The following is a 103,378-nucleotide window of genomic DNA, read 5'->3' as shown; positions in this document are numbered from 1 at the left end:
AACTGGCTGCGCTCGTTCATTCCGCATTTTGCCAGCGTCACCGCCCCGATGACGGACTTGCTGTCACCCAAGCTCCGGTTTCAGTGGACCAGCGAAGCGGACGCCGCCCTGGATGCGGTGAAACGGCAGTTCCGCGAGTGCCACCAGCTCGCCCGTCTGCAGCCTGACCTTCCCCTGTTCCTTCAGACAGACGCCAGTCAGGAGGGGATGGGGGCCGTCCTATACCAGGTGGGGGACAAAGGCGTTCGCCGGGTGGTGGAGTACGCCAGCGCCAAGTTCGGCCAGCCCGAACGGCGGTACCATGTGAACGAGCAGGAGTGCATGGCCGTCGTTTGGGCTATGCGCCGCTACCGCCACCACCTGGAGGGCCGCCGGTTCACGCTGCGGACGGACAGCCAGTGTCTCCGCTGGCTGGACTCCGCCCAGGGCCGCAAGTCGAAGTTCACGAGGTGGGCGTTGATGCTCCAGAACTTCGACTTCGCGGTCGAGCACGTCCCTGGACGGGACAACCAGTTCGCCGACGAGTTGTCGCGCCATCCCGACCCACACAACACGTTTCAGGATGACCAGGACTGGGAGGGGCTGTTGCCGCCAGGGGGAGTCGCGCCGCCGGTCACTCCAGGGGAGGCGCCCGCAACTTTATTCCACATCCCAAGGGCCCCCGATTATCCCGCCGTCTTGCCTGTGGAGACCCTGAGCGGATTAGTGGAATTCGTGAAACAGGCCCAGCGGACAGACGACCCCACACAGGCCGAGGTGCGGTCATGTGGGGAGCAGGTTCACCCCTACCACAGGTGCGTGGACGGGGTGTTGGAGACCCGGGTACCAGGGGACATGGACGCCTGGCGCCTTCATGTGCCGCTCGGTGCCCGCGAGCAGGTCATGGGCTTCCACCACACGCACGAGCTGGCGGGACACCCAGGTGCGCACCAAACCCAGTTAGACATCCGTAAGACCTTCCATTGGCCGGGGGTGACGCGGGACGTACGGGACCTGGTGCGGCGCTGCCAGCAGTGCCAGCAGAGGAAGACGAGGCGGTCTGACGGGGTGGAGCAGCAGCGCCCCCGACGGCCCCGCGACCCGTTTCACACCCTGGCCCTGGACATAATGGGGCCCTACCCGCGGACCACCCGGGGAAGGAGGTTCTTGGTCATCATCACAGACATTTTCACCCGGTGGGTCGAGGCCTTCCCGGTGTCCAACGTGCGCGCCGGAACCATAGCCGCCCTGCTGGACCACGAGATATTCCCGCGGTATGGTTTCGCGCGCGTGCTGTTGACGGACAACGGCTGTCAGTTCAGCGGGAGGCGCTGGAGAGCTGACTGTCGCCGTTGGGGTCTCGACCACCACACCACCCCCATTTACCATCCCCAGGCCAACCCCACTGAGAGGCGGAACCAGGAGGTCAAGGCGCAGCTGCGGCTGAGGTTGGGGGACGACCACTCCAAATGGGACGTCCACCTGCCGAAGCTGTTGTATTGCCTCCGGCGCCGCACCAACGCTGTCACCGGTCATTCCCCTGCCGAGCTTCTGTACGGGAAGAACTTGGCTTTGCCCGGGGAAAGCAGGGTGGCCGATGTTGCCATGGGCACGGTGGCGCGCCCCAATCATGAGGAGGGGAGGGAGCACGCCAGACAACGGCAGGCCCAATTCCTGGCGGCCCACACGCCCATGACTAGTCACCCCCCACCCCCCATCCAGCCAGGTCAGCTGGTATATGTCAGGCAGCACCACTTGTCGTCCGGGGCGCGTAACTTTTGTGCGGGGTTGGCGCCTCGATGGTCGGAGCCGCGGGAGGTCCTGTGAAGGACGGGCCCCTCATCCTATGCGGTCCGGACGCCAAGGGGACGGCCCGCTAAAGTGCACCGGGACGACCTGCGCGTAGTCGCGCACGGGGTCAGAGTTGGCCCAACGACCCCCTCTTCACCATCCCCCACACTCCAGGAAGCCACAGATACGCCGCGGGAAGGAGCAGCACCTGAACCCACCACCCGGGGGGACATGCACACGGGCGACACAGACGTGGGTAGCCCTAATCAGGCACATGAGTGCAACCAACCCGACCTCCGGGACACCCCGAGCAGGTCCCCGGTGCCGCTGGCCACAGTTCCGCACGTCCCCGAGGAGGTGGGGAATCCGTTGGTCTGGTTTCCTGACGAGGAGGGGGAGGAGGTCTGTGAGGAGGAGGACGTCGAGCCACTGTGGCCGCTGGACCTCAGCCTGGCGGACGCCACGTTCCGGGTATCCGTGGACGAGCCCGAGGAGGGGGAGGAGGAGCCGGACAGTAGGGATAGGCGCCCCACCCGCAGACGTCGGGCCCCGGTCAGAACGTACTGCGCGGACGACAGCGAGCCGGTAGAGTTCGCTCCTGTCCCCGCCGTGGAGGCGAGCTGCCCGACCACCCAACCGGACACGAGGGGACCTACCACACTCTGCACAGTGGAGACCCCTACCAGCACAGTCCCCACCACACGACCACAGAGGGCCCGCCGACCCCCGGCCTACCTGGCGGATTACGAGTGGTCCAGGTCCCCGTCGAGCTACTTCACCCGGGCGCGGCCCGTAAGGGGCGATCCAGGTGTGCCAACACTCGTGGCCGGACCCCTATCATTCCCCCCGCCCACGTCATCCATTCCACCACCCTGCCACACCCCGACCACACTGACCCCCCCACCCACTTGTCACCATATTGAGCTAGAAGAGGCGCACGTCGCTGCCCAGTCCCAGGGGGGGAAAGGACACGGGTCAGGGCGTAACCCCTTATCATTCATTGAGTGGGAGAGGTATTCAGGGCAGAATGTTTACATCACAACACACCACCACTCCGCCGCGTAGTGTAGGGCTCGCAGTGCGGCGAACGTCAGTGAAGTGCTCAGCGTGTGAAGCGAGGCGTTGATGCACATAGCGGTCTCAGAGAAGGGGGGGCATTTGACGCCGACCGCCAATGCTCCTCTGTCGCATAGACCGCTATGCCTCATCAACGTCTCGCAAAAGCGTGTGCACCGAACGCGCCCGTGCGCGCAGCAAAGTGCAGTTCGTGCGACGAGGCGAACGCCATACAACGAGTGCTACACCGGCGCAAGGATCCGGCCGGGTGTGGCATATCCTTCCGCCGCACTACAAAAAATTGTTATAATTATGTTTTTCCACAGGATTTTATTAAACATTATTTTTTATTAATTAATAATTAAGTCTTTGCAAAATCATGTTTCAATGTGCGATTTGTCCCGAACCTGGCCGGTTCAGTTTCCCGCGAAATTCACACGTTTCCGCGGGAGGGCTGGCGGGGGAGGGGGGTCGCGCGCGGCGACACCGCTAGTGTCCTTCGAGAGCTCAACCAGGCCGGCAGCCTGCGCGCAACGCGGAACCTTCAACCTTTGCATTCACCGACATGTAGTTTTCCATAGTGTAATTTCTTTTCAACCTTTTGTACAGTTCCGCGGTCGGCCTAAATTTACCATGAGGTACTTAACTTAATTCAATCAGTGCTCCGAGATGAGTGTTTACGTCATACGTAAGTACTGTGGGGAGAGTATGTGTTTTTACGTCGGCGCTTCACGCCCAACCTAGCCTACAGGCTACTTAGTTTTGGCCCGCACGGGGCAGCCAGCAGGCGACACGTGCCATCCAACTTAATAACGATTCAGTCCCTGGGACACACCTAGACACCACGTAGAGTCGCCGGAGACACGGGCCTACGTGTTGCTAGCCCAGTTTATCAAGTTGACGTCGTCTGGCCGACGACCACCCCAGAGCCCGACCTGCACCCGCCAGTATACGCTCCCGCTAACGGAACACACCCCTGGCCATGGCCCACCCGAGTCAGGCGACCCGAACAGCAATCAAAGACAAAGCCGCGGAAACCTGAGTAGACAAGAGAAGAACCGTACCCATTCCTCCTAAAACATTAAATTAGGATTTTAGCGACAATAAAATCTCTTCCAGACACACCCGTTTGGAGTCTAGCGTAATGAGGTCACGCCTGGCGCGAGAGAGGCCGAGCCTCCCTCGGACGCCATGCCAGTTCGGCAGTTCAGCGCAGCTCACGGACCGGGGCGGACCTACGTCCCACGGAGAGGCAACATCCTTTGTCTACATCGAAAGTAACGTCCGGTAAATATAGTCACTAATTAACAGAACCCCTTTTATTACTTAACCTCTCCGTGAGTACCCGGTCCCTTTTTTCGGTCCAGGACCTAATCCGGCCGCATCAATTTAAAGACACCCCGCACCACACTTGGTCAGCGGGGCTGCTCTTCAGTATACGGCACGGGCCGCCTCCCGCAACTTACAGAACTTTATTTAAGGTCACGCGCACGGCGCTGACCACAAACCCGCAAGGGAACTTGGACAAACTTAATTGCGGTGCGTGTTTTACCACAGTGGGCACAACACCCGCGCCGAGACATTTGCATACGGGATTGGCCGTCTCCAATCGTCCACCCCCTTAATTCAGTGTATTTTTGTATCCCGTATTTTGTATTGCTAACTTACGTTACCCGAGTAACGAGTGCCACGTAATTTGTGCGCGCCCCCTTAATTCAGTGTATTTTTGTGTCCCGTACTTTGTATTGCTAACTTACGTTACCCGAGTAACGAGTGCAACGTAACTTGTGCGCACCCCCTTAATTCAGTGTATTTTGTGTCCCGCCTTTGTGTTACGAAATTACGTTACCTGTGTAACCAGTGAGACGTATGAGACGTAACAGCGTCCGAGGCCACGTAACGCGGAACACAAACCATACGGCGCCACGGAATAACGAGTAAACCCCCCCCGGGGACCTCTGTAGAGTGTTGTATTGTGTACGACTCGTTCCTATGAATAAAAGGTACGACACCACCACCTCAACTCCACGCCTCTTATTTAAAATCATCTCACGCAACACCGCCGCCGGCCCTAGTGGGCCACGCAGGGGCACATACATCCACGACCCCCAAACTCACGACTAGAACCGAGCTAGTCTGGCGCCCACCCGGACAATACGTAGCAAGAACCGCCTTTTCCCACTAGGAGCCACACCGGGACTCGAGCCCGAGACCCCGGACGACGGCAAAGTGTAATGTGTTAGCGGAATAGTTGTTCGCCTAAGTGTAATTCGTCATGTCAGGGCTTATGTATCACCGTCGTACTGCAGTGCGCCACCAAACTTAATAACGATTCAGTCCCTGGGACACACCTAGTCACCACGTAGAGTCGCCGGAGACACGGGCCTACGTGTTGCTAGCCCAGTTTATCCAGAGCTAGGTATTAGTGTAGTGTATTGTGCTTCAAAATATCGTGTGCCATGTCAGAGTGTCTTTTGTAACTTTCGCGTCACGTATACGAGTCTGCCCCTCACGCGCATAAGAATCGTGAGCCGCCACTGAGGAAGTGAGCTGCGCGTGTGACTAGTCGCGTCGGGCAAACCGTTACGGCCAGAACGGGCAGCACCATGTATTGGGCTGTGCTGTATTAAATTCACCAACTATCTGAAGAGGTTTTGTGTTATTATTCAGGCGTCCCGAGTGGCCTCAACAGCTCGGGGGGCCCTACTGCGTTGACCCCTACCTCTAGCCACAAGGCCGAACCTTCCCTGAGATCACGAACTGAACAAAATCACGTCTAAATACTCAGAGGTAGCGGGGACGGCGTCAGTATATATACTGCGTAGTGTTCCACTTAACCCTGCCTACATGCTGTAACAATGCACAATATTGTACTATGTATGGCCTTGTTTTAAGGATAAAATTTTTCCTCTAAAAATATTTATTTTATTTTTGAATGCCTTATTTTGTTGAGGAAGTTTCAAAAATAATTGTTTTCCGATTTTTTTTCTTTAGAATTAGATGCATCGATTGTAGAACGGAATGTAACAATCGATTTATTGTGCCGATTCATTGAAAAGTTGTATTGCTTGTCAGACACTAATGTTGCTTGTCATAATATTTTTGTGTGGGGGCAACTACTTTCAAAAAATCTAGAATGTGATAGGCCTTTTTGGATAAGAATTCTTTGTGTGTTTTAAGGGGCATGGGTTTGGTAAATTTAGGGATTATTTGTTTGTTTTTGTAATAACTTTTCCAGGTACAGTCTTAATAATGGAGGTAGGTTTAATAATTTTCAAATTTCTGCGTTAAGATAACTATATATTAGTAATGAATTCTCACGATAATTTAGTTATACTAGGCCACTATCTATTTAATATTTTAGAAACTAAAAAACATCAACAGCATGCAAAAAATTAACTAAATTTTTTTATTGAACTCTCTTAAACTTTTTTTTTTGGGAAAAAAAATAGTTCTTGATATAGTACATACATTGTGGTATACAATATACTGATGTAATTGTGAGAAGAACTATACTTTAAATAATGATATAAAATAAGCAACAAAATTACCAATTTTTTTGGCTTTTTAGTGTATCCTGGCTGATCCATAAGTTGTGTTCCTAATAACCAGTACTTGCTATCACACTTATGCTTGCACTACTTCCTACAATTCCTTGCACATTCCTTTAATGGAATACTCATTATTACTTAAGTAATTGTTCGGTATCACATATCCAAATTATCCCTTGATCCTGATGACATTGTCTGATGAGTTATCTTGTGGTACATGATGCTTGCTGTTTCAATTTAGTACTTCAAAAGATCCTGGACATAAAAATACTGCAATACAAACAGTGTTACGAAGTAAAAGAATTTTCGGATTTTTATTTGATCTAATAATACAATCGTTATTCATCGTTACATCACAATTTTTGTTATATTCAGGATCTTTCGATGTACTAAATTAAATCAACAAGCATCATGTTCCTCATGATCAATGTATTCAGGATAATGACATTCAGATCAAGGGATAGACTTGGATACACGATACAAAACTTTTACTATACATTCATACTCTCACTCACTTTATACCTACCCAAAATATAAAGGTTTTTTTTTAAACAAATTTTTAATTATTAATCATTTTAGACAGATTCAAACAATTAATTTAGTGATTTGATCCCTTGGCACTTGTGATTACAGACAAACCGCACAAAAGTAACTAAACAGTAACTTGAAAAAGTGCATGAAGCATGCATTTTATTTACCCTTGCAATTGTGCTTGCACTTGATCATACAAAACAACACTGTGTGATGTCACTTCTGATTGTGAGTGGGCAAGGCTGAATATTTGGCTATTTGGAACTCATCCATTTGTCGGAAATTGTGAGCATTATATTTGCACCTAAAGTCCTGTTCATATGAGCAAAATTTGTGAATTATGTTTGTTATATTTTATATGTCATGCAACAGCATTTAATGTGATGTAGAGTCACGACTTGTCTTCAAACAAAAGATGGAATCCAGTAAATGAAATTTTTGAAATAGTAGTCTTATGCAGTAAATTGGTTGATATGCATTGTGGAATATAGGTGTTATTAAATGATAATAACTTTGGTTTGAACTTTTATTTTAATTCATTCATAATGTAGGTACTTTCTGATTTTTACAAGTATGCTTAGTCTAAATCACCCTTGATTTTTAAGTTGCTGGAATGATTGAACTAAATTACTTAAGATTGGGAAATTGCAGAGGTTCACATTTAATGCAGCAATGATGGGTTTAATGATGTTTGAACTATTAACCTATCTTAGCTGTTTTGGATGAAGCAGAGGAAGCTTGTTCTAATGTACACATCATAAATTGAATTGTAATAGACATTTAGCAATGAGCTTCAGACACATGCTTCTATCTGCATATTTTCATTGCTTTTCTTAAATGATTTACATGTTAATCTCAAGGGCTTTGCTCTCTCAAATTTCAGGATATAGTGCTAATATTGTAACATTATAAGAAAAGATTGGGATCATCTAAGCATCCATAAGTAAAACAATAGACACAATAAAATGTGATGTCTGTTGGTGTTAGGGTTTCATTCATAAAGCAAATTTGTTTCTAATGTAGATTATGTGTGCCAATTTTTTATCTATGCCAATTTTTATGTAGTATTTTAAATTGATAAAATTACACTGTTATTTTTACTCCACTAGGGATTGTATTAGACAAAAGTGCCCATTTAAATTTTAATGTAGATAATGGTAACGTTCACATATACCTTCATTTTTTTATTATTTAGCTAGCTATATGCATGGGACTAATAAATTAGAACCCTCAACTTTTTACTTTATTAAGAATTTTTAATGTTTGTGAAAACCTTGAGTTGTTCAAGAAAATCTGCTTGTTTGAAAGAAAAATCTCAAAAAATATTTTAGAATAGGCTACTGCTAATTGTTCCTTGAGCATCTCGCAAGACTGCATTTTTAAATTATTACGGAATTCAAAAAATTCAATAATGGGGAGGGTATTTAAAAGCCTTCTAAAATGTCACAATTTTTCCTAGAATTGGAAATAAAAAAAAGCTCAATTTTAAGGGACATGAAGTTTTACAAAATTACTTTATTATTAATTTACATGACCTAACCTACAAACTTTAGTTACAATCCTCTAGACCTATCAAAACCTTACCCAGTGAAGAAAACCTAGCCATATATGTATATATTTAAATGATCCTACTGTACCTAAATTGTGGTTCACCCATCCTAACCAACTCTTCACTTTTATTATTATGATCACACTGTTAAAATAAATTATTATGTTTTAATGAATTTAAAATATTTTTAACATAGCTTATTTAATACAACTAACATTGTGCATACACATTGTCTTTTCGAAATAGTAACCTTTTCTCAGAACCACAGACTGATGCCTTGGATGGAGGGGGGGGGGGGGGGAAACACGAAATAGCCTACATTGTTTGTTGTCGGAGTCACTATGAAGGCTTAAGTACACATTAACGTTTTGTCAGGGAAAAATTTGCAATGCACATTCAATTAGGTGAAGTATTAAAATAAACTGGCAATATCACACAAATCCACACAATAAATAATCTGTAAAATCAATTTTAAAAAGCACCATTAAATAATATTTTACATTCACAAGCAAATCATTTTAACTCCTTAAGACTTAATTTTGGGGGGGGGGGGGGGGGGAACTATAAAGCATTAGTTTGATAATTTTTTTTATGAAACCTTTTGTACTATTGATAAATTTTGAGTTAATTGAACCATCTGATCTAAATACTGTAATGAACTCCCTTTTATATAGTTTAGGGTTGGAATTTGAAAAATCGAACTTTAGTGGCTTCCTACCTACATTATGTTTGAAATGTTTCTTTCCTCCAAACTTAAAAGTTTCTGAGACTAATGGTTGTGAGTGGGCATTTAAATGTCTTTTATTCAATCAATTTGTGTTGTATGGATTTTTTGTACATATGTAGATTACGTGTTGAGCGTACATTCATTTTACTATCGTTAACCATTTGTAGGGACTGGTCATCATTCAACTACTGTTAAAAAAATAGTTTGATGTAATTAATTAAATTCAAAAAGCTGGAGGATATTAATTGTCAACTAATCAACATTTTTACATATTTATAAATGCATGTTTTTTTTTTTTCATTTGATGTATTAAGTAACATTAAGACCTAGTAATGCCCAAGAAGTTTTGTGACCGTAGGTAAAGGGTTCCAAGTCAAAAGGGTAAATACAGTAGGCTCTTTAATCTGGCATGTTTGGGACCACGGTTGTGCCTTCAGAAGAAAGCACTTAATTTGAAAACTGATCCACATATCCGAGTGATGTCTGTTTACGAAAAGCATTTAAGAATGCACTGAGGGTGGGTGAAAAGTTCTATGTCTGTATTTTGATTTTAAACTGTATTTTTAGGAGAGTGAAAAGGTCTAAAATGTGTGTTTTCATAATACTTTTAAGGTATGAAACTCCCGGTAGAGATTCTTGAAAACACTCAAGGTACTTATCTTGGATTATGTCTTTACTCTTTATCTTCATTTTTACATTTTGTAATAAATAATGTAATGGTTATCACTCTTATTATAAAGTTGGCTTAAGCACACACCCGGAGCAGCAGCGAATGTCACACTCATAATCCTGTCAACTCTTGTCAACAAACGCCTGAATCCACTCGATAAATTTTGAAGATGAGTTTAAATTTGTGTCAGATTGCAGAATGTGTCAAACCAAAGAATACTGGATTAAAAGCACAGACTGTGATTTATAATATTGTAGTACCTGCGCAATCTTTTGTAGTTAGGTTTATGGTCCTGCATATACTAACCAATCTTCTCTTCTTGCAGGAGTTTGTGGCTGGAATTTTTTGTCGAGGTGACTCTGATGGAAAGAAGCTGGTTTGCGAGAGCTGCAATACTGTGTTAACGTTTTTCAAAAGAAAGGTTTGTAAATTCAATAAGTTTATATTAAAAGACATGTCTGGAACTGGCTGTTGCAGTGTAAAAAGGTCCGAGATTAAATAATATTATGCATGTTGTTTTTCAGTTAGGAATTTTAGTTCTAGTGTAAAATGGAACTACGTTAAAACATTTTTGAGTTTGTAAGCCTGTATTGCACTCATGTACCTTATAAACTTGACGTCAACCGGGCCTGCGCCCCAGAAGCGTGGTCAGCCTCCGCCATCTTTCCCCTCACCCCCCGTCAGACTTCCCGTACTGGCAGCCGCTCCGTCTTGAGTACGTAGTCGGATGGTTGTGTTTGAATAGCGCGCCACGGACGTCTAGAGGGCGCTGTAGCAGCAGTGCACCGCACCCCTTTAACTAGAGATAAACATTGTAATTGTAATTCTTTTTTGCTTATTTTTCCCCAAGTGGCATGTGACGGCAGATCGGCCGGGAGTGTTTTATGTACTTTAAAGTAATTAATATTTAGTTAAGGCATAAACAACGAAAAGATGTACTGAACATGCACGAGGCGAACCGAAGTCCGCCGAAGCCGGACTGGTTATCATTAATAATAAATTGTTGTAATTTTAGTTAATAGTTTTTTTATCATGCATTAGGTGTAATCTAATTATTGTTTCATGTTTTACCTGTAACTTCCTGTGGCACGTAATCGTAAATAGGTATAACGGTAATTGGTTCGGTGTGAAGACGCCATGTTAGGCTAGCAGTGCCCTAAGCTCATCCCAGTCCTTCGCCAGCACCGACAGAGAGCAGACGCATCAGCACCCCGGGGACCTCACCGCTTGCCTGCACTGCTAAGTAATTCTGTTAACTCTTAATCATCTTAAATCTTTCGTTCGTAATTCCTCGGGGCTTCTCTCGGTCGGGGGGACTGTTTAAATAATTGTATGAGTGACCACTATGGTCCTTTTTATGCTAATTACCTAATTGTAGAGTGTGACCACGTGGTCAGGTCACACCACGTGAACCGATTCGTGCAGCAGGAGTTGTGTGATATAATCAAAGGTGCAGGCGAAGTAGCAACTAATAAACCAGGGCATGCAATTTTATTTGTATTTGTTTATTTCAACATCCTGAGTGTGACGGCGTGTGGGATGCCGTTAGAGCCCACTGCATAGGTGAAGAGCGTACCAGATGCTGAGAGCGGAGCAGTGGCGAGTACTAGGATTGGCTTTAGGGGGCTTAAAATTACGCCTCACATGGGCGACGTCACGGCCCTGAAAAAGAGTCTCTCCCGGATCCGTGTCCCTTGCACGGTGGCCCCCACAAATTAATCTCAGTACATGTATCGACGCGAACCCCCTCTTAGCATAAGGACAGTTAGGTCGCAGCCATGTCAAGCTGTGCTACTTGTCTATCCATTTGTACAGAGAATTTTTTTCTTCAATGGGTTTCGACATTTTATCATTTAATTACGTCATATAATTTTTTTTTTTGTCAAGAAACATTCAAAATCTCAGAAAACGTTTTACCAAAGATGGTACTTAATAAAAGATTTTTATATTTTAAAGTATTTAATTTTATTTTTACTATCAGGTTTGTGTTTAAATTTATTTATGTAATTATTACTAAACAAATTAAAAATATGAATTACATGTATGTTGTTTTTATAAATTTTCAAAGAGATACCTCACAATAGTAATTAATCATGGCTTTAAGTGCCTATCAAAAAAAGGATCTTTAGTGATCAGAATTGAGCATTGCTTGGAGTGGAGTGCTCTGATATAACGTACCAGCTCATTTGCAATATCTGCCACGATTGTGAAAGTTCTGAATTTTAATCTGCCAGGAATCAAACCCTGATCACTTTAGTGGGAGATGAGTGATCTAACCATTCAAATACTGTAGTCCCTAGAACTTATTTAGAAATCATGTGAATATCAGCATAACACGTGCGCTATTGCTGCTTTTTCACTGTCTGACATACAGTAATAAACCAACAATGGCATATGTCCCTGAAAGTGATAAAATTAACCTTCCCCCATTGCGAGAATCAATTCAAAGAACATGTAGATAACTGCATTGGTGCGTGTGGTTGTTCCAGAGGGTGTGCTGCGTCTGCCAGCAACACTTCTGCCGGGACTGCCTCTCCTCGAACGGCAGTGGAAACGGCAACAACGGCAGCACGACGTCGCTGATCGGTCGCCTGGCGGACAAGAAGCTGAAGTGTGCAACGTGCATGGTCATGACTGCCCGGCCGCTGGACAGGGAGCAGCTCATGCAGCAGCGCATCAGGGACTTGAGACGATACCTGAGCTCCCTGAATGTCTCCACGACTGGTTGCGTGGGTGAGCGCCTGCTTTCTTACTTTTGCCGAGTTAAAACTGGGAGCAGCATCAAAGTGTTTCAAAATCTTATTAATAAAAATTAACTTAACTTGAAAAATCCACATAACACCCAAATCACTGTTCCAACAACGGGGTGTTCTCGAAAACAAATTGTTAAAAGGTCTTGAACAAAGTTTATGGAAGGTATACAATGAGTTGGCTGGCTTATATAAATTACCATAAGAACTTACAAAAGCTTTAATAAAATAAAAACACCTTGTAAGCATGCATGCCTACTAAAAAGCTATAAATAAGAATTATTCATCAAATATGTACTAAAAGATTTCTTAGTACTAATTTCTCAATTTGACTGACACAGTCAAGATGCACTTATTGTAATAACAAGAAGCATGTCTTAAACAGTACTACTCACTATAATATATAGGCAAATTTGCCAAAGTCAGTAATGTAAAAACATGCTACTATAGCCCGTCCCACTCTTAGATTGCAGTACACGGCTTATGGCGCGCGCTGTTGCCAAATCTCTAACACATTACGAATTTCAGGAGATGCGTGTATTTGTAATTTGGATCGAACAAGAAGCATTTTAAGAAATCATATCGTAATTTATAATATTTTATACTATTACACATATAAATTTGTAATAATGCCACTTTTATGTAAATTTCAAATAAAAACTACCTATTGTAGACAAAAATTTCTTATAGTTCTCTTTTCTGTTCTAAAAATCCCATATATATATATATATATATCACATTTTCATGGGCCCGATAAATGCCGTATTTTTGGACAAGTCATGTCCAAAATGATAAATAAAATACAGTAATGGAAATTCTCGGTCGAGTAAGTTATGGGAAGAATCCGAACAATTGGTTCGAAATGGGGAAGATTTTTTGAAAAACAGAAAAATCGCAACAACTCCCATAGTATGAATAATATCGAATCCGTTTTAACGTATGATAACTCGGATTACCTAATGCCGAAAAATGTTTTCTAAATACATTTTTGATACGACCAGCCATAACTGCATGGGTTCGAAAAAAATTTTCACCGGACAAAAAAAAAACGTAACTGCCTTAGTAGACACCTTATCAAATCTGTTTAAATTGTTTGTAATAATATCATAGTTATTTTCCAAAACTTTGTCTAAAACAATGTTTGATAAGATGCTTGGTGTTGAGAAGGATAGAAAAGTAATTCAAAATTTTGTACCATGGTTGCTATTGAATTCCTTCGTATTTATTTCATACATTTTACATATTATGTTCAAGAATCGATTATAATATTTTTTGTTGACTAAGGAAGCCATGTATTTGAAATTGCTTGTAGGACAGAACCCCACTTATCTAAACACACGACCCTGTTTCCTCTTACGACGGCAGCGCGCGCTCTTGTACTGATAAGACACATCTTTAACAGCTATTTTCACGGAAACTGTAGAAGCAATTGAGATGGGGCTGCTTTTAAAAACTAATTCAATTCATTGTGAACATTTTTCTCGCTTTCGTCCCCCATATATCTTTAATAGAAAAAGTTTTTTCCGCGGGTCAACTTTTTGATGTTTCAGTTTGTGAGAAAATGCATTTCAATATATTAAAAAAATTATTTAAGTGAAACCTGTACAGTTTTTGTCTTAACATTTGTTCGGTGGCGTCCTAAGGCATTAATTTACTAATAAAAAAAATCTGAATGAAATACACATGTAAGTTTTCTTTTTTTGATGTGAAACATATCGGAATACTTCAAAACAGTTTGCAGCGAATAAGTTATGTTTTTTAATTTTTTCGGACACTTAAAATATTGTTAAGTATTCAAAATAAGCATTGCCTGATGCGTATTTTGATTCTATACAATATGAAAAAAAGCTTGGTCCAAAAATTAAAATTTTAAATTTTGTTTGATATTTGGCAACAACGCACGAAGAAACAAGGACAGTGCTAACGGCAATCGGCGTGTGTTAGAGAGAGAGAGAATGCGCCCATTTACTTCCACACTGCAATCTAAGAGTGGGATGCTCTATAGTTAAAGAGATGCAAGATCAAACAAAATAATATTAATTTTTTACCCATCTGTTTAGTTCATATATTTTGGTACAAAGTGCATGCTAAATAAATTACTTCCAATTGACTAACCATCATAAAATATGAAATTTTTGCTATTTGAGTAAGTTTTGTTAAATGGCTGATGTTTTCATATTTTTAGTTACATTTGGGTGCTAATATGTGGGAAGTTCCACGAGTAACGGAATTATAGTTTTGAATTATCTTTACATTGTAAACACTGATTTGAACCACTAGAAAATTAAAGTGAGGATAGTTACTTACTAGTTTCTAAACAGAAGTGGAAAACTTAATTTTTAAGCATTTTGCAATTTATTAGTTATTAGCAGAACTGTGGCTATGTACAAAACAGTTGCAGGTAACGAAATGACATCATTTTGGACATGTGTTTTGTTCTTCCTTACAATACAATAATAATTCAGCTCACTAACTGGATACAAACTCATACAAAAATTAAATAATAGAAAGAAAAGAAAGAGGAACGAAATTACTCATTCATTAAATTTTTCACACCCTTATTGACAGTATACAAAAACTAAACAAAACAGTAACGGAATGACAACTTCATTCTGTTGAAGTGACAGGGCAAGCAAAATGGTATTTATTCCTCTGATCGATAGTAGGTGACAGAAGTTTTATAACAATTTGGTCTGCTTCTACCCAACATTTATCTTTGTTAGCTGGAAATGCAAAGATGTTCCCGAATTCATCACTTTTTCTTAGAAATGAGATTTCATATGTTTCTGTATCAGTATCAGTAACCTGGCCCACAAAAAAACTAGTGCTTCTTTTTCCAGCATAGGATACCAAAGCAAAATCTCCTTGAAATAGCTCTGGATGTTTTTCAGGTTCCTGCTCAATATTCCTATTTGTTAAAGATTGCTTTTTGAAATGATGAATCAATTTCTGGGATGATAATGAATAGTGCCAATATGCAATTATGTATGGAGCAATTGGTATCACAGCATGGATATTTTTGGTCTGTCCAACTGGAATTATTTCAGTCCACATATCATCCAAGTCATCCTTTTGCTCAGATATTTGAAGGCTAGAAACATACAAAATATGTATTCCATGGCATCGTTCATGTGCAATGGTTGCAAAGTACTCTGCATGCTTGACTGCATGTTGACCAGCTTTGCACGTTTGCCATGGGAGGTGGCATAGAAGTGCCAAGAGACTGTTACCCCATAGCGTTCTTTAAAAATGTCAAATTGCAAAATAGGAAACGCTGCTTAAATTAACTGGCAGCTTCATCACTCATGAATGTTACAGTTTCTACACATGGGTTAGCAGAAATAATGTACATACTTCATTATTTCATCTAAGAAAGCATGCACAGAATAATTACAGTGATCAAGGTCATCACTAACAACAACAATGGAGTATTCACTATTTTCTGAGTTCCAAACATATGCTGTAAAGATTGTGATTTGTGTTGTTGACCAATGAGCACTCTGAACTTTATTCTGCTGCTGAACAGTAGTGTGTGTCCCTGCTCACTAGCCCTAATTCATTCATTTGTTCATTATCTCATATAATTCATTGTTGTTAGACCTTTTAAGATGACAGTCTTGTTGGGTGGTACTTGAATGCTCAGTCACGTTCGAATGGTTTGCAGAGAAGAAAGAGCTGGTGGACTTGCTGATACGACACGTGGCCCTGACGAGCTACAGGGAGTCTGCGCAGCACAGGCCCCAGCCCCAGCCACAGCCACAGCCCCAGCCCCAGCCCCAGCCCCAGCCCCAGCCCCAGCAGGCTCCCGCCTCCAACTACACCCCCTCGCCAGCCCCCCCGCCCAGCGTCGCTCCAGAGCCGGAGCCAGAGTACGACGTGTCCTCCCCGCCGGACTCCGAGGCGGATGGCTTCGTCAGCAGGAGGAACCCCGAGTCTGTGGACATCGTGGAGGTGCCCGAGGGCTCCAGCGACGGGACGCTGTCTGACTCTGGGGTCGAGCCCCTGGTGACGGAGGAGGAGGAGGACGATGCTGGTGAAGTTCGCACCAGTCAGATATTTGTGGTTGTGGAGGAACCGGGCCGGACGCCGGACAACATGTCCATCGAGGAAGAGGAGGGCTTCACAGAACCACCTCAGGATGGGGGAGAGTACGTGGAAGTACCGATGCAGGTTGGTTATTGTGGAAGCTGGAAAAGGTGTAGCTGATTAGTTTTTAATACATTAAGTGGCAGCTGTGCTCAGTTAACTCAGTGGAAAATTATGAAGATGATAAGAATGAAATTGGTGTCAGTGTCACTTGTACAGCCACCACTCACAAGCTCGCTTTGGAAACATGCATTTGCTTGTTTTTTCATTAAAAATACTAGCAGTGTTTGGATAATGGCTTAAACATTTGAATTATGTGAGGCAGAAACCGTTTCAATGACGTATGGAATACAATGTGAGTGCGGGTAGCAGATGTCAAAATATTTGCTGGTTTTAATAATTTAAGGCACAGTTCATTGTAAGGTTCTGTTGAAAACTGTGTACAATTCTGGTTAGATAGAACCTATAGATTATTTTATCTCAAGGTGCCAAAAGCATTTTGTAGCAAAAAAGCAGGTTCGTTTAGAATTAAAAACGATATTACAATTATAAAATATTTGATAACTGTTTGAACATATATTCTTATGTAAAATCTCAGATGTTGATGGTTTTCTAAAAAAATATGTAAATGTTTCATCAGAGAGATTGTTAAACTGATTTTATAGTTCAATTGCTGCTCACGCTAAATAGCCTAGTCTGGTGGTAGCTGATAGGGGCTGAAGATTTTCTGAAGTTTGTTGTATTTATGCAGGCTGTAATGACAGATTGTGTTCCGATACATATTTTGATCCAGAAACTCGTTACAGATTAAAAAAATACATTACACCACAGCATTTTAGAACCAAACTCATAAATGTGTCCACATGTCTTATTATTATTATTATTATTGTAATTATTTTCAGCGTAACGCAGTGTCTCTGAATGACATCAGCTCCCTCTCGGAGCTCGAGAACATGCCCGTGAAGAGCCTGAAGGAGCTGCTGCTTCGCAACAGAGTCGACTTCCGCGGCTGCTGCGAGAAGGCAGAGCTGTTGGAGAGAGCTTCCAGACTGTGGAATGACAACGCAAAAGCAAGAGAGAGTGAGTGTTGAATCAGTTGTTCATACAATTATACCATTTTACCATTGCAATAAAAAGGCATAATTTTTTTCTGACAGTCCGACATTCAACGGTCTGAAATGCCAGATGGTCTGGCACCTTGCCACTTGCACTAAGCCAACAAGAATTAAAAATGTATAATTTTCAGCTTAGGTCGAAATACACTTTTACATTGTTCACATAAGTAGTTGTCGGATGCGCTAGGCACGGCCCGGGTTTAGTTGGGAGCGTATTGCAAGGTTCGAGATCACTTGGAAGTTTACATACAAATCTTTAAATAGTTAAATAAAAATCTATGTTTGGAGTGTAAGTTTATTGTTATTCCTGCTAAACAATATTTACCTCTAAACACCATCTTAGACATATTTGCTCTAAAACTCAGTGTTTAGCGATCATGAATGATACAGCCTAATAATCCAGCATTTTGGGTCATACGTAGGAATGGTGATTTTTCATTTTCGCGAAATAGATGCGAAAATATGCTAGATTATATTTTTTCCGCTATAAAATGCGAAATCTAGACTATTCCGAGATAAATGTGGAATCGAGGTAAAAAAATGTAGATTCGTCTTCACTCTACACAATTTATTTACCGATTGTATTTCGTTTCAGTTCAGTATCAAAGAAACCATCATTTTATGGCGTATTCAGCACAAGTATCTTATTGTCACGTCATTCACAACAACTATTGTTCGTAAATATTGAATGAAGAATGGCCATCCGTGCCTCGCAATTGTAAACAAAGCAAAGAACAACTAGCTGGAAGATTGTCCGTCATCTTGCAGAGTACAAGTTTTTAGGCCACCATATTGCGACATTTCTGCTTCGCCGCGCTAACAATTGTAAGTCCCATTTTCTGGCTGTGTTTCACGTAAAAGCAGTTCTTGTGTAGTCTGTGGAAGGTGGTGTGTTTACAAATACGTGCATACTCGTGAATGTGTTGTATACGGTTATTTCTCGTAAAAATGGGACGAAACCAGTGGTGCACCGATGCGGATACCGATGAATCATAATCGGCGATTATGGGTACTTACCGATTAATCGTAATCGGCGATTATCTTAATGATTACTTTGCCGATTATCTACGTCCCGGCGTAATTAAGTAGGTTTTTACCTTGTAATATTTTATTACACATTTTAGGGCGAAATACGGTAATATTTGTATATATTACAAAATTCATCTAACTACGTCATATCAAGATTACAGATATTTCGTTAAGTTTAATAAATCTCATTGCCTCTAACAACAAAAAATACATTTTTCCTACACGTTTATTTACGTTTCGTCTTTTGTTCTGTCTTTTGTTTAGTGGCCTTGTACATTACCTATAGCCAGAGACGTAAAATAGATGGCACGCAATCAAAATACCACAAGCAGTTGCAGTGGATTCTATGAGAATCGATCTTTTCGAGTCGTAGTAGCGTTCAAAATCGTGGTCCCGATACCTTTCAGAGTTTATCACTGTGTTTTACAAACTCGTTATGGGCGTCTTTGGTAACATTATCCGTTGTGTTATTTGTATGTGACGTGAAAAGTGAAAAAGTATTTATAATTTTATATATTCAGTCAACATTAATAAAATCACATGTGCTAGAATTGGTTTTGAGTCATTTTTATATAATTATAGTGAGATGGCGACTAGGGAGGAAAAAAGTGAAGTGTGGAAACATTTTTCTATAAACTCAAGTGAACAAAATATAGCAACATGTTTACATTGTTAAACGGTAATTTCTCGATGCAACCTTAAGTGATAGTCGATAATAATGCTAGTTTTCCGCAACAAAAACTTACCCATTATAAATTACAATTATTAGACTGTAGTTGAAGTTGTTTACAATAACAAATATAAATAGAAGTTAATTTAATTTACACTTTGCAATGACTTAATAGTGTATTTTATATATTTTTATAATGTTATTATAACTGTATTCTCAATTTTACCTACTCTTGTAATTAAATTCACATGGGAATAAAAATTTTTGTGTGCATTATTACTAGGGACCCCAGAAAATGGTAAATAAAACTGGCTCATTTCGGTGCAAAAAAATGACAAAAGCGGTGCAAAAAATTGGTGTAAAAATAAGCAAGCGGTGCAAAAAATTGGTGTAAAAATAAGCAATCGGTAGAGACCCCAAAAATTGTGAAAATATTATGCCATTGGCGGTGTAAAAAAAACTTCATAGCGGATAGGCACTACAAAGTAGCAGACTCTGCCTTACATCGGCCCACTTTGTCTTTCGTTTCATCACACAAGAATACAATCTGTTTGTCTTCTACACCGTGCCTTACTGCTTCCTTATTTGCCTGGCCAATTTTTGGGACATAAGTTTCTCCAAGAGTTTTGGCTGATGGCAAATCCCCTGCACCTAAAATGTATACATAACTTACCATATATTTATAAATAGGAAGTATTTATAAGATTATCACTGAAAATATTAATGGGCTAATTTACTCAAAACAATTCTAAGCCAAACCTAACCTAACCTTTTCAAGATTACTGCTGGATTACAGAGTCAAACCATCAATCAATCAGTCAAAAATATCTTGTGGTGTGCTCACCATTTCACAATGCAATCCATCCTATTTATGTGTTTGTTAATCTGAGGTACTTGCATATTTATTTGAAGTAAAGGTAAGTTGGGCCTAAAGGTAAGTTAATCGATAATATTGTAGGCCTACATATGCTTATGAACTTTTATTAGAGGGGGAAAACATTTCTAAATAAATAAGACTAACCTTCTTCAACATGGGTGTTAAACCATTCCCTCATAGCTGGATGATCAGCTTTTTCCAAAGGAATGTTAACTTACAGCATCATATTAACAAAATCAGAAACAAATTCTTGTTTTCTGCACTTTCAAGCTTGTTTGCTTTATTCACGCTGTCGCCTATTGAGATTAGTTTAGACACGGTAGAATTTGCTTGACAAAATAATTGTCTTTTCTGTTTTGTTTTGTGTGTCATTTGCCACATGCTTTTTGCACGTTTTTTTGTGTGTCCAATCAACCCGCACGTTGCAGAACTTGCACATCATAATATTGTCCCGCTGATCAAAAATATAAAATCCATCCGATTTGATCTCTCCTTCGCGATGAAACATTGTCGAAGTTTTCGGTATCTTAATCATAAATTCAATTTTATCACAAAACTTACAAAATGTGGGCGGTATTTGTAAACACTCATAGATATGTGCACGCAAAAATGACTGCCATCTTAGCTCCATGCGATAAATTGGGTTAGAAAAATCGACACCAGTGCGCCTTGCGGCAGAAACAACCATTATTCAAAACACGAAAACTGTGGTTAATTTTGTTATGTTGGTAGTACGCACATATCGATTGTTGACATTTGTTACATTTTGTTTTCATTTGCGATGGCAATATTTACTGCTTGTAAACAGAGTAATAGAAATACGTGAATTTCAGTAACGTGTCAAAACGAAGATAATATCACGGCAATAGTCTTTTAGTCTATTTTTATTTCACGTCTATGTTTATGATGGCGTAAATAAATAGAACTTGCGACATAAGGGCATTATTTTGTGCGAAAAAGCGTGAATTTTGCGCGAAAATTCGTGAATTTCGCGACTATGTCGAAATCAAAGGAAAGTCGCAAAATTCGTTTAAAGTATCAAATTTTCGCGTTATTTCGTGAATTTCGCGCTTTACCATTTTTCGGGGTCTCTAATTATTACACTTAAAAAAATTTGTTCATTATAATCGGTAACTGAATCGGTATCTGCCGATTATTGCTCTCATAATCGGTAATCGAATCGGTAATCGGTAAAGTCATATCGGTGCACCACTAGACGAAACGTAATTTCCATTCGCGATCGCATAAATGAATACAAAAGTGAACAGTCCTACGAAAGTGATACGAATATTTTAATGTACAATTTATGTAATCGCCGTCTGGAGTGAAGAAAAAAAAGATGTACTTGAAAAGCACATTAAATCTGAGGGACATCAGGCTGCAAAAAAAAAATTCACAGAGAAATCGGATGAAGAAAAAAAGTCGGTAAAACGGCAAGCAATGGTTTCTGGCATGATCAAAAACCAAAAGAAGGCAAAAATTGGAAAAAAAAATTTTTAAAAAATGAGTTTCAATAACATTATTTGTGCACTCTACATCAACTATGGCCATAAACACGGCTAAAAAATATTTATTGCAATTTTAAGTATTCACTTTATTGCACTCATAAGTGCTAAAAAGTTATTTGGAAACCTGCCAAGATAGGCTATCTTTGTAGTTGTGCTAGATCTTTATTTCTGTGGTTGTTAATAATTAATGTGTATTATTTAATGCTTTTTAAAAATATACTTTTCTTCGGTAAAGTAAAATGAGAGAATTGGCTAAATCTTGTTTTTAAAAATGCTACAAAATGCTAAATTTCAAATTCAAAATGCCAAATGTTATTATTTTAAATGCTATAAATAGGGGTATGCAAAATTCGCATTTGCGATAAAACAATTTTTTACGCGAATTTTGACATTTTAAAGCGAATAATCACGAATTTGCAATAAAATCATTTTTACGCGAATTTTAACAGTTTAAAATGAATAAACCCGATACCCACATTATAGGATACTATTTTTACGTGAATCTTAACGTTTGAAAACAAATAAACCTGATATCCATAAATATTTGATTAAACTATGCTAAAAATATGTACTTCTGACGAAGTCCGTAACGTAGGCCTAACCTGGTGCAGAATTAGTAAATCAACACGGCCGCCATAATTCAACTAGAGTACGATGCGCTGCTTCCTCTCATACGCGAACATGTGACAATGTTTTTAGTATTTATGGTAAGAAAAACTGTGAAAAAATGTATAAAGGGGAAATTGAATGTTTTGAATAACTTGAACGATGTAAGCAAAGACGTGAGTATAGTTTGATACACTTGTACACAAAACATCAAACAAATACGCAGTAGCTACACAACACGTTACTCGCAGAGCTCACACAATGATGCAATCAGCAGCAGCAGTGCAGCTGGCTGCTGGCAGCCGGTAGGCTGCGCGCGCAGTCACGCTCACGCACACTCACACAAAGTCACAACAAAACAAAGCTGTTTACGGCAATGCCCGCGCGTGGTTGAATACGACAAACTTGTAACGGTATGAATTGAACTTGCGTGGCGTGGTAGTTGTGCTCTAATACTTACGTGGCATAGGCCTACATACTTATCCGAAGTAATAAATATTTTTAACAAAAATGCGTTAATTTACCGTAATTACTGTTGTTGACAAAAATGCCGAAACCTGCTACAGTAAGTATTTAAATAAGAATTGAGAAATTATTTCATACTTATCCAAATACTGGACATTTAATTTCAATTATACTTTTTTAATATCATCTTTTTTAATATTAAGTAGTTAGTATTTGGTGTGTATTAAGTGTTAAATCAATTTTCATGACACTTGAGATATGAAATTGGTATTACTGTTATCCATTTTGGTAGTCAAAATAACCTCCCTTTCAGAGAAAAATAACACCGATTTTACAGAAAAATAACCTCGAATTCTGTGAACAAATAAACATGAAAAGTGCATACCCCTAGCTATAAATCAACATCTCTAGTCATACGGCTCCTGCAAAATCCTGAATATACCAAATTATCGAAGTATACTGTAAGCTTTTTTTGGTTAAATTATAAAAAAAATCTGTTGACTGATATTTTTCATTAGATATTATTTTCATTATATATAAAAGTAGTTAGTGTTGGCAGGTTTTATCTTTTTTTTGTTACTTTATTGGTTTATTTCAGTTGGCAGATTTCCTTTGAATATAAGTTATATTTTTAGTAGTTATTTGCAAGAAAGTAGGAGGATTTATGTTTTTACATGCTTTATATTAGCTTCACCTGTATGTTTGTCTGTCCGTCTGTAACTCTTTCGACTAAGAGTGAGTGGCTCATCACTGTAAAATGTCCCACCAATTTCATTACGTTCGTTAGCCGAGCGGTCTGAGGCGCGCGACTTCTGTGACGTCAGTTTACGGATACAAATATCGTGGGTTCTACTCCCGGCCACGCTGGAAAAAAAAATGTTTTTTTTTTTCCCCCCCGGTAAATTTTAAGATTATATCCATACATCTAACTGTAAATGATTCGGAGAGACTTTACCATTTCTTTGTGACGTTGCAACTCCAAATAGTTATCTCAGATGGTAATAGGTAGTGTCGGTAACTCATTTCCCTATGATAATTATACATAAATATAATTTAAAAAACTAAAAAAACATGCTTTTAAAGAATATCAAACTAAAAAGTTAAAAATAAATATAGTTTAAAAAACTAAAAAACATGCTTTTAAAGAATATCAAACTAAAAAGTTAAAAATAAATATAGTTTAAAAAACTAAAGAAACATGCTTTTAAAGATTATCAAACTAAAAAGTAAAAAATAATTTTAAAATTTAATTTATGACAATAGTATATAAGCAATACTAGTATAAATGAGAAAAAAGCATGGGGCGCTTAATATACAAAAAATATGGCACAAAGCGCCTCAAGCTTTTTTCTCATTTATACTAGTATTGCTTATATACTATTGTCATAAATTAAATTTTAAAATTATTTTTTACTTTTTAGTTTGATAATCTTTAAAAGCATGTTTCTTTAGTTTTTTAAACTATATTTATTTTTAACTTTTTAGTTTGATATTCTTTAAAAGCATGTTTTTTAGTTTTTTAAACTATATTTATTAAATATTGGTACTACCTGATTCTTGCAGAATTTTTAAACATAAACCTGCCTTAATGTAAAGAAAGTTCAAGTCCTAGGTGCATCTTCAAAGCTAGATGTAAATGGTTTTCATCAGGTTGGCTGAATTAAACCACATTGGTTAATTCTTAATTACATTCTAATAACAATAATTTGCTCATTAATGTTACTTGTGATTAAAGGAACAAAACATTATACGTATACTAATCAGTAATCAAGATCTTATTTAAATTATCTGAATAATAATTTGTAAATTATACCCAGTTAAATGCTCCTCTAAAATTATATTAATTAGTGAATTGTAGTCAGGGTGTAAAAAAGAGGAAATATATACATTTACATATTATTTTAAAAAGATTTCCTATTCCATGGGAAAAATCTCCGACTGTACTGTGAATCCCCATTCTGTAGGAAATACTCATTCTATGGAGAATCCTCCTCCTGTGTGGAAATACCTTTTTTGTGGTTTAGTTCCAGTCAGACATGCAGATTTGCCAGACTTCAGTTCTTTGATGCATAACTTTCCTGGTTCAACATGAGTGGCAGAAAGTGGGATGTTGTATGGCTTTCATTTGAACATGCCGAAAACCAAAATAACTAATATAATAAAAAAAGCTGGTTTAAACAAAAAAAACCTGGTTTAAACAAAAAAAACCTGGTGCAAACAAAAAAAAAAACAGGTTGTTTGTTCTAAAAAAACTGGCTTTTTTTACAACCCTGGTTTTCATTGTATGTATATTAGTGTTGGCATTTTTCGAAATTTGCAATGCATAAGTCTAATTAATTTTTAAGTATTACATAGTAAAAGTCTGATTATGTTTTTGATGTTTTGACGAGAAGTAGATCTTGTTCGTGTTGAATGAAACTTATTTGAAACATTATAGTCCCCTTAAATGAGCATTATTCAGACTGATTAAAAGAATAATTGGAAGTTGGAAATCTGCATCAACGTGGGACTCTTTGTCTACTCCAGCCTTGTCATTTCCTGATTTTTTTTAGTGTTTTTTTTTTTTTTTTTAATTTACATGGTTTTGTTTTTTCTGAGAAGATGGGACACTTTATTGGAAATTCAGTTTACAGGTGGGGCCACGAGTGATGAGATCACCACTGTCCATTCCAAAGTGCTCCGGGTTCGATTCCCGGTTTTGTCAAACTGGGATTTTTCGTGGCAGAGAGCAGAGGTAGTTTTTCTCAAGGTACTACTTTCCTTTTCCACCACCTCTACATTCCTTCAATGCTTTGTTTGTATTGCGTTATCACTCACCGTGTGTAATTGCCTCCCCGAGATGTTGACGAGGCGTTAATTTCGAATTAGTACATTCCTTTTGTACGTGGTGAAGGTCGTATTTTCGAACCTTGCACCCTGGCATCACTAACATTTCTTGCACCGAGTCAGTATCTAATTGTTTCGTAGCCACTTGTAAATGTTGAGCCCGCGTGCACAGGCATGTCGACCAAACAGTGGTTTGGTTTGCCGGGCGCAGGCATCAGCAACCTGCCGATGGACGAGCTGTGCAAGGTGTGCATGGATGCACCCGTGGAGTGCGTGATGCTGGAGTGCGGCCACATGGCCACGTGCACGGACTGCGGCAAGCAGCTCAGCGAGTGCCCCATCTGCCGGCAGTACGTCGTGAGGATCGTGCGCACCTTCAGGGCCTGACTCGCTTCCCGCCAGGTGCTCGTGCGCCTCGTGTTCTCCTTGTGAGCACGAGTCACATCTGCTCATTTTCCTGGCCAGTTAACACAAGATTGCTGTCGGAAAATACAGGCAAGATAATGAAACAAGTTCTTGCAGTTCCTTCCTGGAGCAGGCTTTGTTGCATACTTACTGGAAAATAATGCCTGCAAAAGATGCATTTCAACTTACGAGACTCAATATCATTATGTACATACTTCCGTAAATAATTATTTAAAAGAAAATTTGTTTGGCTATGTGAATTTTTCTTAGTTGTTATATGTAAATAAACAGCATACACAATAATATAATTTACATTAACATCAAGGCATGGAAAGTCAGGGTTGCCACACAAAATCACAAATGGAATTCTCTAGGCCTGTGCGAACACCAGTTTTTCAATGCGAAGCGAAGTGCGAAGCGAATACTCACTATTCGTGCGAAGCCAAATCGAATAGTAAATAATTTTTTCTGCTGTAATTTTAAATATTGAATTTCGTTACTCTAAAAAAATTTTAACTGCACATATGTAGTTAAACAAGTGAACACAAAATGCAAGTTACATTTTAATTGGTAATTTTATTAAAATTAGTAATAGATTCAATATACATACTGACTATTCACAAATCCACATATTGCTACTTTAAGTAAAGGTAATACTGTATTGCTTTTGCTTATAAAAATTACTGAATGGAAATTACAGATTCTTAAGCAGCATTGAGTATAAGAATAATATAAGAAGCCAACATAATCCTCTAAAATGTTTTTCACTTCCAAACTAAACAATACAACTGAAAATTTCAATGTACTAATTTCTCATTGCAATTTATAGTGAAACACATGTACCTAACCTCATTACTTTTTGTATATTAGGAATAAAATTTAAGTAGCATAAATAAATAACACTCAAATGGAACAATAATAAATTCATTTGTAGCCTTGCAGTTGCAATTTAACAATTAAAAAAAATACATTACAAAAAATTATAGCAGTACATTACTCTGCTAATAGTTTTACATTGCCAAAATACACACGAGTATATATTTTTTAAGGACATTACACAGTTTTCTTATGCTTCAAATTATCATGTAAAAATACTAGCTGTTCCATATGTTCGGGCAAGAGACTTTCCCTACGGCTGCTGACCTCATTTCCTGCAGAAGAAAAAAGTCTCTCTGACGATACCTGAGTTGCAGCAATACCCAGGTATTTAACAGCAATCTGTGCTAGGTGAGGATATTTGTTTCTGCCTTCAATTTTCCACCAGTGAAGGGAATCGTCACCCCTGTTAAGACGTGGTTCTTTGAGGTATTTTCTCACTTCCTCCGATTCATCTATGTCCACTTGATGAGTAATAGAATCCAGGATACACCACAAACTTGATGCTGGACTTTGAGAGGATGTAGGTACATCTTGAAGTAACTTATTTTCTTTTGGCAATAGTCTGAGTGCAGAAATCAATGTAGCCTGTGCTTCTGTGTCAGAAATTAACACACCCTTGAACCTTGGATCTATTAGCATTGATATGCGATTCACTGACTCCATAATAAAATTTTGGAATCTGGATTTCAAAAATGTTATTAACGCTCTTGCAAATGTTACACCATCTTTCTTCTGGCGAATATGCAGCTCAAGGTTAGCCAACAAGCAGTGCAAAATTGGGATTACCATTGATGATGTAGCATATTTTTCCCCACTCATTTCATCTGTGGCCTCTGCAAGTGGTTTTAAAATCTCAACAATACCTTCTGCTTGCTTCCATTCTGACACAGAGAGCATTTCTGTACTGTTTGAATCTGCATGTTCGGCCACCATAGCAGGTCTTATCTGAATCAGCCGCTTCAGCATAGCAAACTCAGAATTCCAACGTGTGTCCACATTTTGGATAACCTTCAGTTTTTGTATGCTCATCTGTTCTTGAAGTTTGTGCAGTCGTTTCCTTGCAGAACTACCTACTGCATCGGTAATGACCAACAAAAGCTCTTGCTTTGGAAAGGAGTGTTTGTGTACCTGCACATTCCTTCTTTGCATCTTCAATGGCTAATTGAAGCAAATGGGCAAAACAATTTCGAGCATTTTCATGAAATAGTGAAGAACATGCTAATTTATAGTTTGCAGCATTGTCAGTGATGCAAAAAATTGGTATAGTGGCATTTTCAACAGAAATACCCCAGTCACATAAAACTGACTAAATGGTGTAGCAATGTTGACACTTGTGTGAGATTTCTGAACTACGATATTGCTCATGGCAAATGAAACCAGGAAAAATCGGGCCAGAGGTAGTGGCACGTCAGACTGATGTAACTGTCATTGGAACGAGAAGTCCAGCCATCTGATGTTAATGATGGAAGGTCTGCAACAAGCATTGACTGAAGTGCCTGTTTAGTTTCTTCGTAGAGGGCCGGGACATAATTTTCGGAAAATGTGGTCCGAGAAGGTACTTGGTAAGTTGGTGCTACATGCCGGTTCGCCATCAGTTCTTTGAAACCTTTACCTTCTACGAAATCGTATGGCAACAGCTCTGTTGCCAACATTTTTGTAATTTGTTTCGTGATGGACTGAGCTCTGGGGTCACTTGGTGGCATTTTTGTGGATTTCATTAATACTTGTGAAATGGTCGGCTGCTGCAAGCTTGTTTTAGTAGCTTGTCCGGGATTTGGTTTTACTGTTGAGGTCTCTTATAATACTGCATGACAGCTTAGCAATGGTGTATGTCCAAAAGCTTACATCAAGTCATGCACTCCCATTGCACAAATCTTTCAAAGATAATATAATGCTGCATATTTAGCCTGCAAGTGATTTTGCAATGTAGTGGTTGTACCTGGAACTGAACCACAACATAAAGGTACTTATATGTGTGGTGTGTGTGTTAACAAATAAATAATATATAGAGAAATTATTTTCTATAAATTTTGTTAATTATTATATATAGGTATTATAAATATAATTGTTATTAAAATAAAGGCATAGGTTGTTCATGGTAGATAGTTAAACTTTAAGACATTAATAATAAATATGGACTTGCATAATTCGCTGCCATTTTCACTAAGCAAATAAAAGAATACTCAAATTGAAATTAAAACAAACAATGTTGTAATGTTATTCCAATATTGGTTTAAAAATGCTCTTTACCATTAAAAGCCTACAGTCTGGATAGTCCATCGAGTCTCAAACCTTCACCCAGCTTCCCCACAAACTCAGCTTGTTTTATTTTAATACAGGCCTACACGTCCCTTTTCCTAACCTCTAAATTCATTCAAATTGTAAGTCAATAAATTGCCCATACATTATTTCTCCTTTTGGAATCATTGTATAATAAAGGCATTGGTTTGTAACTCCAGTCCATCTCGGCGAATTATATCCTATGTACACGCGTTTCAATTTCTCCTGACATTGTTTACAATAGGTTGGAGTAACTAAAATGGGACATTTAGCTTACAGTAATTAAAACTGTATATTTCCATCAAGTTTGAATTAATAAACTTTCGGTTTGGACAGTAAATGGGCATACATAGGTGGTACAATTTTTATTTCAAACAAATTTAGCATCGCAAAGTAATTTACCTCGTAGCGTTTTTAGTTTCACATTACAGGAGTTTCATTTCGGAACGTCGTCATTCCCTTTCGTGAAATAATGCCGTACTTCACTCTTTCTTGTTTTGGGCGTATTTTCTGATTTTAAATCAGACATAATCTCCGGTCCGCTAATTACCAGTATCTTTTCTTGGTTTTTATAAACTTAACAAGCGCAGACCTCTCTCACATTCTCAAAAACAAAAGTAAGTATGAGCAAGTGTTATTTACCGTTCAAAGAAACAAAGGAACAAAGAAACGATTGTGTCAAGAAGCAATATCAATTATTACAAAGTAAGGATCGATTGTCGACTCACGCACGCTATTAGTCGATACGTAGTGGTTCGGCTACGAATTATTCTAAACATGCGAATATTTAAAATGTATTCAAATTGAAGTGAATATTAAATTATGATTAGAATCGATTCACATGTGCGAAGCTTCGCACAGGCCTAGAATTCTCTGACTTTTCCAGGCTTTCCCTGATCCGATTATGTTTTTTTCTGACCCTTATTTTGCACTGTTACTCCTTAACATGCCTTAAATGTTTCCTGTAAAAATAATGTATCATTCTCGGTACAGTTGTAGACGTCTACCAGTTATTTTTCCACACCATATTCTTGGTGCAGGAATACTATTAAAAGTTTCAATACTGCCATTAAAAATCTTGAAGTAAATTGTAAATACACATCCATACAGATATTAGGCAGAAAATATTTTATTTATGGAGTAACTGTGAACAATATGTTTACCTTGAAGAGGGTAAAAAAATGGTCATGAATGAAAAGTAATAAGTACCTTGCTGACTGAAGATGTTTTGTTAATCAGTTTCCGAAAGCTACTAAAAACAATTCTGCTCATAACTAAGCTGTTTTAACCCCTTCCCCCTCCATCCCTCCCTGCCTCCCATGCCATCATTAATTTGTTGCAAAATTGTCTTCTTAGTTAAGTGTTTTATTTCAGCACCAGTATGCTGTCCATTGTTGTATTCATATTCGTGTGTAACAAATAGTTTATGTAAATATGAAAGAAAGTTAGTTAAGGGTAACTAGTGGCAAATATTTGTAAACTGAAGATTTTTGTAAGAATTGTCTTAAATATATGATAAATACTAGTCCTCACATTAATGTATAAAAAATTTAAAAGCAAAAAGCAAATAGTTAACGAATATACATCATAAAACATTTTCAAATTACTTTCATATTAGCTGTATGTTACAAAGATTTCGATGAAAGTTTTAATCATTCATGTGAGGCGCCCATGTTTGTGCCAAGTAGTTTTGAATTTACAGTCTTGGAAGTTTCACTCCAGTGTTCTGCAGCAGATAAATACTGAATATGTGTGTTTTTTAAAATGAAAATTAAGGGCTGTTGTGCATGGGTTTAAAACGTTGTAAAGATTTTATCCCCGTACTACTTCTTGGTGGACATCTTATCCTTTATTTTAATTCCTGACTCAACATTAATATCCTGTTAACCAGTTTTATTTTTGATGATATACAACTTTTCTTACAGTGTAGTGTGCAGTTAGTAAAATTGAATGTGCGACAATCTTGAGTACGACACATTGCCAGACGTTGTTTTAACTTTAAACTTTTGAAATATATTCTTCCAAGTCATATTCCCAACACCTTTTTCCTCTTCTTAGTGGCTATTTCTTGCAATAGAACACAGTTATGTATTTACAAAGTATATCTGCTGTTTGTATGGACCCTAATACTGGAGTTTTTATATCAAAACTGTAAACCAGCTCAACAAAAATTCACAACCTATTTCATTGCTTTGATGAGTGTGTATAGGTTTGAGTTGAACTAACCAATTTCAAGCACTTGAAACAGACATTTTCCAGACCCATGCATATTCTCCTGTACAGCAGCCAATGCTTAATTATTTGAGCAGTAAAAGGCTCAACAAACTCGAAACTTGTCCAAATGAACAAGGTCTGTGACAGGAAGGACTCGTATATTGATTGCAGTGAGCATGAACGTGTGTGTTTGCAGCTTCCAGATTAACTGGGCAAATCGTTCGTGTTCCGTAGTGCTGCGAAGTGGCGGGTGCACTTACAATTTCAGATGTGTTATTTTGTAAAATAAATGTTGCTGGTATGCGATTATGGTGACTGCACTTGCCTGACTTTAGTTGATGGAATCTTTTGAACATCAGGGTTGCTGGAAGTATAGAAACCCAGGGAAAGTCTGGAAAAATTAACATGGTAGGAAACACCGGGAAAAGTAGGAAAATCACAAAATAAAAGACTGTGGAATTTCTTGTTGTGAGAGAGCCTTTGCAGAGCAATGCTCACAACATCCATTTTCAGTGGTTTGTTTTGTAGATGAATGGTATAGGTTTTATCTTTTATTATTAAATTATTGGTTTATTTCAGTTGGCAAATTTCCTTTAAATAAAAGTTATATATTTAGTAGTTTTTTTGCAAGAAAGTAGGATGATTTATGATTTTAAATACTGGTACTACCCGATAATTTTTTTGTAGTTCTAAGTCTTCCAAAAATAACTGTACCAGTGTAAAGACTTGCAGAATTTCCCATTGCGACATAAACAAAGTAAGGTGTACGCCCAACTCGGTGTGAAAAGTCTGGAAAATAATTCCCTCTTAAGGTTTGCAAGACAAGTAAAATATTAGTAATTGTCAGGATTGAAAGATTGTAGCAACCGTGGTCGGGGGGGAATGATGTGAAAAGGTCCTTGAGGAAAGTCTGAATAGCTCGGTTGGAGTGTCTGCATTATGTAACACAGGCTGTAGCTCTTGGCTCAAATTGTGGCCTGGTCAGGGCTCACAGCTTGTGGAATAAAATATACTCCAGTGTTGTGGGAATAAATATGACTTTGCAGTAGTTATTCCTTATGTAATATGGTTATTAGGTTATTACATATAGTCATCTATTTAGGATACAGTACTTTATGAAAAGCACATTATTGAAAGCACATTCACATAATACAGGTTAATTCAAAATGATGGGAAAAACTTAAAAGTTCTAGTCAAATTTAACTTTGATGGAAAACAGTTTTCTATCAAATTCATGCATATAGTTGTGTTAATACATAATTAATAGGGATGTGCGAAAGTGACTTCATCCACACGAAATGAAAGTGAAAGAAAATTTATCAAGTTTCGCGAAAGTGAAACGAAAAATAATTTTTCTATGAGATAAATCTATTCTTAACGAAAGTTAAGCGAAATTTTTTAATTAACAAAGAAAAAAAGTGCCCCAAAATTTGCTCTTCAGTAATAAATTCTATTACATAAATCATTTTGGTGCCTTTTGATGTATCTAAAAATGAAAAGTTCATAAACTCATGTTTGATGACATGCTAGCAGGATACAATATAACCTCAAATGTCATTTGAAATTTTCTACAGATGACAAACCAATAAAATGCTTGTGTTACTCCAGTTTAAGGTTGAGATGCACTAAAGCTACATGAACTTGTTTCAGTTTTAAAATTAGGCTTTTCTAATTATCCTATCATCTGTTCTGTTTTGGCAAATCATGCCTTCAAGTTTCGACTACTCAAATTCATAAACAAACATTATGAAAATAAAAAAGTTATTAATTTTTTGCCCTGATCCAAACCAGTGCTTGAGTTTTACATACAGCCGACGACAATGTTTTAGTTTGGCCGTGCGTGAATAAAAGTAGGTACATTCTTTGTTTATGTGTATACGGTAAATACTAAATAGTGTACTAACAGTTCTGGAATGTATGTTTTACGAATATAGTACCTACACTACTGTTTGAAAGCAAATGAATCAGGTAATTTTTCAAATATTGCATGATTTTGTTTTGATACCTAGGCCTACTCTAATCACGTTTGAATTTTGTTTACTTTATCGGCCATGTTTGTTCACATTATGATTTTACAGTATTTTCATTAACGTGAGTGTTTTTCATCACCACGTAAATTAATCTTAATGGAAATCTTTTTTCTAATTAATGTCTTTATATGATTTCCATATGTTATTACGTTATTAGTAATAACTTATGCAAATCTTATAAAACCATTACATTTTTATTAAATTACGAGTTATTTTTCAACTAGAAAAAACGAACTTCGGTAAGCTATTGAACTTTAGTTTGGCTCGAAATATTTAGCTAAAAACGAACTTCGACAGATGAAATTCTTACCGAAATCGAAAATGAAAGTAGCAAAATTTCGGTTTCGGTATACCAAACATTCACACAACTCTAATAATTAATAATAAATATCTAATAGTAAATATTTTTAACGTAACTGTTCATGTAATGTTCATAATTAATAATAAACCATTAACATTTTGAACTAACCTGTATTTATACAGTTATGGGTGAAAATTAGTTTTTTATAATTTTATGTAACTATTTTTATAATCTTCTTAGTAAATGTGCAAGGTGTTTATTTAAATGCATTTATGTGAATCCTAGTTTTCCAATTCATACTATGATGATTTTAATAAGAGCAATTAGAAGGAAAAAAAAGGTTTTTGCACAATCACATTTTTGTACTTTTTAAATATTTTTTCCCCTTCATTTATGTAGATATTGGCTGTATCCGAATACTGGCCTAATGGATCCCTTAGCTAAGGGATCCACTAAAAGTGCATCGTAGTGGACGCGGCCATCTTTGTGTTGAATCCGAATTCTCGCAAGGGATGCCGATGCATCCCTTCACGCATCCACTAATTCGAGATTTCTAGGGATGCGACACTCGCATCCACTAACGCGTCCCTACATCCATTAGCTTCGGAATCGGGTTTTATTTTGTTTGTGTATAATATTACTTCAGATTTTCAGCATAAGATTTGTTTAAATTATTATAAGCGAAAGTGATAACTTAAACAGAGACAAATGAAGACGTTAATAAATATCATAAAAATACGAATTTAAACTTACAGTATAATTCAAAACTCATAAGTATTTTTAAAGTTTACAATTTATAAAATGTATTTTAATTGGATCGCTAACATGTATAACATACACGTTACATTATTTTTTAATTGGTAAGTATTTATTATTTACGTTTTGCTGAATATTCGTAGATATCCCTACACAAAATGGCTGCGTAAACATTAGTACGACTGACAGTCAACAGGTGGTGCTAGCAGTAAAAGTATTCGGATACTATCCATCCATTAGAAATGCGTCCTCTACATTGTGGCTGCATTTGCTAAGGGATGTAGGGATGTGTGTGCTAAGGACGCATCCCTATGTATTCGGATACAGCCAATGTCATTTAATTCTCTGCAGCATGTGGTAAATTATGTTTGCCTGGTACCTTGGAAAGTGCAAAATGTATGTGTGCAGTAAGTGACGGTATGTAAACATATTTTGTTGTAAGTCTATAGAGAATAAATTTTAAATCCTTGTAAACCTTCAATGCAAAAATTGTGTAAGAGTTGCTCATGTAGCCTATTGTTAGAGAGGGTGAAAAATAGCATTTATTCTGGTCATTTATAGCATTTAAATATTTACTTGTAGCATTTTTATAGCATTTATTACCAATATTATTGAATTTTATAAGTGCTTCACCAACCACAGGGATATAATTTTTTCTCGGTGTAGATGCTTGGGGTATGTCCCCAGAACCAGGAATGTACTTACAGCTGGATCATCAATTTTTCTAAGAGGGATATTAGCTTTGAGAAACATTTTCACAGTCTCTTCAATAAATTCCTCTCTCTCAATTTTTGTTTTTTTTTTGTTATGCAGTATGGTTGTTAATGTTGCAAAAATCTGCACAAACTACATTTTGTTGACAAACAGCGTAAAAACCAACGGTAAAAACAAAGCAAAGGTGTACTGCACCGCATAGATAAGCTGCACCGTATGTGTACTGTAGCAAATGGCGCTACGGAAATACATCGATAATCCTCAATCGATATATCGAACGACGTAGTACCGTTGCCTACAAGATTCAACGACACTACTCGTACGCAGTAACTTCGATAATTTCATAGAGAGAATATAGCGCGGCCATATTTTATTTCTCTCCTATTGTTTGTAAAGTTGTTGACAATGCCGAAAAAAGTGTTGGCAGCAATTCTTTGGCAACATGGTGGCGTGGTTTGTTTCTAGAGTAAATATTAGGGTTTGATTACATCCCTCCCTCTCTTTTCTATGATTACATCTACGTGAAAAATTAACATTTAAAATGTCAAATTTTCCATGAAAAATTATTGTAAGATGTATTTGTTATGTTAGTTTTGCCCGTCAAAGTGTTTACGAGACGTTTTTAGTGTCAATTCGCAGGAATATAGGATTTTCGCATTTAATCGCAAGTAATTAACGAGTCGCATTAATTCACGGCTATATCATTTTTACGATTTTTCACCCTCTCTACCTATTGTCCATTATGTTGTGTTGAAGTTATGTTTGCAAATCTCTTACATGAAAAAAAAAAATAAAGGAATCTAACATGGCATAATTGCAAATATGTGAACATACTATTGCAATTTGACAACACACAGCACCGGAATATGAAGTGTAATGTTTACAAGAAATATTGACATTGTTTATTAATAAAATTATAATGTTAACAGCCAGGCTTAGTGCTGTTAAAATGATACGACATCCATAAACAAATAAAGATAAATTATAAAATTTAACAAAAGAGCTGCAGTATTGTGCCTACATCTTAACAGTCTTCGTAAGGTGCTTAATATAAAGTTTTATTTTGTACTTTTGGCAGAGAAATGAAATATAGTTTAGAATTTAGCAGTAATATGTTTACAGTAAGGGTTCTAATGGTAGAGGGCAGTGTTTTGTTGTTTGAGAAAATGTTTAGGAACAAAAAATCGTGTTTCAACAAAAGCTAGTAGGGGTCTTTGAGTATTCTAAAATATTCTATATTTTATATTAAATTTGAAATTTGATTTTAATTAAAAAAAACTTTTTTTTGGTGAATACATAATGCTAGTATGTGTGTGACAAGTGCACCGTCCAATACAGTATAGCATACAGCTGAGTGAAGCCGGCAGTAAGGTATCCTGGCTTTCATCATCATGCTTGTTAAAAGCTTCAAAACTGTAATTTTTTTGTTGTTCAGGTGCTTACAAGTTGGTTCATACCATTTGCTTGTTCCTGCTTTGTTGTATATTTTGTTAAATGTGTAAGAAACAGTGTTATAGTTTAATGTGTGTATGGTCTAGATTTCACTAGGCAGTGAATCTGTTTAACGATCTCAAGAGGCCTAAACTTTTGACACGGCTTTAATACATGTTTTAAATTTCATGCTCTAAAAATGTTAATATGCTTAGATGGGTTTCAATTTGGTTTTATCAGGTGAATGTGTTTTTTACTGTATATGTGTGTGTGCTAATGAGTGTGTATGTACATACACGTTTATTTATGCTCTCCAATCCTATCAGTGTATGGCATTGCACAGCCGAAGTGTATGTCATACGTTTAATTGATTCAGTTGCTTCTCACTGTTGAATTTGTTTCGGAGACCAAACCACTTGAGGATGCTACCTATTTCAACTACCCTTACAGCTTATCTTCACAAGAAATAACACAATACGTAGAAGAAAAGCAATATGCTTTTAAATTTTTTCAACTGCTTGCTGCTTTAAAAGAAGCCTTGTAAATTACTCGTATTGATGAAAATGTACCAGAAAAACTATTGTAAGTACTGTTTAAATTTAATATGGTTTCAACAGCCAGACTTGCAGTAGTGCATTTCAAAACTCTTGTAACGTCTTGCCTCTCGTAATAGTATAACGTACTCATATCAGCAAGGTCCCACTGAGTAGCGTTAGCATGGCCAAGAGCACAAGCGGATAGCTTGCACACAGCCGCAGACAGAACCCCACATGCGGGCAGGCTAGTTGTCGCAAGTTGCACCATGGTGCTTGCTAAAAAATATTTTTAGCTTGATTTTTAATACGTTGAATGTTTCATTAAAGATGGAGCCATCATTCAATTAGGAACACACATGGTTGTTTCTGTGTCAGCTTTGTTTGAACCAGAATATCATTTTATTTTTTCACTACTGAAATTTTAAAAGTTTTAAAATGTTAAAAGTGTTTTTAATCATCATCCAGTCGAGGTAAGCCGTATGCAAGACAAGGATATTAATTGATTCTAAGATTTGCTGTTTTAAAGATAAATGCCAATATTTGTGCATTTTATTGAATAACTTGTAAGCCCCAGAAGCTGAGTGCTTGATCATTATAGGCAGAAGTTTTCTTCTTCCTCTTGCATTGTCCACTTCCATCCTGCATCATTACCTTAGTTTTAATAAAATAATGGCTAAACCTTTTAAATTGTTAAATTGATTACATATCTGTATCTCAAAGGTATAAGATACAAGGTCTAGGCTCCATGAACTGATATATATTCACTTTGATGAACATACGTGGACATACCAAGCATATTAATGTGCCAAGTGAAACTTCATGATAGCATAACTATCTTGGAACCATAAGAAATAATAGCAACCTAAAAAATACTTGAGAAAATTAGAACCACCACCTTGACTATCGTTAGTTTCATCATGTCTCCATAGTTGAGTGGTAAAGTGCAAGATACTTTGGCGCAAACATACAGGTACGGTACTAAGTTCAAAACCCCGGAAGAGGAGAATTTTTTTGTAAAACATATTATACCAGAACATCTTGGAATACCACCCTAAATGCCTATCAGTATTTGTGGAAGTAGTGTATGTTCTTGAAGGGGGATTGTACCAACTGACCTTGTAACTCCTGCCTGTTGTTTGTCACCTCTGCCTCTTCAGAGCCACTTCCATCAGGTGACGGTATGTGTGAGCGTACATGTGTTGAGAATGGCTGAACCTTGCATGAGGTGAATGTTAACTTGTTAACATGCTATGTGCCTGCTACTCTTCGAACACTTAAGATGGGACAGGCTGGCCTACACAATGACATGGTGCTGCCATCTTGAATCACAATGTGTGTGAATAACTGTGCTCTTATTTGTGTGTAGTTTGAAACATGCATGATGCACCTCATTTTCAGAGCTCAAAAAGTTGTAAGAAACAAATATTAAAGTACTATGGTCTCATTTGTTAAAAAAAAATTATTCCTTTGCCAGAAATCTAGAAAATCTGAAAGGAAATGGTATCTATGTAGTGTTAGTAGGTGATTATGTATTTTATTTTCATTAATGCCTTATTTTTTTTGAGTAATTATTGATACAATTGTACATATTCTGTCAAGCTGATACACATCAGATCTTAATATAACTTTTTGTTAAAGATAAATTACGTAGCAGTAAGTATTCAGTTAAACAGGATTTTAAGCCAAAATAATATAAGTTGTTGCCCATGTACGTGTTATTACAGTTTCATATTTAATTAAAGTGAATTGCTTACTTTGTATTTTTGTTAGTGGAGTGTGTATGATAGACTTTGTATATAAGAGTAATGGGAGAACAAGTTATTTTTGTTATAATTAAGAAATGTGATACAGTTGAATGTTTTAGGTACTACATAATGGTTCGGTGCTGAAACTATTGTTTTAAAAGTCCCCTTAGATAATATTAGGTCATCAATAATTTACAATAAAATTCTTTTTTTGGCATTTCCATGTAGTAATTTTTTTTTTGCTTCCTATCTACTTTATTACTGTATCCCAATGATCTCTCTCATAGTATTATTTGGACATTTTCAAATAAAAAATAAATTTGTTCACTGTAGGTAATGAATACACTAAAAATTTTGATGTAAACTTATGTTAGATTTTGTGTTAACTACTTAACAAAGTAAACTATGATTTAAGTTAATTAATTTTTAGAGCCGTAGTTATTTCACAGATTTATTTCACTCCATGTCAGACTCGACTTGCTTTCAACAGTATAGGGAAAAGGATTGGAAGTCACAAAATTGCTAAACTAGGACAAAGTCTACACCTGTGTCTTGGAAGTAAAAGTCAACAGTAAACCATTTTTATGTTATCACGTCTTTTTTTTTTTAAATGTCACTATTTTTTAATCACCATTAGAAAAAAAATTAAAAAGTCTGAACTTGACTATACTCTTTTTCCCTGGCAGTATCAAATATATCATCAAGCTTATTGCATCCGTTGATCCTTTTGGTATCCACTTCTCTTTGTTACAACTGGCCCAGGGTCATTGAGTGCATGTCAAAATCACTGGACTCCAATTGACGTGACAAAAATGTGTATGTGCTTAAACTTCACTTTGCTAACCAACGAATCTGCGAAATAACTATCGCTCAATTAGTTCAAGGAAAAATTATCAGTACTAAAAAAAGCAATTTCCTACTACAAAAATAAATAAAAAAGAATTGACCAGGGATAATAAGTTTGCAAGAAAGGGTTAACAGAAAAAAAAAAAAAACCTGTTATACTTTGTATAAAATTCAACAATTCAGGCCATATTAAAAAAAAAATTCCTATTAAATATCAGTATAGCCAAATTCAGAACAGTTGAAACATTATAAAGAATTTTTTTTTATATCACTTTACATAGTAGTTATTAGTCACCTCCATATATTTTTTATATTCACAAAGTAAATTATTTGGAGTGCTTTTGCAAAGTCTACTTTTTAAATAAATGTACTTTCCATGAATAGGTTTTGTTTTTATGGATTGCTTTACTTTTTTTTTTTTTTTTTTTTTTTTCATAATAGTAGCACCCATGGTCTCACTCCTAATTTTCAAACTTGATTTTAGAATAAAATGTGCAATGCTTAAATGATAAAAATGGTAAATTTGTTATTTTTCTTTTGTACCACTTCCTTATGCTGTGAATTTTTTATTAATATTTTTATCCTTGAATGTCAAACATGCTAAATAAGGTAAGCTGTGATACTTTTTATGGTCCTTTATTTACACTTTCCCGCTTTTTAACCCTTTCACTGCTACAGACGAATATATTCGTACGTAAATTGTGTCCTGTGTGTGCTAAGGACGAATATATCCGTCCTATCTAAATAGCATTGCCTGTGCGAAGGACGACTATATTCGTCTCGCAACTTTCACTTTCACTGCTACAGACATATAAGTACGTCTATAAACCAACACTATCTAGTGGCTGTTTCTGTAACTTATGTCGTGTTTATCGATCTTCGTGGACTGCATTTGAGGTTTCAGATTATAGATACTGTAACTGTTTTCTTTCCCGACAGAGTGTGTACGTGTCGCATCGCGTGTGCATGCTCGAGAGAACTGTAGTCGATCGTGTTGGGTTTGTACTTTATAACTCGGACAGTTATTTTTTTGTTCAAACATAGATAGCACTTACATCACTACCTAGTATTTTTCGAGCTCGGGAAATATTTTCACACCTTATTGTGTATACCTTGTTTGGTCGCAGAAATGATGAAACTCGCGCTGTTTTGAATTGTTCACGAGTAAACTGAAGGCCCACTAGTTATTCAAAGTTGTTTGTTACCAGTTGATCATGTTTTTGTTTCTTTGAAGAGGATCGTATTTTTACTATTCTGTACAAAACGGTGACACGGAAAAATGTACCAATAACCCAATTTCAGCTTGCTCTCATAAGAGAAATTCTCGAAAAACATTCAAAAGGGAGCAAAACTGTTCAAAGTGGCAGGCGATCAAACAAAGAACATCCAACCAGACTAGTCGAAAGACATTTCCCAACAGTATTAGAGATGACGTCTGAGGAAAATCCAACAAGGAAATGTATAGTATGCACAAAGAACAAGAAACGTAAGGAAACTCGGTACTGCTGCAAGACCTGTGATGCTTCACTATGTATTGTGCCTTGATTTGAGATATACCAAACTAAAGCAAAATTTTTAAGATTTATGGTTTATTTTATGTACACATGTCCCTATATAATAGATAACATAAGAAAATAAAATAATATTAAAATAAAAAAATAAAAATAAAAAAATTGAAAATTAAAAAATTTAAATAAATTAAAAAAAAATGTAATTGAAAATAATAAAATTCCAAAATAAAATGTTAACTTTGCCAATGCGATCAATCAGAAGGATCTCAATTTTATGATTTCATAAAAAATTAGTTCAGCACAGAGGGTGCAACACCATAGTGAGCTCCTACCCTCGTCAATAGCAGTGAAAGGGTTAAACATTTTTACTTTTTGACCCCATGAAAAGTGGAAATAAGTTTTACTGTAAATAATGTGCGTAGCCATGTTCCACTTTATAAAATAACCAACTAAAACTGTGAAACGATCAAACACACTAATGATTGCCAGTCTGTAAATTTACAAAATACAGTAATTAGTATGATTTTGTGTTAGTGCTACAGACATATAATTTTAATTTTTTTATTTTTGAGAATCTGGTTGTGCTTCAATATAGTCTCACTTTAATTTTAGTTACTTGATTTAAACTGAATTATGTGAAAGTTTTTCAAGGGTGGTAAGTTAAAATTTTTTAATGATCTATGTTATTGTAATAAATATTCTCAAATTCGATTTTTAAAAAAATCGGAAGTCGTGATTTTTTTTTGAAATTCAATTCGAACTGAAAAATCACAATTCGCAGATGTCTAGTATTTTGGTGACGTGGAAGTCATCAAAATAGAGACAATGAGACAGCTGAAGAATCTCGAAACGGTTCCAACGAGCCTTCCAGCAGTGGAAAGGGAGATGGCGCAAAGTAGTGTGTCTCAGGAGGAGTATTTTTAAGGGGACAATATTGAATTACATGATTTAATGCAAAATATTATTTTTCTTTTATCGCTTTCATATAATAAATATGTAATGTATAATAAAACCACACAAACCAAGTCATGATAACAGAAGAATATTTGACAGATTTTCTTCAAATTTTCAACTAACACAAGTTTTTCAAGGTTCCTCAAAAAGAGGTTATAACAGAGAGGTGGTCGTAACAAGAGGGTTTTAATGTATGTTAATCATGGAAACTCGTAAAATCCGAGTACGTAAAATTGAGGATCTACTGCACTAATAAATTTGCCAACTTGGCGTACAGCTTTATTGACTGTGTAATGTCACATCTAGTCGTTCAAACAAGACGACAAGCTCACAGTGCACAGTGTGGGGAAACATGTCGACGGCTACAGCTCGCACCGGCACGAAAGGCAGTCCCTGGAACGTTTTGGAACTGCTGCGAGCGAGATCAACAAAGTTCTTGAAAGCTGCCTTCGGATCACATGACATGAAGACCAACTTCTTCAACTTCTCGGCCCGTCGCAGTTGAATCAGTGCTTTCTGGTCTGCAAAAAAGAGGTTCTCTGGATGAAACTCTGCCCCTTAGAAGTTGCGATACACATTTAAGTACAATTCCAACACAAAACTCCTAACCTTCAAGGAGAAACATTTTCTCTAAAATTTAATAACCCTTAAAATAAATATATGAACTTAAATAAAAAAAGTTTGAATAAAAACATTTAATGTGATACAACTGGGATGCATATTTCTAAGAATAGTTATTTTTAAATCCTGGAAAATTAACACACTGAAATACAGAAAAGTCTCATTTATCGAACCTTCGCTTATCCAACGTCCCACTGTGAGGAAAAAAAAAAGCATTTAACTGCAAAAAGAACTTAAAGTCTGTGCATAAACGTAGTCTGTGTATTGTTGCTACTGACTCTACCACAGGTAGTTAATTATGCAAACTTTTTTTGACGTGACTTCTAATAAATCGATGAACGCCGGCTGCACGCACAAAAAAGTGTCCCACTACGGATGTGTCCTATTTGCTCATTGTACGCATGCGTGGCATCTCTCTTCCACTCGATTGGAACGACCATCGATTAGACTTTTCAATAATATTTTCGTCGTTTGAATTATTAATATTATGTAATTTAACGATTGTCCACCGATTTTCAGCACAATCGGTACAGTTGACGTCGACCCAGGTGCCTACCTAGCTCCCTACAGGCCGTTATGACGAGGCAACGCCTCTCCTGCCAGTTAGGCATAATGATATACCAGTGTGTGTTGTTTTTTTTTTCAGCGGACTGTAATCTTTTATATTTTTGAAGGGTATTGTTGTGTTTGTACACCGGGCGACTGAGGTCCCGCCCTGCCTGCGAAACGTCATGTGCTCCGTGGGAGACGTCGAGGGGAGGGAGAGACGCGCCGGGAGGGGAAGCGCCGCGCTCAGTCGAGTCAGTCGCGAGGGAGACACGGTCGCGAGTAGTCGCACAGTCGCTGGGCAGACGGCCCCGAGGAGTAGTCGCGGAGCAGTCGCTGGGCAGACGGCCCCGAGGAGTAGTCGCGGAGCAGTCGCTGGGCAGACGGCCCCGAGGAGTAGTCGCTGGGCAGGCGGCCCCGAGGAGTAGTCGCGGAGCAGTCGCTGGGCAGGCGGCCCCGAGGAGTAGTCGCGGAGCAGTCGCTGGGCAGGCGGCCCCGAGGAGTAGTCGCGGAGCAGTCGCTGGGCAGGCGGCCCCGAGGAGTAGTCGCGGAGCAGTCGCTGGGCAGGCGGCCCCGAGGAGTAGTCGCGGAGCAGTCGCTGGGCAGGCGGCCCCGAGGAGTAGTCGCGGAGCAGTCGCTGGGCAGGCGGCCCCGAGGAGTAGTCGCGGAGCAGTCGCTGGGCAGGCGGCCCCGAGGAGTAGTCGCGGAGCAGTCGCTGGGCAGGCGGCCCCGAGGAGTAGTCGCGGAGCAGTCGCTGGGCAGGCGGCCCCGAGGAGTAGTCGCGGAGCAGTCGCTGGGCAGGCGGCCCCGAGGAGTAGTCGCGGAGCAGTCGCTGGGCAGGCGGCCCCGAGGAGTAGTCGCGGAGCAGTCGCTGGGCAGGCGGCCCCGAGGAGTAGTCGCGGAGCAGTCGCTGGGCAGGCGGCCCCGAGGAGTAGTCGCGGAGCAGTCGCTGGGCAGGCGGCCCCGAGGAGTAGTCGCGGAGCAGTCGCTGGGCAGGCGGCCCCGAGGAGTAGTCGCGGAGCAGTCGCTGGGCAGGCGGCCCCGAGGAGTAGTCGCGGAGCAGTCGCTGGGCAGGCGGCCCCGAGGAGTAGTCGCGGAGCAGTCGCTGGGCAGGCGGCCCCGAGGAGTAGTCGCGGAGTAGTCGCTGGGCAGGCGGCCCCGAGGAGTAGTCGCGGAGCAGTCGCTGGGCAGGCGGCCCCGAGGAGTAGTCGCGGAGCAGTCGCTGGGCAGGCGGCCCCGAGGAGTAGTCGCGGAGCAGTCGCTGGGCAGGCGGCCCCGAGGAGTAGTCGCGGAGTAGTCGCTGGGCAGACGGCCCCGAGGAGTAGTCGCGGAGCAGTCGCTGGGCAGGCGGCCCCGAGGAGTAGTCGCGGAGTAGTCGCTGGGCAGGCGGCCCCGAGGAGTAGTCGCGGAGCAGTCGCTGGGCAGGCGGCCCCGAGGAGTAGTCGCGGAGTAGTCGCTGGGCAGGCGGCCCCGAGGAGTAGTCGCGGAGCAGTCGCTGGGCAGGCGGCCCCGAGGAGTAGTCGCGGAGCAGTCGCTGGGCAGGCGGCCCCGAGGAGTAGTCGCGGAGTAGTCGCTGGGCAGGCGGCCCCGAGGAGTAGTCGCGGAGCAGTCGCTGGGCAGACGGCCCCGAGGAGTAGTCGCGGAGCAGTCGCTGGGCAGGCGGCCCCGAGGAGTAGTCGCGGAGTAGTCGCTGGGCAGGCGGCCCCGAGTAGTCGCGGAGTAGTCGCTGGGCAGGCGGCCCCGAGGAGTAGTCGCGGAGCAGTCGCTGGGCAGGCGGCCCCGAGGAGTAGTCGCGGAGCAGTCGCTGGGCAGGCGGCCCCGAGGAGTAGTCGCGGAGCAGTCGCTGGGCAGGCGGCCCCGAGGAGTAGTCGCGGAGTAGTCGCTGGGCAGGCGGCCCCGAGGAGTAGTCGCGGAGTAGTCGCTGGGCAGGCGGCCCCGAGGAGTAGTCGCGGAGCAGTCGCTGGGCAGACGGCCCCGAGGAGTAGTCGCGGAGTAGTCGCTGGGCAGGCGGCCCCGAGGAGTAGTCGCGGAGCAGTCGCTGGGCAGGCGGCCCCGAGGAGTAGTCGCGGAGCAGTCGCTGGGCAGGCGGCCCCGAGGAGTAGTCGCGGAGTAGTCGCTGGGCAGGCGGCCCCGAGGAGTAGTCGCGGAGTAGTCGCTGGGCAGGCGGCCCCGAGGAGTAGTCGCGGAGCAGTCGCTGGGCAGACGGCCCCGAGGAGTAGTCGCGGAGTAGTCGCTGGGCAGGCGGCCCCGAGGAGTAGTCGCGGAGCAGTCGCTGGGCAGGCGGCCCCGAGGAGTAGTCGCGGAGCAGTCGCTGGGCAGGCGGCCCCGAGGAGTAGTCGCGGAGCAGTCGCTGGGCAGGCGGCCCCGAGGAGTAGTCGCGGAGTAGTCGCTGGGCAGGCGGCCCCGAGGAGTAGTCGCGGAGCAGTCGCTGGGCAGGCGGCCCCGAGGAGTAGTCGCGGAGAGTCGCGTGAATCGCGGGAGATTCTCGTGGCGCGGTTGCCTAACAAGCGGTCACGATTGAGACGCGGGAGAAGGCTTGCAACCTACTGAGACTTAAAACCTATCCTGAACATCGGGAAGTTAATAGTTATCGTGTCAGTGCCAGCGTCGCACGGACTTTCGGTGCGGTACGGAACGGCGTGGCACAGCCCACGGAGCCGGGCTTCACCCCAGACGGACGCAGGCAGGAACGGGGCCAGCCCCAAGTATTCCGTGTTAGTGGGCTAATAAATCATGAGTCGATCGTTGAATTTGGTATTAGTCATTTCGGGCACCAGGTTGACGTTCCCCGGAGGCCACGAGGCCTGAACCCCCTCTACCACGAGCAGCCGGGCAGCTGCACTTTTCCTGGGGAAAAACCTGGGCGACGACAAGTGGCGCTCAACTTGTGTGGCTACGAACTTTACACAGGGCAACGAACAGTAGTGAGTAATTTCAGTGACGTGCAGAGTCGTAGGACGGGCCGTGAAAGTACGCAGGGAAGCAAGAGGCACGGGGAGCGGAAGCAGGCGCGCCAGTGCGGCGCGACAGCGGGCGAAAGCACGTCGCGTCTCACGCCGGGATCAGATCGCGCGGCGAGATAGCGAGCTGCGGACGATAGCACGTCGCGTCTCAAGCAGGGATCAGATCGCGCGGCGAGATAGCGAGCTGCGAGGGAAGTGTCGCAAGGCGGTGTTGAGTGTCGGCGCGTATTCGCTTACAAAGCTTATCGCGCGAGCGATAATGGACGGGCCTGCCGGTTCAGCCGGGTCGGAGGGACGCAGTGGCGGCATGGACTCCGACGCAACAAAGATGGAAGGGGGAGATAGGTGCGCGTGGTGCGGGCTAGTTTTTACCGCGAAACTGGGCGGCGTAAAAACGGAGGACAGTGAAGTGTGCACCTGTCCGTGGAACAAGACAGGGAATCCGGGAGTGACGCGGGAGAGTGACGGACAGAATCACGGACATTCACCTATAGTGATGCGAGTGACAGAGGTCGCCGTCGTGTTGCCGGAGTTTTCGGGAGAATTACACGAATGTCCGCGGGCCTTCCTAGCCGCATGCCGGGACAGATTGGCGAGTGTGCCGAGGGACAGTTGGGTGCCCAAGGTCAGCGGGCAGCTACGGGGCCGTGCACGAACCTGGTGGACGGACACCGGCGATTACCTCACAGGATGGGAGGAGTTTGTGCGGACATTCGAGAGGCGCTTCAACGGGCCACAGGCGCGGGCCAGCTGTCATCGGCAGCTGTACTGCACGACGCAGGCGGACAGTGAAAGCGTCGAGGCATTTGTGCACATGAAAATGCGACTCTATCGCCGTTTGGACACTGGGAGGCCGACGAGCGAGATCCTCCCACTCATCTGCGAGCAGCTGTCACCGGACTTGAGACCATTCATGCGGGGCGCGACCGATTTGGAGCTGTCCGAGTTTGTCGAGCGGGCAAGGGAGGTGGAAGGCGACTTGCGTACCAACCGAGAGGAGAGGACGCCGTTGCGCCCGAGGCGCGAGACTCGTGTTCAGGGACAGGTGGCGCCAGGGGACGCTATGGCCTTGGTGCCCTATGGGGCCCAGCCTCCCCCACGTCACTCAAGACCGCAACTCGAGGCTAGACCGGAACAAGCAGCCAGGCGGGACGGGCGGTATGCGGACAGAAGGGCGAGTGGCAGCAGGCCACCGCGGTGTCAATATTGCACCTCTGAGCAATACCACTGGCACGTGGACTGTCCGACACGGGAACAAGTGTGGCGGAAGATGGAGGCCGAGGGACGCCGGCCGGGAAACTTCCAGTAGGGGGCAGCGATTTAGTCGGCCACTGTCCCCAACGCACCCGCCCGACGATCACGAATCAGTCACTGTCGGCGGACAGAGAGAGGGGTCGCCGACAGGAATCTTCAGCCAGATTCACGGGGAACAGGACGAACGGGCAAACGTCATCAGAGGTCGCGACGTCATCCGCAGCACATCAGGGTGTACCAACACAGCTGGCACCACCAGACGTCAGCGGCGGGCCGATACCAGCAGTCGCCGGCATCACGTCATCGGCCGGCGCGGCCGAACCCACCCGGCCGCCAGTCGCCCCGGCAGCCCCCACAGCGAACTGGGCCGCACCTGTCTGCCTGGGACGGCTGGGGGAAGACGAGGCTGCTCTGCTCCGAGTCCCGGTGCTCCTGAACGGGCACCCTGTCCATGCTCTGGTGGACACGGCAGCGAGCCACTTGTACGTCGCTGCCCACCTGGTGCCGGAGGGGGAACTGGAGCAGTACGAGGGGACCGTCCTACTGGCCACCGAGGGGACCAGCGCGCCCAGGTAACCATCGGCATACGTGACCAGTCTAGTCAGACGAGCGCCCTGGTCGTCCAAGGACTCCGAGATGACCTGATCCTGGGCCTACCCTGGTTGGTCCAGGAGGACGCCACCATCGACATCAGACAAGGTAGGCTGCACGTGGGTCGACGGGGCCGTCGCACGGTGTACGGCGTGGGTCGAGCAGTTCCCGCCCCGCCAGCCAACCTAGTCCGACTGGCGGACATTGCCAATGACGTGCCCCCTGAGTACGTCACCCTGTTCGAGGACATGTTGTCACAGCACCCCCAAGTCTTCGCAGCCACGGACATGCTAAGGCGCACGACAATGGCAGAACATTCTATACCTACCAGGCCCCACCAACCTATTTTTGTAAAGCCCCGCGGTTTTGGACCAGTCGAGCGGGGAGCCATACAGAAACAGATTACAGAAATGCTCAGGGACGGGGTGATCGAGCCGAGCGAGTCCCCATACAATAGTCAAGTGGTTATGGCAAGCAAGAAGGATGGGTCTCTTCGTTTTTGTGTGAACTTTAAGCCAGTGAACTCAGTAACAATCCCTGCACCCCCACCCCTCATAAACATTGCAGATTCCCTAGCGGGATTGGGGGACGCCACTATTTTCACATCACTAGACTTAAAGAGCGGGTACTGGCAGGTCCCTGTCAAACCCGAGGACCGCCCCAAAACAGCCTTTACCGCCCCGGATGGTCGCCGATTCCAGTTCTGCGCCATGCCGTTCGGGCTGATGGACGCCCCCACGACGTTTCAGACCATGATGGTCCGCGTCCTGGATGGGTTCGTGGGCGAATTCGTCACGGCCTACCTGGACGACGTGATCGTCTGGTCCAGATCGTGGGAGGACCATGCACGACATCTTGCTTTGGTCCTCGAACGGTTGGCCAGGCACGGCCTCACCTGCGCACCACATAAGTGTCACATCGGGGCGGCGGAGCTCGAATACCTGGGGCATATGGTGGATGCTGCGGGTTGCCGACCTCTACCGAAGCACTTAGACCTCATAGAAACTAAGTCAGCACCACGCACGAGGAAGGAGTTGCAGCGCTTAATGGGCCTCTTAAATTGGCTACGCTCCTTCGTTCCGGATTTCGCGACGGTGACTGCTCCTATCACCGACTTGCTCTCGCCCAAGACAAAGTACAGGTGGACAGCCGAGGCAGACTGCGCCCTGGAGGCCGTCAAGCGCCTGTTCCGGAGAAGTCATGTCCTCGCCCGTATGGCACCAGGGGAGCCCCTGTACCTGCAGACGGATGCCAGCAAGGTGGGTATGGGGGCGGTGCTATACCAGGTCGGCCCCGACGGCGAGCGGAGAGTGTTGGAGTATGCCAGCTCCAAATTCGGGCCGGCCGCGAGGAACTATGACGTAAATGAGCAGGAATGCTTGGCGGTAGTGTGGGCGGTTAGTCGCTACCGGCACTACCTTGAGGGCAAAGAGTTCACTCTTAGGACAGACAGTCAATGCCTCAAATGGCTAAACACGATGCAGGGCCGCAAGTCTAAATTTACCAGGTGGGCCATGACGCTATAGAACTATGCCTTCCAAGTCGAGCATGTGCCGGGGAAAGCGAACCAGCTCGCGGACGAGCTTTCCCGGCACCCTGACCCGGCAAACGTCTACGAGGACGGAGGATCCTGGGAGGACCTGCTTCCTCCACAGGGTCACTCCTCAGCTATAGGGGAGTCATCCGGGCGTGCCGCCCTGTACGCTGTGACTCACCAGCCCCAGAGACTCGGTCGCGAGTCTGTAGACACACTAGCCGACCTCATCAATGCTGTCCAGCAGGTACAGCTGGGAGACGCCGCCGCCAGGGCCGCTGTCGAGGCGTGTGGCGCCCAGGTGACACCGTACCAGAGGGTGGTAGACGGGGTCCTGCAGAGTAGGGCACCTGGGGATATGGAGTCATGGCGAATTTACGCCCCGGAGGGAGCCCGATCCGCCATCCTCGCCTACTTCCATGACCACCGGCTCGCGGGTCACCCCGGCGCAGAGCAGACGGCGGAGGCGCTGCGCACCACGTCTCACTGGCCGGGGGTGGCCCGGGACGTCCGGGAGTATGTGAGGAATTGTCTCCGCTGTCAACACTGCAAGGCGAGGAGGACAGATGGTGAGGAGCAGCAGCGACCGAGGCGGCCCCAACACCCCTTCCACACCATAGCGCTAGACATCATGGGTCCTTATCCTCGGAGCAGCAAGGGAAGGAGGTTCCTCGTGGTAGTCACAGACTTGTTCACCAGGTGGGTGGAGGCCTACCCTGTCTCCAACGTCCGTTCGGGTACACTAATCGCCCTGTTGGACGGGGAGGTTTTTCCCCGGTTTGGATACCCGGCAGTAGTTTTGAGTGATAATGGATGCCAGTTCACGGGTGCCAGATGGAAGCAGGCATGTCGAAGATGGGGGGTGGACCATCATACTACCCCCACATACCACCCAAGGGCCAACCCAACCGAGAGACGGAACCAGGAAATTAAGGCGCAGCTCCGTCTCCGGTTGGGCGAGGACCACAGCAAGTGGGACTTGCATATTCCGGCTCTCCTGTACAGTCTGAGACGAAGGACGAATGCGGTTACGGGGTACACACCGGCAGAACTAGTCCAGGGGCAGAACTTGGCGCTGCCAGGCGAGTGCCGCGTGGCGGCGGCCGCTACAGCAGGGGAGTGGGGCGAGTCGCTGCGGGCAGAGCTGTCGGAGAAACGGGAGCAGGCAAGGCAACATCAGGAAACCTACCTCCGCAAGCACACGCCACAGACGGATAGGCCACCGCCCGTGCTAGCGCCGGGGGAGCAGGTGTTTGTGCGCCAACACCACCTGTCATCCGGAGCCAAAAGGTTCTGCGCTGGGTTAGCGCCAAAATGGGCGGGGCCCCGGCCCATTCTACGTCAGGCAGGACCAACGTCGTACATAGTACAGACGCCCAATGGAGGGCGTACCAAAATTCATAGGGACGTCCTCAGACGTGCAACGGACGTGGAAACGGACACAGAGCAGCCCGGGAGTCCGGATTGGCCGCCAGCATTGCCGGCGAACGCGCCCCAGGGAGCGTCCCGGACGTCAGAGCCACGTGGTCCGATAGGCCCCCAGGCCCCGGGGGAGGCAAGGGAAAATGTGCCAGACGTTACTCCCACAGACATCACTCCAGCACCAACGTCCACGGACATACTGGAGACAAGACCAACAGACGCGACAGAGGACGTGATCCCGGATGACGAGACACGAGACGTGACTTCCGCGGCTGCGGGAGACAGGACACCAGGCAGGGCTGAAGGGGAGGAGGCAGAGCAGTGGCCTTATAGCCGGGAGCTGTGGCAGTACCTGGAGACAACGTTGGACTCTCTGGAGAGGGGTTGGAAGGGGTGGCCCGCCCTTGACACGGGGCGGCAGGCGTACCGGGACGGGTCACGGGAAATTGTCACGGAACCAGAGTCGGATGATGAAGGGGAGGGGGTCAGTGAGGAGCAGGGCCTTCCCCGCCAAATCTCTGGGGGCGGTTGCGACATTTCTGAGTGTCTGGGAACAGATGTTGAGGCGAACACAGGGGACGAGGAGGAGCGCCGCCTTCGCCAACAGATGCAGTGGACCGGGGGTGAGTGCCGTTCGGATGACCCGACCCCCACCCTGTTCGACCTGTTTCCACAGGCTGCATCCACACCTAAGGCGAGTCCGCACGCAGATTTTCCCCCACAGGCAGGCCCCGCCACGCTCGTAGTAAGCAAACCCGCTACACCATCTCGTCCCTCCAGGACCCGTAGGGCCCCTGAATATCTGAAAGATTACGTGTGCCCCACTCTGACCACGCCAGTGCGCCGCGACGTACCCATACCCAGGTGCAGCGTGATGAGCCTGTTACCCTCCTGGGAGCAGTGCGAGGTTGACCCCCAGTGCGACCACACAGTGTTTGAATTATCCCCAAGTGCGTCGAGTGATACCTAACTGAGAGACGTTGCCGCGCATAGCGGCCTCGTGGGAGGGGGGGCATTTGACGTCGACCCAGGTGCCTACCTAGCTCCCTACAGGCCGTTATGACGAGGCAACGCCTCTCCTGCCAGTTAGGCATAATGATATACCAGTGTGTGTTGTTTTTTTTTTTTCAGCGGACTGTAATCTTTTATATTTTTGAAGGGTATTGTTGTGTTTGTACACCGGGCGACTGAGGTCCCGCCCTGCCTGCGAAACGTCATGTGCTCCGTGGGAGACGTCGAGGGGAGGGAGAGACGCGCCGGGAGGGGAAGCGCCGCACGCGGAGCGCTCAGTCGAGTCAGTCGCGAGGGAGACACGGTCGCGAGTAGTCGCACAGTGCTGGGCAGACGGCCCCGAGGAGTAGTCGCGGAGTAGTCGCTGGGCAGACGGCCCCGAGGAGTAGTCGCGGAGCAGTCGCTGGGCAGACGGCCCCGAGGAGTAGTCGCGGAGTAGTCGCTGGGCAGGCGGCCCCGAGGAGTAGTCGCGGAGTAGTCGCTGGGCAGGCGGCCCCGAGGAGTAGTCGCGGAGCAGTCGCTGGGCAGGCGGCCCCGAGGAGTAGTCGCGGAGTAGTCGCTGGGCAGGCGGCCCCGAGGAGTAGTCGCGGAGTAGTCGCTGGGCAGGCGGCCCCGAGGAGTAGTCGCGGAGTAGTCGCTGGGCAGGCGGCCCCGAGGAGTAGTCGCGGAGCAGTCGCTGGGCAGACGGCCCCGAGGAGTAGTCGCGGAGTAGTCGCTGGGCAGGCGGCCCCGAGGAGTAGTCGCGGAGTAGTCGCTGGGCAGGCGGCCCCGAGGAGTAGTCGCGGAGCAGTCGCTGGGCAGACGGCCCCGAGGAGTAGTCGCGGAGTAGTCGCTGGGCAGGCGGCCCCGAGGAGTAGTCGCGGAGTAGTCGCTGGGCAGGCGGCCCCGAGGAGTAGTCGCGGAGCAGTCGCTGGGCAGGCGGCCCCGAGGAGTAGTCGCGGAGAGTCGCGTGAATCGCGGGAGATTCTCGTGGCGCGGTTGCCTAACAAGCGGTCACGATTGAGACGCGGGAGAAGGCTTGCAACCTACTGAGACTTAAAACCTATCCTGAACATCGGGAAGTTAATAGTTATCGTGTCAGTGCCAGCGTCGCACGGACTTTCGGTGCGGTACGGAACGGCGTGGCACAGCCCACGGAGCCGGGCTTCACCCCAGACGGACGCAGGCAGGAACGGGGCCAGCCCCAAGTATTCCGTGTTAGTGGGCTAATAAATCATGAGTCGATCGTTGAATTTGGTATTAGTCATTTCGGGCACCAGGTTGACGTTCCCCGGAGGCCACGAGGCCTGAACCCCCTCTACCACGAGCAGCCGGGCAGCTGCACTTTTCCTGGGGAAAAACCTGGGCGACGACACAGTTATTTAAAAGTAATGTTGAATATCCAAATACGTTTTGAACCAACAATGGTGTTTTACAGTTACACATAATAATTCAAATTACAACCGGGATCTTTTGCACAATGTTTTAAAAAAATATTGTAACACATTATAAATAAGTTTGGTGTATTTGGGATGCGTATTTGTTATAAAATTGAGTTATAAAAACGAAATAATATTATTCCACTACCGCAAACAAAATTTTTATACATGTATACATAACATCTGAAACTATTAATTATCGAATATGGCCTCGTGGGTGAATGATCAGCGGCGCTATCTTCTATTTTAAGGTTGTCGGTTCGAATCCCGGCAGGTGAGAAGTTTTTTTTGTACTTGTAAAAATAAATACGGCGCACGTAACATTTCAAAAGTAATAAATATATTTGAATAATGAATGCAAATAAAAGTAAATTTATTAATTCAATTGCACATTTCATTTCACTCCTTTGTATCCATACAAAATAGTGATAATTCAATAAAAATGGTTCTATTTTATTCATAAAAGTATGCAGAGGTAGATTTTATCATGCAAAAGATTGAAAAATTAAAAAAAAATTCTTCCTCAAAGACTATAATATTTTTAATGCCTAAATGGTTTGGTTGCAAAAACCTATTACGGCTCAGTCTCGGGCCGAATATGATATTTCCTTTTCTTCTGGATCAATCATTTCATCAATGTTTTGTTATGACGTCACGTTAAACTATCGTCCGTAAACCGACTTTACAGACAACCAATTTTTTTTGCAGTTAATTATATAAGGGTTTGTAATGTGTAAAATATTAACATAATTTGATGTTAAATAGGCTGTCTAAACACCTTCCTATTAACCGACATTTTCGCTTATCTGAAGATCTGCCAGCCCATTCACGTGAGAAGTGAGACACTACTGTAGCTTGGAAACTGAGATCTGATACTTAATGATACAATCCTTGATTTTTGGAACAATGTTAGGGACTGAGCCTGGAGACATAAAACCAGGCTGAGGGCAGCACCTCACAACTGAAGGTTGGATGACAGCAGAAATCCAGGAAAAGACATAAAAAATATAAATATTTCCTGCCATCTGAATCCAGTCTGCTTGCTGTCCAGCCACATTTAGTTGACTAGTGGATTACATGACAATACAAAATTGTGACAAATTTGGACAAATAATGCTTACAAATGCCAACATTACTTAGTTCCACCAAAATAAAGGAAAATTTCCTTTCTCTAAGTTTACAACTATGTTCTCGTGCAATCATAATAGCAATTTGTTGTGAAAGCTACCCATTGATTATAGTCTTGCTTTCAGTGTCTGTTTTTTTCCTCCGTTCACGTTTCGTTTCCCAGAATTTTCGTATGCTTTCCTTAAACATTTCACTACACACACTTCCACTTATAGACATTCTGCACCACTTACCTTTTTCCCTCTACTTAAATCACTGTATTCAAATTTTTCTTTGTTTTTCTGTTAAGTAGATAAAGCATTGCAATTCGTTACTTTGTCGGCCTGAAGAATACATTTCTTTGTTATAAAACAAATCTTGCAGCTGTAAACAGCCTCCTTTCCTCTTATACTGAAAAGAGACTAAATGCCTCCAAAACATTTTATGATGTTTTTTCTAGATACTCTGGACAATTTAAATTCAATAATTTACAAAAATATTCAAGTCATACATTTTTTACATTGATTAAACTGGCAATTCAAGGGACCAGCAAATACTTCTGAATTGTCCATGATTCAAAATAAAATTTAGAATTAGAAAGATTATAAAGTATTATTTTTTTAAATTTATATAAATTTAAAAAATACTATTTTTGGTTTTTAACAAATGTATCGGCTCCTGAATATTTATAAGTATTGTGGCTACATAAACACCACTTGTATAGTTATAAGTTAAATTTCCTTTTTTCATTCTGTAGAGTAAATAAAACCCCGTTTAGAAGTTTCTCAAAGTACTTAGATATTTAGACTTACTAACAGGAAAAATAATACCTAAAAGGATTAAAATTTAATGTATAAATAGGTGTACTACAAGATTTCTTAAACTTATCATTAAAGGAAATTTCAATACAAGGGTCAGATTATTGCTTAATTTATAATAAAGAAATGTAAAACAGACATTTCCAGAATTTCTCTCTCTAAATGCTGAGAATACTGAGCAATATTTAATTTATCTGTTTTAGCACACTTGACTCAACTTGGTTGAATAGTTTCATGTTGACATTAGAAACCGGGTCAGAGATGTCTATAAGACAATAAACTCACGCAAGCCTGGACGAGGTGGGTCTACTGTCGCCAGAATGTCTTTGCCGGTCACGCGGCTGATGACCGAACCCATTATATCCTCAGCACGACCCTCAAAAAACTCGCAGTTGGTGATCTGGTTTAGTGCAGCATTCTCCTTAGCATCTGCCACCGCCTGACTTGACAGTTCTATCCCCAGAACTTGACCAGTTTTCTGTGAGCACAGCATGAAAACAACTGCCAATCAATCACTAAAATATGTACATACATATCTTGCCAAACAAATTTTTCTTGATGTATTTTCAGAATTTGTATGACATTATTTATGCAATTACCACATAGACCGGTGGTATTTAAACTTTTCGAAATCAGGACACTTTAAAAATCCTACAAACAATTGTAGGCACAACATAAAACAGATTTATGAGAAATATGTTATAATAATTAAGTCAAACAATACAGGAAAAAAATAAAATGAAACATATGTTCAGTTTATTGAGGCTTGTTTACAAGCAGTAAAGAGTAAAACTACAGCACCATACTAAACTAAATCACTATTTGTCCAAAACCTGTAGGATCATTCAAATAATAATGATGCTTAGGTAACAAAAAGAGTGATATACCTACATATCTGTAATTAAATGGTATATGTAACAGAGTAAATACATTATTTTTTATAACTGGACACATATTTACATACAGTAAAACCTTTTTGTTGCAACCCCATTTATTGCGACCAACTCTCTATTACAACGTGATTTCGAGGAACCGTGAAAAAATTGCTGAAAATCCGAAGAAAATCGGACAGAAACTAAGTTTCTTGTGGTGAGTAGCGTGTTACTGCGTTTCTCTTGCCGAGTGCTGTACTGCCGTGGGCAGCGCATATCTAAAAATAGATACCACTTCCTGTCGACTGCCGTCAGCGCTTGACAACCCCCATTCAACGTCCCTTTGCCGGCAGGGTGCAGATAAAGGTTTTTGTGGCAACGTGTTTACGTTTAGCTTTTTGCGAGTGTCTAGTGTGGTACGCAGTTAAGGCAAAGCTACCTGCTGGATTTCTCTTGATTTTGATTACTATCGGTTGACAATACACAGCGACCGACTGGATGCACGCCCGCCTCGACTTGTTTTAACTGCCGCAGCGATGTTTATAGTCCATCCACGGTAACCTCCTACTTTTTTAAACGAACCTTTGAAAAAACACACCAGGATGCAGCATGTTTGGTTCGTTTGCAAAAATACTTTCCATCATATGCATATTAAACATGCATTAACACTAAATTACCGTATAATGATGTTAAATAAAATTTTACAAAAAAAGTAACTATCTATGTACAATATTATTAATATTAATGATCTCGCATGTGTGTAAATGAAACAGTGAGAGAAGTGGTGTGTTGGCAATGATTAGAACGAAATAGTTCCATAGCCAAAATATATATTTTTTGACTTTCCGCGTGTATTTAAGAATTTGTTTGGGTATTTGTTAAGTTTGAACATTTTTTTAAATCTCTGGTGAAATAAAAACGTTATGTTAACGGTAAAAAAATATTACGTGCCGAAACCGTGGTCGCGCATTAATAATGTTAATAGTCACTTGTTTGTTTTCTCTTTCAGCCGCTTTCAGCAGCTCTTTAAGCAGTCTGCAGTCTGTACGCCATTTTGCAGTGTGTTTTAATATATTACTGACCGTGAAATAACGTACAGTTTGTGTTTCAGGATTTTGTGTTAATATTGTGTATTTTAACTTTGTTATATTATTTATTATCTACTATTGTAATGATGGAATTTGTTATCGTTTTGATATTTTGTGTGGTTCTTGTGATTGCTGTAATGGTAATTGGTTCCGGGATGGGGAAAGCTACTTCGTCGCAGCGTCAGATGGACATCATTAACGTCGCTCAGAACTTATATCTTTTAATTAGGAAAGGCGACTTGAAGAAATGTGACGTTACGCAGACGACCGCGTTTCTTCTCAACATCGCAAAGTCAACTGTTCTCAAGTAAGTAGGCTTTTTTCGTTTTCATGCACGTAAAAAAAATATCGACTGTGTCCTAAGTATTGTCGGCCTGTGTTTTAACTCACGAGGTTTTTTGTGTTTTATTTCCAATTTATATTTTTTGGTGTGCGACAACACCGCCATGTGGCGTCTCTGTTGAAAACTTAACCTAAAATCATATTAGGCCTACTCAGGTCCTAACAATAACAATATAGGCACTTTCAAGTATTTTTATGGGTGTGATACACGTTTGTTTATAACGATGTTTATAAACTTTATGATAGGTTTAACTATAACATAAGGGAGTGATTTTATAATTTGCATTTAATTAGTTTTTCATCTGTTTGGGAGATCACAAAATAAATAAAAAACACTTCATTAATTTCGTGGACAAAGTCTGTAATGTTTCCATTTAGTGACCACAAAGCAAATATTTGTGACAAAATGCCATATTTGGAACACTGCCTAACTGCGTATTGTGAACGGGTCCCCGGAAAAGTGTTATATGACAAATGTTTTTTTTTTTGGTTAGGTACTACAAGAAAGACATTGAAGAAGTTTCAACACCAGGAAAAAAGAGGAAAAAAAGGCCACAGGAAGGAAAGTCACTTGACACAGTCGACGATTTCACAGTAAATGCAATCAGGAATGCAATTTACAGGATGTACGCTGAAGGTAAAAATTTGATACTGAAGAGTAGTTTCGATATCACTGGGGTAGGCCCTACTTAATTGTATTCATTTCATATATCCATATGCAGATTGACCGGTTCAGTTTTTTTCCCGATATCATCTGTCCTTTAAAAATACTTAACATTTTTGGGTGGTTTGTTAGGTTTCTTTATTGATATGGTATTGATATATAGAATATTGTGCAACATATTAAATACGTACACGTCCTTTTAAGGTTAGGTTAAAGATAGAAAGAAAATTGTTACATTCTAAAACTACAAGTAATGTTTATATCGTTATACACAGTATACATATTAAATAACCTCAACTTTTATGATGTATCAGAAGGTTAAATAATGACTATTTCCAGTATCAATAATATCCAGTTGTGCGCTTTAGCAGTAATTGGTTACAAATTAGTGAGTTGTGGTCTAAGCAAGCATGGTTATTAAAAAAAAATTGGGATACTTAATTGGCTAAATTGTACTGTGTGGCAGGGTCCAGTACAATATATATTCTATTGCAAAATAGTGTCATGCCCCGCCTAACCCTTTAGAAAATATAGGGGTATTGTTATTTTATAAACAATAGTCCTACTTCATTGTAATGAAGTATCATATGAAAACACAACTTAGCCAGACAAACTGTGTGTTAGTGTATGAAGTAACAGAAGGTTATAAAACAGTAAAAGTTTAGTATCGCGTATCCGATTCGATACATTGATCCTGATCGCATGATCCTGCAAATATTGATCCTGTGATTGATGATGCTTGCTTTTCTAATTTATTACGTTTAAAAATCCTGTACAAAACCAAAAATAAAAACCTGTGATGTAGTAATGAGTTATGATTTAAAGTTGAATAATAATGAAAATATATATGTCTTATTAAACTTATGATAATTATTTTTGCTATACCACAATATTTGATTATGTTCAGGATCTTTGATCTGAATAAATGAAAAAAAACATGCACCACACGATCAATAGGATGTACAGGTTCATGCATAAAGATCTAGGGATCACATGGGATACACGATACAAAACATTTACCTACAACACAGTGTAGAGCTTGTAACTTATTGATTGCTAAATTGAATGCTGAAATACTAATGGGTAAATATTTACTTGGGCGGTATTTCCGAAAAAAAATGTTAAAAATCCGAAAATACCTTTATTTTATGCTCTTCAACTTCCTCTTTTCATTAAAAGTGGCGGAGATAAGAAATTCCAAATACTTTAGAAGATATCGAATTTTTAAATTTCATCATATGTAGTTGAGCGGTATTTGCGAAAATAAATGTTAAAAATCCGAAAATACCTTTATCATATGCTCTTAAACTTCCTCTTTTCATTAAAAGCGGCGGAGATAAGAAATTCCAAATACTTTAGGAGATATCAAATTTTTTAATTTAATATTTTAAAACTAAAATGGTCGATTAAGTCAGGTCAGTTACATTATAAATACTTTCAAACTAAGGTGATATTAAAAATAATGTGAATTAATTTTAATTATTCTTTAGTTTTAAATTATTTATAATGTAACTGACCTTACCTAACAAACCCGTAACAAAGGATGTACAGTAACAACTCACGTAAATTTTTTTGTTACTTATTACTTGGGCAACAATATCAAAATAACAAATAAGACTTTAAAATTAGAAACGTTAAAAACTCACCTAAGTTGGAGGCGGTAATTAAACACCGTTTTAAACAATAATTGAACTAAATAATCACGTATTAGTTCATTTGAATTCTGGCCTATCACGAACAAAAACGTGACATCATTATCCAATAAAAAAAATAGATACTCGTACGTAAACAAGAAACAATGGTGCACGCACGCCACAGGAATGCGCTGGTTTTGTGCTGAAATTTAAAAATTCGATATCTCCTAAAGTATTTGGAATTTCTAATCTCCGCCGATTTTAATGAAAAGAGGAAGTTGAAGAGCATAAAATAAAGGTATTTTCGGATTTTTAACTTTTGTTTTCGGAAATACCGCCCAAGTAAATATTTACCATTAATTTAAAAGTATTTTTGAAATGTAAGTTTATTAAAACTATTTAATAAATGTAAATTGTGCACTTAAATTATCTTCTACGGGGTTGTGGTTTCGCTTAGTTTTGTGTACCTCTGTTATTTCATGTATTGTTAATGTATGCAATAAATTTACAGGTTTGAATGTTACAGTCGACACCATTTTGAAAGAAATCAGGGAAAGACAAATAGATTATTATGGTGGAAGATCAAGTCTTCATAAATTGTTAAAGAAGATGGGATTTTCATGGAAAACTGTTGATGGACGAAAAGCTTTGATAGAGAATGAAAACATAGTATTGCAGCGAATAGATTTCTTGAGAAAGTATAAAGAAGAAAAAGAAAGAGGTGCCAATTTCATATTTGTTGATGAAACATGGATTTTCCAGAGAGGCAAGGCATTAATTTATTTGAAAATTTGTTCTGTGGTCCAATACAAAGTATTTCATTTCCATTTCATATATTTTTCAGGAACTGTATCAAAGTCATGGCAGGACAAGAGTCTACAATCTGCGAAGAGACGTACTGTTGGAGATGGTAAAAGGTTTATTGTTGTTAATGCTGGAGGGCGCACTGGCTTTGTGCCAGGAGCAGGATTACTTTTTGTTTCAGGTCAGAAGACTGCAGACTACCATGGCGAGATGAATGGGGAAACTTTCTTGATGTGGTTTGAAGACATGTTGGTGCATCTTGAGGAACCCAGTGTCATCATAATGGACAATGCTTCATATCACAGCACCCAGGTATGTGCAATGGTAAAGCAGTGTCTTTTTATTGCTCAAATTGTAATGTGAAAAATTTACATGTGTTTATTATTGTGTATAAGTACGAATATTCGAGACTAATACATTTTGCCAGCAATAATTGTTATCTTAATAGTATGCCTACACTACATTTTTATAAACTATAATGTTTGAGCTGAAATTGATTACACACACACACACACACAGATATATATATATATATATATATATAATGTAATTGAATTACATTGTAGTGCAAACTAATTTAGTAGAGGGTTTGAAATACCAAATAAAATTTTTTTATTGCAAACAGCATTTGAAAATGACATAATTACTTGTTTGGTAAAAGGACCCACTTTATGAATGCTCTGTTGCCCTACTTAATAAATTAAAATAATATTTTCAAAAAAATTTCTAGTCACTAAACTAACATGCTTTGTTAAATTTAGAAATTCATTACGACAATATGCCAAAACACATGTTTGCTTTGCATAAGTACAGTAGAACCCTGTTATAATTTGTTTTTAAGGGGCTACAAGAAAAAAAAACATAAGCAGGAAATTCAATTTAGTACTTTTTAGTGTGGATTTATTGCCAATGGACTCAACAAGCTGCATAAAGATATATTTGATGCTCCAATTTGCTTGTAGCAAGCTAAAAACAATTTTTCTTTAACATCATGGTGCTTCCAGCTTCTATCTGCTTTGTCTTTACTTACACATTGTCTCATTGCTGTAAAATTGTCATATTTCTGTATAATTGTCATAATTCACGACAGTGTTTACAGTGGAAATGCTTAAGTCCAGTTCTTTTGCCACTTGAACATGTGATTTAAGTGAATACATTTGAAAACACACAGAATGGCTTAAAATTTATGAATTTATTTGTTTTCCAAGGGTGTCAACAGGCAGTTAACTGCTAACATACACATATACATAGACAGTATAGACAAAGGCTTTTAATTTTTTTCGTCTTCTAAAATTTTATGAAGTGAACATTACAAGCACGAAACGCATAATTTGTGAAACATTATATCCAGGAATTAAATACATTGTCCTTATAGGGAAAATATTGTACTTGAAAAATAATACATTATAGGCAGGAAAACTTTATAAGCAGTAAAATTGTAACAGGGTTCTACTGTCATGAATTCTTATCAGCTACTTGAGTATTTAGTTAAATGTTGGCACAACGTAGGTTGAGAAAACACCTACAACGAACTGGACCAAGGCTGCACTGATCGCGTGGCTGGAGAAGAATGGGATAAAACATGAAAATAATTTGTTGAAAGTGGAGCTGCTGAGAATAGCTAAACAAAACAAGCCCCGAATACGGTATATTATTTCGTTTTTTTTACAGCATTTCTTTAAAAGTGAGATAGTTGCAAAAAATTACGTATACACCTTGTTCTAACACACTTTTCAGATATGAGGTAGACGAGTTGGCTCGTAACTATGGCCACGAAATTCTACGACTCCCACCCTATCACTGCCACTATAATGCAATCGAACTAGTTTGGGCTCAATGTAAACACCATTACAATAGTAACGTGGGGCGGGCCAAGAGATTTGACAATGATGCAGTTGCAGCCATCTGGAAAGAGGCTCTTGATGCTTCCACACCAGAGAGGTATTTTCATGTTGCATGACCAATGGGGTATTCCTTTTGAAGTAGAAATTGTTTTATTTTCCTGTAGAACATTCCTCAAGCTTCAGCAAAACCCTTACCATACATTTTTACATAATACGTAAGTATTGTTGCCTAGCAGCCTGGTCCTACCATTCCTTTTGATAACTTTGTGTGCTAGTGTGTGTATAGTGTGATTATCATTTTGTGTATATTCATATACCAGTAATACAGCTTTAAAACAATTGGTAAAAATAAGTGGTTTGAATTTGTGTAGTTGTCGTTTTGAAAATGTGTTGCATGTATGTGTTTGTGTTCGTGTTTGTGTTTGTGTTTGTAATTTTATTCCCATGTGATTCATACATATCTGTGTAGTTTCTAGATCTAACAGTGGTGACTTATTTGCAAGGTTTTTTTTTTTTGTAATTGCAGTCCATTTGCAATTGTTTCATTTCCATAAATAGTTTTGTATTTATTAGTAATTGTGATATTACTTTCTGTTATGCTTAATCTTGTGTCAATGACTTTAAAGTTATGGTGGGTTCAGTGCTGTAGGCAGATTTAAATATTCAGATAAAATTTCAACGTAGAGAATTTTGAATATTTTCATCTAGCGAACTTGAATAGGTATTTACACATGTAGTTCTTGCACATTAGTATTTTCAAAAGTTATGTTATTATAGTGAAATACATATACAGTAAATCATCAAAACTATTCAAAAAATTAAATTTTCGCTATATCTCACTGTTTTTGTCTGGGACAAATTTTAACCAAAAACAAACACAAAACTTATGAAATAAATATTTTATCATATGCATTCTAAGCCTTTATTGATAACATATATAATATTTACAGCTTTATTATATCTTGAATAAACCACTATAATTTTTTTTTTTTCAGATAACATAAAACAAAACATGTTACTTCAAGTATTAAATAATAGCTTTGATAGTTGAGGAAAACACATTAAACGAGTTTTGTTGTGTTTAAAAATACTTTCTTGTGGAGTGAGTTCAAAATTGTATGTAATAAAGAGCATGCCATGCATTGTTTACTATGCCGTTTTGACAGAAACAAACATATTTTGTTATAGAGTGGTTTTTGCTATAAACAGGTCATTTATATAGAGGTTTTACTGTATACATTAATTTTTTTAGATGGGCGAGGTGTGTGGATCACGTGGAGAAGCTAATTCAAGCAGACTGGGAGAGAGAAGTCCACATAGACAGCGGCACCATTCCTCCACTCATCATCCACCTCGGCGAGGATAGTTCAAGTGAAGACAGTGACAGCGAAGAATTTGAGGTTACGACACAGCAAGTAGATGGAGACAGTGAAGTACTGGCAGTTCCTCTTGATGATTTACCCGGGTGTTCTTATTGAGGTCTGTATGTAATAAACACCTGGGCAACTGTAAGTATTGGGGTTTGAAACATTTTTTTTTTCTTTTATGCATTCCCATGAAGTATGTTGATTACTGGAACTTTATGTATTAACTTTATATTACACGTATTATGAAATGAATATTAAATTTCATTTCTGGATTCGTATAGGTGTATGTGAAACATTTTATTTTGTTGTGTGTCTTCATTTTTCAGTGAACTTACTTGGAAAACAAAAAGCCAGTCCCCATCCAGGGCCACAAATAAATAATGCATATAAGTGGTATAGAAATTACTGTCAATTCTTCACCACAATTTTACTGTTCATAAAATTATGATTTTGTCTAATAAGTATACTCAGGAAAATGTATATAACCATATTTTTATTTGTGGCCTTAACCGGCAAAATGGTAGGGGTTTATTAAATAAAAGAAGAAAATTCATTTTTAAATGTTTTCATCTGAATTTGTTAATTTTATTAAACCTTCAATCCTTAGTCTTTTCCAGATTGCTTAGATGGACAGCCATATGTATAATTTACAATACTTTTTTTTATATATTCTCCTAAAAATTTACTTTAAATTATATGTTATTTCTTTAGCTAACAAACTTATTTTTTAATATTTTTACCATTGGGTATCATAAATAATGTTATGAACATATGCATGTATACTTAGATCATATTCAAATTACTTTTATATATATATATATACATACATACACACACACATTGTTTTGACAGCTGGTGATTGTAAACAAACCATTTGACATTTGTCACATGGCAATGTTTTTGTTTACATACGGCGGAAGGATACATAGTGACATTAAAGTAGATCCGGTGAAAAGCAGGGCTTCAGAAAAGTAGGAGGTTACCGTGGATGGACTATATTTTGACAGCTCAAGCAATTATCTTTTCCCATGGGTTGACAGAAAAAGGTCGCTTCACTCAGCATAAAAAAAGGCTACGCCACTATTTCCCATGCAGGAAACACACTGGCTGCCGTCTGTCTCCCCCGCATTTATCTTTCTTCTAACATTCCACGTCTCGCCTCTCGCGCGAGCAATAACGAAGCAACCACGCATTGGGCCGTTTTATGCTTTGTTTGGTGACAGCAGCTTGATTTTATTTGGTATATTTCTTTTCATAGGACCCTTGCTATTAAAATACATTTATATTTAAGTTTGAAAGCTTGTAAATTCCTTGCCAGAGATGACTGAACTCGAACTTGGTGTGAAAAGTGACATATTTTGACCCCTCCCTCCCCGCTTTAGTACCCCATTCATAATAGCCCAATTTTACGGGAGAAGGGAGGGTGAAATGAGCATTTTCTCACTGAAGGTTTTTCAAAGGAGAGCGAAGTTGGGGTGGTTTGTGTGTCTGGGAGGGATGAGCTAGCCTTGAAGAATGTTACCGAGGGGAGGGAGGGGTGAGCTTATGCGTAATGAAGCCACTGCAGCCAGCCAGCCGGGCGAGCTTCGTGTGCGCCCACTCGCGTTGCAGAACCTACCGCTGCCATATTTTTAAAGGAAATGTCCCATTATTTTATTGTTATTCTTACATGAACATTATTGGAAGTATTAAAGCAGACACAAAAATACGCTGTGTGTTAAAATTAACAGATTTTAATGATCTTTCATTTCGTTTTTTTTATTAAATTTATTTTTTCTGATTTTCACATTTTGGTCAAAATGTCAAATTTTTTGACGGTTCCAGAGAATGTATTAGTAAAATCATTGCTTCGTAAAATCCGGGGTTCGTGACATCGGGGTTCTAGTGTATTTAACTACGGCAAGCAGAAAACGTACATGTAAACTAACACATATTTTCTTTAGAGGTGGCCTGTAGGGCAATGGACTTGTCATGAAGGTTCAAGTGGGTTTAAAGCAAAGCCGTCTAGCATTGTGAGTGACAGCATCCTGCCATTATACGGCTGGTTTCTTAGCGAGTAGCGGTTTGGAAGGTGGGGGGTGGGGTGGGGGGTTGAAATCAACTGAAAATTTCGGAAAACATCTACTATAACGACCCCCCCCTCTATTACGACCCTGTTCCTGGGAACCGTGAGGGGTCGTTTCAGAGAGGTTTGACTGTACTTTCTTCTGAAATACCACAGGGCGCATGCAAAAATCTTCTAAGGTGCCCTAGTGCTCTCTGCCTTACACTTTGAGAAACACTGAATTTGACAATGCATAAGTGTTAGGGTAATACCTACACCCAGTAATTGTGCTTACCTTCATAAAAAAACAATCTACTCATTACTGTGATTAAAATACATAGCAGATATTATAAGAAACCAAGCAACCTTGGTACTTTAAAGAGAAATTAAATGCCTGAATAAAATTAAGGTGGTATCTAGGCTGCTTTGTTTACTCAAAGTAGTTAGTTCACTAAGCCAATTAGATCTAGTCAACTGATGCAGTTTAAAAGTTACATTTTAAAATTCTTTGATATGGCGTAGAAAGACTTACCACATCTATGCATTAACAACAAAAAATAAACTATTATTTTAACAATTAATGCAAGGGCTCTTACTTCTGTATGTTATTAGCTGTTTCATATTTCTAAGTTTTGTCTTAAATTTTATTTTGCACAATGTATCTATACCGATTAATTATGTGGTCCTATTTTTGTTGGTTTTAAAGTTAATCAGAATTTATCGGAAGTTCTTGGACATCATTACCAGTTTCCAGTTAATTTTTATTGTATTTAATAGGCCTGAGCAAATATCAGTTTTTTTAGTCTGAATTGATTACAAATATCAAATAATTTGCGAATATCAATATCAAATTTGAATAGTAAGAGTAAGAATTAGAATCCCACAAAATTTTTTTTTTCATGCTAACTAACAATTTCTGGAAAATTAGACAAATAATACTTAAGTGAAAGTTAGGTTAAGTCAGCTAGAATAACTATGTGAAAAATATTTAAATTATGAAATTTTTTTTAACTATGCAGCTAACCTAACGCAACCTAAACAACCAACATTTAATTTCAGTTCCTATTTGCCTTAGAACCTGCTACTCTACATACTGATTAAGAAAATTTTCACAAACCGCAAAATACTGTAAAACCCAATGCAATCAATATAATGAAGAACTTGAAACTTTTTTTTAAAATTGTTTATCCCCAAATCAATGATTAAATCAGCTCACATTTACATATTTAAACCTAGTTATTCATGACTTTTCATTGTTAGTGGCAGCTATGTAAATTGTATTTTATTTCAGTAATATTATAAACACAATTTCTGATTATAACACCCCAAATCTTAAAGCATTATTTATATTATTTATATATATTTTTTTAGTAGCAACATTTGTTTTGTGATAAATACATATAGCAAGTAAGCTGCTACTGCATCATGTGGTGTTAGATCGACTGTGAATATTGATTCATATGCCGTTGAAACTTTAGGTTAAGTTAGGTTAGGTTAGGTTAGGTTAGGTTAGGTTAGGTTGGTTAGGCTATGTTAGGTTAGCTGCATAATTAAAAAACACAATATTTTATTTCATAATTTCAATATGTTAACAAACATTTTACCAATAATTACCATAACTGACCTGATTTAACGAACTCCTCACTTTAGTATTTTATTTGTGTAATTTTCCATGAAGGAAAAAAAAATTATAAGTGGTATTATAATTTTCATTCATGATATAAGTTTTTGAAAATAATTCGATGTTCGATTCAAACTAAAAAAAAAAAAAAAAAAAAAAAACTGATCACACAGGCCTCACAAGATTGTACACGCATGCGTTTCCCATAACTAAAGCCCGCCGCACACGGTACAATATTCCTTACAATATTGTAAGCTAGGAGTCGTACTGGCCCTACTACTAGTTTCTTCACTCGAATTCAAACTGGATACTAGTAGCTGTACTAGCTGGGCTACTGGTTTTGCGTAATAAACTGCGTCCTATTTTCGTTGCTTGCTGTGTTCCAATATTTAAGGAGTGGCCAATCAGAACTCACGAAAACAGCACGAGGGGTTGTTTACACTTTTAAGCGCGCATGTCGTGATAAACATGGACGGAAATAAGTGGAATAGTGACCAACTCCTCGTTTTAATAAATGCATACAAAGAAGAGCCTTGTTTGTGTGCAGTAAAAAATGTGAATTATCATAATAAAAATTTGTTGTGGAGAATATTCTCTTAACAAAACTAGTAAGGCAGCTAGAATCGTGTGCAGCAGAAACTTGTAGCGCACCTAGTGTTTCAGCTGGTAGCCTACACAGTACAGAAACCAGTAAGCATTCTAGTAAGCAAACTAGTAGAAAATATTGTACCGTGTGCGGTGGGCTTGAGTAACAAGAAAGCAAATTAACTTTCAAACACTCGTCCACGGAAGCGTGTGGAGCACCTGGGCGAGGGAGAGGCCGATGGTGCCGGTGCCGCAGCACACGTCGAGGACGGCCGCGCCGGGTGCGGGGGCGGCCAGCTCCGCCACGGCCCCGTACAGCACCTCGGCCGCGGGCGTGTTCACCTGGAAGAAGGCCTGCGGGGAGACGCGGAACCTCAGCCCCGACAGCTCCTCCAAGACGTGCGTCTCCCCGAGGATGTGCTGCAGGGGCGGTGGCTCCTCCCCGGACATCCTGCACGCACACACACACACACACCATCCCATCAGGGGCCACCTGAACCCACCAACTCAAAAACAAAGTGTCAGCAGGTTTTTGTAGTTGAGGCTGGTGCTCCTACAGGCTACTGAAAAAATGAATTTTTAGTTAGATAGTTTGATTTCCATAGCTTTCATGGGTGATTTTCCCATGCTAAACTCTGTTGAGCTATTAACTAATGTACACATCCAATTTTATATATATATATATATATACACACACATACATATATATACACACACACATTATATATATATATATATATATATACATATATATATATATATATATATATACATATATATATCCAGTAAATTGCAAAAACCAAATTCCCCAACTTCTCATGCCTTTAGTCGATCTCACTGACTTGAAACCCTGCATAGTTTCCATATAGAATAATCAATACCCATTTAATGAACTTCTTTCCAGCAATGCTTAGTGTCATGACTTAATGATTCTACAATGTTATGAGAAAACTGTTCCAAGATAACAAAAATCCTAGAATCCATGCACTTGGCTCATAAATACTGTACTCAGACACAACAACACTACACGACACAAAGACTGAACCCCAATATACATAATACGTGTGTTACAGTTAAAGGATTAGCGATAAAAAATGGATCTATGTCTAATGGTTTCATTTAAATTTCCTGACTAATTGTTCAGATTGTTCCTAGTTTTTTCTACAATTTCAAAATTCCCTAACAATTTCAGGAATTTTCCTGATGGTGGACACCCTGAAACAAGTACAGTAAAATACTGTTCAGTTTCTCAAAGAACTTAGTAATGTCAACTTATTAACAGAGAAAACTTATCAAGAGGGTAAAATTATATGTAATTGTAGATCAAATGCTACATTTATAAATTTATTATACACAGAAACTTTTGAAGTGGGAATTTTTAAAGAGGGTTTTACTGTACATACAACATACAAAAAAATTGTTCTGAATATAATGCTACAAAGATACAAAGTGGGCAGGCTTAAAGTATGAGGTGTGTAGGCCTACATCAGCATTTATGATTTGGAAATCCATTTTAATATTTTGTTGCACCTGAAAAAATATCAATTTTGATCAAAATAATATTGTTGTTACAGCATGTCTGTAGCTTAGTTCGACCAAAGTCAAATTGCACAGAACAAACTCTAGTGATAGTTGTGAGGAACCCACGATTCTTACGTCTTCTTTATTAACTGCAAGTACAATGAGCTGACATTCCCCACTCGTTCAGGGCCGTCTTGGAAAAAGTTCCTGATGCCCGTCTTCAGCTCATCGATCGAGCTGTCGGGCAGCGACTGAGGATGGATCCCGACGATCAGCATCAGCTGACTGGTTCTGTGAGCGAGGCGCACAGTCAGCTGTCTCCAGTTGCCCTCCTGGGTCTCCGGGTTGTACACGCCCAGGTCTGATTGGCGCACAAACTGCTCGAACAACTAAACACAGGTCTAAGTGTGAACTTCAACCGGATGGATCACGTGATTTTTATGTAACATACAAATATTAAGAGAATCTTTCTCTTAGATCTGAAAAAATAAGGTCACGGTGCAAAGTTAGGCAAGAAAAATCAGAGAAAAACATCTGGGGGGGGGGGGGGGGTAATCAAATGGTACAACAGTTTCCTTTGCCTCATGTTACGACATTGCAAGTGGGTCTTACTGCTGGAGCAAGACAATTATAATTTGTCCAAGAAACTGGGGTATGGAGGTATAGTGTAACTTTAAACTCTTGTAAGTAAAGACAATCATTAGGTTAACTTAGTTTTTAAAACAAGAAATTTTGTAGTTGCTGTTATAATCTTAATACGTTCTGACTTCTTATACATGCTGCAACTTTAAAACAAAGAAATTTGTGATAAAAACTAAAAGTTTACAAATTTACTCATAACAATAAAAATAAATTCTAACTAAACAGCTGACCATATAACTGTTGATGTATACTTTTTTAAAGACTCAGCAAATGCATTTGGTTTTGAACATCTAAATACATGTCCCAAATAATATAATTTTTCAACAGGCTGAGAATAACCTCTAGCCTCTGCCAACCTCACCTTCATTAATTTCTTGTCATCAATAAACAATCATCAAAACAAAGGAAACTGAATTTCTCTGCATTAAATATCAAATAATGATAAGAAAGTTTGTGAAAAGCAATAATTATTTTTTAACACAAGTCACAAAAAAATAGAACCATTAAAATTTTTTTTAATTACAATATAAATTAAAATTATATTTTACTACTGACGTTACATGAATAACCGGATTTTTATTCATTTACAATGCAGTGAACATGAATAAACAAATATCATGAGTTTCTCCAACAATAATTTTGTCTTTGATATTCATAAAACAATCACCTTTTGACTTTAAATTAAAGAAGTACAGAAATTAAAATATAAAACTTTTTATCTCAAAAGGAATTAATTTATTAGTACCTTTAGTTACTTTTTGCCTGCACACATACCGTACCTGCTTTCATTACATTTAATACTGCTCACTAATTAATGTAAGTGTGCCAGAACACTAGCTCTACATGTTAATGCTGGCTAACACTGTACATTCGATACATGTATTGAAGGTAACTCGCAGTTAACTGTCTGTTGGCACCCTTGTCTTGAAAAATAATACCAAATCCTTCCTTTGCTTGCCATTTGGTGTGGTTTTCAGTTTGCCAATCGTTCCATGATGGGGAGGTAAAAAAAGCATTTTCTATTGCAGATATAGTTGAATTAATTTAATTTATAGCTAGGAATAAAAATAAAATTTTAAGTGGGGAAGGAATTGGACATAGGTATTTCCACACAACATCATCGTCACGAATCGTGAGAGAATTTTACATAAATGTGGCAGTGTGTCTTTAAAGACAAATAAAATTGAAGCACATCAAATTTGAAGAAAAATTGTTAACTTGGTTAAGCAAATGTGAGGATCAAAACTGCTCATCAGTGGTTTTAACGTTATATTTAGTATTTACATAGCTTGAAGAAGTGCATTGGTAAAAAAGGTTCAAACACTGACAAGTACTAAATTGATATTTCCTGCTTATAATGTTATGTATTTCCTTTTGCCCCCTTAATAAAAAAAAAAAGTTTCTACTGTACACTTTTATCTTCATTTATCCACCATCTAATGTCATGGTTACCACTCAAATCTCATATTTGTCTTGTGCTTAGAGGTAATACATTACTAGAAGCACCAGCGAGCATCACACTTACCATGCCCCTTCACTAAAAAAAAAAAAAACCTGACTAGGCCGGTCCTTTAAGAGATGACTGTGGTGTGTTTATATCTCTATAAGTATATGTTGTCTTTGACTATTCATATTTCAACATTCATTACCAAAATCCAGTAAAAATAAACAGAATTCTTTGCCAGTTTGAATGAAAACATCAGTATCTTAACAGATTTGTCAAAATCCACAAATGTAATTTAAATGATTGGGACAAACCTTTGCAACTTCTTTCATGCGTTGGGGTACATGCTTGAGACAGTCGACAGATCCCACGCCAGTAAAACCCCGCACATAACTGCCAACACGAAAACCAACAGTGGGTTCTCCTGTAACTTCATTAAGACCTGAAATAAAAACCCTACATAAGCAAAACTAGAACCCAAGTGATTAAAACTGTCATTCGAAAGGAAAGCTAAAAGTTTGAACCCTTCTCTGTCGCTTTCCGATCTTTTATCATGTCTACATCATGAGGTTAATTGACCTTTAGTTCCCATGCTCAGCAGGAAATACCCATTCCTGTCTCTTTCTCATAAATCAGGGCATTGCCTGTCTCTCTCTCTTTGCAACAACTCTTACAACCTAAGAATAAGGACACTTAACACAAACTATCAATTAAAAAAATAATAATAATAAAAAAAACACCAAGAAACCTTCATTTGGTTGCCTCTTAATGTAGCATATATGCTGGAATGGTTAAAAACTACTTTGAAGGGCTATTATCAAAATATGTAAAAAGATAATTTTAAACGCACTCACATATACATAGATAAAAATAACATTATGTCAGTAAATTTGTCTACAGTCACATTAAACACATTTGCATACAAAAATCAGCTATCATATTTTAAACCTCAAAAAAAGTCAACACATTTGCTTACAAAATTCAGCTAACATATCTTCAACCTTAAAAATAGTTAGAAAAATTCCAATACAATATATTCCGAAAAGAAGAGGGAGGTGTGGCCCTTTGCAATGCCACAAATGCAGTGTGTCAGCCCTAACAAAATAGTGGCCCGTGTAACTCACCCACAGTAAACTCGCACTTGTTACGATACCCGTCTTGCACCGGTGATGGTCTTATCGGCAGCAGTTCACAAGGTAGTCCTTCGTGCTTGGCTTTCTGGCTTTTGATCCACGGTGCCAGAGTGGGGTTAGCTTTCACAATATCTCGACTCAAGCTGAGCAACAGAGAACGCACTTTCTTCTGCTTGTCCTCCAGCTAACAAAAACAAACACAGCACTGTCTCTGATAGCTTCAAACTTAAAATCTGTGAATTTTACTTTTAATGTGTGTTCACCTGCTATGCTAATTTTTAACATTTTAATTTGTTTGCTGTGGTAACACTACGACATTTTTTGAAAATTAAATGTGTGAGAAAAGCATTTTTATTGTGATCAAGTTATTTATAAAAACAAAACCTACTGCAAAGAAAGCACGTTTAATTTAAAAGTAGGGTATAAAAAAGCTGGCCAATAAATTTTAAATTATTCAGTCATGCAAAAAAAAAACAAATATTATTCAATTTGAAATAGAACTAGAAAACGGTGTCCTGAAAATGAGCCGGAACTACCATCGTAGTACATGCTAACCATGAAAGAGTGTGAACTATCAAATATAGTTTACTCAGTACAAGACACACCATGCACATTTCATGCAATCGGTAAGCTATACACACTGATATTAGACTAGGTGCGCACACTCTATAAGGGCATCAACGTAACCAAACAGGAATGACGCCAATGAGCGCTAGCTACATTATTATAAATATTGTAATAGGACAATATGGGAAACTCTGGCCAATTAGCATTGACGAAGAACGAGACCCTTTACGGCATTGCTTTCTAGATATTTTCCACTCCACACCACCAGGTTCGCTGACATCACTTGTCTTGCTTATTTCTAACCAGTTTTCCATATTGTCCCTATTACAATATTATATTTGATTATTATACGTGCTATAAAGCCGTGACAAAGACGAACAGATAAAAGATACAATGTTTGAAAAGTCTTTAAAAAACATTTACACATCGGTAACTTCGTATTTCTGTTAATTAAATAAGCTGTAATATCCTAATGAATAATGGATTTCTACTTCAAAATACATTATTTTGTATGGGAAAAGTTTATGGGCAAGAACTTACATGAGAAAAAATAATGTATAACTTATTGAAAAAATGGTGGGATCGAACTGTTTGACTGTATTTGATGGGAAATCATATTGTGCGAGTACATCTTAAATGAGTTTAACTATAATTATATTACTATATTTTCCCATTAAAAGTTCCAAACTGCCTGCCAGCAACTTTAAAACCATTTACTGTTGCACAGTGCTTTATCCTGTCGTTTGCTACCCACACATAGCATTCGGAATCTAACAGCAGAACCAAAAACATCATGCAATTTATATGAGAGATCTTTTTTTTCTAATATAACAGTGAGATAATTAATGCGATTAAACATGGTAACACACCCAAATAACCATTATTGTATGAAACATAATGAGGAATTCAAAGAGGAATAGAATAACTGGTAATCTGTAACTTCTCTACCACGTAATATTTAATAATATAAAAATTTTAAGTTTTAGCAGAGGCATAATGTGAAAAATAGCACACATTAACATTTTGATTGGAGTAAGCTTCTGATGCTCATTCTGGTAAAAAATTGCAAGCAACTTGAAAACAGCCTGTAATACACCTGTTGCTAGTGATGTGGTGTCATAGCAAGCATTCAAATTTAATGCCTTTTTGATGAAAAGAAAACCTCTCAACAAGAAAGCAAAAATGTTTCAGCTTAGCTGGATGGAATCTGCAAGCATTTCAGTGTTATCTTTCAGCCAACTTCCTGGGAAACACCGCAGAAAATTTTTTACTATCACAAAATGTTGACTGCAGAAAACAACACTACCTGTTGACAGTAAGTAACATTCCATAAGGGAGTAGTTGAGTCACGAAGTCTTTCCTCCAGACTCTTCTCATCATCCACCTTCAGCTTCTTGGCTTCACCCCCATCCACGTTGTCCTCCATTTCATGGTTCCTTTTATTGACCAATGGATCTGGAGCAGGTTTGGCTTCCTGTCGGCAATACGAAGAACAGGAGTTTTAATGCATAGATAACTGCTGAAAATAGGTGGGCAATGGCTTAATCTATACTAATATTATAAAGCTGAGTAGTTTGTTTGTTTGAACGCGCTAATCTCAGAAACCACTGGTCCGATTTGAAAAATTCTTTCAGTGTTGGATAGTACATTTATCGAGGAAGGCTATAGGCTATATTATATTATCAATAACATTAGGGATCCTTACTAAAAGTCCAATTTAGAATAAAATGCGTTGGAGGGGGTTAGATACAACATGCAGTACACGCACAAAGTGTGTGTTGACAATGCCGCAGGCGCTAGAAGTTTATTTCCTATTGCCTATTAACATTGTTGCCACGCACTAGATGCCTTATCATTCTTAATTTTCCCATACAAGTAAAAAACACCTGTGTGATATTAACAATGAAGCAATTAGTACCTTTATAAGAGTTCAATTAGTATTTAAATACTTTTTATCACTTTAAATCGCAAACCTAAACTATTGTTTTTTTTTCCTCTCTCTGTGTTTAATTTGTTTTTTATTGCCCTTTTTTCCGAGTATATATATTTTACAGGCTTGAAACTTCACAGTAATGTTCCTTATGTTACGCAGGATGACATTTTCCGAAAATTAGATCCCATGGGTGGTTAAAACCAGGCAACAGTGGGTACTTTGTCTGAATGAGAACAGGATTTTGCATTGTTCATGCCTTCTGCGTATCCATGGCAACGGGCATCGCGCGGCAGTGGCGTACCCACAAGGAGGGGCATGTATAATGAGCAGCGCAAGAGTGATCTGCCTGTAGACTGCCGTAGCGAAGTACGGGTACATCAGTTGTACGTTGCGTGCACGAGTCGGGAAACCATCGGTGCTCTTCATTTTCTCTCCGGTACATTATGCAGCATTGTAATAAATTTTCGCTGAATTTTTTTATTTACCATTACTGTAAATGGGAGATGTGGCTTAATTTTTTTCCATTAGTATAGCCATGCGAAGCCGGGTCGGGCAGCAAGTTTGTCAATAAGCAAGAAAAGTGAGATGTAATTGTCGCAGTCAAGAGACCCTCATGTGGTCTGAGCTCACAATTGAAGGTTCGCTGAAGGCTTCCCCACACTTGCAAAGTTTCACATAAACAATGGGCATACAAGGAAAAACCACTAAATTTCATAAACATGGGCGTAGAAGGGAAATCCACTAAGTCCAGGTTTTTATTTTATCAGATTTGTTTGGGTGATGGCTTGGCAGGTGTCAACAATTTTCTGTGCAAATTATAGATAGGAATAAAGACATATATTTTTTCATAAATTCGGTTTATGGAAATGGGTTTCCTTTGTATGCCCATGAAATCTCACTCACTCTCACTCACTCACTGACACACACATACATACACATTGGAACAGTAACATTCAATTACATAAAGCATTCAAACCCTTCCCCAAAACAAAACACAGTTGAAGATATGAACTCAAAAATGTTTGAAACTTTGTCACACTGCCACTTTAATTATTTGGCTCTGAACTGTGAGCTGGTCCAAAGTCTGAACTCTTTATTAGAACATAGAAACACAAAACAAAAATTATTTTTAAAATTAATTACACTGCAAATTTAACATGGCCCGATTTTGGTGGTTACCTTGATATTATGTACTTGAAACAAATTATAGTTAAATTATATTAATAAATGTTGCATGATGAAACTGTTTAAAAGCTTATTAATTTGTTTTTTCACTATATACTTTGATATGCGAAAAGGGTGTTGGGGTAAACTTTATTAGTACAATTAATTTAGTTTTTAAAAGATTGATTGTGTTGATAACATTTTTTTTCCCTCTAGATACATCTCTGAATATTAATTCCATCAAACATTGAATACATTTTACTGTCGTCATATAGACAGGAAATAATGCTAAATAACTTTAATGTAATGAGCATGGTAATGATAGTTATTTTTTCACTTTTCAGTGACATATAATAATTTCATAACCACCCAGCTATAGCTGACAAACTTTATCGGAAGTAGTTTCACTGTGAAGCTTTAATGATCCAGTTACTAACCAAAAGGCTCTGCCAAGAGACACTAAATAGAATTTGGACCCAAGTGGAACATCACACAGTCTTTTCTTCTCCAAATCTTTGTTACATGTGGAGATTCCTGACCGGCTGCACTCGCTGCAGTACCAGTGGTAGTTTCAGATAATGGCAGATTAAAATAAATATTATCTGCTTATTTAATTTGTTATTACTATATGTTGGCAAACCTTTACACAAAAAAAAACTATAACATGATGTACATAAAAATTTCTAATTTCCCTTACTTTTTTTAAATTTACATTTTTTTGACTTTTCAGAAAGAAAGAAAATTCAGCATGCAACATCCCAGAGCCTATTTATCTCTATTTCTCTACTTTCGTTTTGTATTTAACCGAACCTTACATATGCCTTTTTATAGTGTGCATGACTATTCACTTAAACACCATCTAAAAAAAATGCTTACACACACTGGGTAATGGCAGTCTAGAGAGTGCCACTTTTCTCTCGAATTTCTATCACCGGGAAATTTCCATCATTTCCCAGGATTTATAGTATTTTCCATGACTTTATCGACTAATTGCAGCTGCTCTGACTTTCTAGTATGTGGACCCTACCCCGTAAGAGCAATTTAACTCACAAGAGTGTGTTCTCAGATGTCAACTGAACAAGGTGTGAGGGTTGACAGAGAGAGGGGCTGAAAACAGATTAAACCTCTGGCTTGACTGGGATGCACGAATCAGGCAGCACCAACATTGGTTGATTGGTTAATGGGAACGTAGCTCTCTGCTGATATCTGCGTGTATAGTTGTTACCGTGACAAACTGACAAGTGTCATTTAAGCCGTGTGTGTGTGTGTATGTGTGTGTGTGTGTATATATATATATATATCCTGCATATCTCTGCAACTGAAGTGAGAGCAGTATCCTGAAACATTCCTTCCATTTAATAAATGCAGGTTTTTATTTGAGTCAGGGAGGAGGCGGTGGAAATTTCAAACCAAATAACTGGTTCTTTAAAGATTTATAATTCAATTTTGCTTGCAAAAGTGCAACCATACTATTCACAATAATACACGCAATACTCCAACAAGTTTCCAACTAGCTCAGATTATCTTTCATGCAGTTGCTACGCGCTGGCTACTTACAAAAGCTTGCAGCACACTGCCTTTCCAGGTGTGGCCATTCAGAGCCACTATGGCAGCCTGCCTGTCGGCGTCGCTGCGGAAACACACGTACAACCAATTGCTCCTCTTCTTCGGTGGCTTGATCTTGTTCGAGCCCAGCTGCAGCTTGCTGTTCAGGAGTTTCTTAAGCTCCTGCCAAACAATCACATAGCCACAACCACTTAGTGTGCGAGTCAGAGCCTTAACTGATTTAACCATTCGGTAAAAGAAATTTCAGAGGTCTGTGACCATAGCAAGAAGCAAAGTTGAGGTCGGGATGGCAGCACCTCTCCACTGATGTCTACATCTACTGTATCATCCAACTTGTAACATGCCCCCCATCTTTTATGGGTATTTTTTTTTTGAGGAATAAATATGTTTTGTCAGTGAGGCAGGTTTATGAGCTGATTATATAGTTGAAGGTTATGTAGACCTAGTTTTGACGAGTATTTTTATTGACAGTATTATTCTTGTCAGTAATTTTGATATTTAATTATTATTTTCAGAAAAACCATTTAACAATATTTTTCTGGTTTTCACTTTGTTCACTAGGTAATTTATGTATGTGCTTTTTTCAGTATTTCATTCACTTAAAATATTGTTTTTATGCCTATATTCATACGTTTGTATTTATTTGGAATCTATAATGGTAGTTCTAGAACACTGTGTACTGTGCTGGTAAAATGGAGGAATGAGACAAGGTGGCACCAGTTTTTTTTTAGACTTTTTTTTAGTACCAAGACTTTCTGGTATGTAATTCTCATAATGGGAAAATTGGCTGCTATCACTCCCAGGAGACGGTAAAATTATCATGTAGTTGCACCAGCCAATCAGAGAAGACTGATTTTTCGTGTTTTATTTTTTGCAGGAAAAGCCTTGTTGCGAAGGTTGAGAAATTTGTTATACTGTTGTGTCTTTGTGAGAGCTGTGTTGTGATTGGTCTGTGAGGTCATGCACCTGCCCCCTCCCTGCGTGGTGGACGTAGTTGCGTAGACTCGTCTTTAGTCAGTCGAGTGCTGAGCCGAGAGGTCCTGCCATTTGGCAGATAACAAATAACACTTTAGGAGCAGATAATTTAACGTCTGGGGTTGGGGCCATGTCGCAAATAATGTAATAAAGTCATTGCAATATATTTTTTTTCAGACTTCTAGTTTAGAAATTAAGTCCCAGATGTGAAATGCAGGCCCGGATGGTCAGTGGGTCCACCGAGACTTAGTTCCCATGTTGTTTTATACTTAGACTGCGAATTCGTTAGGGACATTATTTCATGCAGGCACAGGACTGCGAGTTGCAATCGGTGAGTGAGTGTTTTTCCTTTGCATGAATTGTGTGACATAGAAGATTACAAAGTGAGAAGAATAACATTCAAAATTCAGTTCAAACCCTTTTAATTACATTCAACCAGAACAGTTTTTGAATTATTTTGTAATCATTAACAAAATTTTATACCCAACTACCTGCATCAGTAGTCAAGATAATTCGCTAGTGTTCTTCTGTATGTGCAACGAATAGTCGTCGTCTTGGTTGGGCATGATTGTGACTTGTCAAAAACTCTGATAGGTCTATACCTTTTGAAAGTTTAATTAAATTTGATAAAATTTTGTCCTAACATCCCGTCGACAGCAAGGCCATTCGAAACAGTAACAGGCAGCACAGATCGATTCATTTCACCACCTCGCTTCATACTTTTTTTTTTTTCTTTTTCAAAATCACTAACATTTTAAAGTATTTTATATAATTTTCTATCAAACTTTATCTTTTCTTTTTATTTTTTACTTACATCCTGGCCAAAAGTTATGCCACAGGTGTCATTTGAAGTCCCTTTTTTTTTCCGTTATAAATAGATTTAAATAATAAAAAAATAGATGCTAATTTAAAATTAAAAATTTTATTTTTTAAATAATTAATACAATTATAGTAAATATCTTCACGAGGACTGACCTAGTGATTTATGTTAGCTGGGTACAAAAAAAAAGGGGGAGGGGGATATTCCCCGCTCCCCAAAAATCTTAAAACATATCATTCCCACCAACAAAAGGAAAGAATTTGAAAGCAAACACCAGGCAATTAATTAGGTTCCTCCCGCACCCTCCTGAAAAATGAAATCCTCCACACCCTCCTAGAATAAACAAAAATTAGCAAACATTTATGGTTTGAAATTAATTCAATAACTGATCCACAATAAAACAAATTAAATTTTTTTTCTGATCTATGCACTTTGATGCAATTATTTGCCTGGAAATAACATTCTTTGAATTTCAAACATTAAATTAAAAGATACACTAATTTATGATTTGGATTAAGTTTTGGTTATATGCTACTTAATTCCATTATATAACTTGCATTTCAGTGTTATGCTGTGTTTTGACATGATTTGTCCTTAACTATAAGCAATAGTGTCAGCAGATTTGTCTAGTTTAACACAAGATCCAATCAGGATTTAGATTATTTGCATGGTATTCAATGAATTACACTGAAATTTCTTTGTTAAAAAACCCCTTTTAATACCAAATGCACATTAATTCATGAGTTTCTGCTATCCTATACTTTATATGAGTTATAATGCTAAGTAAGTTATTTAAACAAATAGATGAATTAAAGAATGGTTCACAAATGAAAAAAAAAAGTGAAATTGTAAAATAAAAACATAATTATGTACTACCTAATGTTAATTCCTTGGTTCAGTATAGAGATGGGAAAACAAGCTTAGAAATAACATATTCCCGAAAATGATGGTGTTTCCTTATAATTTCTGAAACTTTGGTACATTCTGCTGCCGTAGTACCACCCAATAAATATTTTTTATGAAATACTTACACTGTTATCTAACAAAAAAATATAAAATGTGATATTGTGTAAGCTTTCTTATAGCATATTAATTTTTTTCCAAGGATTGAAATGCATGCAAAATTGGATGTTGGTATGTATGACGCCGATAAACTCAGACACAGTTTGACAAACTCTGCCACAAAGCTGGCACATCAAAATGGTTTTTTTTTTTTTTTTTTCCCATGGAGAATGTTTTCATACTATCTGTTGTTTGTAACTCACCACTAGATGGCACTGCTGTGCATCAACTTCTACACTGTTCAACTGATTGCCATGAAAATTTATATATATACCTATATTTTTTTAATTCAGAAAATATTCTCGCGGTATACATTTAACAATAACTCGCTACTAAATAGTGCTGCAGCAGATAAACTTCTATTACATTCAACCGATAGCTATAACAATTGGTATATTGCTATGTTTACTGTCCTTAATCCTCAATAACAACAAATAGTGATTAGTAATTGGTGAGTGAGATAAAATGGAATATCATTACTGTCTGAAATGCTGGACATCAATGTAAATAATCATTATTCTTTGTTTATAAACATTTGTGTTGACTATTTTTGGACTACTGGACATAGATATGAATAACCATTATTCTTTTGTTTATAAACAAATGACACTTGTCAAATATCTTTGGAAGTCTCATCCGTCAATAAACATTAAATATTGGAAATTATTTTAAATGCCATGCAAAAAATTGAACACTGGAAGATCAACCAGAAATGTGCAGCAACTGTCAGCCAGTAGAGCTGATGAAACATCTGAAGTGTTAGAAGCACGCCGAAAAACTAACCGGATAAGAGCCTGTAATTCAATTATTATTTTTAAATATGTGTGTAATTTATCATATATTTATACCAATAAAAAAAATACTATCTTATCAATATTAGTAATCTTTAATTTTTAACAATTTTTCTAAAATGCTTTATAGATTCTAGATAACATACAAACCAACGATTTTGGAAATTCAAAAAGGGGTGGGTGTGGGTGTGTGTGTGTGAGTGTGTGAGTGTGTGTGTGTGTGTGTGTGTGTGTGAGAGTGTGTGAGTGTGTGAGTGTGTGTGTGTGTGAGACTAAACTAGTTTTATTAATAGTTTTGTTAATACACACCTTGTTAGGTATTACAAAATACCAAAATTATAGTCCTTTTAGGTTTGATTAATGCAGTGAGAATAATATTAATATATTTATTTCTTTGGAGAAAGACACAAGTTCATGTTGTGAAAGACTATATTAAATATCCCCACTAAAAAAGGTATCATTGCATGTGACTGCATGGTACCCTTTCTCTGCCTATACCTGCTAAGAATTACAAGCAAAAACAAACTTGAGAGACCTTACTCCGATTCCATAGAACTTTGGAAGACCACGTATTTCAATCTTGAACTTCTCTGACGAGAAACCACAGCGGTCCAGATAGGCATAAGGATCGCTGGTGAGCTCCACCTTCTTTTCATCACGTATGTTTTGATCTTCTAGATTTTGATCAGTAATAGGTGTAATACATGTTTCTTGTACGGCTGATTCTGACATCATCTGTGACATCTCTAGAACTGTTCCTGCGAACCAACAAAAAAAATACTTCAGTGGTTCCAAAACATCCTAATGGGGCAAGGAGTAGAGACCAGCCATAACCAGTACATAATATGATTCTACCAACTTATATAATGTTACGATAAATTATGAAAGAAGCAGTTTATTGGAAATAAGTTGAATAAAGAAAAAATAATTTTTTTTTATCATTATCTAAAATCAATAATGTTTGCAATAGTGTGTGCTATAATGTAGACTACAATACCTAAGAGATTGTTATTCACATTCTATAATTAACTAAACATGTCAATGTATGGGATACCAAATGGGTAGAAATGATCAAAGATAAATCAGAAATTAATAAAATGATTGACATTTGATAGACTTTTGACATTATTTGTTTTACGTGTTTATTAGACATTTTAATATTAAATAAAAGTACATAATTCAAATATTTGTATATATTTTACAATCATGTATTTTATTGGCGTTTTTAGTTGATTACAGTTGTCGAAACTGATACTTTAAACTTAAGGGGCCTGCTTACCTATGCAAACATATGGTGTGCAGAGTTCAGAAGAAACTATGCGATTTTAAAACTGCTCAAGGTGTCAAAATGGTTTCTGTTTACAGAAAACATTAAAAAATATGCTGAGGGTAGATGGGTAGTTGTTTTTTGTATTTTGTTTTTAAACTGTATTTTAGGAGAGTGAAAAGAGCTAAAACGTGCATTTTCAGAATAATTTTGGACATGAAATGCCCGGTAAAGATCCATGAGAGTATCCAAGGACCTCACATTACACCTTTATCTTAATTTCCTGCTATCTAATGTAATGGTTTTGCTCAAATTTCATATTGTTCTATGCTTGACGAGAAGACTCTGCACTTGTTCAAAGTTCAGTCTTGCACTAGTAACACCAGCGAGTGTTGAACTTATATCCTGACTCGCTAACACAGATGCACCCATAACTAGGCTGGAACTTTACACAGTTCAAATACACACACATGGTACAACAGCTGGCAGTATTACCTAAATTACACCAAACACAAGAAAAAATTCATTCAATTAAAAACTCTCACCTATATAGTACGGATGTACAGAGCTTTTGCTGCAGTATATAAATAACAAAACATGATTTAGGCTTACAATTAAACTACTTATTCAATGTTTTAATCACATTAAATACATTCTTCATATTTACCCTGGAAGAAAGGAGGAAGGTGGAAAGGCTGGTGAGAATGAATAAGGTAATTTGTGGTGGGGAAGGGGGCTGGGGAAAGCTGCGAGCTAGGTTGCACAGAGGGCTGTATCGAGGAAGGAGGGATCATGAGTGGAAGATTCAGAGGGAATGGAGATGGACAGAGAGGAAGGCAGGTATTCCTTGTGAGGACGGGGCGAGAGTGGAACGAGCTTGAGGGGAGGACACTGGATTTGGGAGGAGGGAAGGACTTACGAAGGAGGCTCCAGAGGGGGATGAGTGAGGGTAGTTGGGGGGTGGGAACTCCTTGCCACCGGGCGGAAGCCCAATTGCAGGTGTAAATAAATTATTATTATTATAATAAAGAAGTAAAAACCATATATTCCACATCTCCATTTATAGGATAAAATATGAAATTATTTTTCTAGGACTTCGCGAAATTGCTTGGAACGCGTGCACGAGCGAACGTAAAAACCGTAAACGAATTGTATTACCACAACGCTCTCTTAGGAAATGATTTAAAAAAAAAGTTAGGGAACGCGAAAACAAAACAAAAAAGTTGGATTTTAACTTTTTATTTCTTTTCATAAAAGTGGCTTCCCTATAGAATTACCTATTACTACAAAATTATAAGTACAATGTTTACGAATATTAGAGGTTACACTTCTGGATACTCCATACACCTTCCACTTTACCATGTGAAGACTAGAGATTCACCAAATTACTGCAAATAACATCCATAAAAAAATATCATAACTAATAAAAACCAAAGATATAAAATCTTAAAAAATTAATTACTAATGTAAAATAAATTATTTCCACCTACAACAGAAGGAACACATGATTGCAGACGATACAGGTTATTACAGATCAGGATCTCCCATAGAGATGGAGGGTTTTGAGACAGTCATCTTTTGCTACCTATGAAGGTGCTGTGAGTAGTACTTTTTTTTTTTGGTTGGGTGGCCTACGGTGTGAACCAGGAGCCATGATTCAAAGCAGCTGAACTGAGACGTTAGTGGGTGACCTACGGTAAGGAAAAACATGAGTAGGGAGGTTAGTCTTCTTGGTAGAGGCCTATCTACCACAGGAGCGGAAGGCCATGGATGAAGGAGTAAGAGGATGGGCACGGAAACCGGCCACCTCGGATTATTACTACTTCAGGGCTATACATGTGACGCCGACCGCCAATGCTCCTCTGTCGCATAGACCGCTATGCCTCATCAACATCTCGCAAAAGCGTGTGCACCGAACGCGCCCGTGCGCGCAGCAAAGTGCAGTTCGTGCGACGAGGCGAACGCCATACAACGAGTGCTACACCGGCGCAAGGATCCGGCCGGGTGTGGCATATCCTTCCGCCGCACTACAACAAATTGTTATAATTATGTTTTTCCACAGGATTTTATTAAACATTATTTTTTATTAATTAATAATTAAGTCTTTGCAAAATCATGTTTCAATGTGCGATTTGTCCCGAACCTGGCCGGTTCAGTTTCCCGCGAAATTCACACGTTTCCGCAGGAGGGCTGGCGGGGGAGGGGGGTCGCGCGCGGCGACACCGGTAGTGTCCTTCGAGAGCTCAACCAGGCCGGCAGCCTGCGCGCAACGCGGAACCTTCAACCTTTGCATTCACCGACATGTAGTTTTCCATAGTGTAATTTCTTTTCAACCTTTTGTACAGTTCCGCGGTCGGCCTAAATTTACCATGAGGTACTTAACTTAATTCAATCAGTGCTCCGAGATGAGAGTTCCACGTCATATGTAAGTACTGTGGGGAGAGTATGTGGTTTTACGTCGGCGCTTCACGCCCAACCTAGCCTTCAGGCTACTTAGTTTTGGCCCGCACGGGGCAGCCAGCAGGCGACACGTGCCATCAAACTTAATAACGATTCAGTCCCTGGGACACACCTAGACACCACGTAGAGTCGCCGGAGACACAGGCCTACGTGCTGCTAGCCCAGTTTATCAAGTGTAATATGTTAGTGGAATAGTTGTTCGCCTAAGTGTAATTCGTCATGTCAGGGCTTATGTATCACCGTCGTACGGCAGTGCGCCACCAAACTTAATAACGATTCAGTCCCTGGGACACACCTAGACACCACGTAGAGTCGCCGGAGACACGGGCCTACGTGTTGCTAGCCCAGTTTATCCAGAGCTAGGTATTAGTGTAGTGTATTGTGCTTCAAAATATCGTGTGCCATGTCAGAGTGTCTTTTGTAACTTTCGCGTCACGTATACGAGTCTGCCCCTCACGCGCATAAGAATCGTGAGCCGCCACTGAGGAAGTGAGCTGCGCGTGTGACTAGTCGCGTCGGGCAAACCGTTATGGCCAGAACGGGCAGCACCATGTATTGGGCTGTGCTGTATTAAATTCACCAACTATCTGAAGAAGTTTTGTGTTATTATTCAGGCGTCCCGAGTGGCCTCAACAGCTCGGGGGGCCCTACTGCGTTGACCCCTACCTCTAGCCACAAGGCCGAACCTCCCCTGAGAACACGAACCTAACAAAAATCACGTCTAAATAATCAGAGGTAGCGGGGACGGCGTCACATGAATATGATTGCGTAGAATGAAATCAATTAAGATCTGACATACCTCATGTGGATAGTGGTATAACATCGAAGGATACGACAAGGGGAAAGGCAATCCCAGCTTTTGCAAGTCCTGATACATTTTTTGTCTGTTCACAAAATTTGGACATTCCAGAAGTATAAGTCGCATATCTGCATAAGGGTTTCCGCAAGAACAACCTGCCGAATCAATAATACCCAGCTTGTAAAGATGTGCCGGTGAACTATTGTGATCGGAACGAAGACAGAAAGATATTATAGCACGATTGCGATGTGATGACAGGGGGTAGTGGGATATAACCTTAAATGTAGTGCCATGTAACTCATGATATAAGGTAGAGCGGGCAGCAGATAATTGTGTCAATTGGGAAATCATGAGAGAATGATAATGGGCCTTGATAAGTGGTTGTAGGAGCTGCGGAGATCGCGGGTACATAGGGACACCCTGTGTAATTGCCATTTTCGCTAGAATATCGACTATTTCATTGTTGTGTATGCCAGTATGACTGGGAATCCATAGAAATACAGGTTCGTTTGTGTATTGACGAATGGCTAAGCATAATTTTTTAATTTCAAGAATAAGAAGCTCCGCAGGAGTCCAGAAGGATTGTAGCGAGGTTAAAATGCTAGCAGAGTCTGAGAGTATCAGAGGAGCTTTTATCTGACAGTTTAGTATATATGTCAATGCTTGATAAATCGCGAATGCTTCCGCCAGATAAATGGTGATGTAAGTAGGTAATTGGTAGAGGCCCGTTTTGTGATTAGTCTTATCAAACCAAGCTGCTCCCGTTCCAGCAGAAGTTTTGGAACCATCGGTATAGAGATGGGTACTGTCCGGGTATTGTGCGAGCATTTCCAGAACCATCTGATGGAGAGCAATAGGCGAGTAACGAGTGCCACGTAATTTGTGCGTGCCCCCTTAATTCAGTGTATTTTTGTGTCCCGTATTTTGTATTACTTGCTTATGTTACCCGAGTAACGAGTGCCACGTAACTTGTGCGCACCCCCTTAATTCAGTGTACTTTGTGTCCCGCCTTTGTGTTACGAAATCACGTTACCCGCGTAACCAGTGAGACGTATGAGACGTAACAGTGTCCGAGGTCCACGTAACGCGGAACACAAACAATACGGCGCCATGGAATAACGAGTAAACCCCCCCCCCCCCCGGGGACCCCTGTAGAGTGTTGTATTGTGTACGACTCACTCCTATGAATAAAAGGTACGACACCGCCACCTCAACTCCACGTCTCTTATTTAAACATCATCTTACGCAACACCGCTGCCGGCCCTAGTGGGCCACGCAGGGGCACATACATCCACGACCCCAAATTCACTACTAGAGCCGAGCTAGTCTGGCGCCCACCCGGACAATACGTATCAAGATCCACCTTTCCCCACTAGGAGCCACACCGGGACTCGAGCCCGAGACCCCGGACGACGGCATTTGGCGCCCGCTGCGTGGGGCAGAAAATAACGTGAAATTTTTTTTTCCCCCCTTCTGGACATTTTCGAGATAAATTCACCAACAGGCGACAGCGGAGACACGAAACGGCCATTTTGGACACAGGAAGGGTCGAAGGCCAGACAGACCGGCGCGACGAGGCGAGCGGACAAAGGACACTCCAACCCCCCACCCCCGCACGTCATCACGGCGAGGCGAGCAACGGAGCGACGTCACCACCCCCACCCCGCGCGGACCGTTTTCGCCTCCTCTTTGTGCGGCTGTCCGGGCACCTGCCCCCACCTCGTCACCCCTCTTCACGCTCTCCGCTTCGGGCAACCATCCTGATACCCCCACTCGGCACAGACTCTTCGCGCTCCCTTTTGTGCGGCTATCCGGGCACCTGCCCGCCGCCGATCTCAAACCCGCGCGCTACAACACGCGCCCGGACTACAAACAGCCCGTCACAAACGGCGAACTTGAACGTACAACATACAGCTCAACATGCAGGCACCACCTACAGACCTCGTGTGCACGCGTTGCCTATTACCAAGGGAAATAGACCTATTGACGGGATCACTGCCGTGGTATAGGACATGCCAATGCGCGAACGCCCGGGACGACGTCACCGACCACACCTGGGGCAAGCCCTGGAGCGAGACGTTACTCGGCGAGCAGCACACCCAATTACCGTGGTCATGGGCACCGCTCAAGACGGAGGCACCAGCTAACGTCATACTAGGAGGCATACTACCGACTACGGGCCTCACGAGTGTCCGGACCAATCTGGCACCCAAATACATCCAACCACTAAGCGCAATCACCGGACCAAACACGGGGATGCATACACGCAAACCGTGCTACACAGGGAAGTTAGCACTACCCGAGTTCAGCGGAATAGGGCACGAAGTACCCAGAGACTTCCTAACACACTGCGAGGTCAGACTGGCGCGGTCCGGAATACCGACCGACGAATGGTCGGGGCGAGCGAGCGAACAGCTGAAGGGGACCGCCCGCCAATGGTGGAGCATCTGGGGACGCTTCGGCATGCCCTGGGAGGAGTTTGCAACGTCATTCAACCGCCGATTTGACACGGACCACGCACTGGTCCAATGCACTACGCAGTTCTATGGTGAACGCCAACGCGACGGCGAACCCGTTGAACAGTTTCTGGCCAAGAAAATGCAGCTGTTCAACCGAGTAGCACCCGGCGCCGCACCAACCGCCGCGCTCGCAACCATAACCACCCTCCTACACAATGATCTGCAACCGTTCATGCGGTGTTACCGCGCCGAGGAAGTCGAGGACTACGTCCGACAAGCCATAGACACGGAACGGAACATCCGGGGACTGCGGCACTACGACCCCACGAACACCGATCGGGGCCTGGTCAGACGCCCAATGGGTCCGAGAATAGCCAGTGTCCAGAACCGGGAAGCAGGGGGCTACCCACCCGACTACCCGCGATGAGACATCGAGGACGCACCACCACCCGGTAGGCCCGATGGGACATCGACGCAACAGGAACCCCCACTACCGCGATGCCAGTTGGGCTGCCCCGAAGGTACCCGCCACTGGCATGCCGACTGCCCTTCACGCCGGCAAACACCACCCATCACCAACATGTCGGGAAACGCCCACCCGGGTCGCGGCGGTAAAACCCGCGCCTCCGAGCAAACAGAGCCAACCCACACCCGCCGCGTAGGCAGCCACGCCGCAGCTAAACCAGCTAGTCCGCCCACGCGACGGCCTACTCCGCATCCCAGTGGAAGTCAACGGACGACCCACGGCAGCCCTAGTAGACACGGGCGCAGCAACGTGTTCGTGGCCCCCCACCTGGTACCTCCCGGCGCGCTGCAGCCCCACCAGGCTGAATTGCGGTTGGCAACCAGCACACAACCGGGAACGACAGTGGGGCAAGCCGAACTCGAGGTACGCATTCGGGACGACGTCACCACAGTAACCGCCCTGGTGGTAGAGGATTTACACGAAGGGATAGTACTAGGCCAACCATGGTTACCGAGACAAGATGCGGTAATCGAAATGAAACCCAGACGAGTTTACATTGGCACCCGCGAGCGACTCACGGTGTACGCCATAGGCACTACCCCCGAGAGTCAGGGGGAGAAGGTAACCTTAGACCAGTTCCGCCACAACGTCCCCCACGAACACCGAACAGCAGTTGAACGCGTGTTGGCAGAAAGACAGGATGTCTTCGCGGTAGCCGACCCACTGAAGCGCACCACCATCACCGAACACCACATCCCGACCACCCACGACAACCCAGTACACGAGGCCCCGAGAGGCTACGGGTTCCGGGAGCAGAGGGCCATCCGGGAGCAGGTGGCGGACATGCTTCGCGACGGGGTAGTCGAACCGTCCAACAGTCATTACAATGCTTGCGTCGTGTTAGCCCCAAAGAAAGACGGTTCGCTACGCTTCTGCGTCGATTTTCGGCCGTTAAACGCGATCACGATTAGCTCACCCCCACCTCAAATCAGCGTCGACGCAGCCGTAGCCGGACTCGGCCGCGCGAAAGTCTTCAGTACGCTCGACCTGAAGGCTGGGTATTGGCAAGTGCCCATACGAGCGGAAGACAGGGGAAAAACCGCGTTCACGATACCAGACGGGCGGAAGTTTCAATTTCGCGCCATGCCTTTTGGGCTAAAGTGCGCACCGGCCACGTTCCAGGGAATGATGACCCGAATGTTGGAGGGGTACCTGGGCCGGTTCGCGATCGCGTACCTCGACGACGTGATCGTCTTCTCCGAGACGTGGGAGGACCACGCCAGACACCTGGTGCTGGTCCTGGAACGCTTAGCCACACACCATCTAACGGCCGCACACCACAAGTGTCATATAGGGACCCAGGAGGTCGAATTCCTGGGCCACCTAGTAAGCGCGGCTGGCAACCGACCCCAACCCGTTCACTTGCGCAAGATCGCTGAAGCGGCACCACCGCGGACGAGGAAGCAACTCCAACGGTTCATCGGCCTAGTGAACTGGCTCAGGGGGTACATTCCCGACTTCTCCCGTACCATCGCACTGCTGACCGACCTCCTGTCACCACGGGCACGGTACCATTGGGGCGAACCCGCGCAACGCGCCTTTGAAGAAATAAAAGCCGCCTTCACTCGCTGTCACACCCTCACACGAGTAGACCCCGGACGCCGCCTCTACCTCCAGACCGACGCCAGCGCGCTCGGTTTGGGCGCAGTGCTTTTCCACACGGACCCGAACGGGGACCGCGAGGTCGTCGACTACGCTAGCGCAAAGCTCGGAACGGCCGAACGCCGGTATCACAGCAACGAGCAGGAGTGCCTAGTCGTAGTCTGGGCCATGAAAAAGTACCGGCCCCACCTGGAGGGGAAGTGCTTCACACTGAGGACAGACAACCGCTGCCTCACCTGGTTGCGTACGATGCAGGGGCGGAAAGGCAAACTCATACGATGGGCGCTATTCCTCCAGTCGTTCGACTTCGACGTCGAGCACGTTCCCGGCACAGAGAACCAGCTCCCCGACTTACTGTCGCGGGAACCCGACGCCCGAACAGAGCTTGCGGACAAGGACGACTGGGAGGAAATTCTACCCCCGGACACACCACACGGACACGCATCGCACGACTCGGCATGCGCGCGCATCACGGCCGACGCAGACGGAGACGAAGACCCACCCAACACCGTGGCCGACGTCCAGGACCGGGTACGTCGAGCACAGGAAACGTCAATAGACGCGGCAAAACACAGCCAGCAAGCGACTGCCGGACATGAGGCGTGGCGCGTGCGAGACGGCCTGATTCAGACTCGAACGCCCGGATACCAGGAGGACTGGAGGACCTACGTCCCGACGGAAGCCCGAGAAGCGGTCCTTCGGTTCTTCCACGACCACGACCTCGCTGGAAACCCGTGGACCGATCAGACACGACGAGAAGTCACCCGACACTACCACTGGCCCCGCATCACGTACGACGTACGTACATACGTGCGCGAATGCGAGATCTGTCAGGCGAGGAAAGCGAGGCGGCGTGACGGCGAGGAGCAACAACGACCCAGGGAACCCACCACCGCCATCCAAACGATAGCCTTGGACGTGATGGGCCCCTACCCCCGCACGCCGCGCGGTAAATGCTTCCTCCTCGTCATAACGGACCTCTTCACGCGGTGGACAGAGGCGTATCCATGCGGGAACGTGCGCACAACTACCATCATCAGCCTGCTGACCAGGGAATTCCTGTCACGTTGGGGATACCCCCAGTCGGTGTTGACGGACAATGCCAGTCAGTTCCTGGGGCGACATTGGAAGGGCTGGTGCGACGAACACCAGATCGAGCACCACACGACGCACGCCTACCATCCGAGAGCGAACCCGACAGAGCGCCGGAACCAGGAACTGAAGGCACAGCTCCGGATCCGGTTGGGGGCGGACCACACGCAGTGGGATCTACACGTGGCTGACGCCCTCTTCTGTGTACGGCGCCGCACCAACGCCGCAACCGGCCGCACACCGGCCGAGATGATACAGGGCCACAACCTGCCCTTACCGGGAGAATGGGCCACACACACGGCACTCCACACCCCGACGAGACGACGGAGGAACGCGACCAACGATGGGTGACTCTGCACGACGAGGCAAGACGCAGGCAGGAGAGATACGCCAACCGGATCACCCCAACCACAGATCATCCTCCACCCGCCGTGCAGGTCGGCGATCAGTTGTTCGCGCGACTACACCCGCTTTCAGCCGCGCCCCGCAACTATTGCGCGGGACTGGCCCCGCGCTGGGGCGGGCCATACACGGTACGGCGACGACTAGGCAGGACGACGTACTTAGTCCGCACGGAGGGACGGCGCCTGAAGAAAGTACACAGGGACGACATCCGACTCACCGCCCTACCTGGGGAGAGGAACCCAGACGGAGACGCAGGACCCCCCACTCCGGACGAAAATGGACGCCGTACGCCGGAGAGCGACGCCGTCCAGGATGAAGACGACTTGCCAGAAGCGACCCCCGCTAGAAGCCGACCCAAACCACGCCCATACCGCACCCTGGTGTTCACGAACACCACGTCCAGCAGGCCCCCAGACGAACCCGCGGACACGCCCGGGACATCGCCCGCGGAGATCGCATCAGACGACGAGGCGAGGCCACGACCACGGCGTGGGTGGCGCCCGCCCACGTACCTCGACGATTACGCCCTTAGCATGACCACAGGGGACACCGGGGGCGGCCCCGCCCACGACGTGCCAGACGAACCGGAAGAGGTCCACGAGGACGCACCGGAGACGGCAGTGGTACCCTGGGAGGGGAGCAGGGTGTACGAGAGCCCCCCACCGCAATACTACCCACGGGGCGACGAAGCAGAGATCGTGGAGATCGCCGAGCTGTCGCACAGCATAGGTCAATCCAACGCGGGCAACGACGACGGGCCAACGCCGATCATCACGCAACCCGGAGAGACCAACCCGGAGATCGCCGCCACAGCATCAGCCGCCATACCCGAACGGGAACGGAGTCCGTACCAGTTCACGAACTGTCAACCGCCGCCGAAGGAGGACCTCCGCGGACCGGGACGTCGACCGGGGACAAGCGAACCCGCCAGCGAGCCCGCGGAACGACCCCGACGGGCCCACAGACCTCCAGTTCACCTAGCCGACTACGACCTGGGACCAGGGCGCAGAGCCTGTCAGCCGCAAGGCCACCTCGACGAGTCGACCCCCGGATGTTCGGCGTGGGACGACCCGTGACAGGTGCTCGGTCCCTACCAACTGCGGCCACCGCGAGCACCACCCGGGTGGAGCTGTTGCCGGAGCTAGGAGGCGCCACGACGCCGCCCCCGGCACGCCTGCCACGACGGCAACCAGGGCGGCGCGCACGCTGGCCCAGTCAGCCACGATCACCAGGTCCAGTGCGCTGGCCCTACCAGCCGCTGACCCCACACCGGCACAACGCCGCCGCCCCCGGCACGCCTGCCACGACGGCGACCGGGGCGGCGCGCACGCTGGCCCAGTCAGCCACGATCACCAGGTCCAGTGCGCTGGCCCTACCAGCCGCTGACCCCACACCGGCACCACGACGCCGCCCCCGGCACGCCTGCCACGACGGCGACCGGGGCGGCGCGCACGCTGGCCCAGTCAGCCACGATCACCAGGTCCAGTGCGCTGGCCCTACCAGCCGCTGACCCCACACCGGCACCACGACGCCGCCCCCGGCACGCCTGCCACGACGGCAACCGGGGCGGCTCGCACGCTGGCCCAGTCAGCCACGATCACCAGGTCCAGTGAGCTGGCCCTACCAGCCGCTGACCCCACACCGGCACCACGACGCCGCCCCCGACATGCCTGCCATGACGGAAACCGGGGCGGCGCGCACGCTGGCCCAGTCAGCCACGATCACCAGGTCCAGTGCGCTGGCCCTACCAGCCGCTGACCACACACCGGCACCACGACGCCGCCCCCGGCACACCTGCAACGACGGCAACTTGGGCGGCGCGCACGCTGGCCCAGTCAGCCACGATCACCGGGTCCGGTACGCGGAGCCGACCAGCTGCTGAGCCGCGAACCACGCCGGGATGAAGCGGCCGGAGCTAGGGGTGGCCCCATGTTAGCGGGACCATAAGCGACGCAACGTCGGGCTTCGCGGGGGGGGGGGGGCGGCATTGACGTCGTCCGGCCGACGACCACCCCAGAGCCCGACCTGCACCCGCCAGTATACGCTCCCGCTAACGGAACACACCCCTGGCCATGGCCCACCCGAGTCAGGCGAGCCGAACAGCGATTAAAGGCAAACCCGCGAAAACCTGAGTAGACAAGAGAAGAACCGTACCCATTCCTCCTGGAACATTAAATTAGGATTTTAGCGACAATAAAGTCTCTTCCAGACACACCCATTTAGAGTCTAGCGTAATGAGGTCAAACCTGGCGCAAGAGAGGCCGAGCCTCCCTCGGACGCCATGCCAGTTCGGCAGTTCAGCACAGCTCACGGACCGGGGCGGACCTACGTCCCACGGAGGGGCAACAGCCTTTGTCTTCATCGAAAGTAACGTCCGGTAAATATAGTCACTAATTAACAGAACCCCTTTTTTTTTACTTAACCTCTCCGTGAGTACCTGGTCCCCCTTTTTGGTCCAGGACCTAATCCGACCGCATCAGTTTAAAGACACCCCGCACCACACTTGGTCAGTGGGGTTGATCTTCAGTATACGTCACGGGCCGCCTCCCGCAACTCACAGAACTTTACTTAAGGTCACGCGCACGGCGCTGACCACAAACCCGCAAGGGAGCTTAGACAAACTTAATTGCGGTGCGTGTTTCACCACAGTGGGCACAACACCCGCGCAGAGACATTCGTATACGGGATTGTCCGTCTCCAACCGTCCACCCCTTAATTCAGTGTATTTTGTTTCCCGGATTTTGTATTACTAACTTACGTTACCCGAGTAACGAGTGCCATGTAATTTGTGCGCGCCCCCTTAATTCAGTGTATTTTTGTGTCCCGTATTTTGTATTACTAACTTACGTTACCCGAGTAACGAGTGCCACGTAATTTGTGCGCGCCCCCTTAATTAAGTGTATTTTTGTGTCCCGTATTTTGTATTACTAGCTTACGTTACCTGAGTAACGAGTGCCACGTAACTTGTGCGCACCCCCTTAATTGAGTGTACTTTGTGTCCCGCCTTTGTGTTACGAAATCACGTTACCCGCGTAACCAGTGAGACGTATGAGACGTAACAGCGTCCGAGGTCCACGTAACGCGGAACACAAACAATTCGGCGCCACGGAATAACGAGTAAACCCCCTCGGGGACCTCTGTAGAGTGTTGTATTGTGTACGACTCGCTCCTATGAATAAAAGGTACGACACTGCCACCTCAACTCCACGTCTCTTATTTAAACATCATCTCACGCAACACCGCCGCCGGCCCTAGTGGGCCACGCAGGGGCACATACATCCACGACCCCAAATTCTCGACTAGAGCCGAGCTAGTCTGGCGCCCACCCGGACAATACGTATCAAGAGCCACCTTTCCCCACTAGGAGCCACACCGGGACTCGAGCCCGATACCCCGGACGACGGCAATTGGACATTGTCAAACGCTGAAGAAATGTCCATGAAAAGTGCGCCTAGGATCTATTTTCGTTGGAACGCTTGTTGAATACGTGAATATAAATAGCTGATGGCATCCACTGTACCAATACCAGATCTAAAACCATATTGTTCCTGTCGTACAAGAGAATAATGTTCTAACCACCAAACCAATCTGTTTTTAATCAATTTCTCAAATAGTTTTGCTATATTAGAACGCAAGGCTATAGGGTGGTAAGAGGAAGGTAAAAGGGGAGGTTTACCAGGTTTGTGGATGGGAAGAACATAAAACTCCTTCCACGGAGAAGGAATATACCCAGCATTATAAACCATATTAAATATACACAGCAAAAGACTGACGGCGTTGGACGGTAAACGTTTGATCATGGAATTCGTTATTAAATCTGGCCCAGGGGCAGAATTTCTGGAAGAAGAAAGACATTATGGAGTTCAGAAAGAGAGAATGTATCTAACAGCACGTGAGGATTTGGAGTACAACCTCCGGTGGGTACTGTTACAGCCTGGGTAAATGGATTGACATTAGGAGCATAATCTGGGGCAATCATTTTCATAAAGTCAGGTAACAGTGGGAGGGGTATATTAATTGAAGGGGATGGACTACTACAATTTTTGAAGGAAGTAAATTTTTTCCACATAGAATGCAGTGGGGTGGTACGTGACAAGGAAGAACAGAATTGTTGCCAGTGGGTCTTTTTGCGTCGTTTCCAAATTAATTTTGCGGAGGCTTGGGCTTTTTTGAGTTTAATGAAATTCGCTGTGGTAGAAGATCGACGATATTCGCGGAGAGCCATTCTTCTCTGATTGTTGATGTCTGAACATTGATTGTCCCACCATGGGGCCTTACACGTTTTAGTAGGTACACCTTTCAACTTAAGTGGGATAGCTGCTGTTGCCGCTGTAAGTATATTAGTACAAAACGTTGTATATAGGTCTTCAACATCATCTATATGTTCATTGAGCGTAGTAATGGTGAGTTCTTCACTGATCTGTGAAAATTTATTCCATTCGGCCTTTGAGGTGAGGAAAGAGTAATATTCCAGAATGGGAGCACCCTCACTAGAAGATGTTTGTGTACTAATATGAATAGGGAAGTTATCACTACCCCAATTATCTGACCAGATGTTCCATCGTAGTAGACCTGCTAGGTCCGGGGAGATGAAAGTTAAATCAATCGCAGTGGGTGAGGTGGTGGGTGGACCAAGCCACGTGGGTTGTTTATCATTAAGTAACAGGAACGGTGTGGAATGGAGGAAATCAAATAGGCGCACACCGGCTGTGTCATTGTAAGCATTACCCCACATGGTGTGATGAGCATTAAAGTCACCTCCTATAATACATGGACTGGGAAATTGATTAAAAAAATTTTCCCACTCATGGGTCTCGTATGAAGTATTAGGATAGACATAAACCGTGACAATATGCAAATTATAATTTCTAAAATTTAATTTAACCGCAGTCGCATCTATACATGTAGTATTGTGAGGAAAGGTAATGTGTATTCCAGAACTAATGTGTTTATGTGCTACCAGGATTGCCGTTCCCCTGTCGCCCCGATATGACAAATGAAGTTGAAACCCCGGGATACGAAATGTATGACCCTGTGAAAACCTAGTTTCAGTAAGTAAGACTGTGAGTAGTACAACGGAGTGGTGATTCTACTACAGGTTGGGAAGATCATTGTTATAAGTTTTGCACACTATTTGGTTTCGCCGCCAGATAGCAGTGGTGTTCAATGAGGTGGTCACTTTCATCTGTTTCAATGCATTTAAAGGGGCCGTTTGCATTTTTCAAAGTGAAATAACAATATGTGTAAAACTTCTCAGTTCGTTTTGAATTTAAAATTAGGATAGCTTAACTTTCATCTTTAAGTAGTTTTTAATTTAGTTTTACAATATGCCTAAGTGTTGTTTTGTGCCCGGTTGCAAATATGGATGTAGTAGAAAGTACGACGCCAGCATTAAAGTATTTGAGGCTCCTGCAGACGAAAAAAAAAAAGAAGAGAATTATGGAACAGAAAGATCCCAAGTAGTGACAGAGACTTGAGGAAAACATATTATGTTTGTGAAATTCATTTCGAGGTTCGTGAAAATAAATTGTATATCCTAACCAATTCCATTCCGACTGCCAGCTTGATAGTCACGTTAGGCTCTGTAGTAGGATGAGTTCGTTGGTATCAAACCAGATATAAAAATGGTATTACAACATGCATTATGATCTTTTTGTTTATGTTAAGGTTGACGTCATACCGACCATGGCCGTTAAGCCCGTGCTCCGCACCGCCAGTACCGTATCCCGTTTTCGGAGCGCGCCCCTTGCCCAGCAGGATTGAGTCAGGCGAGCGCCTCGGGCGTGACCCCAATAGACATAATGATATTTAAAGGTACGGAACCCCGGAGGCTCGAACCCATAATTCAATTAAGGGAAAAGCCATTAGCACGAAATTACTAATTACCCGACATGTAATAAGTGCATCGTAGCCACTCCGGGCGAGTACACCATGTACGGAGCAGACAACAAACCTCATTAACAGTCACCGCGGCCACTGGCCTTAATTAAAATGCCCGTGACTATGATCAAGTTGGAATAGGAGAAATCCCTCTAAAACAATTCACAGTGGGACAATATGTTAGTAAATTTACAGTCGCCAACTTGATGTCACAATTTAAATAATTAAATACATTAAAACCATTGTTAAGCCTTAAGCACCCAATTACCAGGTGCTACCTTTTAATTGGGCACCTGGAACATGTTTTAACTGGTAATAGAGTAAATTCAATTAATATAAGTTTTTTGACGCCGACTCACAAAGAAGAGAAAGTTTCTCTTCCTTGCGAGGTGGCCATGTTTGGCAGTCTCCAACCACTCCGCGCCGGGAACAGACGTGTGTCCGTGGGCAGCATCCAAGTTTTCTTTCCTTGAGTATTTTATTCTATACTAAATCTTTAAATTTAAAACCTCTTATTAATTCATCGCTGCCCACGTCGACTCGGCACGTATTTTACGGAACCGGGCCTATCCCGACCGTCTTCATCGTGATACCGCGACGTATCGTATCACAGAACGTACGGTACTGGCCGACTCCAGCGAAAGTGTTTATACTTAAGGACGCCGTGCATATGCCTGCCGGCTGCACACACGTAAGTGTTTCGCCGAATTTAGGAGCCCGCTCATAGAGCCCCCCCTGCACCCGTTAACTTTCAGCGCTGGCCGTCTCCAGCGAGCATCGACTCACGTCCCGCGAGACTGCCGCGGTAACCATTGTCACATAGTGTTGTGTTTAGTGTTGGTGAGAATTTTTGTAGCGGGAATGAACCGCGGAGCGGACTTGTAGAGTGTACCCTGTACCCACATGGACCCCCGGTGAAACTCCCAAATTAAATGTATTCTCGCCAACTCGTATATCATTTTCCGTAATCTCCCGTCCTCCATACGGCCGAGCGGCCTTCACAGTCAAGGTAGAACCATTCAGGTTACATTCAAGCCGTGTACCTTGCGGGGCACGCGGGGGCAGAGTACCCACGATCCCACACCAACGGCCTAGCAGCCCGCTAGCCTGGCGCCCCTCCGGACAACAAGAGCATCGCGACGCCCGTAGTGCCTGTCAGGTACCCCCCGGGCCTTTCACAGAGGTCGGGTGACGGCAAGGTTCGTGTTCGTTTCTGTATCATTATTAAAAAAAACTTCAGGTTACATCTTTTGTATGCAAATAAACCCAAACTTAAAAAAAAAATTGGCATTCATATTTTCAGTACGTTTTGGGCTGTTGATAATTGTAATAGGTATAATTTTTATTTACGTATCCAAAAGCCATAAAGTTGTGAAATTCACACATTCTTTACGGAAGACTTTACAATATAATTCTTGCAAACAAAAAGCACAAAACCAAATACCATACCGACTATTTTATTTGACTTCAATGCGGTTCACCCTCATAAAATGGCAGTGTGTTAACCTTTCACTACGCCAGCGCACCTAGCGGCAGAATTTTTCCCTGTGGCAAACTCGCCCATAAGAAAACCCGTTTTCTTCCTAACCTGTAGTAGAATTAACCTTAGTAGTGATAAGGTTAATTTTAATTATATTTGCTTGCAACTTTCCTTCATTGTCATCGACTCTGATTTATCACTTAACATAGTGAAGCTCGTGGAAACCTGCAAACTACAGGCTCTAGTATTTAACACACCCATTTTTAATTTTGTGTTAAATATGTGTTTCACATATTTATTTGAATATTATTCGTAATTCTGTAACGTTTTTAATACTCAAATTTTTTTTTTTTTAAATCATTTCTTTATGAGCTTCGTAGGTGTTTAGTGCACAACAATGACTTGTAATTTTGACTTTTGTGATCCCGTTATTATATTTTATTAGACTATAATTAAACATTAAAATTATAGACCCATTGGTCTTTAGGTTATGACTAAGAATTTTTTCTTATTTGCATTACAGAATATTACTATTTTACAAAAAAAAAAAAAAAAAAAAAATATTGGTGTCAAAGGGTAACAATTTGTAATATTTGTCATTATATAGTTGGTACTCATGGTTGTGAGAAATAAAATTAAATGTTGAAGGCAAGGCTTGTAGGGGATCTCCTGGTTTTCTGCTGCCTAACTAAGTAATAGTTTTGTGGAGTTCTAGCCATTTCAACTGTAGAGACTATGGAAAACGTCTGACTTTTGGTGCTTATTAATTTGGAGCATGTAGTATAACTTTTGGCCGTGCCGTAAGCTAGTGTCCTGTTGAGTGGTAGTGCTACAAGTTTTGATCCATTAGGCTTTTACTTTTCCTTAAAAATTGAAATGGCATGCTGTCGCTGGTGTTTTGGTTTGGTAGCTTTTGGTATTGGAATAATGGCTGGAGCTGTGTTGTCGCAGTTGGTGGTGCCTAATATTGTAAACATTGGTAAGTACGTGTGGTGGAACGAAATTAGCTGCAGTATGAGTACAAATAAGGCAAAATAATTTTTTGAGTTTAGGGTCTCATACGAAAAAATTCTGAAAATATTATGTAATAGTGCTAATTATATTTTTTATTATATTGTAAAGTGGCATTTAGTAAATATTGAGGACAAGGGCTCATCAAAAGAAGGTAAACAAAAATTTTGAAATGCGATTGTTTATAACCTTACTTTCTTTCCAGACACTACGTGAAACGGCACTGTGATATGCATATTTCATTAATTGCGACTATTGTTTTACAGTAAAATATTAATACAAATATATGATTTTCCATGTTGAATTCTTGGAACAAGACGTTTGCATGTCGTTTGAAATCTAAAAATAATTTTGTTTTTAGCTCCATAGATTTTTTTATAATCATTCTTTAGAACAAATTTGCGATACTGTATTTAGTTTATCAGTAGTTTACCATTTTATTGGACGGGTACAAGGGGATGGCCAAATATGCACTGTGAACTATTTGTACAGTTTATTAGTTTGAAGCAATTATATCAACTGTAGGAGTACTTGTGCCACAGGGTAATATAAGTTATCTGATAAGCCATGTTAACAATTTTTATTAAAACTTAAATTTTTTGATATGTTTCAGTTGTCTAAACTATTTTACATGATACTTGTTATTGTGAAACCAATGTTATCACTTCGAGTAGGATACTTCGACTACATTTTGAGTCATTTATTCTATATACCTTTTTTTATAATCAAATATAGTGACTTGAATTTGTGTTGGGCTTTAATGGCGTAGCCAAGACTATTTTCCACGAGATATATTCCTGATCCTGTTGTCATTGAACTGTCCTACTGAACTGTTAACTTGATAGTAGCTGCAACTTGATCAAGTGTTTCTTCAGAGATCCTTAGGAATATAGTATAGCTAAGGTTATTTTCAAAAAGCAAGGATTCTTGTTAGTATGTTATGAACAGTTCAAGATGTTTTGGAACTATTCTAAAACATGATACCGTACCATTTTTCATGTTGTCACCAAGATGGCATCTCTTAAGTCATTACCACCTCTACTTTCTTTCTGGACAAGCACGGGGATATGATTGGGAATATTATATTCTCTATTTTTCGCTTTCATTGTTTTTTCTTATTATTATTGTTTTCTAGTATCGTTAACTAGAATATAATCTCCCTCCCTTCAGTGGCGTAGCCAGGATTTGTGTATGGGGGGTGTTAAGAAGTATGCCCCTCCCGTATTAAAGCGGGGGGGTCCTCCCCGGGAAAATTTGGATTTAAGGTGTAAAATAGTGCTATTTTAGCAGTTTTTGGTACTTAAATTTAAATATTGTAACGGTAAAATTTTTATTAATTTTTAATATGAAATTTGTTTGAGTGATGAATAAGAAATTTAATTAAAGATTTGGTGCTAAGGGGGGAGTTTGAACCCCTAAAACCCCCCGCCCTGGCTACACCCCTGCTTCCCTTACCATGGCTCTAGTCTATATTACAATACCATTTACACATTTCCTAGAAATTAAGGTTTTTTTATCAACTAAATACTACTATCACTTTTTTTATCATATATTTCACATTTTTAATGTTATCAAATACTGGTATTGCGAAATAGAGTAGACTGGGTGTGACTGTACTCTACTTCACTATACCAAAAATAAAATCTTTCTACAATTTCAGACATTTAACAATTTAAATACCTGGATCGCCAAATAAAGTACAATGGGCGGGGCTGTAATCTACTTCAGAATGCCAAGAAATTTGTTTCCTACATTTTAAGAGATAAATACCAGTTAAGCCAGATAAATTACACTTGAGTCAGACCGTGCTTTACTGCACGATACGAAGAAAAGATTTTTGTATATTTTTCACACATTTTAATAATTTCATTACTGGTATCGTGAAATAGAGTAGACCAGGTGGGACATGATAACAGGGAAAAAAAAAATTCTACATTTTTAACACATTTAAGGATTTAATTATTTGTATCACCAAATAGAGTACACCAGGTGAGACTGTACTCAACTTCACGATACTAAGAAGATAGTTTTTCTACATTTTTCACATATTAAAAAATTTTATATTTTTATATTATAGAGTATACCGGGTAGGACAATTATTTTCTCTCATTCGCCTAATCCTATGATATTCATTTCCCGTACCCTCCCATTCCCGTATTAAGCTTCCTCAGTTGCCTGTATTGTGTTCTAGAACTGACCCTTGTTCAATACTTGGACATTGTCCGGGCCTGCGGCCCCTTG

At 41.5% G+C, this 103,378-nt stretch overlaps 4 protein-coding genes across 10 annotated transcripts in view; 3 read left to right on the top strand and 1 right to left on the bottom strand.

The window, feature by feature from the left end:
- The first annotated feature begins 5,866 nt into the window (after positions 1–5,866).
- On the top strand, positions 5,867–39,294 carry LOC134534023 (E3 ubiquitin-protein ligase rififylin-like). Of its 2 annotated transcripts, none has more exons than XM_063371963.1 (6): positions 5,867–6,084; positions 10,180–10,275; positions 12,344–12,587; positions 16,269–16,774; positions 17,593–17,770; positions 25,998–39,294. In XM_063371963.1, exons 1-6 carry the CDS (start codon positions 6,079–6,081, stop codon positions 26,171–26,173), a joined length of 1,206 nt encoding a protein of 401 aa, XP_063228033.1. In that variant the 5' UTR covers positions 5,867–6,078; the 3' UTR covers positions 26,174–39,294. The 2 variants fall into 2 exon arrangements, with proteins under 2 accessions (XP_063228033.1, XP_063228023.1); XM_063371953.1 differs by having other exon boundaries at positions 5,872–6,084; positions 25,959–39,294.
- Positions 39,295–42,641: 3,347 nt separating this feature from the next.
- On the bottom strand, positions 42,642–84,996 carry LOC134534004 (tRNA (uracil-5-)-methyltransferase homolog A-like). 3 transcript variants are annotated; one of them, XM_063371902.1, is made up of 10 exons: positions 84,914–84,996; positions 82,697–82,914; positions 78,500–78,670; positions 75,152–75,319; positions 73,270–73,462; positions 72,460–72,587; positions 70,195–70,448; positions 68,758–68,989; positions 55,959–56,151; positions 42,642–42,909 (listed from the first exon to the last, which is right to left on the bottom strand). In XM_063371902.1, the coding sequence occupies exons 2-10, from the start codon at positions 82,898–82,900 to the stop codon at positions 42,668–42,670; spliced, it is 1,785 nt and encodes a 594-aa protein (XP_063227972.1). In that variant the 5' UTR covers positions 82,901–82,914; positions 84,914–84,996; the 3' UTR covers positions 42,642–42,667. The 3 variants fall into 3 exon arrangements, with proteins under 3 accessions (XP_063227972.1, XP_063227974.1, XP_063227966.1); XM_063371904.1 differs by having other exon boundaries at positions 84,783–84,958; XM_063371896.1 differs by lacking the exon at positions 84,914–84,996 and adding an exon at positions 83,969–83,992.
- Positions 57,303–64,952, top strand: LOC134534035 (uncharacterized). 4 transcript variants are annotated; one of them, XM_063372015.1, is made up of 6 exons: positions 57,323–57,940; positions 58,470–58,612; positions 60,785–61,039; positions 61,118–61,183; positions 61,259–61,389; positions 64,174–64,905. In XM_063372015.1, exons 1-6 carry the CDS (start codon positions 57,717–57,719, stop codon positions 64,285–64,287), a joined length of 933 nt encoding a protein of 310 aa, XP_063228085.1. In that variant the 5' UTR covers positions 57,323–57,716; the 3' UTR covers positions 64,288–64,905. The 4 variants fall into 4 exon arrangements, with proteins under 4 accessions (XP_063228060.1, XP_063228077.1, XP_063228068.1 ...); XM_063372007.1 differs by having other exon boundaries at positions 57,304–57,940; positions 61,118–61,389; positions 64,174–64,952; XM_063371998.1 differs by having other exon boundaries at positions 57,304–57,940; positions 60,785–61,183; positions 64,174–64,952.
- A 15,731-nt stretch (positions 84,997–100,727) lies between the features above and the next one.
- The window catches only part of LOC134533974 (uncharacterized), a 26,340-nt gene continuing 23,689 nt past the window's right edge, over positions 100,728–103,378 (top strand). Inside the window, exon 1 of the mRNA XM_063371837.1 lies at positions 100,728–101,105. Coding sequence (XP_063227907.1) covers positions 101,003–101,105 — 103 coding nt within the window. The 5' untranslated portion in view covers positions 100,728–101,002. The remainder of the gene's footprint in view (positions 101,106–103,378) is intronic.

Source organism: Bacillus rossius, chromosome 1, assembly GCF_032445375.1.
Source record: "Bacillus rossius redtenbacheri isolate Brsri chromosome 1, Brsri_v3, whole genome shotgun sequence".
Taxonomy (NCBI): Eukaryota; Metazoa; Arthropoda; class Insecta; order Phasmatodea; family Bacillidae; genus Bacillus; species Bacillus rossius.
This window is presented reverse-complemented; position numbering and strand designations above follow the sequence as displayed.

Bases quoted from the DNA above. Each gene is read 5' to 3' on its own strand.
- LOC134534035 (XM_063371990.1), top strand. From the start codon at position 57,717: ATGATGGAATTTGTTATCGTTTTGATATTTTGTGTGGTTCTTGTGATT. The intron at 57,941-58,469 runs GTAAGTAGGCTT...TTTTTTGGTTAG, and splicing joins GCAAAGTCAACTGTTCTCAA to GTACTACAAGAAAGACATTG. The intron at 58,613-60,784 runs GTAAAAATTTGA...ATAAATTTACAG, and splicing joins TTACAGGATGTACGCTGAAG to GTTTGAATGTTACAGTCGAC.
- LOC134534023 (XM_063371953.1), top strand. The intron at 10,276-12,343 runs GTTTGTAAATTC...TGGTTGTTCCAG, and splicing joins TAACGTTTTTCAAAAGAAAG to AGGGTGTGCTGCGTCTGCCA. The intron at 12,588-16,268 runs GTGAGCGCCTGC...AATGGTTTGCAG, and splicing joins CTCCACGACTGGTTGCGTGG to AGAAGAAAGAGCTGGTGGAC.
- LOC134534004 (XM_063371902.1), bottom strand. From the start codon at position 82,900: ATGTCACAGATGATGTCAGAATCAGCCGTACAAGAAACATGTATTACA. The intron at 70,449-72,459 runs GTTTGTCCCAAT...ACCTGTGTTTAG, and splicing joins GCATGAAAGAAGTTGCAAAG to TTGTTCGAGCAGTTTGTGCG. The intron at 68,990-70,194 runs GTAAGAATCGTG...GTGTGCGTGCAG, and splicing joins TTGCAGTTAATAAAGAAGAC to GATGTCCGGGGAGGAGCCAC.